The following is a 141602-nucleotide window of genomic DNA, read 5'->3' on the forward strand; positions in this document are numbered from 1 at the left end:
GTCAGAGGTTTTTTACGTAGGGAAGATCAGTAGCTTATAAATACTTAAACGAAGAGAAGGGTTATATGCCAACATTGGTGCTGGTGAAAAGAAGGTAAGTGAGACATGGCCTTTGCCCTTGAAGAACTTATAAACTAGGAGGGAAGCCAGACACAAACAACACAAACTTGTCACATGGTGTAATTAGCACATTAACAAAGTTGCATGCCAAGTGGCTCCGTGGGAACATCTTGGCTAGTGTTATGCTTCAGTCTTGAAGAGATTGCAGTATGTAGTACTGGTGAGGATATTTCTTCTATTTATTTATTTTTTTGAGGCTGAGTTTTGCTCTTGTTGCCCAGCCTGGTGTGCAGAGGTGCGATCTCAGCTCACTGCCACCTCTGCCTCCGAGGTTCAAGCACTTCTCCTGCCTCAGCCTCCCAGGTAGCTGGGATTACAGGCATGTGCCACCATGCCCAGCTCATTTTGTATTTTTAGTAGAGACGAGGTTTCTCCATGTTAGGCTGGTCTCAAACTCCTGACCTCAGGTGATCCTCCCACGTCAGCCTCCCAATGTGTTGGAATTACAGGCGTGAGCCATTAAGCCCAGCTGAGATGATATTTAAATCCAGTAAAATTAGGATGTTTTGGGAGATCATTCTGAAGTAAAGTAGACAGGGTGTGCTAGGGAAAGTAAAAATAAGGTTTTCAGTTAGAGTGGGATGGAATTGCGATACTGTAGTTGGTAGAGCTGAAAATGGGTTTGAGAGGAATGGAGAAGAAAATGACTTTGAGCTTAAACCATGTTTGAGATTCCTTCAGAAGATCTATGTAGCAGTCTACTGGGTGATTGAGTTTGTGAATATTGGCCCCAGAGTTAGACTGCTAGAGATAAGGAGACTTGTTTTATATATTGGGTTATGGGAGTTTAACTCTGGAAGATGATGATATTGGAGCTGGGGTGCTAAAGAGTATAGAAGTCAGTAGTAGAGAATTAGTAGAGTAGGATTTGTGCAAGTTAAGGGAAAAGGGGACATTTCTAGGTGACTAGAGTGATTGCCAGATTTATATACTGTAGACTGGTCCTTAGAATTTCATAGTTAATAAGTTAGAGGACTTCTAGCTGCAGATACTTAGGTGTGGTAGAGGCAGAAGCTGAATTACAGAGATGTGTCTTCCGTTTTGTTTTCTACGTGGGTGACATCTGTTTTTTGATAAAAGCTTAGAATTCTCTTTAGTAACTGGTACCAATCATGGTGGCCCTTAAAGTCCTGTATTCTGGTAACTTAAGATAACTTCTACTAAGTTGTAAACTGCTTGGTACATCCCATAGTCACTGTTCATCAAGTACCTATTGAATGAAGAAGTATGTTATGCTCACTAAAAAAAAGTGAAAGTAATCCAAGTGTCCCTAAAAGGCCAAGTGAGTAAGGTTTTATCCAGAAGATGTAGAAACTGATACCTGAATTGCTGCCCGAATACTTGCTTTGGCATTGAAAGTGTTCTTTATTTTATCTTGGTGCCTGACACACTAATCTGTCCTGTGCTGCTTCAAAGAAGCATTTGCCAATTTTAAAAACATAGGGCATCTTGAAGACTTACCATGCCAACTTTGATCACTGAAGTAAGTGGACTGATAGGCAGTTAGCAACAGTTAAATTATTCTTTTACTCCATTGCCTTTGGGAATCAGATGAATGGTTTTATCTTAAGTACCAATGGCTTACATAAGATTCTGGCCTCTTGAGGACTGGAGTCTTTTGAATTTGGCAACTTACTGCTTTTCTTGTTTTCCATCTGCAGTATCTCTGGTTATGGGTTTTATGTGACTTAGAAAACAAAAATAAAACCTTTTAATCCACAGGACAATCAGAAGCGAGACTCCTGGCACATTTACATGTGGATTGGATGATTAGTTCAGGTCCAGGGTACAGTATCAGGATACAGATGTCTTTCAGAAGTCCCTGAAACTGAATAGCGTAAAGGAATGACTGTTGCTACTTGTGCTTTTAGTCTGAAAGCAAAAAATATTGTACATCCTTAGTTTAAATGCTGGAGGATTTAAAGAGGATTGCTTGAGTCCAGGAGTTCAAAACCAGCCTGGACAACATAGCAAGACCCTGTCTTTACAAAAAATAAAAAATTAGCTTTACGATCCTTTACAGTCATAAAAGCCTTGTTTTTTTATTATTATTATTTTTTTGAGATGGAGTTTCACTCTTATTGCCCAGGCTGGAGTGCAGTGGCACAATCTCGGCTCACTGCAATCTCTGCCTCATGGGTTCGAGCAGTTCTGCTGACTCAGCCTCCCAAGTAGCTGGGATTACAGGCACGTGCCACCACCATGCCCAGCTTTTTTTTTTTTTTTGAGACGGAGTCTCACTCTGTCACCCAGGCTAGAGTGCAATGGCACAATCTCGGCTCACTGCAACCTCTGCCTCCTGGGTTCAAGTGATTCTTCTGCCTCAGCCTTCTGAGTAGTTGGGACTACAGGCGTGCAGCACCACACCCGGCTAGTTTTTTGTATTTTTAGTAGAGATGGGGTTTCACCGTGTTGGTCAGGCTGGTCTCGAACTCCTGACCTTGTGATCTGCCTGCCTCTGTCTCCCAAAGTGCTGGGATTACAGGCATGAGCCACCACACCTGGCCAATTTGTTTGTATTTTTAGTAGAAATGGGGTTTCACCATGTTAGCCAGGCTGGTCTCGAACTCCTGACTTCAGGTGATCCACCCACCTTGGCCTCCCAAAGTACTGGGATTACATGCGTGAGCCACCGTGCCTGGCCAAAAGCCTTATTTTTAGTGTGAGTTAAGCCTCATTCCAAATTACATTTGGATCTAAACAAGCTGGTTTTCTGTATGTTTCCTCTGATATCTTAGTTCTCAAGACCAAAGTATTTTACATTTTATAACTTCTTTCTCTCACCTGATGAAAAAGATTTCATACTTGTTCAGGAAAGACATAAGCGACTTGTTCCACACAGAGCTTTACATGAGACATTGTCATTTTACAGTTTTACTCTAAGCTGAGATAGGATCAGGGATAGGCATTGGTGGGAGGGAGAAGAGAGCGGAGATGAGTGAATCCATCCATGCAAGATAACATGAATTATTTTTGAATCTACTCTCATCTTTACCACTCCACTGGAACTGCTTATAAATAAAGCTCAGTGAACCCCATGTCATCAAGTGCATTGTCCATTTTCAGTTCTTATCTAGACCTGTTGACATTATTTGATGCTTGATTATTCCCCTCTTCACTTGGTTCCTAAAATTCCACTTAGTACTTACCTCACACCCTTCTGTCTTCCAGTCTTTAAAGCCTGCAGTTCCCCAGGGCTTCATCTTTGGACCTCTTCACTATATCTATACACATTCATTTGCTTGATCATAGTGTCATAGCATTATAAACCATCTATACACCAATTCCCAAACTTACTTACAGTTCTGATTTCTTCTCTTGATTTCTGGACTTGAACATACAACTGCCCTTGGATATCTAATAATTTACATTTAGGAAACTAGAGCTCTTGATCCTCTCTTCCTAAAAATAATAGTTCCTCTGTCAGCCTTCCCCTTATCAATTGGTGGCAACTTCATCCTTTTCATGCCATAAACCTTAGTGTTAACTCGTTTCACATTCTACTTGGCTTCTGTTGGCAAATTCTATTGTTTCTACCTTCAAAATGCAGACAGAATTAGGTCATTTCTTACCACCTCCTTAGCTACAAACCTTGTCCAGGCTATCATCTTGTGCCTGGATTATTGATAGCCCCATAATTGTGTCCCTTAACCTATGTACTTTAACTTCCTTACACATAATATTAACTCTTTCTCATATATCCTGTTGGAAAAAAGCGATTTCTATTTTTATTTGGATAATTTTTTTTAACCTTGTTAAAAACCTTAATCTTGGGATCATACCATTATGTTTGGAGCTGTCTGCCTTGTTTTTGTCAGTGGCTGCATGGTTGTGTGTGTGTGTGTGTATGTGTGTGTGTGTGTATTTTTAGTGTTTTTAGTGTGTGTATGTATACACACATCTGTGGGTTTCAGATGTGAATAGATCGACATTTTATTAACTGTAATAGTTGTCCTTATTTTACTTTTTAAAATACAGTTCATCTGGAGAATTTGATGTAAAGGGGTAAGGAAGGGTCCATCTTTAATTTTTTCAGATGGCTGCCCAGTCATTCAAGCCCAACTTACTAAATCACTTCTCCTCCTAATTAAGACCTTTTTTAAATGTAATATTCCTTTATTTGTCTACTCACACAAGTTTATGTAGTTTTGGGTGGTTTTATGGACTCCATCGTTAGGAGCCACCAATTTTTAAATGCTCCTAAGAGAGCTGTTCTAAGTAAAGTCCTTTTTATATTCTTTCAGACATGTCTTAAAAGTTAGAGTCGTCCCTTGGTATCCATGGGGGATTGGTTTTAGGACACCCCTGTGGATACCAAAATCCACCAGTACTCAAGTCTCTTATAATAGTATAGTGTTGCCATATAACATATGCACATCACCTTGTATACTTAAAATCCTCTCTAGATTACTTACAATACCAAATACAATGTAAATGCTATGTAAGTAGTTTTTATACTGTATTGTTTAGGGAATAATGACAAGGAAACAAGTCTACATGTTTAGTACAGACACAGCCATCCTTTTTTTTTTCCCAGTATGTTCAATCTGTGGTTGGTTGAATCCACAGGTGTAGAACTCATGGATATGGGGGCTGACTCTTATGTTTTGAGACATAGCTTGGTTGGTATAAGTATTATAATGGAATTAGAAAATAGAAACTTTCTTCTGGTTTTCTTAGATTTGGGAATGGATGATGAAGGAGATGATGACCCAGTTCCTCTACCAAATGTGAATGCAGCAATATTAAAAAAGGTAAGGTCTTTAAAGAGTTTAAGTTCATTCTGCTTAATATATAACACTAATTGATTAATATAAGTAATTCAACAATCTATGTTAGAATTTACTGCTTAAAATTTTAAATTTGAATGTTCTTAAAACGCTTACTTGAGTGATGTTTGTATGTTCTTTTTTTTTTTTTTTTTTTTGAGACGGAGTCTCGCTCTGTCGCCCAGGCTGGAGTGCAGTGGCCAGATCTCAGCTCACTGCAAGCTCCGCCTCCCGGGTTTACGCCATTCTCCTGCCTCAGCCTCCGGGTAGCTGGGACTACAGGCGCCCGCCACCGCGCCCGGCTAGTTTTTTGTATTTTTTTAGTAGAGACGGGGTTTCACCGTGTTAGCCAGGATGGTCTCGATCTCCTGACCTCATGATCCGCCCGTCTCGGCCTCCCAAAGTGCTGGGATTACAGGCTTGAGCCACCGCGCCCGGCCTGTATGTTCTTAAAATATACAGAAAAAAGTTCTATCTGCTTTCTTGCCACAGTTGACTATTGTCATTTATTGGGCATCTGTACTGTGTATACCTATGCAAACACTTCTCTAGGAAGGATGATCTACATGTAGAATATCTGGATCACAGGTCGGCTTATATACCTAAACTTTGGTAGATATTGTTAAATAGTCTTCTGTAAAGATACCACTTCTAGAGCATGGTGGAATTGAATTGTGACTATCTTTCTTAGATTTATAATTTTGAAATGGCTAAAGTCATAAGACAGGAATATGTAACCCTTTGTTCCCATTTCTGTCCTTATCTATTCCAGTCCCCTTTCCGGTAGCAGTTTATCCTTTTAGTATTTGTAATACAGGTATTAACAAGTAAGTGTGTTTTCCCCCCGCTTTTTTTTTTTTTTTTGAGACCGGCATCTTGCTCTGTTGCTAGGTTGTAGTGCAGTGGCATGATCTTGGCTCACTGCAACCTCTGCCTTCCGGGTTCAAGTGATTCTCCTGCCTTAGCCTCCCAAGTAGCTGGGACTACAGGTGCACACCACCATGCCCAGCTAATTTTTGTATTTTCAGTAGAGACGGGGTTTCACCATGTTGGCCAGGATGGTTTTGATCTCTTGACCTCGTGATCTGCCCACCTCGGCCTCCCAAAGTGCTGGGATTACAGGCGTGAGCCACCGTACCCAGTCTTTTCCCCCATTCTTAAGGTAGCAAACTATACATTTCTATGTTTGTTTGTTTTTTTTTTCCATATAACAAAATGAAAGGTGATTTGTCTGTGTTTTTTCTTTTTTTTTTTGAGATGGAGTCTCGCCCTGTGGCCCAGGCTGGAGTGCAGTGGTGTGATCTTAGCTGACTGCAGCCTCTGCCTTCTAGGTTCAAGTAATTCTCCCTGCCTCAGCCTCCCGAATAGCTGGGATTACAGACACCCACCACCATGCCGGTAATTTTTGTATTTTTTAGTAGAGACAGGTTTTCACCATGTTGCCAGGTTGGTCTCCAACTCCTGACCTCAGGTGATTTCCCTGCCTTGGCCTCCCAAAGTGCTGGGATTACAGGTGGAGCCACCATGCCCGGCCAACCTGAATTTTTTTGTTTGTTTGTTTGTTTGTTTTTGATCTCACTGTGTTGCCCAGGCTGGAGAGCAGTGGCACAATTTCAGCTCACTGCAACCTCCACCTTCCAGGTTCAAGCAATTCTCCTGCCTCAGCCTCCCAAGTAGCTGGGATTACAGGCACCCGCTACCATGCCCAGCTAATTTTTTTATTTTTGTAGAGACTTCCTGGCGCCACCCGTTGTGAACCTAGGCATTAGTTTCTTATATATCCTTTTAAGAGGTTTTTATTTTTAAATTTTTATTTTTTGTTAGTAGTGGTAGTTTTTTTTTTTTTTTGACAGAATGTCACACTCTTGCCCAGATTGGAGTGCAATGGCACAGGGCTCACTACAGCGTCAACCTCCTGGGCTCAAGTGATTCTCTTGCATCAATCTTCTGAGTAGCTGGGACCGTCGGTGTGCATAACCACTCCTATCTCATTTTTGTATTTTTTTATAGAGACAGGGTTTCACCATGTTACCCAGGCTGGTCTTGAACTTCTGGGCTCAAGTAAGTCACCCACCTCGGCCTCCCAAAGTGCTAGGATTACAGGTGTGAGCCACAGTGCCCAGCCTATTATTATTATTATCATTTTTTGTAGAGATGGGGTCTCTCTGTATTGCCCAGGCTAGTCTTGAACTTCTGGCCTTAAGCAGTCATCCTGCCTCAGCCTTCCAAAGTGCTGGGATTACAAGTATGAGCCACTGTGCCCAAGTTTAGAGTGTTTTAAATGCCTGGATAAGCAAATATTAATTGACATTTGTTTCTTTTCTTATATAAGTGGAATACTTCTTTTTTTTTTTTTTTTTTTTTTTTTTGAGGCGGAGTCTCGCTCTGTCGCCCAGACTGGAATGCAGTGGCGCAATCTCGGCTCACTGCAAGCTCCGCCTCCCGGGTTCATGCCATTCTCCTGCCTTAGCCTCCCAAGTAGGTGGGACTACAGGCGCCTGCCACCTCGCCCGGCTAGTTTTTTGTATTTTTAGTAGAGACGGGGTTTCACCATGTTAGCCAGGATGGTCTCGATCTCCTGACCTCGTGATCCGCCCATCTCGGCCTCCCAAAGTGCTGGGATTACAGGCTTGAGCCACCGCGCCCGGCCAAGTGGAATACTTCTTAAGAAGCTATTATTTATTTCATTAAAAACCCTTAGCTGGTCGCGGTGGCTCACGCCTGTAATCCCAGCACTTTGGGAGGCCAAGGCGGGTGGATCATCTGAGGTCAGGAGTTCGAGACCAGCCTGGCCAACTAAAAATATTTTTAAAAATTAGCTGGGCATTGTGGCAGGTACCTGTAATCCCAGCTACTCAGGAGGCTGAGGCAGGAGAATTGCTTGAACCCAAGAGGTGGAGGTTGCAGTGAGCCAAGATAGCGCCATTGTACTCCAGCCTGGGCAACAAGAGTGAAACTCCGTCTCAAAATTAAAAACAAAAACCTTTTGCTGGCCAGGCACGGTGGCTCATACTTGTAATCCCAACACTTTGGGAGGGCAAGGTGGGTGAATTGCTTGAGTTCAGGAGTTTGCAACATGATGAAACGTTATGTCTACAGAAACAAAATACAAAAATGAGCCAGGCTACTTGGGAGGCTGAGGTGGGAGGATCGCTCAAGCACAGGAGGTCGAGTGAGCCATGATCACGGCACTGCATTCCAGCCTGGGTGACACAGTGAGACCTTGTCTCAAAAACAAACAAAAAACCCATTGCTTGGCTTTTCCTTATTGAAATTGTTTTCTTTTTTTTTTTTTTTTTTTTGTATCCTGGCAGTATAATTTCTTGACCCTGTCATTTTCTCTCAGCATTGTTTATTCCTCCAACATTTTGCTATGAAAAAGTTTTAACCATACAGAAAAATTGAAAGAATTTTTGTCACAGTAGACACCCATGTAGCCACTGCCTAGATTCTACAACTGAAAACACTTTCAGTATTGATTTTGGTCTTTATGCTGGTATTTATAGTCTAGGTAATCAGCTTCCTGAAACTTTATGAAGTAATTATTCTCCTATTAAGGGAATTTTGGGGCTTTTCCTGCTTTGTTCCTACACCCAATAGTCTTACACCTATGTCTGGGGTATTTGGAATTTCCTGGTTACAATACATGTACATATTCAGTTTTAACTGAGGAGTGCTGGATTAGCTTTCAAAGGGGTTATACCAATTTATACTCTCTATAGAGTTCGTGTTTCCTTTCCACTGTTGCCCAACAATTAGTATCAGTTTCTTGATTTTTTTCAATCTAGAGAAGTATCCATAGTGTTAGTTTTGCTTCTGGTAAAGTTGAGTGTTCCTTATGTTTGGCCTTTCACATTTCATTTATTGCCTGTACATATCATTAACCCATTTCTCTATAATGATTTTTTAAACATTTTACATTCTCTCGGCTAATCATTGTACATACTGCAGGTATCTTCCAGTCATTGTCCTGTCTAACTTTTCTTTTTGCATAGAAGCTTTTTAATGTAGTCAAGTACAGTACTCTGTCAGCATGGCTTGCTTTTATCTAATAAGATCTTCTCCCTTCTAGGGTTATAAAGATTCTTCATTTTTGCTTTTCAAGCTTGGCTGTTAATGGCTCAAGTCAACCTCTAGCTAGTTATTATTCCAGTATAGGGATAAGTTGTCCCAGCAGTGATTCGAATGAGTACCTTGTGACAAAATGCCACAGAGGAATGAACTTTTGTTGTTGTAGGTCATTCAGTGGTGCACCCACCACAAGGATGACCCTCCTCCTCCTGAAGATGATGAGAACAAAGAAAAGCGAACAGACGATATCCCTGTTTGGGACCAAGAATTCCTGAAAGTTGACCAAGGAACACTTTTTGAACTCATTCTGGTAAGTTTTTAATGTGTAAGATAGCTCTATTCCAGAGCCTTTAAACACTTCTTATAGATTTAAAAGTTGCTAACTTCATTGACACTGAATTTTAATACTCTCTAAATTCAAATGTAATGCCATATTTAAATCCACATATCAGTAACACACTAAATGTAAATGGTCTAAACACAGCTAAAAGGCAGAAATTACCAGATCAGAAAAGCAAGCTTAGCTATGCTGTCTATAAGAAACCCACTTTAAATATATAGACACAGCTAGGTTTAAAGAATGGAAGAAGATACACTACACTAACACGAGTCAAAAGAAAGCTGGAGTAACTATATTAAAATAGGTTTGGAGGGAAAGAATATTACCAGGGTTAAAGAGGATTATTTCATATTGATAAGGGGATCAGTTTTTTAAAAAGACGTAACAGTTATAAATGTTTATCTGCCTAGAAGCAGAACTTCCAAGAAGTGAAACAAAACTCAGTAGAACTCAAAGAAGTCCACAAAGTGACAATCCTAGAGATTTCAGCACCTCTCTCAGTTAATATAACTAGACAGAAATCAGGATAACTTGATATAACACTATTGACCAAATTGTCTTAATGGACATTTATAAAACATTTTATATATTTTTTTATTTTTATTTTTATTTCTATTTCTATTTTTTTTTTTTTTTGAGACAGAGTTTCACTCTTGTCACACAGGCTGGGTTGCAGTGGTGTGATTTTGGCTCACTGCAACCTCCACCTCCCGGGTTCAAGCGATTCTCCTGCCTTAGCCTTCTGAGTAGCTGAGATTACAGGCATGAGCCATCACACCCAGCTAATTTTTTATATTTTTAGTAGAGATGGGGTTTCATCATGCTGGCCAGGCTGGTCTCGAACTCCTAGCCTCAAGTGATCCACCCGCCTCACCCTCCCAAGTGTTGGGATTACAGGCGTGAGCCACTGCGCCTGGCCGAGACTTGTTTTATGGCCCAGGACATGGTCTGTCTTGGTAATATACATTTGAAAAGAATATGTATTCTGCTATCATTACATATAATGTTTTAGGCTGGGCACAGTGGCTCACACCTGTAATCCCAGCACTTTAGGAGGCCGAGACGGGAGGATCACAAGGTCAGGAAATCAAGACTGTCCTGGCTAACATGGTGAAATCCCATCTCTACTAAAAATACAAAAAATTAGCCGGGCGTGGTGGCAGGCACCTGTAGTCTCAGCTACTTGGGAGGCTGAGCAGGAGAATGGCGTGAACCCGGGAGGTGGAGCTTACAGTGAGTCAACATCGCACCACTGCCCTCCAGTGACAGAGCGAGAGTCCCATCTCAAAAATAAATAAATAAATAAATTAGCTGGGTGTGGAGGCATGCACCTGTAATCCCAGCTACTTGGGAGACTGAGGTAAGAGAATCGGCTGAACCTGGGAGGTGCAGGTTGCAGTAAGCTGAGATCATGCCACTGAATTCCAGCCTGGGTGACAGAGTGAGATGGTGTCTCAAAAAAAAAAAAAGTATCGTAAAAGGATTCAAGTCATACAAAGTTTGTCTTCTGACTGCAATGGAATTAGAAATCACAAACAGAAAGATATCTGGGGCTGGGCGCGGTGGCTCAAGCCTGTAATCCCAGCACTTTGGGAGGCCGAGACGGGCGGATCACAAGGTCAGGAGATCGAGACCATCCTGGCTAACATGGTGAAACCCCGTCTCTACTAAAAATACAAAAAACTAGCGGGCGACATGGCGGGCGCCTGTAGTCCCAGCTGCTTGGGAGGCTGAGGCAGGAGAATGGCGTGAACCCAGGAGGCGGAGCTTGCAGTGAGCTGAGACCCGGCCACTGCACTCCAGCCTGGGCGGCAGAGCGAGACTCCGTCTCAAAAAAAAAAAAAAAAAAAAAAAAAAGAAAGATATCTGGAAAAATCTGCACTACTTTTAAACTAACACATTTGCAGGTAAGCTACGGGTCAAAGAAGAAATAAAAAGAAAGTATTTTGAGCTGAATGGAAATAAAACACATGAAAAATCTGTGAGATGCAGCTAAAGAATTACTTAGAAGGAAACTGATGGAATGAAATACCTATATTATTAGAAAGGAAAAAAGTTTCAAATCGGTGATCTAAGCTTCCACCTTAAGAAACTAGTAAAGGATGAAATTAAAGTAAACAGAAGAATGAGAATATTAAAGGGCAGAAATCAATGAAATAGAAAACAGGTAAACAATAAAGTCAATGAAACCAAAACCTGTTTTTTAAAAAGAGATCAATAAAGTGTAGTGCTGTAACTGCTTATGTTTGAACTCTTCAAGTGTGGACAAATGTTTTTGCCAAGACCTGATGTGGTATTTGTGTGCATGTGTACACACATACACAACAGTAGTGGCCGTTATTTAACATTTGAGCTAGTATAGTTTGGTTAAGGAAGCAGAGGGATGCAACATTATAGAGGTGTAACAAAGAAGGTCACATAAAAGTCTTTCACAGAACTTATGAGTGATTTATTCTCCCTTTAATTTAAAATTAGCATTTTAAGCTTTATTAGATATGGAGTGTCAATCATTAACTTTGGATTTAGTTTAAAACATCAAGTATACTTTAAGGAAAACAACTGTGTCTTTACAGGCTGCAAACTACTTAGACATCAAAGGTTTGCTTGATGTTACATGCAAGACTGTTGCCAATATGATCAAGGGGAAGACTCCTGAGGAGATTCGCAAGACCTTCAATATCAAAAATGACTTTACTGAAGAGGAGGAAGCCCAGGTAGATAGCACAAAGTTTTGTCTTTGATCACATGCTCTTAAAAAGGGACTAACGCCTATAACATGCCAGGAAAAGAGGTGACTGTATCAAGTAGTCTTGATACTTCAGGGATAATATGTACTTTATGTGTCTTAAACATACTCTTACTGGTCTGTCTTTATGAATCTGAACACTTAGGTGATACTGCATTTTAAGCATAAGAACAATTAGTTTTCAATGAGAAGAGCTCTTGTTACTGTATTAACAGTTACTAGTTTTGGCACCTGCAACTTTCTGTGTAGACCATACATATCTGACTTCAGAAAAGCAAGCCCTATACAGAAGTGTATGCTAGGGTACTTTAGAGTAACTTAATGAGGGGAGGAAATGAAATAATAGATCAGAATGATTTTGTTGACATGACTACAGACTGAAATTATGCGAATGAATTAACTGAATTTGCTCTGTTGACTTCAGTAAATTGCCCATTGCTTTTGCTTTGTTCATAATTTCAGCAGGGCAGAATAAAAACCATGGGAGGCAAAGAAAGGAAATCCGGAAATATAGTCTTAATCTGATGTTATTCTAATTTTCCATCTGTTCTCAGTTCTGACTCAACTCACTGGCTGTCAATGAATCAGTAGGTAGTATTATAAGTCTTAGGAAAGACTACTCAAGTTAAGGTACTTCCTTATATTCATCTCTTTTAGGTACGCAAAGAGAACCAGTGGTGTGAAGAGAAGTGAAATGTTGTGCCTGACACTGTAACACTGTAAGGATTGTTCCAAATACTAGTTGCACTGCTCTGTTTATAATTGTTAATATTAGACAAACAGTAGACAAATGCAGCAGCAAGTCAATTGTATTAGCAGAATATTGTCCTCATTGCATGTGTAGTTAGAGTATAGATTCCAAACCTATGGCTGAGTTTCTTCTAGTATGATCGAAAGTTTCTTTTTTCTTTGCTCTGAATAAAACTGAACTGTGGGTTCTCTATAAGTGGCATTTTGGGCTTTCCCTCTTTTTTGTAAAGCAATTTCTGCCTAGTTTATTGTCCAGTTAACTTTAGTGACCTTTTGAAAGTTGGCATTGTAAATAAAACAAGTTGCAAAAAAGTTTTTTGGAATAGAATTAACAAAATACTCTCTTTATTCATGAGTTGGGAACTGGAAAAAGGCTTCTTGAGGTAAATGTTCTGAGTGGAGTTACTAGGATGTCTTCCAGCCTCCTGCAGTCAAGGAGTACCACTGTATTGATTAACCTGTATGTAGCAGGGCTCCCTTCATTGCATCTGAGGACGTGTTTTCTTTTTCTTTAATTTTATTTTTAATCCTTTTAGTTTTAAATATATTGCCTAGAGACTCAGTTACTACCCAGTTTGTGGGTTTTTGGGAGAAATGTAACTGGATAGTTTGTTAGCTTTTCAATTAAAAAGACACTTAACCCATGTGGGATGTCATCTTTTTATAATCAGTGTTCCCATGTGGGGAAAATTATTCACACTACTTGCATGTAAAAAATAATTTAACTTTTATCATTAAAATATGTGGTAAAACCCAGAAAGCATCCATCATGAATGCAAGATACTTTCAATAAAAAGTAAGTTATATAGTAGGTAGTTAAGTTTGCTTTTGTGGACTTAAATGTGTCTCTTCACTTAAATGGGTTGAATGTGTATATATATTTGTTTAGCTTGAAAAGACTTATTTCATATCCTAGCTCACTGGAGGCTGCTGACATAACCGTAACTTCTGTCCCTTCTAATTGTCATTTATATGCCTAACTGGAGCTAGTACTTTAATTCTTAACACAACATTACTCTGTCATTGTTTTTAGCTTCTCTCCTAGAATAGAATGAAGTTTTTTTGATGGCTTGAGATGGCTCACAAATTTTGATTTTTTTTTCTTCCTTGCGCTCCCTTTTTTTCTCCTTCCTTTTCCAGTTGACATCTATATTCACATGTGGTCTTGTTTTCTCTTCACATTCACTGAATTGTTCAGGCTCAGATCATCCCTTGACAATAGTTTGCCTTCATCTCACCTTTCATTTGTCCCAGATTCACCTAAGTCCCATATGTTGTCTCACTTAATTCCAATTTGTTGTCTGTACCAGAGATAGGAAACTATAATGTGTGTGGGTCAAATCAGGCCCATAGCCTGTTTTTGTAGTCTTTGAGCTAAAAATGGTTTTAACATTTTTTTGGGGGGGGACGGATTCTCACTCTGTCGCCCAGGCTGGAGTGCAGTGGCCGGATCTCAGCTCACTGCAAGCTCCGCCTCCTGGGTTTACGCCATTTTCCTGCCTCAGCCTCCGGAGTAGCTGGGACTACAGGCGCCCACCACCTTGTCCGGCTAGTTTTTTTTTTTTGTATTTTTTAGTAGAGACGGGGTTTCACCGTGTTAGCCAGGATGGTCTCGATCTCCTGACCTCGTGATCCGCCCGTCTCGGCCTCCCAAAGTGCTGGGATTATAGGCTTGAGCCACCGTGCCTGGCCAGGTTTTTACATTGTAAAGGGTTGTTTAAAAAATATATATACATACACACACACACACACCCCAGAAACTGTATTTGACCAAAAAGTAACATATTTTACTATCTGGCATTTTACAGAAAATGTTTGCCAACCCCTGTGACTACTTTTGGATTCCTGGTTCCTGTTACTCTTAGGAGATAAGCTTGTTTTCTCTTTGTCCTGGTTTTAGTGGGAAAGGTAGCAGTGTACAGTCCAGCTGAATTGTCTCATCTACCAATTCCTGCTATAAGATCAACTTCTGCAGAAACCTTATCCACCTCAAGTATCCTTAGCAGTTGGGCATGGTGGCTTATGCCTGTAATCGCAACATTTTGGGAGGACAAGGCAGGAGGATCATTTGAGCCCAGGAGTTCAAGACCAGCCTGGGCAACACAGGAAGTCCCTGTCTCTCCAAAAAAAAAAAAGCAGTCATTTGGTGCATGCCTGTGATCCCAAATACTTGGGAGGCTGAGGTGGGAAGATTGCTTGAGTCTGAGAGGTCGAGGCTACAGTGAGCTGGCATTGCACCACTGCACTCCAGCCTAGGCAGTAGAGTAAGACCTTGTCTCAAAAACAAACCAAAAGTATCCTTAGCAGTATTATGACAAATCTTCACTGAAGGTCCAGGATTACTGCTATATGCCATGTTTAACTTGTAAAGGAAGAATCACCTTCTAAGAAACTGGAGCTTGTTATTATTACCACTTGATCTGTATAATACTCAGGAGTTGTTAGAATTATGTAAGTAAATAATGTCACTATCCCTATTTAAAGGATACTGGGATCTTTCAGAAAGATTGGATGGACAGACAATATAGTAGTAATTTAAATTTTTGTTTCCTTCTTGACTTTCTGTAGTCCTTAAACAAACAACAAAAAATCCTGGTAATCTTAAACTTTTACATTAATAGAGATCCAAGAGAAAATAGGCCATTTGTGACCATTATGGACCCAAATAAGTCATAGACATGGTATTAAGAAGCCCTTTTCAGTCTGGTTGCAGTATTCTTTTCATACCTTTCTTTTTCCTGTTCCCTGCTGTATGCCCACTATTCCTTTAATATATCTACTAGAACTTTTTCTAGGCTCTCACCTGGAGTGAGTGGTCGTTTCTCATTATCACAGCAGCCAGACCTCAGTCTTCAAAACTTCACTCATTTCTGGCTACTCTTTTCCCAACCATTCTTCTAAACTGATATTGTGGCATTAAGTCATACCTTGAGGCTGGCATTTTAGTGTCTGCATGGCCTTGGGCAAGTTGGAAATAGTAGGTACTATGGTTTTATAGATCTAGTGCAGTCTGTTTTATATTAGTTCCAAGACTTAATTGGAAGTCACTTGACAGCAGGATTTAACTTGTATTTAGCAGCACTACTCATGAATTTCAATATAGGTAACATAAGTGAAAGGTCCTTGTGAAATGCAGGTACAGGGTATAATGAAAACAAGAAGAGCAGTTTTAATGCATGAGAGGGGAAAGCTTGGTAATAGCCTTGGTTTGGAGAGTGGTTACTGATGAATTATGAAGACTTTCTCTAATTACTGTTATAGTAGTAAAGGAAAGAAAGCCCTTCTTGATAAAGTAACCTTAGGGATTAATTAGGAAATGCCCTTTATTTCACCAGGAAAGAGAATGAGAGGAAGAAGGTATTTGGCAGATTTGGGTGATTGAAGAATATTTTTCAGTTTCCTCTATAAACAAAATGCATGCTGCTTTCTGCAGTGTGTGCTTTTAATGATGAAGTCGTTTCAAGGACTCCATCACAGTCCTTTGGCTTCTCACCTTCTCATTGATTATGTCACTTGTGATCTAAAAGTAAACCAAAACCTTCCTGAATGTTAGCTTATTACTTTCTCCTTAACATTGTAATAAAGATATGCCCCCTCAAATTCTTTTTTTTTTTTTTTTTTTGAGACAGTCTCACTCTGTCGCCCAGGCTGGACTGCGGTGGTGCAATCTCATCTCACTGCAACCTCCGCCTCCCGGGTTCAAGTGATTCTCCTGCCTCAGACTCCCGAGTAGCTGGGATTACAAGCACATGCCAACATGCCTGGCTAATTTTTTTGTATTTTTATTAGAGATGGAGTTTTACCATATTGGCCAGGCTGGTCTCAAACTCCTGACCTTGTGATCTGCCCACCTTAGCCTCCCAAAGTGCTGAGATTACAGGCGTGAATCACCACACACAGCCCTAATAATTCTTAAGTTGCAGAAGCAAGTTCCTCTTTTGAAGTGCCATGTGTTAGCTTGCCTTAATCTATTCTTGATATACAAAATAGATACTGCTTTACAGTTCTTATGTTTTCTCAAAGATTCACAGAATCATCCTGTAGCTCCCTATGTGGGATTATAGCTGTGACTTTTTACTCTACAGCTGTCAGAATACACCAGCTCCTGGAATTAAGCAAGAGCTATATTGTGACTTGGTTGGGCAGGTAACTGCAGCCCTATAACATGACATCATAGTAATGCTGAGCTTATCTTAAAACTAGCTGGGGAGGGAGGATAGTAACAGTGAGTCACTGTGGGCATCTGACTTAGGGCAGGCAGATATTCCAAATCCCATGATCTTTCAGTTTACTTAAAAATTGGCCAATCCTATGGGCTGTGTTCTGATGCCAACATAAATTTTGTTTAAATTAATTTGCCTAGGCTGTTAATAAGGCAGTTTGGGAATATGAAGTGGTTTCCACCAGAAAAGAGATAATTGAGAGAGCAGCCAACCTCTTTCTCTAAGCACCCTTTACAAGCTTAACTTTTGCTTGCCACGATTACCTTTTGAAGATTTTTTTTAACTGCTCCTTGCAGAGCAGGACTACCCCATAGGCAGTGTGCCCAGAGTAGCATGAAGAGCTTTTTGATTCTTCTAAGACACAAGGTCTCACCTCTTCTGCCTAGGCTGGAGTGCAGTGGTGTGATCACAGCTCACTGCAGCCTCGAACTCTTGGGCTGCAACAGTCCTCCTGCCTCAGCCTCCTGAATAGCTAGGACTACATGTGTGTACTACCATGCCTACTACCATGCCTTGCTAGTTTTGGTATTTTTAAACTGTTTTTATAGAGATGAGGTCTCCCCATGTTGCCCAGGCTGTTTTCTAATTCCTGGGCTCGAGATCCTCCTGCCTCAACCTCCCAAAGTGCTGGGATTATAGATGTGAGCCACAGCACCCACCAATTTTTCCTTTTCTAAAGCTCAGTGTACATTCTGGTAGGAAAGACTCAACCAAGTAAATGTTCTCCCTACAGAGTTGTTTGAGGATTTGAAAAGTTAATCTTCAATTATCTGGATTTGAAACCAGTGTATAGGCCGGGCGCGGTGGCTCAAGCCTGTAATCCCAGCACTTTGGGAGGCCGAGACGGGCGGATCACGAGGTCAGGAGATTGAGACCATCCTGGCTAACACGGTGAAACCCCATCTCTACTAAAAATACAAAAACTAGCCGGGCGAGGTGGCGGGCGCCTGTAGTCCCAGCTACTCGGGAGGCTGAGGCAGGAGAATGGCGTAAACCCGGGAGGCGGAGCTTGCAGTGAGCTGAGATCTGGCCACTGCACTCCAGTCCGGGCGACAGAGCGAGAGACTCCGCCTCAAAAAAAAAAAAAAAACAAAAAAAAAACAAGTGTATAACTTTTTAAGCTAGGAAGAAGTCAAGAAGAAGAAGACTGCAAGCAAAGGGAAAGCTTACAAAATGGCTGATTCCTTAAAGTGTAGCTCCTGGCCTCTCCTTGATAGGAAGCATTAGACATGGTTTCCCTCTTGGGAGCTGGGAGCTTTTGGTGTAGTTCAAGCGACAAGGCATAAATACTGCTGGGAAGGAGTGGATAACTCTAATAAAAATGTTCCTGGGCCAGGCTTGGTAGCTCACGCTTGTAATCCCAACATTTTCAGAGGCCAAGGTGGGCGGATCACGAGGTCAAGAGATCGAGACCAGCCTGGCCAACATGGTGAAACCCCATCTCTACTAAAAATACAAAAATTAGCTGGGCGTGGTGGCACACGCCTGTAGTTCCAGCTACTCGGGAGGCTGAGGCAGGAGAACCGCTTGAACCTGGGAGGCGGAGGTTGCAGTGAGCCGAGACCGCGCCACTGACTGCACTCCAGCCTGGCGGTAGAGCGAGACTCCGTCTCAAAAAAGTTTCTGGACAGAACAAGATTAATGAGCCAATGAGGGGCTACAGAGCTGAAAGTTGCTAGGAAAGGTTCTGTAAAGTGAAACTAACTTGGTTTTAAGTTGGATTTGTTTGGGAGTGGAGAGATGCCAAAGTGAGGAAAAAGCAGTGCTCAGTTAGGAACTAACAGCAGAAGATTGGGTGTTGGTACATTTCCCTGAGAATACAGACTGTAAAGAGAAATTAGGGCAGGATTAGTGATAGTACTTTGCTGACACTCGGTAGTATTTTATCAGCATTTATTCATCAGACCCACATTAGGCAGGGCAATTTTGAGTGTGTGAGCTAAATTCTAATTTCTTTTTTTTTTTTTTCTTTTTTTTGCTCTTGAACTAGTCTTTTGAATGTTTCGGGTTTTACAGTTAGAGTCCTGATGACTTTTTCTTGTTTACTGTTGTTAAAAATCACTACCTCCAGTGGTCAAAGAGAATGAGTAAGAGAACTGACTGTGCATATCAAGATGAAGTGGCCGGGCGCAGTGGCTCAAGCCTGTAATCCCAGCACTTTGGGAGGCCGAGATGGGCGGATCACGAGGTCAGGAGATCGAGACCATCCTGGCTAACACGGTGAAACCCCGTCTCTACTAAAAAATACAAAAAACTAGCCGGGCGAGGTGGCAGGCGCCTGTAGTCCCAGCTACTCGGGAGGCTGAGGCAGGAGAATGGCATTAACCCGGGAGGCGGAGCTTGCAGTGAGCTGAGATCCGGCCACTGCACTCCAGCCTGGGCGACAGAGCGAGACTCCGTCTCAAAAAAAAAAAAAAAAAAGATGAAGTATGCATCAGTGGAGATGATCATTGGTGGTGGCAGAAAAGTGTTGTCAAAGGTGCTCTTGCTTGACACACTTCCAATGCAGAACATGGTTTAAGTGATAGATGGCTAATTCATTGATAATGTACTTGTTGCCTTGCAGTCTTGTGTACTGCTGGCTACCTCTGGTCTGTGTGCCAGTATTGAGCAGCATTCTATGGGAGGAATGTAGTTGCTCACAACAGTGTCTGCTTCCACATCTGTAGTTCTTGTGACTTCTGATATCTCTCAACTTTAAATTTTCTGGAAGTATTTAAGTATATTCAGACCTTCTGATATGTCTTAACTTTACATTTTCAACCTGCTGTATAGCAGCCTCTTATTGCACACTGAGGATCAGCTTATTTCATTAAAGTGCTCTCACTTTGAATACCTCCCACCTATTTGGTGAAAATTCATATTTGTCCTTTCCTGAGGATACCATTTCACAACCTCTAATTCTTTGCCTTCTTCAACTGGTTTGCAGACTTTTCTGTTCCAGGAAGCTTATGGAAAGGGGTGGGAAAATAGAGAAGCTGTACTCTGTATCCTGAAGTACTTAAGCAGGGTTTCCAGAGTGGCTTTTTTCTTTTTTGGTGAGTGGAACCTGGCTTTTTCTCTTCCCTCCTATTCCCTCCCCAAGCCCCCCACCCTGCTTCCTGACATTGCACATGCCTGAAAGAACAAGGCTTCAGATAAAAGAATGAGAACACTTGAATGAAAAAGGAAGACTTGGTCCAAAGCCCCTGGTGCATATGAAAGAAGTGTCGGCCTGGGCTGTCGCCCACATAATTCACAGCTGCTATCTTGTCTTCACAAGTGAAACATCCCTTACCAGTAGTGACCTACCTTGTGAGGACTGCTTGTGATAGGACAGTTCCACCCCCAGGACGTAAGTTTTCCCTTTCCAGTTAACAGGCCTAATCCCATGCTATCTTTAAGAGCTTGAAAATCCTTCCTGACCTGAGCTAGGCTTTTATTCTAGGGGGCTGTATGAGAACATCCCCACCATCTGTGTTCGCTGTTTTCAAACTCCCTGCTGTTTGAGTATTTTCAGATGCTCACTGCCAGTAATGATTTGTTAGTACCTCCAAACCATTAGAGAAGAGCTCAGGAGACTGAATTTGAAAGATGCCCACAGGGTGATTTGAGATTTGGGACAAGGTTATCACAATAAGTTGGGATTGGGGGATTTGACACAACCAGGGTCTGCTTGGGTGGGCAGCTGTTTCAAAAACCCCTGGTGAACTCTTAAAGCCCTGAAGAGCTTAAAAAAAACTCCAGAGAGATCTGAGAGTCACGCTTAAAGCAGCCTTTCTAACATCAAAGAAAAGCCAACTTAGCCTTTTTATACAATTAACTACATTTGGGTCTTAAATTCTTCTACTTTGACATACAGTCCTACCCAAGTAGTTGTTTAACATGGCCTTGTTACCCTTGCTCCTTCTGTGCTGTTTTCTGAGAAACAGATGCAGAAACTGATTCCCTTTCTTCCTCTCTCAAACTGGATATAAAGAACTATTGCACTTCCCTTTACTTGTGGCCTTCCTGGCCAGACTTACTGTACACTGAACAAAGCTAGGGAGCAGTGCTTCTGAGCCAGCTGTTGGGGGTCCACAGCCAGAAGGAACGGGAGACCACAGGAGCCATTCAAAAGATAATTACATGTCAGAAGAGAGTCCAGCCATGGGGTTCTGTTAAAGTAGACACCTTCAGGTTGGGAGACATAAGCTTTTTGTCTGCTTGCTGGGCTGAACCCTCACCATATCCACTGAGCACAAAATGGGGCGCAGCTGTACCAAAGGAGGAACGAACATCTTTCACCCAAGTTGCAGGTCTGCTACTTGTCTGGAAATGTTCAAGGGAGGCTAAGGTATCTTGTCTTACAGTGTCTCAGGAAACAGGTTGGTTCTCAGCTGGCAGTGAAGGGGGACTGGTGTGGTATTAGAAGTTGAACTTGAGGTTGCAATCTCAAGTCATCCTCTGGCCTCACAGGAATGCACCAGGGTGATTTGGGAGGATCTGAGTTTATGAAGTCAGACTGAAAAAAAAAAAGCTGATCTGATTTAAACAGAGTTGCCAAAGGCTTCCCCGCCAATACACAAAGACTGCATTGTTCATGTACCCTGTGTACTCTAAGTGAGACACCAAATCACATGCAGCAACCTGGTCTTGCATTTGCATAAGCCCTGGTTAGAATGTAGGTTTTTTTTTTTTTTTTTTAAAAAAAAAAAAAAAAAACAACTAGGCCAGTAGCCAGAATTATTTAAAATGGGACAGATGTCCAGAGAATGGCTAGTGTCCTCTAGCACTCTCTCAGAAAGAAGCAAAAGCAGCAAGTCTGGGGTTACAACTTCCAGTGGCCTACTTTAAATAGACACTGCTCTGAAAGATGACTTTCTTTATAAATATCTTTAAATACAAAATCCAAAAAATAGAACTCAGTGGAATGACAATGACAATGCATGATGGTGGCCCACTGGCTGTCCCATGTGAAATACTTCATGCCTGACATTCATCATCTACTTGTTGACTGACCCACTGAGGTGCCTTCATGACACCTTTTACATTCATGATGGGTCTCTGGAAGACAGTAGTGTGCTTGGTGGAAACTGTCATGTAAAAAGTGAGTTGTAGGGAGCTACACAGTGAGTACACATGGTATACGGATACGGAATGGAATAATAGACACTGGAGACTTCAAAAGGTGGGAGATGAAAGGGGATGAGGTATGAAATCCTGTTGAGTATACAACATACACTACTTACATGCACAGTACACTATTTGGGTGAGGGGCACACTAAAAGCCCAGACCTCACTGCTACACAATATATCCATGTAACACAGCTGTACTTGTACCCCCTAAATGTATACAAATAATGTAAAAATAAAGTGGATATGGTGGCTCTCGTGTCCACCAACAGTGTGTATGACTTTTTAAAAAGTGGGTTATAGATTTATCAAACTGAAAGCCTTGTGTGAAAATATGAAAAATACTTTGTGTCTTAGAGGGTGATATTAAAAAATCCTTCTTTAGGATTTTGTGGTGCTAATAGGTTATAAAAGACTCCTGTTTGCTCTTGTTTTCCTTGAAATAGGATATGCACTTGTGGGATGTTTTTTCTCTCTGCCCTCAGAGGAAAATGCAGCCTAGTGGTCATGTGTACCTATTTCAGGTTGGATTCTCTTTTCAGCGTTTATGGACAGCAGTTACCAACTGATAGATTTTATATGAGTACTGGGGAGCAGGCGGGCCTGCATCATTGTGGGGTCTGCAGCACTGAGGGGATTGGGGGCTAAGAGAGCAAAGCTTGAATGGGAGTATAGGCCTAGCTCTCAGGGGTGAGGCAGGCAGGGCCCACACCCCTTTAGGGGAGATGACAAGTGTAATCCCTGGTTTCTGCAGGCTGGAGGTTTGGGAACGTATGTACCATAGGGAACAAACTCCAAGTTTCCTGACTGTGGAGAAGAAAAGGAAATAATACCGCACTCTGTTACTGAAACAACTTATTCCTCAGGGTCAGGCTTTGAAAAACAAACCCAGTAAAAAGTATCTTTATTCTCATGTTTAAAAAAGTTTTTCTATGATGATGTATGAACAATGCAAAAATATTTTGAACACTACAATAATCTTTTTCTCAAGACTTCTTGCAGTGTTACACTAGAATATGTGATCTTTGGATTCTGAGAAACCAGTGGCTAAAACAGGAACTAAAGGCTTTTCTTGAGGGGTGTGTGAGTACATGGACAGCCCTCTTTGTTTTGTTTTTTGAGACACACTCTCCCTATTACCCAGGCTGGAGTGCAGTAGCGCCATCTTGGCTCACTGTAACCTCCACCTCCCGGATTCAAGCAATTCTCCCACCTCAGCCTCTTGAGTAGCTGGGATTACACTCGCACACCACATCCGGCTAATTTTTGTATTTTTAGTAGGTACAGGGTTTCACCATGTTGGCCAGGTTGGTCTCAAACTACCGACCTCAGGTGATCCACCTGTCTCGGCCTGCCAAAGTGCTGGGATTACAGGCGTGAGCCACCGCACCCGGCCAGGCAGCCCTTTTTCTTTGGATTCAGACTACGTACGATGAGAAGGAGGCAAAAAACAAAAATTAAATTAAAAAAAGACTTGTTTTTCAAGGCTCAGGGTTGAAACTTGGCTCCAAAATGGGTTAAAGTAGGCTATGGTGAAAACCTGTTTCCACTACTGGAGGTTTTCTGGGCTCCTTGATCTAGTTGTAATGGTCCTCTGTCCCGCAGCCCCATGGGGAAACTGGAGCTGGTCTGGACTGAATGCTGGAAAACAGGCTCTGGCTGTCGTGAGGTTTTGGGTTTGCCATCTCACAGCTGCCCAGGAGCTGGCTGGACTGCCATAAACTGGAAATGGAACTGTGAAGAAGGCTCTGTGAGTGGGGAGGGGTGCACACTGGATTTGGGCCGTGACTTCTTTGAACTGTTGACTGCGCTGCTAATGACAAGCCTGGGGCCTTGGTATCAGAGCCTCTTAGGCCGGTGAGTTTCTCAGGAAACACTTCCAAATAATTTGAACTAGAGCTAGATACACCCCCGCTCCCCAACTTGCCTGATAAAGTAGTGTCAGGTTATTTCTGTTGCTTAAGTTGATAGGCCTAAACTTAACCTATTCCATTCCCCTCCCTGCTTCTCGCAAGCTCCTGAGAATATGGTAAGAGGCTTCCTCTGGTCCAACTTATGAGTAGCAGCTGGTTTTGTTTTATAAACAGAGCTTCTCCATTTCCTTAAAAGAGTTGTCATCTTGAGCTTTGTGGCTGTGACCATGCTCACAAGTTGTTTGACAAACCGGGTCATTCTTGGTCCATGAATGGGGAGGGTGTGGCAGTGGGGGGGATGGGGGAGATGGATAGAGAAGGTAGCTAGGCTCAGTTCAGCCCATCTCTAACCTAGAGCAGAAAAGCTAGAGAGGCAGAGGCTTCTGGCTGGCAAGACAGATGGTACAAAGAATAGATGCAGGCAGCCATAGGTACAAGGGATTCCCTTAATTAGATGACACATCAACACAGATCTGATTCCCACCACTTGGAGCACTTTGAATCGATGGCCTCAGGTTCAGGTAGAAATTTTGCAGCCCCTGAAATCTTCAGGGTCTGGACCCTGAGATGGAGTTAACAGGACCCCTGGCCAGTTTTCATGCGATCTGGGTCTCTGTTGCTTTCTCTCAGGGGGTAGGCTCCTGGAGGCGGCCAGATGTCCTGTGCCTGCTAGGCCGCCTGTCTCTGAGATTCCTGTTGCTGTACCTGTGTACTCTGCAGGGTGCTGCGGGGGGCCTGTGGGGGCCCTGGGGTTGGGAGGCTGAGAGCAGTGGAGAGACCTGGGGATGTAGGTGCCGGCTCCGCGGGGCTAGCAAGCAGTTCTGTGGGGAAGCGGGGCAGCAGATGGTAAGAGGGTGAGTCCTGGGGAGCTGGGGACCCGGGGCAGCCTAGAGCACTGTCATCGGAAGGAACGGGGCTGGGGCAGCGGCCTTCTCCGGGTAAGTACCGAATGCATTTCTTTTTCCTCCTAGGAATAGTGAAGAGAATTATCTGTAAACAGAGGGTGAATTCATAGTCATACACCACAACCAAAAAGTGCTGCACAGGGCTGGCTGATTTCTTGTCCTCTCTTTCCGTGACTTGGGTGGTAAGTCAGTGTCCTCAGACTACCACTCTGCTTGGCCTGGCCCAGACCTAGGACAGGTGCAGTTCCCAGAACAGCCACAAGGTGGCACAGGGGCCTTCTGTCACTAGGCCTGTGGGCTGTCACCTGTCTTCCAAGGGAGTCATCTCCCAGTCCCGGCCTTTGAGCTTCTCCAGGTGTGTCTGTGGGACTCAGATCTGCACCAAGGCAAGGGGCCGCAATGCCTATGGCTTCCTTGCCCAGCCATCCCAGTCCTCAGGTTGGGCTAGAGAAGAAGACATGGACAGTGACTCTTCTTGTCCATTACCATCCTTGAGTTCTCTGGGCCAGTTTGTCTCTGATGGAATGAATGGAATAGAACTTCCTCTGAAGACAGGGCTGTTTCCCACTGTGCATATACATGTGGGTACACAGACACACTCCAAACTCCACTCCTCCTTACCCTTGGACAGGGAGTGTGGTGCATACACTGAGGGGCTGGATAAGTGTTCCTTAGAGCCACTGGCCTTACTGCCTGGAGTACCCTCCGTATTAGCCCTGCCAGGCCTGGCCTGAAACTGACTGAGGAAACTTTAACCACTTGTTGGGTAAACTTTGTCACAACCACAAGTATTTCTCTGTTGTATGGTGAAACACATGGGCCCTTTCCCTCAGAAAGCCCAGGGTACCCTGGCTTCTCTCCCCAGCCTCTTCAGCCCTTTGGTCTCAGTAGGTACAAGATAGCAAGTCACATGGTTGCCTGGCAACCAGATGGTTCTGTGTCATCACCTTGTTTTTTCAGATTAAGGGCTCAGGGTGGTACAGGCAGGGATCCCATCTTGAAGAGGAAGTGAGGGAGCCGATGGGCCATGACTTTGAGGCCTGGGAGAATGGGCTCCAGGCCCCCTTAGTGGTGTTTGAGCTATCTGTTTGCTGAGGACCTGCTAGGCCCACTGGTATCAGAGCTACCTTCTTGAGTCTATCCTTCCTTTCTGGAACATTCTTTCTTTCCACTCCGTCCTGCACTTAAACCCAAGCGTTCTTCTCCACACACTGTGTTCAGTATTTACTACTATTCTCAGGAGGCCTGGGCTCCCCAGTCTGCTAAGTATGCTAGTGGGCTGAGGGGCCAAAGGAGTGGGCTGCAGGCCCAGTGGAAATTGTGCAGAGTCAGGGAAGCAGCTTAAAGCAAAGGGAGAACGATGGTGGGGACAAACCCACCTGCACGGACCACACCAATCCGTCTGCTGGTTGAGGCCAAAGCGAGCACGGCATTTCTTAGGCGAGCCAGGGTCTGCTCACAGCCATGCCAGAGGGGCAGAGCAGGGCAGAGGGCGAGCAGGCAGCAGGGCAGAGCAGGGCCCAGAAAGAAGAGTGACATCAGTGTTAGCCAGTTATAGACACCCTACAGCCCCCACAGGCAGAGTGGGCCTCTCCATGGCACAGCCAGCCCCAGTGGGAGCCCAAGAGCCCAGAGCCAAGATATCAGGAAAGGTAGGCACTCAGCTACGCAGTAGAGGCAGTGGGAAGAATGGGAGGGAGGGAGTCCTGTCAGTCTGGCTTATCTCTGTGGCTTATGGGGCCCTTGCAGCATGGAGGCTGCAGAGGATCCCAAGGAAGACCATGGAGATCAGGCCTCTTCTGCCCTAGGGCCACCCACCTCCTCCCTAACCCCCTACCCATTTTATCCAGTTTTTCTTCATTCTTGACCTACATTCCTTCAAGGGATAAGGCTGAAGGCTATACCTTATGCCTGTTCTACACACTTGCAGATGGAAGGAAGGGCCCATTCTTTACCTTGGAAAAAGGGCTAGGAACTCTGCCCTGCTCTGTCCCAGTCCTAGCCTCCAGCTTCCCTGTATGGGGACAGCACAGCTGAGAAGGTCAGGGATGTAGAGTCTAAGTTACCAGAGGGGCAGGAATTCACCCACAGGAAGGAGGCTTGCAACAGGGTGTGGGCTTCTCTATATAGAGCACTTTGCACTGCCATGAAAAATGTTGAAGTGGGGGTGATAAAATTGCCAGGCTCCAGCCAGTAGGCTGTGTGACTACTGGGCCTAGTCATGGGGCCTAGCTCAGCCTCTCCCAATCTCAGTAGAACTAGCCAGGACATTGTTTGGGCTAAGCATCAAACCATAGTCAGTTCCTTGCTAGTTTCTCTGGTGAGTGGAGCTAGCAAAGGTCATGGGTACAAGGCAGAGGAACACACCGTCTACCCAATTCTACCCAGCAGAAGCCAGTTCCGCTGAGTTTCCCTGGGACTTAGTATAATATAGCTGTTTCTTGCATGGGAATTTGACTTGTGAGATGCAGGTCTTATTTTCATAGGCCCCAGGCCCTGAAGGCTCCTGGCTGGGTACCGTGCTCCTCCCTTTGGGTCAGAGGAGGGCTGCTCTTAAAATGGGGACATGGAGAGGAGCCTCCACTACTGCTGAGGGAAGGTCTCACCTGTCGTGGATTCTTGGTGCTTTTCCCTCGACCGCCTCTTCTTCTTCCCCTGCAGGGAAAAGGAGAGATGCTCAGATCTGGGAGGCAGACACTGGGATACCCACAGCCTGCTGCGTAGCATTGGTACCTCTGGGATTCTGGGCATACAGGCCCCTCCTACCTTGGGGATGCTGGTGTTTCTTGATTGCTATTCTTGCTAGGCTGCTATGGAGTGCATTTAGAAGCTCTTCCCTTACCCCATTCTGGTCTCCAATTTGAATGGAGGGAGGTGAGGTGACTTCCAGACCCTTTTCTCCCCTTCTGCCCATGTGGCCCAATCAAATGTTGGGTAACAGCCCATGTGTGAGCATATCCTGGAGTGGATAATAGGATGTGGGCTTGTCCTCTTCTGAGGCAGCCATGGGAAGCCTTAGACCCTCCGTGCCCTTCCTCATCAGTGCCTTCAGGACAGTAGTTCTGCATTCCTTGCTGAGATTGTGGCCTGGGGCATGGTATCTGGAAGGGTCCCCTGCCCACCCCTGCTGTGTGTCACTGGCCACTCACGTAGTTGTCCCGCGCTGACCAGCCTGGGTATAGCTGCATGTGCAGCTGCCTCTCCTTGCGGGCCAGCTCATAGTACTTGGCCTGCTCTTCTCGCGACAGCGCATGCCACTGCAACAGGGAAGGGGGGACAGGTGGGGTGCATCAGGGAGTCAGCAGGCTGCACCAGGCTGAAGAGGGTCGGGGAGCATCCCTGCCAGCCCACCTGCCCATGGTCTTACCCTGCGGCCCAGGATCTGGTTGATGGCAGCACTCTCCTTAAGTGTGCACTCTGCGATGACTTTGGCTCTCATCTCCTTCATATACAGCATGAAGGCATTGAGGGGCTTCTTGATGGTTGGCTTCTTGGCCTCCTTCTCTGCTTTGGACTCTGCTTGTGTCTTCCTGAGGAGCACAAATCCAGATGGCTGAGGAGCCCCCTGAGTACCCACCTAATGGCAGCCTCCTCCTCTAGTGTGGGCCTAGTGTGTGCACAAGCGTATGATACCAGAGTTTTCTAAGTGGGATCTTTTCTAGCTGCCCCCAAATGGGTGAGCAGACAGCTAAGTTAACTGTTCCTTATAGGGATAGTACAGCCAAGTGGGAAAAGCATGTGTTAAGGACTTCTGAGCCCCTCCTCTGTTGGCTCAGAAAAATCCTTGTTCCCCATCCCACCCACCCCCTCCTACTTCTGAGGATCAAAAGCATGTAGCCAGAGGCACAAAACAGCTTGGCCAGGGAGCTGGTGGCAGTCCTCAGGCCTGATGGGGAGGCATGTGTATCCTGACTGGCACACCCCCTGCCATCATTGTCTTTTCACTCACAGGTTGCGGTCGAAGGACTGAAGCTCCTGCTTCCCTGAGGGGGGCACAATGGCCGGGTGGGGGATGGCTGCTGGGTGACCAGGTACACTAGAACCTAGCATCAAGGACGGGTGGGTGAACCTGGAGGCAGGAAGAAAGTTAACACTGAGCCAAGAATTATGGGCCAGACCTTTGGACATACACAGAGGCCCCTGCATAGTACATGACTGGAGGACACAGGTGAACAGATACTCCACCCCTACTGGCCTAGACATAAGTACACAGAGATAAATACAAATACCTGCTCCCAGCACACTACACAGACACACTGCAAAAATCTACATAGATTGCCATTCAGGTGGTTACTACATAGGTCCCAAGTAGCTTTTGAATCTGTCCCCTTCTCACGTCCTTCCCCCACCAACCCAGCCTCAGGAGCCTGTGGCTGCCCTGTGAGGCCTCATCCCTCTCCTGCTTGACCCTTCCAGGCCTCTCTCCACCCAGTAGCCAGAGTGACCATTAAAAACACCTGAATGTTCCTGACCTGCTCCTGCTGAAATTCCCCCAGCATCCACAGAATAGAACCCAGGCTGCTCCCAAGGGCCTACACAGCCTTGCATGAGCATCCTACTGCTGTTTCTAGCCCCTTCTCTTCCCCTCTGCTTCCTGTCCCTCTCCACTCCCAGTCAGCCCCAATAATGGCTGTTCCCTTGTCTTCCTCTCGCAAAAGATGTATTACTCTTTCCATGAAGCTCTCCCTGACCCATCAGGCCTGGTGGTCTCCTTGGGGCTTCCCCATCACTCAGCTGGCCCATTAAGCTGCTAGTGCCATATCTACACTTGCTATACTGGGCTGTGAGCTCCAGTGGGCTAGAAATGTCTGTGGAATCCCCTGCCATTGCATATCTGGCACTGAGTCTGTCACTGAGGGAGCGACCTAAGTGAAGGGATCCATGTACACACACCTCCCACTTCACTTTCTTGCTGTTCTGTGGAGACCATTCTGCCCCTTACTGCTTACACAGGTGTTATCCCTGAGCCAGCAGCCCCTAAGGGTCAGAGGTTGGGGACTTATGTAAAAGGTGCTGTCTCAGCTTGGGGCAGAGCTCAGGGGATGCCCAGGAGAATCCTCCTAAGTAGGGATGAACAGAGGTGAGTGCACACACATCTGCACAAGGGGTGAGCCATGTATGCATGTACTGTCCTGGCCTCTGGGGCTCTGCTGCATGGTGTGGCCTGGGCTGAGGCCTCTTGGCACTTGCACTAGCTTCATTCTCAGGCACAGGACAGCAGGGGGCTGCAAAATGACAGACGGACAGATGGACAAACGACTAACACAGGGCAAGCACTGGCCCGGGCATGGCCTTGTGTGGGCACTGAAGCCTGGGCAACAGGAAGCAGGAGCCTGGCTGTAGTGTAGGGGACTCACCTGGGGTAGGGGGCGCCAGGGGCTGCAGTGGGGGCAGGGAAGTGCTGTCTATATCCGCAGGAAGGGGACAAGGGGTAGAGAGGAGGGCTGGGCCTGTGGTTGGGAGAGACAGCTGTTAGCAGTCTGGCTGCTGGCCAGACACAGGGAAGGACTTCCCTACCTTGCTAGGCAGGCCTTGACCCATCCTGTGAGACAGATGGGCCTCTGCTGGAATTTCAAGCATCTGCCACCAGAGGGCAGCTTGTGCTGCACCTGTTTCCCTCTGTAAACTTGTATGGGTGCTTGAGGAATGGAAATGGTATCCTTCTTCTGGGGCCCAGCTTAGCAGGCCCCTGGGCCCCGGGCCCCTCCAGCCTGCTTCTGTTTCTTTGACGGTATAGGGCTGATACCTGTCCTGGGGCCATTGCAGCCACTGTTAACACTGGATTGTTCTGCACTACTTTGCCTGCTTCAACTCCTGGTCATCCTTCAGGTCTTCCGTGGCTAAGTGACCCTTTCTCCTGAAATCCCTGAGATTCCAAGCTGGATGAGGTACCCCTCTGCGCTCCTACAGTCCCTAACCAGAGCACTACCAAGAGTGCCCTGTAACTGTCTGGCTTTTTGCCTGGGTTGCCCACTAGGTAGACTGAGTTCTGAGAGGGCAGGGACCTAGGGATCAGTCAGCTTCAGCAATGCCGACTTCCCTGGTGCCCAGAACACTGCCTGGCACACAGTAGTGCTCAGTGGAAAGATGGTGAAAATACCCCCACTTCTTTCCTCACAGCCAAGTGCTACCGGGTGGAAGCGAGGGCACAGGGCTGCCTAAAGTCGCCTCCTTACAGCCTTGGTAGGTAAAATCTGTTCTAAGCTCAAGTCTCTTGGTCTTTAGCACTGCTGGCCTAGGGGATGTTTTGGAAAGGCTGGCCTAAAGATTTGCATCCACGGAACTCTGGTCTAGTCCAGTAAGGCTGGGCTCTTGAGCATCTTGCTACACCTTGATCCTAGGGGTATTCATGGGAGTAGTCTTGATTTGTATTCAGAATGGATTGTCCAGGGAGAATCTGGAACAGAGGAGGGCGCTGAACAGAGGAGGGTGTTGCCCCCATGGGTAAAGGGCAAGTGGGCCGCAGGTTGGGCCTCCGGCCTGCACGATCTCCCTGGGAAGTCAAGTTTTCCTGCTGTTGGGTGACTGCCACAGTCCAGCTCTCTGAAATAGGCTATAGACCTGCACAGCTCACACTATCGCTGATGAGTAAAGGGCCAAGTAGCCTGCCAAGGCCCAGCTCCAGCTGAGGACAGGCCCTTTGGCCCATAGTCAGGCCTACTGGCTGAGGAGGCCAGGCTTCCTTTTCCTGGCCCAGCCTTAAGACTCTCCAAGCAGGCTGGTCAGAGGCTTGGGCTCAAGCAGGCACCACAGGGAGGGACACTGCCCCTCAAGCAGCCCAGCCAAGGAAAGGACCAAAAGCAGTAGGCACTGAGGACAGTGAGCTGGGAAGCAGCAGCCTCTCTGGTGGCCACTCATGCTGTCCCCGCCCTGCTCGGGCCCACCTTTCTTCTTCACATATGCATATGGCCCTGGAGGTCCCTTAGCAGCCCAGAGTTCTCCCATCCAAGGGGACCTCTTGGACACTGAGGGAGACAGGGCTGGGACCAGGGAGCAGCTGTCCTGCCTCCCCAAGGGAGTATGTCAGGCTACCTGGGGAATGCAGGCCAGGGGTACATGAAGACCCCTAGCTCGGAGCCAGGTTAGGACAGAGTTGCTGGCCAGCCTCTGGCATCTAAACAGAGCTGGCAGCAGGGTGGCGAGCCAAGAGGGATGGAGGAGGAAATGGAAGGGCAGGCAGGTCTTGGTCCAATCAGCACACGGTGCCCCTTTCCCATTGGACCCCCACTCACCAGCTCACAGTGTGGGGGAGCTGCCCCATGCTGCCTGAGGTCAGGGAGTAGAAGCCAGAGAGGTCAGGGGTCTGCAGAGGCCTGTGAACTGCAGAGGAGAGAGGCTGAGTGAGTGGGCTAGCCTGACCCGGCAGGCTGCATCAGCAGTTACTGCAACCTAGAGCCTCCTACAGGGGCCTTAAGATCCCACCAGCTTTGCTAGAGGACCAGACATAAACTGGTTTATTCAGGAGGATCCCAGTGTGATAACAGTGCCCCTTCGACAGACAAGGGAACCCAGGGCAGAGGGCTGGGGTGACTTGCCTAAGACGTTAGGGGGCCAGGAGGCAGAGCTGAAGTCACTCAGGCATGGAGGCATTGGGGCATCTCTGGTTGGGGGACTCCAGCCTGGCTTTCTGGGCAGGAGGCAGGCCCCTGGTCTAGGGGAGCCCAGCCTGGGGAGCCAAGGCTCCACCTGCCCCCCAGGGTTGAGTCAGCAGGTTTCCCACAGCTGACAATGAGGGATTTCAGAATGACTTTGTCTGAGGCTGAGGTGAATCAGCCGTCACAACCACCACTTTCCATTTTCTCACTGAGGGAAGGAAAGGCTACAGTTTTACAGTTCTCAGCAATGCTGCCATACTGGCAGCGAGGTCACCCATGAGATTTAGGCTTGTAGCTCAACCTGAAGCCTTCACAGTTTGATCTAGCACCCCCTTTTCCAGTCTTCTGGTGCCCTCATACCCCCAGTCCATCTTTCTGGAATTTTCTTTGGGCCCTTAGTTTGCACAGCCCCAGGTTCTCCAGTTATAAAATGGACCCAGCTACCTGATCTCAGAAGCTGGGGTCTTGGCCCTTAGGCTCTGGTTTCACTGGGCCCCTCCCCATCCCAGGCTTGTACCTTGCTTCTGGCTGATGTCCGCAGGTGCAGGGGTGGGGTGTGGGCTGCTGAAATGTTCGTAGAGAGAGAGTTGGGGGACACCATGGGGGGGCTGATTGGCCTTGTGCTGAAAAATGAGAAGGAGAGGGGGTGAGTGGAGAGTCCTGAGGGAGGGAAGGCACTGGGGGGAGGGTGTGCAGAAAGCCCAGCTGTCAAAAGTAGTGGTGGCCAAAACCACAGGCCTCAGGGAAGGGGGTACCACTCAAGTCACCCTGTGTCCAGTGCCCCTGCCCACTAGCCCCTAAGACTTTGCCCAAGCAGTCCCACCCCCTAGAAAGCCTCTTGGTCTTTCTGGGCACTCAGTTCCTGGAGGTGCATCTCCTCTGTCCAGAAAACCCTTATTGGCCTCCTCATCTCAGGTTTGGCTTGTTTGGGGGTTGCTTACAGCCTCCAGGCCTCTAAAGCAGGGCATGGCCTGAGGACCCAGGCCTACCCCAGCACAGCCTGGAGCTTTCTTTTCCTCCTCCTCTAGCCCCCAGTCTGGGGATTCTGAGTCTGACCATTTGTCTTCGCTCAGGCCTAACAGGATTTTCTGACACAGGGAAGGGCCCTCTTCAATCCCCTAACTCAGGGGAGATGGGGCCTGGCTTCCTCCAGGGCCAACCTTGGCCAGCCCCCGTACTTCCTGCTTCCTCAGCACCGCAGGACTCTTTTCTTTTTTCTCTCTCTTTTTTTTTTTTTTTTTTGAGACAGAGTCTCGCTCTGTGGCCCAGGCTGGAGTACAGTGGCACGATCTCGGCTCACTGCAACCTCCGCCTCCTGGGGGTTTAAGCGATTCTCCTGCCTCAGCCTCCCGAATAGCTGGGATTACAGGCACCCACCACCACGCCCAGCTAATTTTTGTATTTTTAGTAGAGATGGGGTTTTGCCACATTGGCCAGGCTGGTCTCAAACTCCTGACCGCAAGTGATCCACCCGCCTCGGTCTCCCAAAGTGCTGGGATTACAGGCGTGAGCCACTGCACCTGGCCAAGACTCTTAACACTAGTTGCATTGCTCTATCAAGAGATGACTCAGTCAGCAGACTGAAAGGAGGGGCTCCCCAGGGAGACCTGGCTGCAGGGAGTCACGGCCAGGGCCAAGGCCCAGCTCTACAGTATTCTCAGTGTACATCTGCATGGGTCAGGGCCCCGGAGACATCTTCTGCAACCAAGGCTCGACTTCCCACTTTGAAAAGCCCATCTGCAGGGCCGCTGTTGGCTGGGAGCATGGATGAGTGATCACTGACCCCTGGCACAGAGGACACGGGACGTCTTTACGTCTTTGGGGCAAGTCAGTAATAAGGGGCTGTGGCCTGGTTTCCTCCCCACTCTGTGGGTGCAATTCTGACTGGGTGAATTGAACCAGACTCCTTAAGAACTTCAGGCATCTCTCCTAGTAGTGAATAGGGTTCATGGCCCCTTTATTACCAGGCCTGGAGAAGGGTGGCTCATGGTGAGGGAGCCTGGCACAGTCCCTTGACATTTGGTTACTGGAAGCCCAGGGCAAGCTTAGGTGGAAGGCTGGGTATGAGCCCCACTGTAGCCAAGGAATGAAGCTCCCAGCTGGGCACAGGCTCTCACACCTGCCAGCAACAGCCCTGTTGCTGGCATCTTTCCTCACATTCCTGCCTCCAGGCTACAGCCTTCACCCTTCCCTTCAGGTCTTGGGGAAGGTGCTGACACTGCCACCTGTCAGGGTCCTGCTCATCCATCTGCCCACCAGGAGGAGCCTTACATAACAGGGCTTCCCAGGCTTCCTCCTTTCCTCAGGCAGACAGGGGCTGATGTCCCTATAGGTGGCTGGCAAGGAAGAGGAGAGGCTGGGGCAGATGAAGGGTGTGTGAACACATGTGAACTCCTTCAGGTATGTGGTACCTGCCACATGCCAGGGACTGTGTCATGCATTTTGTAAACCCTGTCTTTCCCATCAGGGTACAAACAGGCTGCCATTTCTTCCATCTCTAAATCCTCCCCCAGCTACCACCTCCTGTCTCACTCCCTTTTACAGAAACCTCAGCAGACTTGTCCCCATTCACTGCCCCTAGTTCTCAGCCCTCATTCTGCCTTCAACCCAGCCAGTCTCTTGCCCCATCCCTCCACCAGATGACTCTTGTCAAAGTCCCAACGACTTCCACGGTCCTGAACTCAATGGTCAGTTCTCAGTCTTCATTTTACGCGACCTCTCTGCAGCATCAGACACAATGGTTTCTCCCACTTCCTTGAAAGAGTTTCTTCACTTGGCTGGCAGAATGCCACACTGCCTGATACTCCTCCAGCTTCATGGGCCACTCCTTCCTGACCTTGTTTCTGGCTCCCGTCTTCCTCTCATCTGGGTGTACAGCTTTAAACATCTTCATGTGATGACTCCACATTTCTCCAGCCCCACTTCTGGGAACTCTGCTTTCCAAAGGCTTACTTAACTCTACTTGGTGGTCTGAAATGCCCCCTAAACTCAACATATCCAGATCAGAACCTCTGACTTCCTGCCCCAAACGCTCCTCCCTGTCTTCCTCAGTTAATGGTAACTCCATCCTTTCAGCTGCTCAGACTAAAGACCTTGGAGTCATCCTTGACTCCTTTTTCTCTGATACTCCATATCCAATTTGTCAGCAAATCCTAATGCTCTACCTTCTAAATGTATCTAGAATCCCACCACTTCTTCCTTCTTCCTTGTCCCCCACCCAGCCCAAGCCACCATCACTTCGCAGCTGGATGACGGCGGCAGCCCCCCACTAGACCCCTGCTTCTCTCCTGCCCCTCCGCCAGTCCTCAATCCAGCAGCAACAGGCATGAGATTGTGTCACTTCTGCCTGAAGCTTCCAGTGGCTTCCCACGGTATCTCCTGACCTGGAGCCTACAAAGTTCTCTGTGGGCTGGGCACTGTGGCTTCATGCCTATAATTCCAGCACTTTGGGAGGCTGAGGCAGGAGGATTGCTTTAGGTCAGGAGTTCAAGACCAGCCTGAGCAACATAGCAAGACCTTGTCTCTACTGAAAATAAAATAAAAATAACTAAGCTGGGCATGGTGGTACATGCCTGTAGCCCCAGCTACTCAGAAGGCTGAAGCAGGGGGATCGTTTGAGCCCTGGAGATCGAGGCTGCAGTGAGCCGTGATTGTGCCACTACACTCCAGCCTGGGTGACAGAGCGAGATACTGTCTCAAATAAATAAAGCTCTACGTGATCTGGCCCCTTCTCCCTCTGTAACCCCAGCACCTTCTACTCTCTTCCTTGTTCACAAGGCCTGGGACTTCCCATGGGTGCTTTAGCCTCCAGCATCCTTCTTCATTTACTCCAGTGATAATTTTGGAAGTGTGCCATGATGTGAGGGAGGTTGGGAAGCCCGGCTCTAGGCTTGGTGACCTTTTCACTGACCTTTTACTACAGGGTCCTGGGCCAGTCTCATCCCTTCTCTGGGGCTGCATTTTCTCCCCTTGTAAAATGGAGATGAGAATACCAGTCCTACTCACCTCATCGGTCACAGATGCAAAAGTTCTGCTCTGTCCTAAAGTTCCAGGGAGAAGCAGCCAAGGGCCTGTTAAAGTAGGAAGTTTCCTGGAACCCCCTGGGGTGTTTCTATCCTAACAGGTTCCTAGAATAGCACCAGCCAGCCAGACAGCATCAGCCCTGACCAGGCCTCGTGACAGCTGAGGGCACGGAGTCTGAGCCTCAGGGCCTACTCCTTCAGGAACACTGGATCCTGCCAGAAAGCATTCCACCATTCACCACCTTAGGGCACAAATGCCTGGAGTATGGGGGGCTTTCGAGTCTAAGCTCCTGCTTCAGAGGAGGCCTTGCCATCCAGCCTTGGCTCTGGCTCTTTGACCCTTGGGATGGACCAAGCGCCTGGCTAGCAGAATAGGCACAGAAGCCTAAGGAGCTGAGCCAGGGGTCCATGGTGCCAGCTCTTGGAAGACAGTCCCAGAGTCTCTGCTCTGCCCAGAGTTGGGGCTCTGATCCAAGGTAGTGAGAGCATGGCTCCATGGCAAGTTTCTCAGTAAACTCCCCTTCCCCTGGGAGTGGGTGGTTTACCAAGAAACTACCCACAGGAGTTTTGGCCAGGAAGCCATGGAGAGCCCCCCTGCCAGGAGCGGGCAGGCCAGAGCTGACCCTCCTTGGCCATGCTGGGCCTGGCTCAGGTCCAGCTTTGCCACCTGAGCCCCAGGTTGCAGCACAGCTCAGGCTGGGCCTAGGAAACCTCCAAGAGAATCCAGACCAGTCTACAGCTACTGGCCTAGTACATATACATGTGATGGGCAGTGTTGCGGGGTGTTGCCTGGCAGGCTGTGGTCTCATTCTGTCTACCAGCCTTCCTTGGGAACTGGGAAAAAACGCACTAAACAGGAGTCTGCTGTCAGACCACAGGAGAAGTGCTGGACGGGCAGGGGTGGGCAGAGAACTCACTGGCAGCTGGAGGTCCTGGGGTGGCCAGGGCTCCAGGGCAGAGCATTAAAGTCCATCCCCCAGGGCAGAGCATTAAAGTCCCTCCCACAGTCATGCAGGCTGCCTCTTAGCCTCAATCTCCAGCCCTCTTTGTGCCTGGTGGTAGGAGCCAGGGGAAACCGTCTAGCATAGGGCCTGGCACCCATGTCCCCCATCGCCCAGTGGAACGTCCCACTCCAGGGCCTCAGCACAAGGCTATCTCAGGGCCAGGCTGCCTAGACAACAGGGTGGGGTCACCTGGGGCCTGGCGTGTATATGGGAAACCCGGTGACTGGAGGCCCCCTCCCCTGCTCCCCCGATGGTGACTGTGCCCAGCCCTCAATGGAAGGAGGCAGGCCTAGGGTGATTGTCCCCACCAGGCCCTGAGCATCTCAATGGCACACCTTCATCTTGCCCTCACCCTCTGAGGGCAGAGTACCAAACATAGAGCTGGGTGCACAGTAAGTGCTCAAAGCATGCTGGGATGTTTAAATGCGTTGATGCCTCACCAGCAGTCCATACTGCTTGATCAGCAAACCCCAGACTCCTGCTCTTTGCCTTTGCCTGAGCCCCTCTGTCTCCCCCACCATCCCAGACACCCCAGGGCTACCCTGAGAGTCATCTCTGTCCCACCAGTGCCTGTCCAGCCTTCTACTGGATGCTTGGTAACAGGGCTCACTCCCAGCAAAGGTGGTCCTTCCTGCCACTGCATTGCTCTTACTGCTCAAAGACTTCCTTAGGCCACTCCAGTCCACTGTCCCACGGGGCTCCTCACCCTTTTGAACTATTTCCTTAGCCCATGGCTAGGAATTCATCATTCAGGTGCTCCAGCATGCCCTCTTGTTTGCCAGGCAGGAGCCCAGAAGAGAGCCAGGCAGGGCCAGGCAGGAGGAAGTGGAAACGGGAGACTCCTGAGGTAGTTCTCCTCTGTTCTGAAGTCGAGCTTGGGCCTGGCTTGGCATCCCCCTTCACCACCATCCCCCAACCCCCCCAACTTCCTGCAGGCTCAGGTGAAAAATAAACACAGTCGGCATTTTCCCTGCAGACCGCAGCGGTCTGCTCGCAGGCTGTGTGCACGCTGACAGCCCTTGCCACCGCCAGCAGAGAAACTCCCTCGCCTCTGACGGTTGACTCTGAAAACCCCCAAATGCTTGAGCCCCACAACACTTTCCTAGCGAAGAAAGTTGCTGTTTCCTCTGGCCTCAAGCCTGTGGGGGTAGGGGATAGGTGAGGCCTGTTACGGCCCTCCCAAGAACGCCTCCCAGTGGCAGGGGACTGTGCCAGCAGAAACAGCCTCCCAAGAGATCAAGATGCTCAGCTGGTCACTATTGGTACCAATCGGTCAGGGTGTATTTATGAGCTCCTATTATGTGCCAGGCAAAAAAATGCTTCAGGCCTAGAGAAAAGCATGTGCTAATGTGAGCAGAGCATTTCCCATGTGTGAGGCAGAGTTCTGAGCACCGTGCAGAGTTGAACTCAGGTACTCCTAACACATACCTATGATATTTAGGTACAACTAATATGCCCACCTGACAGATGGGGAAGCTGAGGCATGAGGTCACCCAGCTAGTAAGTGGCAGAGCTGGGACAACACCCACGACACTGCAAAGGACACCCATGACAGTGCAAAGGGCCTATGATTATTGTGCACAGGACACTGTCCTAGTTCTAAACCCAGTCTCTCCCTTTCCCAGCCTGGCTGGTCAGGGTGACCAGAACCAGTGCTTCCCTAACCCAAAAAATGCTCCAACAAGTTTTAGGGCCCCTGGGATGGGGGTTCTGCCTACACTGGCAGCCTGTCTGGTGGTAGTAGTTGAGCATGGTCCCAAGGCCCCAGCCATGGCCCCTGCTCACCACGGTACAGCCATGCCAGCCTGCTCCTCTGGCCCAGGTGCCTTCCTCCTGCTCTGGGCCAGGCTGGCCCACTCTCATCCTGACCTCAGTCTAAGGGTCACCTTGTGGAAAGGCCTGTGACCTGGCTTGGGGTGCCATCAGCCTAGCCAGCAGAGGTTAGCCTGGGGGTCCTGGAAGGCAGGGTCTGCTTCTTAGCATCTCTTTGTCTGTCTGGGCTCTGCACTCAGCAGGCTTGTTGCATGAAGACCTCTAGAATCCCGGTGCCTCCAGAACCTGTGCATGCTCCCCTCCTCAGCCACAGGGCTGTGGGCCGTGACTTCTTCCCTCAGGTCCCTCAAGCGGAAGGCCGCTCCTGAAGCCTGGTCCGGAGCTGGGAGAGGCCTTGGGGAAACGCCGATGGAAGGAAGGGCAGATCCCCACCTTGAGCCTTGTGCTGCCTCCAGGGCAAAGGCTGACCAGACAGAAAGGTGGGCTCTTGCTATGGTTACTCTTCTGTTGGCCAAGCACACAGAGGTGACACTGACTAACATAAATGCCACGTGTGACAACCCACTTGAGGCAGGCATGATATATTCTTCCCATTTCACACATGTGGGAAGCAGGACTCAGTGAGGTGAGAAAGTCAGCCGTGGCCCCACAGCCCTTCCTCTACCAGGTCAGTGCCAGGGCCCTTTATGGGCTCTCCAGGTCTTCAGTGGTGCCAGCCTCATTCTCCCCTTCTCACTCCGTGCTATAGCCACGTGGGGACACTGGCTCTGAGGGCATGATTCCCTCTGCTTGGAGCACTCTTCCACTACTTGGCTTGGCCAACTCCTATCCATCTTTCAGGACTCATATAAATGAGGCTTCCTCCTAGAAGTCTATCCTACCCTCCTCATCTGAGGAGGGCTCCCTTGCCCTTCCCTCATCCCCAGCTCCTTCTCTGGCACCGACCCACTATGCTATAGTTGGCTGTTCATCTGTCCTGTCCTTCCTGTGGTCTGGGATTGTGCCCTAAGTTATTTATATGGAATGTATTAGAGCTGGGCCCTTGAAGTTGAGTCCAGTGCAGGTGGGGTGGGAAGTGTGTGTGAGCCAGTGTTTAGGGAGAATGTGGCTGCACTAAATAAGGCACCCTGGCTGGGGCTGGGCACAGGGTCACTGCAGCATACAGGTTAGGAAGCTTGGAAGAGCTAGAGCCACTACTTGGACTCAGGACATCCTACCTGGTACCTAAGACCCTTTGGCCTCCTCCCACCCCTGTCCTCTCCTGCCTGCAATACTTTGGGAGTCAGAATGACCAGTCAACATGAGGGCTGCCATTAATTTACATAGGGCATTTGTGCTAATTAGAAAAAGCATCCCTTCTTTTGGATAGACGCCCGGGCCATGCCATGCCAGGGCAGTGGCTTGGGAAGCACAGTGCAGGCTGGTCTCAGCCCTTGGCCCAGCTCCCCTGGCTCAGCCCCTCCAGTTCTCACTTTCCTTCTTTGCACTGTTAGGGCCCACCAGTCAGCCCTACAGCTCCCCAGGAGTCTGTGTCTAGAGCTGGAGCCCCACTGTCCAGCACCAGTGGCACTTCAGTGCCAAGGAGTCTGCCCAGTTGCTGAGCAGGATGCCCCTCAAGGCCTTAGACTATAAGAATCAACTGCCCGGGGGGCAGGACGGGGCTTGCCTGCATATGGACCAGGCCTCGATTTGTGGGCTTTCACAGACCCCATCTCTGCAGATAATACTCCAGGAGGGCCGAGAGTGCCAGCCAGGCTGGAGGCGCCCCTGCTCATGCCCTTTTATCCCTAGCCCCCGCTCCAGGCACCACTGCCCAGGACACAGTGCTCTCCAAAGGACGGCCCGCAAGCTCCCTGCCCACAGCGTGCTGAATGCCCTGTGCCAGACGCCCACCACAAAGCACAGAAAAAAGCACAGAGTGTGGCTGCATGGCCAGCTGAGCTGGAAGGGGTGGGAGATGGCAGGGCCACACCCTCCTGGACCAAGAGGCTTCAGTCTCACCTGCTGGCACAAGGCTGTTGCCACAGTTGCACAGAGTTCTGCTAGGTGCGTGTGGCCAGTTCACCCACCGCCTGACCTTGACATCAGATAAAGGGGCCTGCCACAGCGGAGGTGGGGACTGGAGTCCCTGCATGCAGCCTTGGCAAACCACAGGCCTGCTCTAGCCCAGCCTGGCCCAAGGCACCCTTGGAACTCACTGAGCCCCACTTAGCCAAGTGGCCTGGCCCATGGCCTCCAGTGGTTTCTATGCATTCGTTTACTTGCGTTTTCCTTCCTCCACTTTGAGGTGAACGCCCCTCAGGACAGGATGTTTTTAGAGGAAAATAAAAGCTTCCGGGAGCTGCTGCAACTGAGCTGCTAGTTGATGCTACCAACACAGCCTGGAGACTGCACAGCAGCCCTGAGGCTGGGCAACCCGCAGCCCAGGCAGTTACTCATGCAGCTCCTCATCAGTGCCCAGGCGTCCAGAAGCCCACCGTGGACTGTGGACCGAGCACAACCTCATAGCTACGCTGTCTTTGGCAGTAGGGAATGGAAAACAGGGATCTGGGGATGCAGGTGTTTGAGGAGTTCTCAGGCTGTTTTCCAGAAAAGGCAGGAAAATACCAGAGGTGCAGATTTAGAGATGGCAGCCCCGACTAGTAACAGCCAACTGAGTGTCTCGCCGTCTGCAGAGCTCCACCCCTGCCGGAATCCCACGTCTTCCCAACCACTTTGTGCTGTGCATACGGACTTTGCAGACGAGGAAAGTGAAGCACAGCGAAGCTAAGAATCTTGCCCAAGGTCTCACAGCAAGCAGTGATGGATCTGGATTAGAATCTGGCCTTTTGGGGTTCCTGGCCACAGATCTTTACCATTCAGTGACAGGCCTCAACAGGCAGCACTTCTGCTGGCAGCAGCCTGCCAAGAATCTTTCTGGAAACAAACTGGCTAGTAGTGTGGCTCTGACCCCCCCGGCCCTAGGTCAGGGCCTCTGTCCTTGAAGGAGGGGATTTTGATTCTCAGTCATAAATGACCAAAAGAAAAGCAAGAGGTCATCCCTCCCACAGGGTCTGGCTGGTGCTCCCTGGCCCCACGTGTGAGGAGGGACAGTCCCCGGAGGCTGGGGTGCTCTCACCGCGGCTTGTCTAGCTCCAAGCCTGGGAGTGACAGAGTCCAGGCAAGGCCCAGAAAGGCAGGGGCTCAAGGGCGGAGGAAGAGAGCCCTGGAGATCGCCTCCCCAGCCTCGGCCCTGCATTCTTGCCCCAATTTAATCTAGCAGCCTCTGAGGAGCAAAGACAAAACAGGGGTCTCCAAGTCATGTGTTCTGTCCTGCAGCCTGCACCAGCCCTAGGACGACAGTCCTGCCCTGAGGCCACGGTCATGAAGTGCTCACTCCCCCAGCTACGGCCAGTTAAGGCCCCTGGGGCTCTGTCTGGACTGTCTAGCCATTTAGCCAAAGGGAAACAAGGCATGGAAAGGAGCTCCTGGAGGTGCCAGGCCCTTATGTGCTGCTGCCTGAGCCCTCACACCCAGTGTGAGCAGGGGGAGGAGGCCGGGCTGTGCCAACTGCATGGGAGCCTCAGGAGAGCCCTTCATGAGGCGAGTAGGGGAGGGTCACACAAAACTGCCCCAGACAGCTCTCAGAAACACAGCTGGGTGTAGCATTACGCAAACAGGGCAGAGGATGAAATACCAAACTCCTGGGGTTGAGGAGTGGGAAGGGATGGGACGGGTGAGCCAGGCACCCAGCTGTGGCTGCAACACACATGTGCGCGGCCAACGGAGTGTAAGGGGAGGGACAGCGAATGCCGAGTCAGATGTCTGGGTTCAAATCCCTCCTCCAGTACCCACTAGGCGCAAGTCTCTCCATGCCTGGGGGTCCCCATCTGTAAAATGTCTAGGTCTCATGGGGTTGCTGTGAGGATTAGATTAATATTTGTGCTTTTTTTCTTAATATTCCTTTTTTACTTAAGAACAAAGTGAAACAAAAGGAGAAAAATCAAAAACAAGTATGTCCCAAGAAAAAGGCTTTTCAGGAACGCCAGCATTGTGCCAGGTTGGGGCCGCCAGCCCTTGATTTCCTCTGGACCACTGCCTGATTCCTGTCAGGCCAGATCACTGAGCTCCTGGCTGGCCCACAATGACCAGAGTGAGAGGGTGGGAGGCGGTGCGGCAGTGAGAGAAGAAACTGCCCTCAAAGTGCCCCAGTGGGGCTGGCAGAAGCTCTGGTTCCTAAGCAGCCTTCCCATGGGTGAATAAGGTGGGCCGGCGTACCCATATGCTGGGACTCCCTCAGCTGCCTCAATCCAGCATTTTGCACGACTCAGAGCCTAGGAAACCCCCTAGCCCAGCCCAGGACCATACAGAGGAGGGTGCCTGGCCCAGGAGTCCAACAGCAGGCCCTGAGCTGCATCAGGACCAACACTAGAAAGAGGAAGTGATCCACCTATAGACAGGTCTTAACGGTCCTTCCATCACGCAGCAAATCAGAATCAGTCCTAATGTCATTTACGGATACTTTTCCACATAACATTTCTTCTGGAAGCCCTGGGCATCTGCCTTTCAAACAAGAAAGACAGCCCTTTTGGCCCTGGGAGCCCTGAACTTACCAGGTGTTTGGGGAGAAAAGGGGTCATCCCTGACCCAGGCCCAGAGCTATGAGGTACCCCTGGAGAGGCAGTGAGAGCAATGGCCTTTCTCTGGGGCCAGAGGAATCCAGCTGGGTCCAGCTGATGAATCTGGCAGTGTGCTGGGGGTACCACCCAGCTTCTTGGCCCACAGTGCCCCTATCTCCACACATTCTACAGCAAGTGGGACAGAGCAGGGAGGAGCATGGCTTTCAGGGTAACACAAACCAAAGTTCAAATCCTGACTCTGCCAGGTATTAGCGCATTCCTTATCCTCTCTGAGCCTCAGTTTCCTCATCTGCAAAAGGGAGGCCACAGTAGTACCTGCTTTCTTGGCTTGTACAATCTTTTTTTGTGTGTTTTTAGAGACAGAGTCTAGCTCTGTTGCCCAGGCTGGAGTGCAGTGGCACAATCTCGGCTCACTGCAACCTCTGCCTCCCAGGTTCACGCAATTCTCCTGCCTCAGCCTCCTGAGTAGCGGGATTACAGGCGTGCGCCACCATGCCAGGCTAATTTTTGTATTTTTAGTAGAGGCGGGGTTTCATCATGTTGGTCAATCTGGTCTCGAACTCCTGATCTTGTGATCCGCCCACCTCGGCCTCCCAAAGTGCTGGGATTACAGGCATGAGGCACCACGCCCTGTCGACTTGTACCATCTTGATATCATCATGAGTAAAAGCCCCTGGCACAGGTCCGGTGCTTGGGAAGTGCTTGACACATGAACTACTATAGTTGTTGTTATTCTTTCAACAACTGCTTACTGAGTACCTACTGTGTGCCAGGCCCTAGGGTGGGCACTGAGAATCCAGTGGTGAAATGAACAGATGTGGCCGGGCCTCACAGATCCTCTCCAGCCCTTTCTGATCCCAACTCCATCCCTGACACCACCCCCGACAACATGGCCATCAACCCTGTGGCCTTGGCTCTTCCAGGTTCATCTGTCCCCACAGCCCCACCCATGGGGCTGCCCACTGCTTCAAAGGCTGCCAGCGAGCTCTGGGGTGGCTGCTGCAGCCAGGCACACACTCAGTGGCCAGCCAGCCTGGACCCTGGCTGTACCCAGCCAGCAGAGACCTCACTGCTGCCACCGCCGCAAGGCTCTCCACAGGCTGCCTCTCAGCATCTCAGAGGGCCCACCCACCTCTGCCTGCCTGGCCACCGGGCCAGCCACAGAGCCATCTGATTTGAATGAAACTTCAAACTTAATGACTTTCATGCTGGTTATTTAAAACACAATGTAATTTTCTAAAACACCCTATTATTTCCTTTGATAGCTACAAAGCTTCCTCCAATCCCATAAGCATGTTTATTTTTAGGGAAAAGAGTGGTTTGCAGTTGGTCATAGAGACCATAAGGAGAGGGAACCCACAGACAGCAGGGCAAAGAGTCAACCCTAGCAGCTCAGAGGCCTGTACTGCCCTGCCTCCTACTTAGTGGGTTTTCCACTGGACACTGGGGTCTCCCGGGCAGGCCGTGCCCTACTCTCACAAGCACGTTGGCAGTGACTCTTTCGGCCAACATTGGACAGTGGCCAAATAAACATCAGACTAGTGCCCTCCCAGTGCTCCCCCTCCTTGGGGCTGCTGTGTCCTCTTCTGTAAGATGGTTCCACTAGCTTTCCAATAAGCTTCCCGCCGGCATTCCAGGCATGACAAGTCTGGGGAAGGGTCCTGAGACCACCACTTCACCCTCAGCAGCCTCCTCCTGGCTCTCCCAGACATTCTGCCCTGGGTACAGCAGGGCCTCAAGCTTTGACCAGCTAAGTGAGACCTGTGCCCAGATACATTGGCCCCAGGCAGTGGCTGCCCACACTGGGAGGGTGAGTGGGTGGGGCCCTGCCAGTCAGGGCTCCCTGGCAAGGGAGGTGGCCTGGTGGTGGGTGGGTGTGCGTGCAGAGGTCAGCTGAGCCTCACCAATGCGGGGCGTCCTCTGGGAGCAGCTATTTTTAGGTCCCAGGCTTTCATGTGGCCAAATGATGTGGAGTTTACAAAGCATCAGTAATGCGTTTCAGATGGCGGCCCAGCAGGCCAGGAGGCTGGGCCCACTGCCACCAGAGCCAGGTCAGAGTTAGTCAGAATCCCTCCGCTTAGACTCCCATCACCTGTCCCTCCCCCCCCACGACCCCTTCTTGCCTGATGGGGAGGCTGGCTCTGGAGCAGTACGGCAGCAGACCCCGGCTGAGGCCCACCCAGCACACAGGCCTCTCCATGGCCAGGGATTCCCACCCCATTTTAGAGGAAGAAACTGAGACCTAGAGAGGTTCACAGATTTGCGTGAGGTCACACAGCAGGGGAAGGCATGGCTTCCTTCCCATCACAGCTCCCTGTCCTCATGGGAAAACTGGGTTTCCTGGGAGGAGATGGTTTGCCACCACTGGCACCCAAACCAGCTCAGACATGGAGTGGGGGCAACCCTAACCATGTAAACTCCCAAAGCCCACACCCACTGTTCCCTGGGGCCACGTCCTGCCCATCCATGCCTGGAGCCTCTGCCGCACACTCATCATTTGGAAGCACATGGTGTGGGGCCCAGACAGCTTTCCTGCCCTTGAAGAGAAAGCTGGTGGTTTTAATGGGGGGCAGGGCGGGGGGGTTAGGAGGAAGCTTATTTCGCAGAGTCTGCTCCTCAGATCTCCAGGCAGTTCTAGCTGTGGAGTCGGGGCTGCGGAGTGAGGGCTGTGTGTCCCCAGGCTTGCTCCGGCTCTAGGATAGTCTGCTAGCAGAACCCAGGCAGGTGGCCTCCTCCCAGAAGAGGGCCAGACTCAGGCTCATCCCAGCTATGCCCTAGGCCAGAATCCCTAACCAGCAAGGGACGGAGGCCCTCTACTCCCTGGGGAACTGGCCAAGAGGAGCCCCATGTTCCAGCAGAAAGCAGGGGAAGGGGGAACCTGTGCGGAGAACAAGCCCACCCAGGCGGTAGACAGCTTGCATGCAGCAGTGGAAGCGGGCCACACGTTTTTAAGGGAGGGAGGCGGTTTCCCAGGTCCAGACCCCAAGCATGACAGGTCGGCGAAACAGGGCAGCAAACTGCTTGAATGAAGAAGCTGATAACGTCCTGGTTTCTCAGAGACACCCACCCTCCACCCCTGCCAAAGCCCCAGGGACCCTGGAGCTCTGCTAGAGACAGTGCTGGTCAGAGATGCTCTCCACACCATGGCTAAGTCACCAATGGGCCTTGGGACCTGAGCAAGCCACTGACCTGTGGGGGCAGAGTTCCCCTCAGTAATCAGCGGGCCAGACCCTAGGCTCCCAAACCCCGAGAGAGCATGAGAGTCAAATGGAAGGATGGGAAAATGGAAACTTCTCACCCCTGAGGTACCCCTGCCTTACACTGCCCAACACCCTTGGGTCTTCTCCGCCCAAAGCCTACCCCTCCCTTGGCTCTGCTCAAGTTCCTCCCATGATCCCCATGCCTCCTAGCATGCACCCTGCCCCAGCAGCTGGCTCTCCCCGCCTTTGTCCTCTGTGTCCAATTCACACCATTGCAGGTGGGCACCGCCTTGCCCTACCATGACGCCAACATGCTGCATGTGCCCATCAGCCTCTCCCAGGCTCTGGAACCAGTGCTGCCCCAGCACCAAGGTCACGGGCTGAGCCCTTCTTCTCCAGCGTCACCACACATCCCTCACAGATCCTGGGCCTCTGTCTGTCCCTCTGCTGATGGAGCATGCCAGCTTCTGCCTCTCTCCTCCTTTGTTCCAGCAGGGCCCCCACCCAGAGTGTTCTTCCCCTCTCACCTGTGCAGGCCCCTCTCTCAGGAGCCTCCCCTGCTGCCCCCACTGGCCTCTCCCTCCCCTGTGCCCTTTTTCCAACTCCAGCAGAACCTCAAGGCCAACTTAGAGGCTCCCAATGAAAGTCTCTTTGTCTCCAGGATTGAGCTCTGGAAGGGCAGAGGGAGCCCGCCACGCGCTAACCCAGGCCAAGTATAGAGAAGGGACTCAGTCGGGGTGTGGACCCAAGATTACAGCAGAGAAAGTGTAGTCTATCGACAGGCTGAGGGCCCAAGGGTAGGGTAGGCCAGAGGACACTGTCCCGGGGGAGCTGGGAAAGGAAAGTGCAGCCAAGGCCCCAGTCCCACCTCAGCTTTCGGAGCACTCACACTCCCAGTAGAGGCCTTCCCTCCACCACCACTGCCACTCAGGAGGCACCTACTGTGTGCTGGGTTTCACATACACTGTCTCTTTCCATTCCATACTGACCCAGACAGGTGAGAACCCTCATTATCCTCAGTTTTCGATAAGGAAACTAAGGCCCAGAGGGCTACGTAACTCAGCCAGGGCCACCCAGCCAAAGAATGGCAGATACAGTATCAGAGGGTGCATCGCGCAGACTCAACGCCTTCCCTCTGTCCACTCCTCTAAGGGGCCTTGGATAAGTCCCTTCCCTGATCTGGCCTCCCTGTCCCCACCTGCAGCAGGAGGATCTGTGCACTGTACCATTGGGGGTGGGGGCCCTGGGACCTGATAAAACACCTGTTTCCTCCAACGGAGCCTTGTTTGTACACAGCAGCAGGAAGCACCAGTCACAAGGTGTGAGGGGTGTGACTGTATGGCTTTGGGACCGCAACAGCCTGTGGAGGCTCAGAGGGGCTGCGGCTTGCCTTGCACCTCCAGGAGGCTCTGGGCCCACCCCTGACCCACCTGACCTCAGCAGCTATGTGACTTTAAACCAGCACCCCCAAGCCCTGCTTAAGCTCAGCTAAACCTCCCTCCTTGGAGGGGCAGGGGATGGGGTATGGTCTCCACAGACCCAGAAAGGGGGCCACCCTCATCTGCTTCAGCCCCGCTCACTTGAGTCTCAGAGCAGCTGAGGAGGTGGCAGTGCTGATGTGAGTATTCCTGAGTGCTGCTGTGGAAACTCGCTTGGTGGAACCTGGTAGAGCTGGAGGAAGGATCCCAGGTCTCAGCAACCAATCCACGGCTCTTTGCCAGCCCAGGGTCTTGGGAAGGTCTTTTCTACCCTGCTGAACTGGTACTCACCCTGACTTTCCAGAGGAGGGGCAAGCCACCCTGAATTCCCAGCCATCCCTCCCTGCTCCCAGGACGGGCTAGGGCAGGAAGCCTGGCTCTAACCAGGGGTCTGCAGCATCGGCCCCCTTCATGGTGCTCTCCTGGCTTTGAAAGGCATCAAGGCTTTGAGGGAGCCACCCTCAAAGTCCCACCTTGGGAGCAGCGGAGAAGAGGCTGCAGATTTTTCAAATGTGATAGCCAATACTACGCAGCCTTCCAAGGAAAGAAATATAATTCACAATAGCTCACAGTCGCACTGCCCACCACAAACCTATTCAATGCAGAGCAAAAAAGGCAGAACTCCATGTCAACTGTGCTGAGCCACTGTAAGCACGGGACACTCACAGCTCGGAACCTACAGCGAAATGGGGCACCAGGGAAGCAAAACGCCTTGACTTTTCCTGCCCCTTGACCCCATAATTCTGTTTGGGTATTATGCTTCAGGAAAATAGTCAAGGTGGAAACGAAGGAGTGATGTGTACAGAACATCATTCACCCTGGGAAAGAAGGCAGCCCGGGAGCAAGCCAGAGCCACAGGGGAGGCTGCAAGCAAGGAGGCTGCCCACACCTGTGGCATCATGGCAAGAATGAGGGGCATGCACAGGGTGGCCATGGCTTCCCAGGCTGATGGCCATGAGAGTTTTTTGGTTTTTTTTTTTTGACGAGTCTGGCTCTGTTGCCCAGGCTGGAGTGTAGTGGCTGATCTGGGCTCACTGCAACCTCCACCTCCCAGGTTCAAGCGATTCTCCTACCTCAGCCTCCCGAGTAGAGTAGCTGGGATTATAGGCGTGTGCCACCATGCCCAGCTAATTTTTGTATTTTTAGTAGAGACCGGGTTTCACCATGTTGGCCAGGCTGGTCTTGAACTCCTGGCCTCAAGTGATCCACCTACCTTGACCTCCCAAAGTGCTGGGATTACAGGCATGAGCCACCATGCCCAGCCAATCTTTTTTTTTTTTTTTTTTTTTTAAACAAAACAGCTTAAGCTTCCAATGTCTCATGTAAAGGACTTTTATATGACAAGGAAGAGGAGTCTCTTTCAGGTTAATCTTTGTGATGGCAGGAGAGAATTCTGAGGAAGGAATGAGTGGCTGTGGCTCCCTACCTGGGATAGCACTTTCCCTCCTAAGAATTCTGGGTCAGGCAGGGCAGTGAGTAGGTGGCCTGTATACCTGAGTCCCCAGTCCCTGGGTTCAGACCTCCAGACCCCTCCGTGCCCAAGTCCATGTGGGGCCCACGAGTGAGCCACCACTGGCCGCCTGGGAGCCAGGCCAGCAAGGGACAAGGGTTCAGTCATGGCTGACTCCCCCTGGCCAGGCTGCACTGGCACCTCTCTGGGCCCCTCCCTGGCACTGCTGTTGGTCCTCACTCCAACTCTGGGAGGAGGGCTCACCACTCCCATTGTGCAGAGAAGGAAACGAACAGCCAGGCTTTCTTTGGGTTAAGCATGGTGAGTGCATTGTAAAGCAGTGCCAACCATCTGAGCCTAAAGAGTTGCCAGGGCGGGCAAGGCAGCCAGAGTCGAGGGATGAGGAGGGTCCCACTGGGAATGGTCAGAGGAGGCTCCCTGAGGTGGAGACATCTGAATTGAGCCCTGAGTGAGGAATGAAAAGGTGGCGGCTACGTGCAGGGCTGCGGCAGAGACTTCCAAACGGAGGGAAGCAGTGTAGGAGTCCTGGGGTGGAAAAAAGCGGCTGGCTGTAAGACCCCCTAGGACAGGGAGGGGACTGCTGTCAGGGAGACAGCAAGAGGCTGGTACAGGTGATGAGGGGCGGCTGGTGGGGGCCACCCAGGTGCTCAGCTGTGGTGAGTGGCTTGGACTTTACTCCAAGAGCAATGGGAAGCTAATGCAGGGTTTAATCAGGTCAGAGATGTGATCTGATTCTGTTTTTAAAGGACCCCTTTGGCTGCTACATGAAGCCTGGATTGTGGGTTAGGATGGGGGTTAGGGGGTGAGGGAGGGGTCCTCTGGAGGCTGTTGCTGCTGTCTGGGTGAGAGATGGCGATGGCTGGGGCTTCGGGTGCTGACTGCAGAGAAGTAGGGAGGTTTGGGATGTGTTCAGAGGGAAGCCTGGGGCCTGCCAGTCCCTCCTCTGTCTTCATCTGTTGGACACCCAGTGGCCTTCAGAGTGCTGCTCAGTGGGCCCTCCCTCACAGCCCGGGCTGGGGCTGGCTCTGCCCGGGACACCTCAGTGACAGCACTCCTCTGGCCAGCTCTGCTTCAGGTCTCTACCTGTCTCCTCTGCTCAGCCGGGCACTCCCAGGGGAAGAGCTTGGTTCCAGTCTGGGGGTCCAGTACCTGGTACCCAGCCTGGTGCCAAATTCCCACCTAATAGGCTTCACTCCAACCAGGACTGGCGCTCAGCACCAATAACTAACACTTTTCAGCAAGGCCCATGGCTCGCTTTGCAGCATGTGGAAGCCGGTGGGTGCTCCTGCGCCTACTCATCTCTGCAAAGCTCCTCGGACAGGCTGGCCATGCGTCAGCAACACTTCCTTCCTCTGCTGCAGCCTTGCTCATACCCTCACCTCCTGTTCCCCCGGGCACGCTCTGGACCTGCCGGGAGTCCCAACATGAGTCCACTGCCTCAGTGAGGCTCCTTCTGCTGGACCTGACACCTGACGCCTGACCCCCTGGCTTAGGGCATCCCTAGGCATTTGGATGGCTGTGGAGATCAGGGACAGGGACACATGGCCCCAAGCCTGCAACAGCCAAAGGCTTCAGCCTTCTTATTTAAATTGAGATGTAATTCACATATCGTAAAATACGTTGTTTTAAAGGTATATAATTCAGTGGCTTTTAGTATATTCATAAGATTGTGCAGCTGCCACCACTATCTAATTCCAGAACCTATTCATCACCCCAGAAAGTATCCCCATACCCATGCGCAGTCGCTCCCTGGGCCCCTCTTCCATCAGCCCCTAGCAAGCACGAATCCTCTTTCTGTCTCTATGGATGTGTCTACTCTGGATATTTCATCAAAATGGCAAAAGGCTCGGCATCTGTCCAAGCTACAGACTCCAAGTGGAGCTCATGGAAGAAGCCACAGCGCAACGCGGCCTCACATCATTTTTGGATGTGACAAGACTGACTACACTGCCGTATGCATCCAGGAACCTGAGTTTGCCTAAGGAATGATGCCTTACTCATCCCAGAATCCCCTCAAAGTACTGCCTAAGATCAGCTCACTATCCTCCCACTCACCACCTCCACCTACTCTCAGGTCTCAAAGCAGAGAAGAGAAAACAAAACCAAACCAAAGCCCAGGCAACACAGTGAGACCCATCGCTCCAGAAACAAAAGCAAACTTAGCTGGGCATGGTAGTGCATACCTGTTGTCCCAGCTACTCAGGAGGCTGAGGTGGGAGGATCGCTTGAGCCCAGGAGTTCGAGGCTGCAGTGAGCCAAGATCATACCACTGCACTCCAGCCTGGGCACCAGAGTGAGACCCTGTCTCTAAAACAAACACAAACACAAAACAAAAAAACCCTGGTTACTGGTCTAGGCCAGTAACTGCCTGCAAGCCTACATCAGGTGCCTGACAGTGTTCACGGAATAAACTTTGACCTAATTTTTTCTTCCTCAAACAAGCTTAAGAGAAGCCAACTACCAAAAAGAAGGAACCTTTTCGGAAGAAAAAAAAAAAAGTATGTCCCGTGGCAGTTGGCTGTGAGGTGGTCATTCAGCCCATTGCTCCCCGCAAGGTTCGAGCTGGCCTGTTTCGAGGTCTCTAACACAGCAGCCGCATGCGCATCCCACCCACATGGGCAGAGCAGGTCCCTGGTACAGGCTTTCCCCGCTCCCAAGGGAGGTCCAGTGACTGGCCTCAAGCCTCTCAGCTAAGTGTTGATCACATGGGTGCCCTCAGGGAAGGCCGGGCAAAGGGCAAGGGGGCCTGGATCTAAGGCCTGTGGCAGGACCCGAGCAGCAAGCTGTCTGTCCTTTAAAGATGGGCTTGGGAAAGTGACCAGCTTTGGAAAAATCTTCCAAAGGCAGTTTTTCCTCAGGGCCATTGCAAGGGGCTCCTGACCCAAGATAAGAGGATCATTCTGGGTTCCAGACACATGAACCTTGAATCCAATGATAAATGTGCTTGTAAAATGTGGGGGTGGATTCACTTTGCTTGGTAAAACCCAATCACATTTTAAATGCCCACACGTCTTCAGGTAATGCAAGCAAATACTCTGACTTGCTATGTGTTTATAACGGTCAGGTTTGCTTAAAAGAGGTTCCCCTACATTCACATACATCTTCCTCACCCAGTGTCACTCCAGCTTACACCTTTGCCTCTGTCCTTTTTTGCAGCCCCACAGAGCAGCTGAGGCCAGGGCACAGAGAGCCAGTGTCAGAGCCCATCCTTCCCCTCCTCATGTGTGCCCAGAAGCCACACAGTGGGGACTGTGGCTGCGTGGGGAGGAGGGCAAGGGGATATGTACCTATAGGAGCAGGTGCGATACATAGAAATGTATCTGCTGTAGCTTGAGAAAGATTGAAAGGTGAAAAATAAATGACCCAGGTCAGTGGTGGTGTGCCTCCCTCACTGTCCTGACTTTTAGAGCCCACTCTTGACCCATGTGGGCCAAAGGACACCAAATGGTTCCATCACCCATACCCTGACAGGAGAACGAGGCCTTCCCTGCTCCAGATACTCTCCCAGCACTTGCCCACACCACTAGATGACCTCCGAAAGGAGGCCTTTTCCCTGTGCTGCTGTGGAGCCCCGGGAAGCTGGAGTGGAGGCTTGGGCCTAGGCCTTTTGTTTAATCATGGTTCCAAGGTGACCCAGGCCCCCATGCAAGTGGCTCACCTGTCAGAAGTTGGGCACTGGTAAGTTATGTCAACCTGGTCCCAAATCTAAGGGTTTACATCTTGTAGGGATCCAAAATGCATCTTTGTTAAGCATGGGCTCGTGCAGGGTGAGTTCTCTGGGTATAGTCACTGCATCGGGCAGGAATGCTGGGGGGCACGCCCCCCACCTCACAGACGTGGAAGGAAGTGAACCACCTCATATACCAAGCCACTCCAGAGCAGAAAGTCGGATACAGAGACTACTTGGAAAACATGCTCATTTTACAGATGAGGAAATAGGGGCCCAAAGGGCAAGGAGTTCATTTCTAGAGCCGGCCATATAACAGGTTTTCCAGCCTGGGCTTCTGGAAAGAAGCCTGTATGTCTTCTCACTCCCACTGACTTCGCATCCAGCAGCTCTCAGAACCACCCTCTTCACTCTTGGTCTGAAACAGCCTAGCAGTTACTCTCCTTCCTCTGGTGACCCCACTGTAGCCATGTGAGCCTCCAGCCTGCCAGCCCCACCTGCACTGGGCTTACATTCACACCCAACACTCGCTTACCACAGTCCTCCAAACCTTCCATGTACCTTCACCCCAACTTGGACCAACTGAGAAGAGTGTGAAACACGAATAGGAATTTCTTTAAAAGCACAGCTGTACTGCTCCAAAGCACTCAGAATAGGCTCTTCACACTTTAGGTCATCTGCACCAAGGGGCATGCTTTGTAATGATCATGAAATGTTTTCAAAGCACTGGGACTTAAAAATATTTAATTCGGCCGGGCGCGGTGGCTCAAGCCTGTAATCCCAGCACTTTGGGAGGCCGAGACGGGCGGATCACGAGGTCAGGAGATGGAGACCATCCTGGCTAACACGGTGAAACCCCGTCTCTACTAAAAATACAAAAAAAAAAAACTAGCCGGGCGAGGTGGCGGGCGCTGTAGTCCCAGCTACTCGGGAGGCTGAGGCAGGAGAATGGCGTAAACCCGGGAGGCGGAGCTTGCAGTGAGCTGAGATCTGGCCACTGCACTCCAGCCTGGGCGACAGAGCGAGACTCCATCTCAACAACAACAACAACAAAATTTAATTCACGAATTCATTAAACTGGTCCCTTCTCAATATCCCTGATTTGTAGCACCTTTGCCAACCCTTCCTGGTGTGTCTGAGACCAAGCCAGTTTCCTAAGAACCCACTTTCCACACATGGTGTTCAGGGTCCTTCTTTGGCAAGGGTGCACTCACGCCAGTAAGGACACAGCCGAGTACAGCCCGTTTCTCCTGCACAACCAGGGCACCTGAACAGATCAGCTTTCCTGCCCACTCCTCCAAGCGCCAAGGAGGCTCAGGGTTTCCTGGGCTAGTTAGAAAGTTAATTGCAAAGCTCTGAGATCAGATCAGAGCAGCCAGGAGCGAGGGTGGTCTCGGCTCAAAAGTTCTCTAAGAAGAGCCCACCCTGGCATCACCCAGCACCAGGACAGAGACTGCACCTGCTTATGAGCAAGCTGGGAAGACAAAAGCCAAGAGCCAGAGGGCAAGGGGGTGCCCCAGGGCGGCCTCTCCTTCCTTCAGCAAAGTTCTCCTTTTGGTTCAGATCCCACTGGGTGTGTATGGGAAGAAAGACCAGCACAGGAGTCTCGTCTATTTTGTTCCAGGCAGAAGTCTCTTGCCGGTGCCTCACCTACCTGGTCAAGGAGGCTGCAAGCACAGGGCGGCACTGGCTGCGGGGTCCACTTACCAGCGGGGGCTGCGGCTGGGGGTGCTGCCCTGCTCCCGAGGGGGGTGGGTAGTGCATGAGCAGATTGAAGGCGGAGTAGACGGTCTCTTTGTACATGCCGCTGGTACACTCCGAAGCCTTCAGGCCTGGAAAAGCCACAGCTGGGTCAGACACACCAGCCCTGGTGGCGGCTGGGACTGAAGGCTGTCTGCTCTTGAGAGAAAAACAATTGCCAAAGGGTCCCCTGCAAGTTCCTGACTTGGGAAGGAACGGGTTGGGAGTATCCGCAGTGCCAAGTTTTAGGGGAAGGACCTGGAGTGCAGGCCTCCCCGAGGTGGCCACTACTTGACCTCCCCCCGCCCCCCTCGCCTTCCAACCAAGAAACCTTGGCCAGTTCTGTCTCCTGAAGACGGCGGATTAGTCAGTCACCTGGGCAGGAGGGGAGGAGGGGATGGCGGGGGTCTGTTTACTCCTATAAAGGTCAGGGCACCGGAAGTGACTCGACCCGGCGGCGCCCGGGAAGCCCGCCCCCCACTCCCCACCCCTCGGTTTTGCCGCCTCCCGAGCTGCGGTGGAGGAGGCACCCGGCTTCCCGCGGTCCTCGGCGTCCCGGTCCCACCGAGGCCAGGGCCTGAGAGCGAGGAAGGGGGTCCGGGCCGGGCAGAAACTCACCGTCCTCCAGGGGCTCTGGAAGTTTGTCCGAGAAGAGTCTCTGCGCAGCGTGCTCCCGCCCGAGAGCCTGGAGGGAGAACCGGAGGGGAGTGAGGGGCGGTGGGACCGCAGGGATCGGGACAGACGCCGGGGCAGGGACGCCCTGCGCGCTGGAGACCCCGAGGGCCGCGCGCAGCTGGGGCGGCGGGGCGCGGCGACCGCGGGGGAGGAGCCGGCGTCGGCGGGGGCTCACCTCGGCCCCGACCTCGGCCTCGCCCAGGGCCCCGGCGCCGGCCCCTGGGACCCCCGGGATCCCTGCGCCGCCGGCCGCGCCCTCGGACTCGTTCACGAGCGACGACTTGAGCTCGGCGAGGTCGCGCTCGGGACCGGCGGCGCTGTCGCGGATTTTGTCGTCCTGCTCCTCTCCCTCATCCTGGAAGGCCAGCAGCTCGTCCGGTGCGCCGAGGTCGTCGCCGCCGCCCGCGCCGCCCCCGCCTGAGTCCAGCTGCGGCATGGTGCGCTCCGCTCGCCGTGGCGCGGGGCGCTGGGCGCGGGGAGTGCGGGGCGCGCAGCCGGCCCGGGGGGCGGCGAGCCCGGAGTCCGAACCTCCGAGCTCGGATCGCGGCGGGCGGAGCGCGGGCTGACTCCGCCTGGGCGGGCTGCAGGCGCGGGCTAGGGCGCCGGGCAGAGCGGCTCCGGGAGCTGGCGGGTCCGAACATCAAAGGCGCCGCCGGCCGAGTGCCGGGGGCGGGGCGGGCGGTGGGGGCGGGTCCGGCCGGGGGCGGGACACAGGTCCGCCCCGCCCCTTCTCTCCCGGGTGAGGCCGGGACGCGCCCACTGGGCGTAGCCTTAAAGGGCTCGCTCTCCTGGAGCGCACCCCGAGCGAGAAGTCGGACCAGACTGAGAATGATCACCCTTCTTCCGAAACGCAGAGACTCTAAAGGGAACTCCTGAGCCCCACCTTACTCAGCTACAACCGATATTCCCCCTGCTTCCTGCGCCCAGGTTTCTCCTCCGGCTGCCGAGGGCGGGAGTCCCCTAGGCCCTTGGGACTTGGGCGTGGCTTACCACTGCAGCCTTGGTGTGAACTGTATAGTGCTCAGCCTCCAGTGCGCCCTGTGCTTTGAACTGGGGGCTTCCTAGGGCTTGAGGCTGTGCTCGGACCCCAGGAAACCGGCAGCGTTGGGACTCCGCGGCGCTGTCGCGGCTCTTGCCCCATCCTCCATCCCTGTGCCAATCAGGGACTTCCTTCTCGGCTGCCTGCATACAGCGCGAACACAAGCATACCCCCCTTCGCACATTTATTGAGCTCCTGTTGCATGCAGAGCTTATACATCACACATCTGTGACGGGCCCCTCAACCAGGCGACGGCTCTGAGCCGCAAACACAGCCAAGAGCATCAGACCTCAGCCGATCCTCCAAGTCCCAGCCCGTACTACTCTCCCAACTCGGTTCCATGACTGGAACCTGCAGCCCGGAGACTCAGAGCTTTGGGCAGCCACGTGGGCGCGGGATTCCGACGTGGGTCCCTCGTCCACAGCAACTCCACCCTAGAAGTCGCGTTTAGGGAGCACATGACTCTCAAGTTGACCCTGGCCTGACTAATCCTCTAACCCTCGCTCGATCCAGGCTGAAACATCTAGATTTGCGGAGCGCGGGAAAGTGCCTGGATTCCAGCGCATCTGCATAGCACCCGGGTCTGCGTCCACGCGGGCCTCCACGGCACACTTGGCCTGGCTCAGCCACTGAATCTACAAAAGACGCCGGTCCTTTGGATCGCGATGCAGTCAACTGCAGCCCCCCTAGCAGGTTTCTGTGCTGGATTCAGTGTAGACGCTCACGCCTCTTCTGAGAGCAGTTGGAATAGAGGGTATTTGCAGCAGGGCGGGGTATTGGACGCCTCTCCCGCTGAGGGCCCCACAGGACCCCTGGCAGCGGTGCAAAGCCGGGCCGGAAGACAGCCGTGCCTCCCTCCGGGTCCAGGCCCGGCATGGCTGGCTGCGGATCAAAGAGCCAGGGCATGCTTCCCTGTGTTCAGATCCTATCTGTGCCCGCCCAGCGGGGCACCTCGGACACCACAACCCCCTCCCCCGCCACCTCCGGGCTAGGGTGCCCACTTTTCCTCCTTTCCCCAGGCCAGGGCTGGGGGGTGGCATGGGCATGAGTGCTCAGTTTGGTGATGGAGATGAGGGGGAGAGGTCTCCCCAGCCTCCTTCCAGGTGGTCTTGCCGCTCAGTCTCGCCTCATCTGCTCCGGATTGGCGGGGAAGGGGGGGGCTTGGCCCTGCCCGGAGGAGAGAGGCATAGGGACAGGGTCTCAGAGCCTCCCCCACCTCAGCTCCTAAGGTTATAGGTAGGGTCTGGCTTGGGGTGAGCCTCCTCTGGGACAACTGAAAGGAAATCCGGATCTGCCCAACCCAATGGCTTTAGGGGTCCTGTGTTTGTAGGGAACCCTGGTTCTGCAGGAACCTTCTCCAGAATAGCTGTCCCCAGACCCATGAGTTCCCCCGACACAGATCAGTGGAGGCTGACGTGTTCCCCAGTCCTTGGAGAAAGGAGAGAAGTCAGAACAACAGTGAGGTTCTTTTTGTTTTGTTTTGTTTTCTCAATAAGGTTAAAACTTTCCAGCTTGGTATTAGCCTTTAATCAAGGGTTATGCCCTTATTGCTTTATTGGTGTGAAAACATCTTTTCTTTGCTAAAATGATGGTGGGACAAGTTTGTTTTTTCATGTCCTTATTTGGCAAAAGAAAATAAGGAACTTTTTTTCCCCGTCTGTTAACTCCCCCACCCTCAAGTTTCTTTGGACGTTTTATAGTCTGGGAACAACTGTCCTATGGGGTCATGGCTCCAACTCCCCACCCTGCTGGTTGGAACCAGAGGAGAGGGTGGGTGAGTAGGGAGAGTAGGGCTGTGAGGAGGAGTGAGGGAGAGAAAGGCTGAGTCACAGGCATCCACAGCCACACTGAAATCAGTCTGAAGGATCATCTACTGTGTACCTAGCCCTGGCTTGGGCTGTGGAGAGGGAAGGGCTAGAGGTGTCTGCCTTCCAGGAGCCTTTGGTTGCTTTGAGAAGCTGAAGAGTTATTAGAGCCGATTTAGGTGCTAGAGTAGTCTATACAGATAGTGGACAGAAAGAGCTCAGATATGGTGAGATCAGTGTGGACTGGAGTAGTCAGGGTGGCTTCCCGAAGGAGGTAGATTTCACGTGGGCCTGGATGGCTTAGGAGGGTTTGGAAAGCTGGAAAGGAACAAGAGCTCTGACTTGTTCCCCAGAAGTTGGTGCAGCCCCGCAGGAGCCCCTTGTCCAGGCAGCACTGATTCCTTCGCCACCATCTGCACGATGACCAACCTCATATACTGAGTGATTGCTATGTGCCAGGTATCCTGTCAAGAGCTTCACACACATTATCTCATTTAGTCATTACACCAACCCTATGACATAGGGACTCGTATCCCCATTTGACTAATGAGGAAACTGAAGCTCAGAGAGGTTAAGTCACCTAAGTTCTCACAGCTTGAAAATGAAGGTGTCAGAATTCGAAACCCAGGCAGCCTGACTCCTGAGCCCACACCCTAACTGTCACTCTAGTGTTCCATTATGATCCCGAAAATTCCAGAGGGAGTCCTTATTTGCTTTGTGGTCTTGGCAGATAAATGCTGACAAATGAGCTGTCACTAATCTGGAGCCCTGACTTTCTGGGTGGCTCATGTTGCATGAAGGGGGCCATCTACAGGATTAGGGAATCATTTTGATGGTCTGTATAGGGTGGCCCAAGACCTTTGCTGGCAGAGAGGGCCTAGAATCTCTCCCTTGAGCCAGACAGATCTCAGTGTGTGCCGTCTCTCTCCTGAGCCCACCCGAGGCCACCTGTTCTGGGAATTGGCTCAGATCACATACAGAGATGATAGACACTGGGGTTCTTCCACAGGGTAGTGAGTGGAATCAGCTGTGGTTGCCCCCCTGGAGGTGACCAGGGAGTTTCAGGACCAGGACCAGCTGCACGGAGGCCCCAAAGTCTTCTGGATTCATCCAGACCAGGCCAGAGCTGGTGATTTAATAAGGCTTCATCTTCATTCTAATGAACTTGCACTACTCAGATGCTGGAAACAGGACTCAGTCAGGACTCCCAAGGCTTGAGGGTTGTTGGAGCAAAAGAGCTCCAGCTTCAGATTTGAACAGTCTTAAGTTTCCATCTCTGCCCTGCCACTTACTAGCTGTGGGACCCCCAGCAGATTGCTGACCCTCTCTGAGCCTCAGTCTCCCCATAGGTTAAATGGACATCCTATGCGGGCCTGCCCTGCTCTGTTGGAGTGCAGTTGAGATGAATCACTGTACCCTAGTGAAGAGCTTAGCACAGCGCCTGGTGCATTCCAAGTGTCTAATGGGTGCTCTTGAAGGAGATCTTTTTTGGAAGTTGTTGGGCTAATTGGCTCTTCGTGTAACATCACGTAAATCATCTGAATGTTCTCATGGCCTGAGCCCACTTAATCATGGCTAAAGCTGAAAATATACATTTCCTTTCCTTTTCTTCCAAGCTCCTTTAACATGAAAGGGCCGCGTAAACCCTCTGACCTTTTCTAACAGGGAGACCCTTGAAATGTGGCATTTCCAGAAAACGGCTCAAAGGAGCCCCAGATGGATTTAGTAAATAACAGCAAGGAGAGGTTGTGAGCGGCGTCTCTTCCTGCTCACCAGCCCGCCTGGCATCCTGTTGGGGCTTGCCCAAAGCCGCCTGGAGGTTGGGCTGCTGGCTCTGGGCAGGAGCACTTCCCATGGAGCATCCTCTGAGGGCAAAACCCGGTCACAGGTCCTAGAGGTAGACTGTGGTTTGTTACTAGAAACACAGTTTGCTTTCTGGAAACTTTGTGTACTTTCACTGTTTGTTGAGGCGTGTGTGTCCGTGTGTGTGCATGTAGGTGGTTGTGACCTACAGAAAAGCAAGCACACACAATTGCTGGGATGCTGCTACTCTGCATCAGGTACCAGGCAGCTGCCCTTAAAATGAAGCAAGGGGGGCCGGGCGCGGTGGCTCACGCCTGTAATCCCAGCACTTTGGGAGGCCGAGACGGGCGGATCATGAGGTCAGGAGATCGAGACCATCCTGGCTAACACGGTGAAACCCCGTCTCTACTAAAAAATACAAAAAAAAATTAGCCAGGCGTGGTGGCGGCGCCTGTAGTCCCAGCTACTTGGGAGGCTGAGGCAGGAGAATGGCGTGAACCCGGGAGGCGGAGCTTGCAGTGAGCCGAGATCGCCACTGTACTCCAGCCTGGGCCACAGAGCGAGACTCTGTCTCAAAAACAAAAACAAAAACAAAATAAAGCAAGGGGCTTTGGGGTCAGTTCTTTCTTCATAAGGAAGGAAGGACTTTTCTGTGGGTTCTCCCTCCTGCTCCATCCCTCGGACTTCATGCAATAACCAAGAATTGTTATTAAAATAAAGACTTAATAACAAAATTGGCAGTTCATATTTCCTGATGAAATCCTAAGGAAATTTGGCCAAATTGGTTTGAGAGGTGATGGGCAAATTATGAGAAGAGCTGCCCCAGAGGTTCACAGGGCTTGTTAGGACTATTTCCCATGGGTTATTTTTCCTGCATTGTGCCAGCCATTGTTCCTGATGAATGGGATTGGGGTTCCCTCACCAGAAGGAAAAATTAGGCTTGAATTTCCCCAGGCAGGGGTCTAGAGTCAGAGACACCAAGGCGGCGACAGCAAAGGCAAGCGTGGAGTGGCCGCTGTGTGCCAGGTCCTAGGCTGCCAGGTGTACCCTTTGTCTAAGGGATTGGGAGTGCCAGCCTATGTCCTGGTCCCTGACCTAACACTGGCTTGCCGAGTGAACTCAAGTCAGTCCTCTGCCTTCTTTGGGCCCAGATTCACCTGGAAACTGCAGGTGCCTCTAAGTTCTTTTTTTTTTTTTTTTTTTTTTTTTTGTTGAGATGATGGAGCCTCGCTCTTATTGCTCAGACTGGAGGGCAGTGGCACCATCTCAGTTCACTGCAACCTCTGCCTCCCAGGTTCAAGTGATTCTCCTGCCTCAGCCTCCCCAGTAGCTGGGATTACAGGCGCCTGCCACCACGCTTGGCTAATTTTTGTATTTTTAGTAGAGACAGGGTTTCACCCATGTTGGCCATGCTGGTCTCGAACTCCTGACCTCAGGTGATTCACTTGTCTTGGACTCCCAAAATGCTGGGATTATAGGCGTGAGCCACTGTGTCTGGCCAGGTGCCTCTAAGTTCTAAGGATGCCATGAAGAGTTTACGGCTTTGAGACTGGAGGTGAGAGACAAGAGGCATCACAAATGCAGCAGGAGGTGGAGCACACCAAGGCCCAGTGTTCACATGGAAGTCACCTGCAGCTTCACAGAGGAATGCGCCCACACTAAATCCTATGCGGGCTGGGGAGACAGCCTCAGACACATTGAGAGAGGAATGTCTTATTGAGAAAGAACTATCAATATCGCTTTTTGAGACAGGGCTATACAGGGCTTTGTTGCTTATCCCTAGGGCCTGGCACAGAACTGGCAACCTGCAGTGCTCAGAAGTTTTTGGATGGATGGCTGAATGGAAGGATGGATCATCCACAGCAGTGATCACTTAGAATCCAGGGAGTAGTTAGCAGGTCCCCATACCTGCCATCAGGCAACTCACCATCTTGTGGAAGACATCAGGCCCAAAAGAGGCTTTGAGAGCCAGGAGTTCAGAAACCCTCCTGGGTGTTTTATGCATGTCATGGCACACAACATGGCAGTTAGGGAGGACTTCCTAGAGGAAGGAGGTCCTAGGTCAGCCTAGGAGAGAAGAGGGATTAAAGATGAGGTGGCCTTTTTCAGGTGGGGCAGTAAGCCACACTCTGGGTGATGGTGGACTTTGACCCCATAGGGTCCCTGGGACCTAGGTGAACTAGGTCCTGGGGGAGAGTGTGGCCATCCATTGAACCTTGCCTAGAATGGCACCTTTTCGTGTCCCAGTTCCTGCAGTCCTCCAATCCCTGCCACCTGGGACAATTCCTCCAAGAATTCCCTCCCCAGGACACTGGCTCTCCCTGTCTGCCCCTTCTCCTAGAATAGACTACCTCCCAGTGTATGACCCACTGCCTTGCATGGGGCTTCAAGACTTTCCTGGCTCAGTGCCCCAAGGAAAGCTCACCCTCTTATTCCATATTCACCCCTCTCCAGCCCAGGACAACACAGGTAGTAGGGGAAGGAGCAACAGGATGTGGTGGGCAGGATAAATTTGACGAGGACCTATACCAGATCCTGTAGTCACTGCTTACTACACCTCTAACCAGGCCTCCCTCCTGCCCAAATGGATTCTCACTTCTTGGGATCATGGTACCTTCATCTGTGCCCTTGCTGAATACTAACATGGGCCAAGCATACTGTGGCACTTAATAAATGCTTTCTGCCCAGGGGATGGGGCTGTTGCATAATGGTCCACTGTGTTTCCGCAGGCTCCTAGCGTGGGGGTTGGGAGTGGGGACGGACGGGTTTCCAGTTCATTTGTTAGCTGGGCATTCTGCAGTCTGAGGCGTCTTTGTCTTTTTAAGGCCTATCCCTGGTCTCTCCCTAATCCAGGAAGCATCCCTGCCTCCCTAGGTCCACAGAGGCCCTTTCTCCTTTCAGGAATCTCATTGCCTTTAGAATTGAAGCCACCATCATATCCTGAGCTGTTGGCCTCTGTTTCCTGTGAGTGAGTCTCCTGTCCCTCTGCTGCTGTGTCTTTGTTTTCTGTTGGTCAAGAGCTGAGCTTGAAACTCACAGCCTGGGTGTGAACTCAACTTCTCTACTTACTCAGTGTGAGCAGGACCTTCAGCAAGCCACCTCTTTCTTGGAGCCTTCTTTTTCTCATCTGTTGAGTGGGGGTAAGAGTAATACTTGTCTCAAAGAGCTGGGAAGATGGAATGAGTTCCTGCTTGTAGAGTACTTAGCCCAATGTCTAGGGCAGAGTAGATACTTGCTGAGTGGTGACTGTTGTCACTTATTATTATTGTTCCCAGGCAGCAGGGCTGAGCTCAGAACCAGGTCTGTTATGGTGCTTAGCATCTGTTGCCTGAGCAAGCAGCTGCCTTTGCAATCCTGCAATCTTGCAAGGGTCATGGGTGGAGAGTGGGGACCAGGGCGGGGAGGGCACCAGGAATCTTGCTTTCTGAGGCCAGGCTGAGGCCGCCAGGACGTTCAGCCTGAGTGGTGACTCCTCTTGCCAAGAGATGGCCATCTCCAGATGTCTGCAGGCCGGAGGAGCCGGCTGGCCATGTGGGGGCCTGGGGGCAGAGACAGGACTAATGGGAGGAAATTACACAGAGAGATCTCATCTCGGCTTGAGGAAGCACATCTAGCAGTCAGAGCTGGCCAGCCATGGCCCGCCCGGGCTGCAGCAGAGGCAGTGAGCTCCCTGTCACCAGAGGTGTGTGAGCAGAGGCTGGGGGTTCTCTAGGGAGGGAAGTCGCAGAGGGGCTGTCTGCCCTCCTGGCCCCTCTGAGGCTGTGAGCAGTCCCTTCTACTTCCTGTGTGGCTCTGCCCATCGCTTGGCCCAGTTGAGCCTACTGCAGGCATCTGACCAGCTGCAGGCTCTGAGGTGAGTGTGAGGGCAAAGGTTTGGACACCTCTGGCTCCAAATTGGGGCAGGAGGTTGGAGCAGGGGTGGTCACTGTAAGAGTCTGATCTCAGAGGGGCCTCATACCAACAACATCACCTTCTTTTTGGAGAGGCAGCCTAGTGTAGTGGCTGGTAGCCTTAGGCCTTCTGGGGCCAGGGAGGACAGAGACCGGAGGGAGAGATTATTCTTAAGCCAGACACCCCTCACGGGCTTCAACTTTTTCTAAAACCAGGAACTGGAAGGAGAAAGATGGGAAGAAACAGGAGAGAAGAGAGCCTGGGTTTCCATTTTGCTCCCACCACTTGGCAGCTCTGTGGCTTTGGGAAGTCACCCTTTTTTGGTTTGTAAGTTACTTACCCTATTTGTCACTTACCCTCTTTGGTATCATCTGTTAGATAGGATGATGGTCCGGGCGTGGTGGCTCATGCCTGTAATCCCAGCACTTTGGGAGGCCGAGGCAAGTGGATCACGAGGTCGGGAGTTCGAGACCAGCCTGGCCAACATGGTGAAACTCCATCTCTACTAAAAATACAAAAATTAGCTGGGCGTGGAGGCGTATGCCTGTAATCCCAGCTACTCGGGAGGCTGAGGCAGGAGAATTGCTTGAACCCAGGAGGCAGAGGTTGCAGTGAGCCGAGATCACGCCATTGCACTCCAGCCCGGGCGACAGGACGAGACTCTGTCTCACTGGATTCTTGTGAGGATTAAACTGGTTACTGTTTTTAACATGCTTGGAAGAGTTTGCAGTCCTGTGTTTGTTAAATGTATGCAAATTAACTGCCCAGCTCCCCTATGCCTGGTATTCTGCAAGGGGCTTCACATCAGTTGCCTTGTTTGGCCTTTACCACAGCCTCATGAGCTTGGAATGACTATTATTAGGGAAAGTGGACCCAAGAAAGTTAAGTTCCTTGCCCGAAGTCACACAGCTGGTAAAAGGCAGAGCGAAGGTTGAAACTCAGGATGGTCTGTCTCCAGGACCCGGGCTCTCCACCACTCAGCTCTGCCTATTCCAGGGCTGCAACCTCTCTACGGAAGTGAAGCGTCTACTGGATCACTTTTGACCAACAGCGCATCAGCCGGCAGAGGGATGAGGGGTGGGCCAAGAAGGGCCCCTTCCCCCTCAGGCCGGAGAGATTCCTCTGACTAATTTACTGGGTGACTCCGATGGCAAACTGCAGCCCTGTTCCCTCCAGCTGAGTAAGCTCCGTTGTGGGGTCCTAGAGAGAGGGGGTTTCTGGTGTGGGCAGCTCCCAAAGCCAGATCAGGGCTTGACTGTGTTTGCCTGGGTAGGGGCACTGCCAAGGGAGCAGGGCCACCCCAGATGGCCTCCAGGACCAAGGCACAGGAGCTGGGAGACCCGGGTCCCCCTGCAGCTTCCCTGGGTGTGGGCGGTGGGTGCAGCCTAGGGTGTTTTGCTCACTCTCATTTTCTGTTTTGTCCCAACAGGACTCCGCTGTCTTACTCATGATTGGGTCCCCTGGGCAGAGCCAGGGCCTGGCAGAGAGCAGATATCCAGTAAATACCTCTTGGCCCTAAGAATGACTGGGAACACTCACGCAGTGGGAACACCTTCCTGTGTGTTATCTCATCTCATCCTCACAGCAGCCCGGAGAGGTAGGTCTTTTAACCCCATTTTACAGACGTGGAAACTGCGGCTCAGAGAGCGGAAGTGACTCGCCCAGGTCATACAACTCAAACTTTTGGGCTCCAAAGTTTTGGGGCTCCAAACTGACTCTAGTTCTGCAGCCTACAGAGAGCTCGCCCTGTTCCTTTTGTGAGGATAGTGGGGAGCAGCAGGAACCTCAAGTTATTGGAGGCCTCCCTGGTCTCATTGAACACAGAGGAGCTCCTAGGAGATCACTGGGGGTGGTGTTATCAGCCCGCAGCGGGACAGAGCCTGGGCTTGCAGAGCTTCTGGTGGAGGTGGGGCATCTCAGGGTTGCTGATGGTCATCTATTCACGGAGCGAGTTATTTCCCAGCCTCTGCTGGGTGCCAGGGCTAGACAGGGCCATGCTCTCAGGAGCTCTCAGGAGGTAGGCTAGATGGGTCCAAGTCACTGTCCCAAGGTGGGGGCATCAGAGTGCTGCCTCACTTGCGGGGAATAGCATGCTGTTTATGGCAGACAGCATCGAGGAACCACTTGGGACCCCTGCCCCCATGCCTGCAGACTTCAGAGCCGTCTGGGATTGGGCGTGGCAGGGCGGCTCCTCCGAGTGCATCCGTTGTGATGGTGAAAGTGTACCTCCTCGCTTTGGGGTCACTGGTGGGCCCCTGTGGTTTTCCTTGTCAGTTTTGCTGTTTTTAGTCTTTGTTCACTGCTCTGCTATTACCGACATCTTAAAGGGTTTCCCCGTCGTGGTCAAGTTGGTCTTTTGTTTTTAGAATTTTAGAATTTCTCTCCTTTTCTCCTCTTTCTCCTCCTGGTCCATGGTTTTGGAAAAAGCTGAAGCAGGAGGTAGGTGTGGGCAGGGGGGTTAAAAGCAACCCCACCCTGCATCCCTTGCCTCCCTGTCCCTATCTCCAACAGGCCTGAGGGGCCCCCAGGGTGGACCTAGCTTGGAGGGCAGCATCTTGGGGAGAGGGCACCCTTATACACTGGAGATTCTTGTTCATGTTCTATGTAGAGCTTTGGTGCCTCTCACCCTGCACGTACAAGACCCTTTGTGCGGTGATCCATCCATTCTCCTTCCCTCCAGGATTCTCACCCGCTCAGGGATGCGTGCCCACTGTGGGCAGCTGCCAGCACCCCTGCACCCGTTGACTGTAAGCAAGTCACCTCCCTTCTTGGGGCTGTAGTGGCCTGGGAAAATTGGCACATGGCAGAGACAGATGAGGGATGAGGGGAAGGGCTTTCATGGGGCCTCTCTGCTCATCCCTGATTCATTGTGGGACTGGTTCTGTGGCCAAAAACTCCCCTTCTGAAATTCACACCCCCTTGGTTGGGGCGGGGGTTTCCTCAGTCGCAGCAGGCTGGGCCCTAGTGACGTAACTTGCCCATTGTGGTGGATTTCGGGACCCAGGCCAGGACTCAGGGTGGGCCGGGAGGGTCCCTCCAATCTACCCCTGGGGCTGGTGCCTGGCGCCTGGTTCTGAGAAGGTGGGAACGGAGGAGCTGAGGAAGCCCCAGGCCCTCAGAGATGAGCCTGCCTTTCTACCTCTACCTAGGAGCCGAGCAGTGCTCCTAGTGCCTCTTGCTCAGCCCTGCTCCTAGGACCTCAGATTGAGGAGGGACAGAAGTCCCAAGGCTTTTTGCCTCAGCTCCTCCTGCTACAAGATAGTGTGGTATTCTGGCCTGTGCGTGAACTACTCACGCTTGTGTGGCGGCGCGCTAGTAAACATTTCGTTTTATGTTTGAGGATGAGATTCATATCTGCAGGGGGAAGCACTTAAAAACAACCCTTTAGCTGCTGGGGCTTATACCTGAGACAAGCTCACAGTTTGTCTGCATTTTCAAGCGTGAGAAATGCTGTCTGGGCCTTTCCTTTGCGCCCACAGAAAGTCTCGAAGTACTCAGGGCACCAGCTCGAAGGCTGGTGGGGAGCTGAACTATGAGGCTGGTGCAGAGGGGAGTAGACCTCTCTTGCCATGGCAGGTGCCCGAGCATCCAGAGAACCAAAGGTGTCAGTTGGTGTGAAGTTAAAGAATGACACCAGGCCAGGCTCTGTGGTTCACACCTGTAATCCCAGCACTTTGGGAGGTCGAGGCGGGTGGATCACAAGGTCAGGAGATTGAGACCATCCTGGCTAACACGGTGAAACCCCGTCTCCACTAAAAAATACAAAAAAATTAGCCGGGTGTGGTGGTGGGCGCCTGTAGTCCCAGCTACTCGGGATGCTGAGGCAGGAGAATGGCATGAACCTGGGAGACAGAGCTTGCAGTGAACCAAGATCATGCCACTGCACTCCAGCCTGGACAACAGAGCAAGACTCCATCTCAAAAAAAAAAAAAAAAAAGAATGACACCAGCCTGGCACAGTGGCTTATGCTTGTAATACCAGCACTTTGGGAGGCTGAGGTGGGCGGATCACTTTGAGCCCAGGCGTTTGAGACCAGCCTGGGCAACATGGCAAAACCCCATCTCTACAAAAAATACAAAAGTTAGTCAGGCATGGTGGTACATGTCTGTAGTCCCAGCTACTCGGGAGGCTGAGGTGGGAGGATGGCTTGAGCCTGGGAGGTGGAGGCTACAGTTAGCTGAGATTGCACCACTGCACTCCAGCCTGGATGACAGAGCCAGACCCTGTTTCAAATAAATAAATAAATAAATAAATAAAAGAATCATACCGTCTGGACGGGGCGTGGGGTCATGATGTGCCCAGAATAGCAGAGACTCTGAGCTGAGCCTGCCCTCAGAGGGGAGGGAGGACAGTGAAGGCTCCTGTGGGAGGGGCAGAGGCCTTGGGAGCAGAGGCTGTGGTTTGGTCCTCTCTGTCCCACCTTTCCTAGAACCAGCCTTGAGCACCAAAGAAAGAGACTCTAACAACTCCCTGAGAACTCAGGGAGACTCAAGAGAACACTAGGACCTCCAGACAAGCACCCAGGGGAAACTGAAGCCCAGAGGCAGGGACCCTCCTCGGCCCCATAGCCCAAACTCAGGAAATCTTGAAACATACAGCAAAGTAAAACAAGCCAGAAAACCCAGAACACCCATGTCATGACCATGAGTTGCTTTTGTAATTAAAAAATATATATATTTAATGTTTTTAGTTTTTTTTTTTTGTGAGACAGAGTTTCACTTTTGTTGCCCAAGCTAGAGTGCAATGGCATGATCCCGGCTTACTGCAACCTTCACCTCCCAGGTTCAAGCGATTCTCCTGCCTCAGCCTCCCAGGTAGCTGGAATTACAGGCATGCGCCACCACACTCGGCTAATTTTGTATTTTTAGTAGACACGGGGTTTCTCCACGTTGGTCAGACTGGTCTCCAACTCCCGATCTCAGGTGATCCGCCCGCCTCGGCCTCCCAAAGTGCTGGGATTACAGGCGTGAGCCGCCGCGCCAGGCCTAATATTATTTTTAAAATGCAGGTGGAAATAAAAGCTTTGGGGTAGGGGGTCGGGGGTAGCTGGGGAGTCTGCTCCATTCACACCACCAGTGCACTCACTGCCCTGGTCCCGGATTACCCGGTGGCGGGTTCCGCAGCCTCCTCCCTTCTCAGCCCAGGGGAGGCCTGGAGTCCCCCGCAGAGCGGCGGGGGCTGCTCACAGACTCCCCCTGGTGGCTGGATTTGGAAGGGGCCGTGCCTCTGAACAGCAGGATTGGGAAGTAACCAGGGTGATGTTTGGACCCCGGGACCCTCGAAAGGAAACCGCTCCCTCGTGCCTCCTGTCACAGACGCTGCCGCTGAATAGTGGAGGATGGGCATGCAGTCTCGTCCCAGTCACCAGGGAGCTGCGACAGCGTTCTCGCCTGGACTCCGAAGTTGGCCTGGTTGCCAGCATATTGGTTCCCATGACTCCTAGAAGGGTGTCTCTTGGAATGAAGTTGCTAACACGGGGCCTAATGGGAGGGCCAGGCTGCATCTGAGCCCTGGCAGCTGCTCAGCAGTTCTGAGACTCCTGCTGGAGTCCTACCTCAGTGTGACACACAGCTGGCGAGGACCCCAGTGAGGGATGGCACAAGGTGTCCCTGAAAGTGATGCAGCGGTCAGGAGTCCCGACCCTATCCTGGCTCAGCTACTCAGGCTGGTGGGACAATAGCAATAACAATGGTGACAGGAACAACGTTAACTCACATTTATGGAATATCTCCTGTGCCGACACTGGTGAAGCTCACAACAGCTCACAGGCCAGGACTCTTTTTTTTTTTTTGAGACAGAGTCTCGCTGTGTCGCCCAGGCTGGAGTGCGATGGTGGATCTTGGCTCACTGCAACCTCAGCCTCCCGAGTAGCTGGGACCACAGGCATGCACCACCACGCCCGGCTAATTTTTTTGTAGTTTTAATAGACATGGGGTTTCACCATGTTGGCCAGGCTGGTCTTGAACTACTGATCTCGGGTGATCCGCCTGCCTCGGCCTCCCAAAGTGCTGGGATTATAGGCGTGAGCCACCGTGCCCGGCCAATCCTGTGTTTTTCTTAATTAACAGCATCATCTTCCAGGTGAGAGAATTAGGCGCTTGGAGAAAGGAAGTGCCCAAGGTCAGGCCCCTGGAAACTGAGAGGAGCAGGATTTGAAGCCATGCTGGTCCCTTGAGGGTGGCAGAAAATCCAGACATGTGTCAGGAGCTGAACGTGGCCTTTGACAAGGACTTCGGGGCATCCTGCCTTCACAGAGAATGTCTGGTTTCTGTTGGGATTACTCCTTGCAAGCAACAGAAATCAGCTCTGGTGGTCCTTGCAGAATAGTTTGCTGCGTGTGTATGGGTAGCTCAGAGAATGGATCAGAAGGAGGAAGCCAGGCCAAGAAAAATATGAGCATGGAGCCCTGGGGCCTGCAAGGCAGCAACTGCTCCCAGGTCCAGTTCCAGCTCTGCCCCTGGGATGAATCCATTTCTGCCTCTTTCTCTGCTTAGATGTAATTTCTGAGTCCAAGAACCCAGAGAGAAAGTCAAGAGGCCTGGCTGAGGTGCCATGGCCCCTGCCCGTCCTGGATGGGAGGCACAGCACTTTCTTGGAGGGTTCCAGAGAGCTGGGGCATGGCCAGGGCTTTTTAAAGCAGTGAAACAGAGAGGGAGCCGGAGGGGATTCCCCGACGGAGTCTCAGCCGGCACTGGTTTTTCACATTGTAATTCTGCTTCTGGTCCTTGGTGTGAGTCACATGTGAAAGTACCTTGTTTTGCTAGGCCTGTGTCTGCAGCTGCCACCCCCTTCACAGGAGCTGCTACCTCTAGGCAGGAGGCCGCAGGCTGGCTCCCAGGCTGCAGGGAGCTGAGATCTAGATCACAGGCAGGACCCCCTGTCACAGGGTGCTGCAGCTGTGGGAATAAAGTATTAGAGACTGTAATCTTGGAGCTAAGCACGGGGGAATTTTCCATTCTTTATATCATATGCAAATCAAATGTAAATATATGTAAATGAGGGTAATATTCTCAAAGTTTAGTGACTGGGTAAGATTTGAAAGGAAGGTAGTTCTGGCTGGTTTGTGCCTCCTCTGCCCTAGAAATATTTAACCCCAGCTTGCTTTCCGGGAGAGCCCTGACTGCCTCCTCCTCCTGGAGACCAGCCCAGGCCACTGCTAGAGTCTATACTCCTGGCACTTAGTACTGCGTGAGGGGCCTCCACTTCTCGTGAGAAGGAGGTAGGGCAACGAGCTAGATTAACAAATAAAAAGCACCCTACTGCTTCTGTTTTCTCTGCCTGTGCCTATGCACAGGACCAGCCACAGGAGGCTGGGCTCACAGGGCGTGTTTTGATTGACCCCACACCAGCCAAGGGTCACAAGCCACCAGCGAGGCCTGGGGAATGTGGGACAGACCCCTTCCCACTCTGCCTTAACGCTGGGCCTGGACAATGGATTCTGGGGAGATAAAGAAGGTAGTTGGGGCCAGATATGGTGGCTCACATCCACAATCCCAGCACTTGGGGAGGCTGAGACTGGAGGATCACTTAAGCCCAGGAGTTTGAGACCAGCCTGGGCAACTTAGGGAAACCCTGTCTCCACAAAAAATAAAAACAAAATTAGCTGGGGATGATGGCATGCGCCTGTAGTCCCAGCTACTTGGGAGGCTGAGCTGGGAGGATTGCTTAAGCCAAAGAGGTCAAGGCTGCTGCGTGTTGTGATTGTACCACTGCCCTCCAGACTGGGTGACAGAGCAGCCTGCACAGGTAGGGGGCTAAGGCCACCGTGACCAGGGCCCACGCAGCTCCTACTCTTAACCTGAGGGGCTCTCCCAGAGGGCTGAGTCACTTGGGGAGGGAGCAAAGTGCAAAGGGTCCAAGTTCTAGTCCACAATGGGTAGGAAAACAAACGAGCTCAGTTGCACCAGATTCAAAGTCGTGTTTGAAGGCCTGTAATTTCGAAGGCTGAACCTGTTCAGGAGCAGTGGGCAAGCCAGGCTGGACTCCAGGCTCTGATCCTGAAGGAGCAATGAACAGGGAGACCAGGTGCCGCTGAGGCTGCACAAATAATGGATAAAATCCTGACACAGAGGAGAAATGGAGACTCATAGAGAAACCCTGCAGGAGAGAAAGAAGGCAGGCAGAGAGGTGGACAGGCAAGAAAGGCAGAACTCATTGAAACTTACCAGCTCACGGCCTGTGTACTTCAGGTCGAGCACAGCCTTTTAGAAGTAGGGCTTTGGGGGCCGGGCGCGGTGGCTCAAGCCTGTAATCCCAGCACTTTGGGAGGCCGAGACGGGTGGATCACGAGGTCAGGGATCGAGACCATCCTGGCTAACACGGTGAAACCCCGTCTCTACTAAAAATACAAAAAACTAGCCGGGCGAGGTGGCGGGCGCCTGTAGTCCCAGCTACTCGGGAGGCTGAGGCAGGAGAATGGTGTAAACCGGGAGGCGGAGCTTGCAGTGAGCTGAGATCCGGCCACTGCACTCCAGCCTGGGCGATAGAGCGAGACTCCGTCTCAAAAAAAAAAAAAAAAAAAAAAGAAGTAGGGCTTTGGGTGGACTGTGATTTAGGCCATCAAAAAAAGCCAGCATCTGGTTGGGTCTGGCTTGGGGAGGGTGGCTCTGGCTTACCCTCTGTCGCTACAGAATTGCCCCTCAATGGGACCAGCCTTTTACATTTCCAGAAAGTCCCTCTGCTTCTCAGGGCCCTAAATGTGCTGTTTGGGGATGCTAGAGGAGGCTGGAGCCTGTGGGGTCCCTCTCATCCCTTTCTTTTCCACTTCTTCCTCTGGCTTATGCTCCTTATCTGATCAGCCTGGCACAGTCTGGCACAGCTGCAGAGGGTCAGGGCATCACGTCTGGGGAGTCATGTTGAACGTGCTGCACGGCCTCCCGGAGGCAGACTTTCTCACCTTTCTCGACCACCTTCTTTTTTAACTTTTACTTTTTGAGACAGGATCTTGCTCTGTCACCCAGAAGATGGAGCTGGTGGTCAGGGCCACCAGGACACCAGCACCTGTCCAGGAGGTTGAGAGGGGAGCATTGTCAGAGGTTAGCAGAGGATTGGTCCAAAAGAAAGGAATCCTTGATCAGGCGCAGTGGTTCATGCCTGTTATCCCAGCACTTTGGGAGGCTGAGGCAGGTGGATTACCCGAGGTCAGGAGTTTGAGACCAGCCTGGCCAATATGGTGAAACCCTGTCTCTACCAAAAATACAAAAATTAGGCCGGGCGCGGTGGCTCAAGCCTGTAATCCCAGCACTTTGGGAGGCCAAGACGGGCGGATCACGAGGTCAGGAGATCGAGACCATCCTGGCTAACACGGTGAAACCCCGTCTCTACTAAAAAATACAAAAAACTAGCCGGGCGAGGTGGCGGGTGCCTGTAGTCCCAGCTACTCCAGAGGCTGAGGCAGGAGAATGGCGTAAACCCGGGAGGCAGAGCTTGCAGTGAGCTGAGATCTGGCCACTGCACTCCAGCCCGGGCTAGAGCGAGACTCCGTCTCAAAAAAAAAAAAAAAAAAATTAGCCGGTCATGGTGGTGGGTGCCTGCAATCTCAGCATGGTGGTGGGCACCTGTAATCCCAGCTACTTGGAAGGCTGAGGCAGGAGAATTGCTTGAACCCAAGAGGCAATGGAGGTTGCAGTGACCTTAGATTGAACCACTGCACTGCAGCCTGGGTGACAGAGCAAGACTCTGTCTCAAAATAATAATAATAATAAGAAGAAGAAGAAGAAGAAGAAGAAGGAAGAAGAAGAAGAAGAAGAAGAAGAAGAAGAAGAAGAAGAAGAAGCAGAAGCAGAAGCAGAAGCAGCAGCAGCAGCAGCAGCAGCAGCAGCAGCAGCAGCAGGGCATGGTAGCTCACACCTGTAATCCCAGCACTTTGGGAGGCCGAGGCTAGCGGATCACCTGAGGTCAGGAGTTTGAGACCAGCCTGGGCAAAATGGTCAAACCCCACCTCTACTAAAAATACAAAAATTAGTCAGGCGTCCTGGCAGGCGCCTGTAATCCCAGCTCTTCCGGAGGTTGAGGCTGGAGAATCACTTGAACTCGGGAGGCAGAGGTTGCCATGAGCCAAGATCTTGCCATTGCACTCCAGCCTGGGCAACTAGAGTAAAACTCACAAAAAAAAAAAAAAAAAGAAGAAGAAGAAGAAAAAGAAAGGAATCCTTGTGTGGCAAGACTTGCCCTGTGAGGGTCCCAGTGTAAAAACCTGCAGAACCTTGAGCTGCAGTTGCAGGAAAAATGAGATGTCTGGCTCCTTCTATGTCTGTGGGCCTCATTTTGAGAAACTACACATTCTCCTATTCTCCCCGCCACACCCAGAGGAGCATCTTCACCACCTTCACCATGGCCCCTCCACTGTGGATGTGGGCTGCGGGACTGAGCGCCTTCCAGCCATTGAAAGGACCTCTACAGGGTGAACCGAGGTGGCCGAGGGCTTCCAGGAAGAGGCTTCCCTATGCCTGTGCTCATCTGTGATCAGAAAACATACCCTCACCATGTCATCAACCAAAGGCTTTTTGAAAGAGTTTTGTGTTGTGGCTATTCTGGATGAAGTTCTTGATGATCTAATTTTAAAAACCGTTTTTTCCCTGGACCCTCCGTGAGTTGCCATAGAGATAAGTTAGAGGCAAACAGAGCTAATGAGCTTGGTTGGGTCTTTTGTGTTCCTGAATGTTTTCCATTCTGAGCCCTTAACATATAATTAGAGAGGTTATTTAGTGAGGACTTTTTCTTTTATTGTAAATTAATTTCAAAACCAAGTTCTGAGGTTAAATAATGATTGTATTTGTTAATCAATCCAACCTGGGTTTCCTTCCAGAAGAAAACAGGATGCCATTATCAAAATGTTGGAAACAGGATGTTTGAGACTGTGGGGGTTCGTTAATTGCAGTGATGTGAAGGGTCCTGACAGCACTAACGCTGATATCTTTTTATGAGACAGGCGTGTGCTTTGAGAAAGGCAACACTGGAGACGCTGGTGGGGATGTGCGCCTGGACCACGAGTCTCCAGCAATGGGCTGAGTCCCAGGAAATCCACGGCTTCCCCAGAGAGGACTGCAAGCCCCTTAGCTAGGCCTTAGTTTGCCTGCTGGAGAGCCCGTAACTGTCTGTCTAAAGATGGGGCTGGTGCGGTGGCGCATGCCTGTCATTCCAGCACTTTAGGAGGCAGACAGATTGAACTCAGGAGTTCAAAACCAGCCTGGGCAACATGGCAAAACCCTCTCTCTAAAATACAAAAAGTAGCCAGGTGTGGTGACACACGCCTGTAATCCCAGCGACTTGGGAGGCTGAGGTGGGAGGATCGCTTGAGTCCAGGAGGTGAAGGTTGGTCACACCACTGCACTCCAGCCTGGGTGACAGAGTGAGACCCTGTCTCAAAAAAAAAAAAAAAAAAAAAAAGAAAAGAAAAGAAAATATAGATAAGCATAGAAAGGAGGAAGGCAGGGGTGTGGGAGCAGATCATCCTTAGTCGACTACATAAAGGAGAGATTGGCTGGTCCACGGCCCCTCCCCAAGACTGGGGTTGGAGAACGCCGAGAGCCCTGGCAGAGACAGCTCCTGGAAGCTGCCCCAAATCCTGCAGCCAGGGCTGCTCAGTCAAGCTGTGGGCCCAGTCCCTGGCTGGGGGCAGAGGCAATCTTTTAGATGCCTTGTCACCTGGCATGGAGGGTGAGGACACTCTGGGACTGGGACTCCTCAGAGGAACACTGGAGAGAGGAGCGCAACCCCTCCCTTCCGTCTTCAGGACTCACTGCTCTCAGCAGTGTCAGTGGGGCCTGGGGAGGGCTGAGGTGGAAGCCCCTAGGAGGGAACCGAGGCGTGGGAGTCAGGGGCTGCCCCGCACGATCCCGGGCCCTGGGGAAAGGAAACACGCACCTCCTTGCAGTTTCAGTGAAACTCCTCTGGCACACTGGGTAGAGTCTGACTCAGTGGCTGGCATCCATGGCTTATCGGTCTCAAGGGAGCTTGGTTCTCAGATTCTGAGACCACGAGCGGGAGGGTGAAGCTGGTTTGGCTCTTTCCTAGAATTTTTCTATGGCTCTGGGCTTCTCTCCCAGCCTGTCTAGAAGCTAGATGAGCACCATGCCTCCATAACTTTCTGCAGTGACAGAAATGTTCTCTGTGTTGTCTGGTACAGTAGCCACTAGCCACATGTGGCCATTGAGCGCTTACAGTGGGGCTGGTGTGACCGAGGAACTGCACTTTACATTTGATTTAGTTGCAATTAATTTAAATGTAAATAGCCATGTGTGGCGGGTGGCTGCTAAACTGGGCAGTGCAGTCCTAGAGTCCTGTGCCTCAGCTCACCTCTCCCAGCTCACTAGGATCCTTGGGCAGTGGGAGGGGATGGCAGCATTAGGTATAGAGGAAGGCCACCAAGGATTCCAGTAAATCCCGGTCTGTGATAGTCTATGAGAAAAAGTGAGATCACATCTGGCAAACAGTTCACTCTGTCTTCCTCTTGGATTTATTTATTTATTTATTTATTTTTTGAGACAGAGTCTCACTCTGCTGCCCAGACTGGGGTGCAGTGATGCAATCATAGCTCAGTGCAGCCTCAATCTCCTGGGCTCAAGCAATCACCCCACCTCCGCCTCCTGAGTAGCAGGGACTATAGGCACGTGCCACCACACTGGTTAATTTTAAAATTTTTTGTAGAGATGGGATCTCGCTGTAGTGCACAGGCTGGTCTCGAACTCCTGGCATCAGATGAGCCTCCTGCCTCAGCCTCTCAAACTGCTGGGATATAGGTGTGTGTTATTGTGCCTGGCCTCCTCTTGGAGTTTTGAGATGCATATTTGCATGTTAAATAAAGGCACTGAGATATTCTGCTCTGAAAACAATCACTTTAATTAATCTCAAATTTTCCAAATGTATTTGACCACACCACCTTTTTTACATGCACATCTATTGGCGTTCTGTGGAGTTCCCCTTGGGAAATGCTAGAAAAGGAAATTGGACATGTGGAGGAACTGATGCTCCCAAATGGGGTGACTCCTGGGTTCTGCAGCATGTACGTGGGAAACTCAGAGCTCTTGGTTAAACTGAAGACATTTCCTTGGGTTTCCCCAGGCCTTTGCAGCCTGGGCAGGAGCCCAGCAGTAGCCCTGGCAGCCCCATCACTGTGTACTCTGCCCTGGACATGGCAGCTGTGGGGCCCAGGGCAGCTCCTCCCTACTCTGCAGGCTGCCCGTTGGCATTAGGGCCTCTCACTGGGGAGCACAAAGGCAGCTGCCCCATTTCATGTCTTTTCTTTTTCTTTTCTTTTTTTTTTTTTTTGAGATGGAGTTTTGCTCTTCACCCAGGCTGGAGTACAGTGGTGCCATCTTAGCTCACTGCAAGCTCCACCTGCTGGGTTCATGCCATTCTCCTGCCTCAGCCTCCCGAGTTGAGCTGGGACTACAGGCGCCCACCACTACACCTGGCTATTTTTTATTTTTTATTTTTAGTAGAGACGGGGGTTTCAACATGTTAGCCAGGATGGTCTCGATCTCCTGACCTCGTGATCTGCCCACCACAGCCTCCCAAAGTGCTGGGATTACAGGCATGAGCCACCGTGCCCGGCCATTTCATGTCTTTTCAATCTGTTGCTCCTCTAACTGACCAGAGTTTGATCTGGAAGAAACTCTGTTGTCGTTCCAGTACCTGGGCTGATGGGAAGACAGACAAGGCAGGGCAGATATCCATCAGGCACTCCCTCTGACTGCCCAGGTGTGCATTGTGGAGGCCAGGGCCCAGAGCTGCCTGGACTGTGAATGACCTGCACCTGCAGGAAGGATCCAAGCGCTCCAGCTGGAATAGCTTCGTGCTTGCTTGGATGAGGCAGTGCTCAAGCCTGTTGACTTTGCATTAAGCCAAGAAGCAGGGCACCTGCCTTCCACGCACCCCCTCATTGACCTCATGGAGTCCAGGATCACGCAGCTCTTGTCTCTTGGGTATTTTGGTGGGGTTGGTGCTACAGATTGCAGGAAAGTAACAACTACTCTCAGATGAGGGAGACGGGATACTCACAGCTGGGGGACATTCAGAGGTAGCTCACAGTGCTTCCCAGAATAGGGAAAGGCCCACAAGAGAGGGGCTGCCTTTGCCACTTTCTATCCCTCTCTGGGGAGTATCAGCTCGGCAGCCTGTTTCTTCCTGGGTTCAGTCCTCTCTGGGCAGCAGAGAGTGTTACCCTCACCCCCACTACCCCCAGAACTCTGTGGGTGCAGGTGGAGCCATGTATGCTCAGGGCTGACCCAGGAGGCTCATTCTCCTGTACCCAGCCCACTGCTTTGGGCCTGATTGAAGAGCCTGGACGGAAGAACTGGAATGCTTCTCTGCTAACTCACGCCCTTAACACCAGTGCACATCTGAAGTCATATCTGGGAAGCCTGGTCAGACCCTGTGGAAAGACATCACCAGCCAGCCAGGCAATTACAGGTTTGTTGGGCTTGGCTGGAGATGGGATTCTCAGCTTTGCATCATGAGGGGACAGCCTGCCCTGGCATGGAGTGCATGGCCTGGTCTGTTTTCCTGTGGACATGCTATAAACATATGCATGGCTACCATGTTGCACAACTCTGGGACACCGCTCTAAAGGAACACAACCTGGGCCATTCTGGACACGCACACACACACTTAAATGCGTGTGTGTCAATCTTGCCACTGTACACACATACCTCATACTTCCAATACATCAGTATATAACTGCATTCAAAAGCCAGGCAGTGGTATTACCCATTATAGAAAGCCAAGGGCTTCCCCCAGGGCATTTGAAATGAGGTTCTCTTTACATCTAACCTTTCAGGACCCATATCCAGCTCTAGCAATTGAAATGCACCTGTGCTCAGATGACTCACAAGTACATGCAGGGTTGCCAAAGGCCAGAAAGCTGCTGTTCCCAACTACAGCAGATTGCTGGTAGATTTATGACTCAGGGTCATGAATCCATAAATCACCTTTATCCCCCTGGAAGAATGATTGCGCATTAGCTTGAAAGAGGCCTTTGCTGCAGATGTCTTTGGCAAACCTTGGTCAAAGCTGTGAACCACCAGACAAGGAACTCCACTAGTCCCTGAGAAGTGGCAAGGGGTACAATGGAGAGGGAAGACTTGGGTGCAAATGTATAGTAACCTAAGCCCTAGCAGTGAATTTACTGAACTGTGTGTCAATCCTATAAGTATAGTACTTTTGTTCCTTCTGTGTGGGGGATCGCTGGGGTTTGGGGGTAATCTGACACCAGTGATTACAGAATCAGTGTCAGAGGTCACCCAGGGAAACCAACACATCTTTTTTTTTGAGATGGAGTCTTGCACTGTTGCCTGGGCTGGAGTGCAGTGGCACGATCTCAGCTCACGGCAAACTTCTGCCACCCAGGTTCAAGCAATTCTCCTGCCTCAGCCTCTGGAGTAGCTGGGATTACAGGTGTCCACCACCACACCCGGCTAATTTAATGAGTCCAGAAATGTCAAGACATTACCCCAGGATTCAACAGCACATGAAGGACAAAGCCAGGACCCCACCTTTATTCTTTCAAGGCTGGCCTGTGCCCTGGAGCTCTTCCACACACCTCCCTCTCCAAAACAGGGAGAAGCCCAAGACAGTGACTCAGAGCCCCCTTGGCAGTTTTGCTGATAATTTTTTTGTTTTGAAGTGAGATGTTCTGCCTCTATTAAAGTCTTTAGGAAATTATAGTGATTTTGACTTTTTCAGACATGTTTGAATTACTCACAGTCTGGAATTCCCAGGCAGGGGGTGATATTTAGAGAGGCCTTAGAATACAGAAGTTAGGGGCACAGGATTTGGGATTAGAGGGATCCGGGTTCAGATCCCCACTCTACCACTTAGTAACTATGTGAGTTAATCACAATGAGCCTTGGTTCCTCATCTGGTTTTGATAACAAACACCAGGATTTAGTTCAAGGGTTGCTGGGAGACTAAATGAAGCAATGAGCAGAGAATGGTGCAAAGGAGACCTGAGTACATGGGCACTGGGGTTATTCCCTGGACACCTGCTGAAGCAGGAAGGCCAGGATTTGACTTATCAAGCACACACCCAGCCTGCATGAAGGCTCGAGTGCAGCCTGCATGGGCTTATTCATCAGGAGCTGGGTTGTATGGTTTCAGATCTGGCTCTGTCACTAATCTGGGGCCAAAGAACATCCCCTCTCTGAGGCTCTGTTTCCCTCCAGGAAAAATGTGGACAATGACAACTCAGTTCTGTTGCCAGGACCCATGTGGTCAGTGCTTAGAACGGTGCCTGGTACACAGTTGGTGTTTATAGATGATCCTTTTACCACTGTCTCTTTTTTCTGCTTGTACCTGTGTTTCCAGCAGAGCAGCAAGAGCTCGTGTGTCTGCAGACCTAGTGGGAGAGTTTCCATACTTCTATTTCTGCCAAATATGGTGTGCATTTGTGCTTTTCTTGTTCCGTGTGGCCCGGTCTTTGCCCATGCTGTTCTCTTTGCCAGGAACTCCCTTTACTTCTCTGTCCCCATCGATCGACATCCTTCCAATGTCCAGTTCACAAGGTTGTGTGAAGAACTTTCCCCATCTGCCCAGTCAGATCTGATCTGACCATGCATAAAGATTCTGTGGTGTCAGGGGAGAGGCAAGGTGGGGGAAAACTTGGAAAGTTCTAAGTGGTTACCCTATGTTGGAATAGTGGTAACCTTCAGTGAGGAAGGGGGAAGGATGTGGGTGGGACAGGGAGCATTTCCAGGGGACAAGACATGCTCTATTTCTTGATCTTTATGAAAACTTCAACAAATACTTATTGTCTGTGCTGTCCAGGGACTGTGCTAGAGTTAGACCCTCCATTCCTTTTCACAGCCCATTTCTGTGCTTGAGCACTGATTTTATTCTGCCCTACCCTATAGCATTATTTTTTCTCCCTAGAGTGCAGATAGTAAAGGGCCTTATAAACTTGCATAGTGTTCCGTGGCCAGTTTGTGCCCTGGCAGCCTCTCTGTTTTGGACTTTTCTTCCTGACCATAGATTGGGGTGGGAGCAGCTGTGTGAAGTCTCTGAGCCACTGCAGTTGGATCTGAGCATGCTCACAAGGACCACAGGTTACCACCACCAAGCTGGGGATTCAAAATCCTTGAGAGGTAGACCCCAAAGGAAGATGAAGGCTTTAAACTGTTATTGTAAGTGTGTCTTCTCCTCCGTGGGTTGCGTGGAGATCAAAGCCTGAAGGAAGTAGAAGGTTGCTCTCTGACAAAAACACCGTATTTTTAGAAGCATTCGGTGGTTTAGGATGTTTGCCCCAATGCTGCCTTTCAGTGGCAGGGGGTGGGGCTGGGGTTGGAGGCCAAGGGCTGCGACCTTGAGCGGAGGTTGGTGGGAGCAGGTTTCCTGGCACAGGGCCCAAGGGTGGAGGCTGAAGGTGGGAGGACAACCAATCATCACTTATCTTTCCTGAAGACCAGAGAACCAGGCCAAAGCATTTCAGGTTGTGGGGAAGGGGGCTTACGGAGTCTCTGTGCCATCTCCTTCTTTCAGAGATGGAAACACTGAGGCCCAGAGAGGAGCAGAGGCTTGGCTTAGCTCCACCCCCACCATCCACGCACCCTCCCCATCTGGGGATTTGGGGCTTGCACATATGAAACTGTTAGAGAACAATGAGTGCATTCTGTAATCAAGGCTAATTGGTGTGGTTCAGAAGAGGAGAAATGCCAGGCGTTTGGGGGCAGGACATCAGTGGATCTCTGAACCAACCACCCAGGAATAGTCCACGAAGAATTAGAGCAGCTCCTGGGGCCTGGGAAGGGCAAACCTTGGGTAGGTGAGAGGACATTCAGGCAGCATAGGTAGTACTTGGAGGTGGGACCTAGCTTGGCCTGAACGTGGGGATGATGGAAGGGAAAAATGGGGCAGAAATTTGGGTCCTTCCCAGACTGGATGAGCACTTTGGTGCCCACCTCACTAATTCCTACTGAGCCACATTTTCTTTCTTTCTTTCTTTCTTTTTTTTTTTTTTGAGACAGAGTCTTGCTCTGTCACCCAGGCTGGAGTGCAATGGCACGATCTCAGCTCACTGCAAACTCTGCCTGCCAGGTTCAAGCCATTCTGCCTCAGCCTCCCGAGTAGCTTGGATTACAGGCATGTGCCACCAAACCTGGCTAATTTTTTTGTATTTTTAGTAGAGACGGGGTTTCACCACGTTGGTCAGGCTGGTGTCGATCTCCTGACCTCAAGTGATCTGCCCGCCTTGGCCTCCCAAAGTGCTGGGGTTACAGGCATGAGCCACCACACCTGGTCATGAGCCACGTTTTTAAAGGTACCTCGGAGAAGTGAACTGGCTACTCTGCATGCAGAAGGGAGCGGGGAAAGGCATGTTGGGGGGTTGCCTGGCTCCCCCCACCTCTCCCTAGTGCCTCTGCCTTATAATCATGGCAGCCCTGCCTTAATGTTTCTTCCAGTATCCTAAACAGCTAGGCTGGGATGGCGAGCTGTAATTTCTATCAGTTTTCATATGGGTTATAGGCTCCTTCAAATGGGAACCACATTGGATAAAGGGCAAACCATAAGGGCAGGATGTTGAGAAATATGGTCCTAAGAAGCCACCTGCTTCTCATTTGGGATGTGCCCAGTTTATTGCTTGGTCCCAGTGCCCAGCTGGTTTTGGAGCTGGCAGAGCAGTCATAGATTACTGTCCTCATCAGTCATCTGCATTGAGGCTGAGGGGAGCAGCTCAGAGCCTGGTGTGTGTCCCCATGCAAAGCTTTGCAGAGACAGTTGGGAGCACTCTGCTCTTTGTCCTCGCCTGTCCCTGCAGGTGGCCATCTGGAGAAAAGTCCAGACAAAGCCCCAGAGCCTGTGGCAGGCTGGGCACCCCCGGCTGGTGCAGGCAAGCAAGAACTCTGGGCTCCCGCAGTCTTGGCTTCTTGCAAACTGAGAATGAGGGCACCAAAGTAGGCGAAGGGGCCAGCTGCCATGACGATGAAGGAACCATGGCTGCATGCAACAATGTGGATGGACTTTGAGCACGACATGTGGAGCAAAAGCTGAAAGGATGTGTGTGATTCAGCCTATTTGTATGAAGTTCACAACTGGACAAGCTATTCCATGGTGTTTGGGGAGAGGCAAGCTTGGGGAAAACTTTGAACGTTGCAAGCGATTACCCTAAGTTGTAATAGTGGTAACCTTCAGTGAGGAGCAAGGGGAAGGATGTAGGTGGGACATTTCCAGGGGATAGGCCATATTTCTTGATCCTGGAGGTGGCCACATGAGTGTTCACTTTGTCATAATTCATTAAGTTATACATTTATGCTTTATGTACTTTTCCTGAGTGTTTTACGTTTCACAATAAAAAGGGTTAAGAAAACAAAAACAGAGGCATTGAATGATTGAGCCTGGCACCTTCCCCAGTTTGCCTCCTTCTCTCTTTTTTGCCCACTGGTACCCCTGGAATGCTCTCCCTTGCCTCCTCCATGCCTGTGGTCAGCCCCCTTCCAGCTGTCTCTCCCAGCCTGGCTCAGGCCTAGGCCTGCCCTAAGACTGATGGAGTCATAGGCTAGTGGGGCTTCCTGACCCCCAGAGAGCTTGGAAGCTCAGCAGGCCTTGGGGGCCCCCTTTTTAGTAGCACTTGGCCCACCCTGTGCCTAGCCCAGCACTGGGAACTGTGATGGGTTTCGTTGGGGGCTCTGGGGACGGTTTCCCTTGCTCAGAGATTTTCTGCTTTTTCCCTCATCAAGTCATTGTCAGAGCTCCTTGTTTGTTTTTTTTTGTTTTTGTTTTTGTTTTTGAGACACGGTCTCACTCACTGTGTCTCCCAGACTGGAGTGCAGTGGAGCAATCTCGGCTCACTGCAACCTCCGCCTCCCGGGTTCAAGTCATTCTCCTGCCTCAGCCTCTTGAGTAGCTGGGACTACAGGTGCCCACCACCACGCCCAGCTAATTTTTATATTTTTAGTAGAGACGGGGTTTCACCATGTTGGCCAGGCTGGTCTTAAACTCCTGACCTCAGGTGATCCGCCCGCCTCAGCCTCCCGAAGTGCTGGGATTACAAGTGTGAGCCACCGTGCCCGGCCGCTCTTATTGTTTTTGAGAAGAAATATGGATACATGAAGGCGAGTGCTGCCTTTCGGTGGGTGCAAGGAATCCCTGGGTGTTGATGTTGAAGAAACCATTTGAGAAAGTGAGGCTTGTGGGGTTGGGGTTACTCGGTGGAGGGGGCTGGGCTGTGGGCTGGTTTCCTCCCCACTCCCTATTTTTCTGGGGTAGATGAATCTCCCCAGTGCCCAGGCCTCCTGGCTCTTCCCCGGACCTTTCAGGTGAGAAACTTTCCATTGTTGCCTTATCTCAGCAATCCGCCTTTCTTCCTTGCAGCGACCGCAGGTGCACACAGATCTGAGGCCCTGATCTGTTCCACTCTCTTTATGCCAAACAGAGGAGGGACGCGAACCCCAGCATGAAACGGCGCCCACAACCACAAGGCCCGGTGTGCGCCCTCTGAAACCGTAGGTAAAGACAATTACCGGCAATTTCCACAGCGTGGTTTGTTTTTTGTTCAAAGGCCATGGAGGCATTCTCAGCAGCAGGCCCAAAATGTAGTATTCCCACCGCACGCCGCCCTCATGAATTTGTGATAAAAGCTGTGGTCGCTTTGTCCCGGCTCTTCCTTTTAACAGTCAAACCTTCAGGTTTGATGTTGAAACTGCTTTTTTCTTCAAGTGTACTTTGATGGTGAAGATAACGCTCCGTGATAAGGAACCTGCCTTCAAAACCACTCACTGTACCTCGTGCTCACCATTAAGATGCACGTCACAAGGGAAAATCAGGCACCTGAATTTTTGAGTAGTGGGATGGGAATGTGCTGAATCTGTGAAATTCTCCTCTGTGCTGCCTGTATTGGAGATTTTGCCATCCCCCAACCCCCAAGAAAAGGAGAAGAAGGAGAAGGGGAAGGGGAAGGAAGAAGGAAGAAAGAAGAAGGAAGAAAGAAGAAGGAAGAAAAAGAAGGAGAAGGAAAAAGCACCAGGCACTGACCAGAAGGAGGTCCTGGGATGGGAGGAAAATGGTGTGAAACGTCCTAGAAACAGCTGTTTTTCCTTTGGCAAAAGCTGTCAAGAATCTGCACGTTCATGCCCATCTGTTTTCCCTAATTAAAAAGACTCTGCAAAGTTGATGCTAAGTGGCCCAGAGCCTCTAAGAGCTTGTGAATATCCGAGTACTCTTGGGGAGGCCGCCCAGGTTCCAGGTTCCTCAGCTGTTGCATCTCCTGTAGTGTTTAAGCTCTTCCCTTTGCTCATCAATATTTGCAATCTGCCAAGGGCTGACTACCCTTGGAGCCGTTACATCACAATAGGAATAGACCCTGTGTTGCTTTGTGTAAGCAATGATTGTTTTTTCATCCTAAAGCACTTTCATGTCTATTATCTCCCTTCCTATGGAGAAAGTTTTTATTTATTATTATTATTATTTGAGATGGAGTCTTGCTCTGTTGCCCAGGCTGGAGTGCAGTGGCGCAGTCTTGGCTCACTGCAACCTCTGCCTCCCAGGTTCATGTGATTCTCCTGCCTCAGCCTCCCAAGTGGCTGCGATTACAGGCACACGCCATCACACTCGGCTACATTTTTTTGTATTTTTAGTAGAGACAGGGTTTCACCATATTGTCCAGGCTGGTCTTGAACTCCTGACCTCAAGTGATCCGCCTGCCTTGGACTCTAAAAGTGGTGGGATTGGCCGGGCGCGGTGGCTCAAGCCTGTAATCCCAGCACTTTGGGAGGCCGAGACGGGCGGATCACGAGGTCAGGAGATCAAGACCATCCTGGCGAACACAGTGAAACCCCGTCTCTACTAAAAATACAAAAAACTAGCCGGGCGAGGTGGCGGGCGCCTGTAGTCCCAGCTTCTCGGGAGGCTGAGGCAGGAGAATGGCGTAAACCCGGGAGGCGGAGCTTGCAGTGAGCTGAGATCCGGCCACTGCACTCCAGCCTGGGCGACAGAGCGAGACTCCGTCTCAACAAAAAAAAAAAAAAAAAAAAAAAAAGTGGTGGGATTACAGGTGTGAGCCACTGCACCCAGCCTTATTTTTTATGCTATTTTTCAGAGATAGGGTCTTATTCTGTTACCCAGGCCGATCATAGCTCACAGTAACCTCAAATTCCTGAGCTCAAGCAATCCTCCCACCTCAGCCTCTCAAGTAGTTAGGACTATAGGTATGCGCCACCATATTCAGCTAATTAAATGTTTGGGTTTTTTAGAAATGGGGTCTTGCTGTGTTGCACAGGCTGGTCTCAAACTCCTAACCTCAAGTGATGCTCCCACCTTTGCCTTCTAGAGGGCTAGGATTATAGGCGTGAGCCACTGCGCCTGGCCCTGTGGAGAAGGTCGACCAATATGGCAGCCCATGCAAACCCCTGAGGTGTTCTATGCCCATTTTACAGATAAGGTAAGAACAGTTTGAGCAGCAGCTGCAGAAAGAACTCTGAAGCCAAAGGAGGCTTCTGGGGGAGGTCCCATAATTGTGTCTGAAGAGACCAGGCATGTTCAAAGACGTCCAAGCTTTGTACTGAAATCAGTGGCTTCCAGGTTTCTTAAGAGAGACTATCTCGGCTCTTGATTTTATTTTTCACTTTGTCTTCTGCCCAAGGACCCCAGAGATCCCAGGCCTGTGAGGTAGAGAGGTGAGAGCTGACTTACATTAGTCAAACCATGGGTTGAATCCTGGCCTACTAGCTGTGTGACACTAGGTGAGCTACTTCAGATCTCTGGGCCTCAATTTCTTCATCAGGAAAATGCCAGTGTCACAGTGAAATCTCTTTAGGGTCCCTGCCAGGCGTGACAGTTCATAGTTCTGTTATTCCCTGGATTGCCCTGGATTTGCGTCAGCCTAACACCTGGCAGGTTTTGAAGCCCGTTCACATGCTTTTAGCAGCTCATTCAATCCCCACCACAGCTCTGTGGGTTGGGGAGGCAGGCAGGCCTGCCATGTTTTCCCATTCCCATTTGAGAGATGGGGAAACTGAGGCACAGAGCGTTGAAGTGGTTAGCCATGGGAACCACAGCAGGCTGGGGATAGCCAGGACCTGAGCAGGCATGTGGGGACCTCTGGACCACTGTCTTGTGGGCACCCTCATCAACAGGGATCCCCACCATGCCACCCTGGAGGGCCAAGCATTGTCATGGCCATGACACCTGCTGAGACCAAAGTTTGGGCCAGTTTCAGGGTCTGGCTTGGAGTGTCTGGCCCTCTGGGTCTCCTTACCCCATGCAGCTCCAGTTGCTCGGCTCTTGGCCCAACATAGAACACTGGGCAGGATTCAGGAGCTGCTCCCGGAGGCCCCTACAAAGGCCTTTCAGAGGAGGAGGCCCTGGAATCACTAGTCCAGCAGACTCTTCCTACCTTGGCAACTCCCCTCTGTGTCCACACTCCCTGCCTTGGATCACACAGGTTTCCTTTCTTGGGATCCTCTCATTCCTCCTCCCTGCCAACCTGATTCCTAGCTATCCTTTAAAGCCCAAGGACCCTGTGTTTGAGCCAAGTGCTCTACATATAGTTTGTTATTTGATCATCTCTAAGTCTGTTTTCTCATCTGTAAAGTAAGAATAAAAATACCCGTGATAGCATAATTTGCCCCCTGTTTTACCAAGGAGGAAAATGAGGCTCATGCCACATAGCTGAGGTCACACAATTCATAATGGATGGAGCCAGGATTGAGCCTTAGGGCTTAAAAAGCCTGGGACCTCTGCACCACTCCACTTTGAATTCTTTATCCAGGTCACAAAGCACTGGAGGACTGCTCGGGCCCGTGGCCACTGGAACATTCCCAGCCTCTGCTAAGTGTCTGTCCTCTGGGTCTCTCTTGTCTCCCTCTGTAAACTCTGAGTCCTACAGGCCAGAGACTGCATCCTGTCTGCTCCACACCCTAGCCTGTCATATAGTTGCTCTTGGTAAGTCCTTGCTAGTTGAAGGCTCATAGTGGACACATCTGCTGTGCAGAGGGGTACCAAGGCCAGCTGAGACCTGGAAGCCTGGAGCCTGGACATTCCAGAGCTCTTTGACGTAGCACTTAGAACACAGAAGTACAGTTTTCCCCACTGACCACAAACTTGGTCGTGATTCTTCTAACCATGCAGGATAATGCGACATTTAAAAGCACAGGCTTGGCTGGGCACAGTGGCTCATGCCTGTAATCCCAGCACTTTGGGAGGCCGAGGAAGGCGGATCACTATAGGTCAGGAGTCTGAGACCAGCCTGGCCAACATGGTGAAACCCCCATCTCTGCTAAAAATACAAAAATTAGCCGGGCGTGGTGGCAGGTGCCTATAATCTCAGCTACTTGGGAGGCTGAGGCATGAGAATTACTTGAACCCAGGAGGTGGAGGTTGCAGCGAGATGAGATCGTGCCACTGCACTCTAGCCTGGGCAACAGAGCAAGACTCCATCTCAAAAAAAACAAAAACAAAAAAACCACAGGCTCAGGGTTTTACACTGTTTTCCATCACTGTATGACGCAAGCAAGGCAAGTGACTTTATGTATTTCATAAATCTGAATCTTATGTATTTCATAAATCTAAATCTGCATCCATTGTAAAGTATATCATATTTTATGTTGTACCACAAAAGGAAAAGCACTCCTTGCCAGTTTAGCTATAAAAGCCATCGATTGTAAGAGTGTCTCAGTTTCAGAGAAGCTAAGATTTATACAGACATTCACCAAAATATTTTTATATATATAGATATAATATTAATTTGCATTTCCCTGATGACATATATATATATATATATATATATATATATATATGAATGGCTGATAAGCACATGAAAAGATACTCAACATCATTAGTCAAGTCATCAGGGAAATGCAGATTAAAACCACAATGAGGTACCACTACTGCATCCATTAGAATAGCTGAAAAACAAAATGAAACGAAACAAAACAAAACCCAAACTGACCACACCAGGTTGGCAAGGAGGTGAAGCAGTTATATTGCTGATATGAATATAAAACCAATTTGGATAACAGTTTGGCAGTTCCTTCAAAAGATAAACATGTATCTATTATATGATCCAAACATTCTACTCCTAGATATTTACCCAATGGAAATTAAAACATGTCCACCCAAAGATTTCTACACAAATGTTTATAGCAACTTTATAATAGCCCAAAGCTAGAAACAACCATAAGGTCTACCAATAAGTGAATGGATAAAGATATTGTGGTATATCCATGCAATGGAGTAGTATTCAGCAATTAAAAGGAATTCACTATTGGTATGTGCAACAACATGGATAAATCTCACAATAATTATGTTAAGTGAAAAAATCCAGACAAAAGAGAGTTCATACTATATAATTTGATTTATATAAGACTCTACAAAATGTAAAGGAATCTATATTGACAGAAAGCTGATCAGTGGTTGCTGAGGATTGGGGTAGAAGGAAGGAGGAATGGATTACAAAGAAGCACAAGAAAACTGTTGGGAGTGCTGGAGATGTCTGTCGTATCGATTGTAGTAATAGCTGCACGGGTGTAAACACGTTCAAACTTACCGAATGGAGGCTCAGACCAGCCTGCAGAGCTGCAGCCACCCTTCATGCCCTCCCTAACCTCCCTGCTAACAATCATGCTCCAGTTCCTACTTGGATTCACTTTGGCCAACGTGGTTGGAATGTATCTGGCTTAGAACTATGATGCACCAATCCTGGCTAAAAAAAAGAACTTGAAGACAGGAAGAAAGAAACCTTCTAGTCGATGAGGCCGACTCCAGCACTGCCTTCTGGATACACTGATTCCATCACTCTTGAGGGCCTCCTTTACCATCTCAGCCAAAGTCTTTTGTTTTTATCTCCAGCCTCAGTGATTTTCTTCCTTGCTAGACCTTGTGTTTTTTGCCTTAGAGGAAGCAAAATGCAGCCCCAGGTTGAGAACTATCATTATGTTTCTGTTATCTTACCTCTTGCTATATCCTTCTTCCAGCTGAGTGGGAGGTTCTAAGACTGGAATTATGGTGCTAGATTAGTAAACATGACCTTTAATGAGTAGTCTTTTATTTATTTGGGATTTCTACTACCTTTTGTCAGAAGAAAAATTGAGGAGTTTTGTATAGCAGGTCAAATACAAATAATACTTATTTCACAGATTTTAGCAATTAAAATAGGTGCTTGTTAAACATTTGGTACTAAATTGTGTTGTTTTGGCTGGACACAGTGGTTCACACTTGTAATCCCATTACTTTGGGAAGCTGAGGTGGGTAGATTGCCTGAGATCAGGAGTTTGAGACCAGCCTGGGCAACATGGTGAAACTCTGTCTCTACCAAAAATACAAAAAGTTATCTAGGGCCAGGTGCGGTGGTTCACGCCTGTAATCCCAGCACTTGGGGAGGCCGAGGCAGGGGGATCACCTGGTCGAGAGTTCGAGACCAGCCTGGCTGACATGGTGAAACCCCGTCTTTACTAAAAATACAAAAAAATAGCTGGGTGTGGTGGCGCATGCCTGTAATCCCGGTTACTCGGGAGGCTGAGGCAGGAGAATCATTTGAACCTGGGAGGCAGAGGTTTCAGTGAGCTGAGATGGCGCCATTGTACTCCAGCCTGGGCAACAAGAGCAAAACTCTGTCTCAAAAAAAGAAAAAAGTTAGCTAGGCATAGTGGTGCACACTGTAATCCAAGCTACTTGGGAGGCTGAGGTGGGAAGATCGCTTGAGCCTGGGAAGCAGAGTTTGCAATGAGCCAAGATCACGCCATTGCACTGGGCAAGAGTGAGACTCTGTCTCAAAATAAATAAATAAATAAAATTTAAAATGTATGTAGTTTTAAAATAATTAAAATTAACATCTAGAGAAAAAATCTCTTATTAGTTATACACTTTAAATATGTATAGCTCAGTAGACTTCAATTATACCTCAATAAAGTTGAAAAATATGAACATATGTTTGTTTTAGAATAGAACCATATCCAGGAATATTGTTGTGAGACTTAAATGAGATCCAGCACTAGCCCAGTCTGGTGGGTGGTAAGAGCACCATAAATGTCAACTCATGTTGTTAGTGCCCCAATACTCAGCCTGCCCGTGGTACTGTACCGCCGCGGCTCAGCCTGCCCGTGGTACGGTACCTCTACGGCTCAGCCTGCCCCTGGTACTGTACCGCCGTGGCTCAGCCTGCCCGTGGTATGGTATCTCTGTGGAGTCTTGCAGTTTTTGTTCCACTACAAGGTCCCATTACAGACAGGGGTCTGGGGCTGGGAGAGACCAAGGGCTCTGCCCCAGGTCCCACAGGGAGTTCATGCCAGCTTTTTTGGTCCAGAGTGAGTCCTGGGCCCCGTGGCATCTCTCACTGGCTTGAACCCAGGCTGGGCAAAAGGAGACAGTCTCAGTGTCCAAGGGCCTAGAAATAGTCTGTTTGTGGGAGTAAAGGCCACTGGAGACTGTGAAAGTGACCATCGGCCGTGTGAGAAATCCTTGGTGTCTGATGACGGGTTCTTAATCAAGGACAATTGACCACAATGAGTGGCCTGAGGCTGATGCTCGGCTGGCTTTGATGTCACACATCTTGTGGCCTCTCTACATGGATGCAGCGTTCCTCTATGCAGCACTCACTGGCCAGGCCTCACGTCCCTTGTAAGCAAATGCTTGAAAGCCACTCTTGACAGCAACTGTGAGAAGCCCCCACCGCAGGCCGCCTTTGGGGCAGGCCAAGATTCAGCATTACTCAGAGCTTCCAGTACCTGCATAAGTTCAAACAGGAAGCCTGGTTTTTCCTCTTATGTCAACAACAGCCTGTATTCTCTGTTCTGGCCTCTGAGCTCCCTCATGGAGTGGGTTTCTTGGGGTGAAAGTTAGGGTATCAGTGGCCCTTGAGGCCCCACCAGCAGGTGCCTCTGCCAAAAGCAACTCACCTGGGAAGGCCTGGGAGCTTTGTGCTACCAAGCCTTGGAAATGATCTAGCAATCTAAGGCTTTGCAAACAAAGGGGGGATCTGGCTGGGCGCATAGTAGGGCTCCAACTGATTTAGATTGAAATGCAACATGTCCCAAAACAAATACCACTTCTCCCAGATTCCTGGCTCAGCACATATCACCTCCACCTGCTCCCTTGAGCCAGACACCCTGGGGGCACGTCCCGGGCTATTTTGCTCCCTCATTCTCTACCCCGAGTGGAGACTAAGTCCATCTGTCCTTCTCCCTCAGTGTTTCCCAAATCCTCCCCTCCTCCCCCTGCTCTCTGTGATGGTTTTAGTCCAGACCCCTGGTCCCCCTCAGACGGTGATGCCACTCTCTCCTCACTGTGTCGCCTGGTCCCATTCCATGTATGGGCCACACAGTGGCCAGAGCATCTTTCCTGGATGCTTGAAGGGGCCAGGCATGGTGGCTCATATCTGTAATAGCAGCACTTTGGTAGGCTGAGGCTGGAGGATCCCTTGAGCACAGGAGTTGGAGATCAGCCTGGGCACACATAGTGAGACCTTGTCTCTACAAAAAGATTAACAAAATTACCTGGGCATGGTGGCATGTATCTGTAATCCTGGCTACTCTGGAGGCTGAGGCAGGAGAATCAATTGAGCCTGGGAGGCAGAGGCTGTAGTGAGCCAAGATGGCACCACTGCACTCCAGCCTGGGCCACAGAGTGAAACCCTGTCTCAAAAAAAGAAGAAGAAAAAAAGGTTAAAAAAAATAGACCGGGCGCAGTGGCTCACGCCTGTAATCCCAGCACTTTGGGAGGCTGAGGTGGGCGATTCACCTGAGGTCAGGAGTTTGAGAGCAGCCTGGCCAACATGGTGAAACCCCATCTCTACTAAAAACACAAAAACTAACTGGGTGTGGTGGTGGGCGCCTGTAATCCCAGTTACTCGGGAGGCTGAGGCAGGAGAATTGCTTGAACCTGGGAGGTGGTGAGCCGAGATTGTGCCATCGCATTCCAGTCTGGGTGACAAAAGCAAAACTCTGTCTCAGAAAATAAAATAAAATAAAATAAAATAAATGCTTGAGGGACGACATCACAAATGGACCTTCCTACTATCTTATATACCTACTATGTGGCAAATGTAAAGGCCCTGCTGGCCCCAGGTGGCCTTCCATCTGTCAGAACTCATCCTTGCTCCCCAGTGTGCTCTCTTTGCTCATTCTGTGAACACCCAGGTGCCTTGCGGTAGGGGGTCCCTAAACAAGCCCCAAGTCTTCCTGTCCTCCTGGGCTTTGTGCAGTGCTCTGAATAGGCACCTGCTCCCAGCTGCTGCCTGCCCCTGGACCTCACAGTGCACCAACTCTCACCTTTCACCTGAATCCCTCGCCTCTCCCCTGTCCTGACCCACCCAGTTCACTTTTCCTGACCACAGCTGGAGTGGGTCTCCCTCCTCTGTCTGTGTGTGCAGCTCAGTTTTGCATGCATCTCCCATGGGCATCTCTAGCCTCTCAGAGGGAAGGGGTCCAATTTGGCTCTGTCTGCAGGCCAGCCCAGCCCGGCCCTGCTCAGTCAAGGAGGGTCTGGCATACAGCAGATGCTGGACAGTGTGTGTTGGATGGCCACCTCTCTGTGCCTTTCATAACCTCAAGGGATCAGACTGGGCCTGGAAGCAGCTTGTAGCATGTGACAGACCTCACCTCTCCCCTGCCTCCCAGGCTCCCTGATGTGTCTTGCTTTAATAAGGAAAAAGTCCCGTGGCATTGATAATTAGTGGGCAGGGCCAAAGGGAAGGGTCTTTTCTCAGGGAATTTCTCTGAATATGGAATACCTTTCATATGCTTCTCTAGCTTTAGTAGACGAGCTGACCTGTGGCCAAGGCTGGAACACTCAGGCAACCCACATTCCATTTTTGTGGAACTCTGAAGAACATACTACTCCTAGAGCAATGCCCTTCCCACCCCCGGCTGGGTAGGTGCTTGGAGGGCAAAAGGGAGGTCCAGCTCTTCTCTGTGCCTCAGTTTTCTCATTCCATACAATGGAAAGTACCTGCCTCATAGGGTTATGATGATGATTAAATGAGCGAGTATGCACGAAGCTCTGAAACAGAGCTGGACACGCGATAGTTCTGATGATGATGGTTTATGGGGCATCCCAGCATCATGGGAACTGTGCAAGTCATAGTTTGGGAAGGTCAGGTCCCAGGCACATGAGACCAATTCATAGATCCCTTTCTCCTGAGGAGTAGACTCCATGAGGGCAGAGGCTACATCTGACATATGGTAGGTGCTCAGTAAGAGTTTGTTGAATGGATTTTCAGACCAGGCTGAGCTGAAGTTTTTTTCCTGTGCCAGGGAAGAAAGGCTTTAGTAGGCAATTGGGAGAGTAAAGAGGTTTAAGGGTGAATGTTTAATTCCTCCCCCCCCACTTTTTTTTTTTTTTTTTTTTTTTTTTTTTTTTTTGAGACAGAGTCTTGCTCTGTTACCCAGACTGGAGTGCAACGGTGTAATCTCGGCTCACTGCAGCCTCCACCTCCTGGGTTCAAGCAATTCCTGTGCCTCAGCCTCTCGAGTAACTGGGATTATAGGTACATGCCATCACACCTGGCTAATTTTTGTATTTTTAATACAGACGGGGTTTTGTCCTGTTGGCCAGACTGGTCTTGAACTCCTGGCCTCAAGTGATCTGGCTGCCTTGGCCTCCCAAAGTGTTGAGATTACAGGTGTGAGCTACCGTGCTTGGCCTTCTTAAAAGAAGAAATACTTAAAGTGCTTATTTACCAGAGTAGTGCTAATTAGTAATAATTATTATCTGGTCATTAAATTAGACCTGCCTCCGGATCTCCTGTTAGGTACCCACAGAGGCCCATATCAGGTAAAGAGTAGGCAAATTGTACATGTTTAAAATAACCTGATCCGTTCCCAGATAGCCAGGTGGTTGTCTCTCCTGCCTCTTCAGCCTCCTGTACCTAAGGCCTCTGGAGTCTTTGGATGGGATGATATTCTATCTGATCCAGCCTCCTGCCTTAAAACCAGATGCACACAGCCACTGGGAGGAGGGCCGTGTCTTGAGCCCTTTAAAGGCTGTGTGATATAAGAACTCTCAGCCAAGGATGAGCCTCCCTGGGTATAGAGTCCCTCACACACACCATAGATCTTCCTGGGACCTGAATCCACTGGGTACCGGGCTATGCTGGGTGCTGGGGTGAGCTAAGCAGACTCAGCCTTGCCAGTACAGGACTCAGGGTCTGGGAGGGGAGATGGGGAGACAGACATGCACAAACTTTAGACACCCAAAACACATATGGCAACAAAGGAAATGTCTGAGGTAACAGTGAAGGCTGACCTTGCAGAAAGTGACCTGTGAGTCTGGGGGACTCGGGAAGGCTTCCACAAAATGTGAGGATTCAGCAGAGATCTGAAGGGTGCATAGGAGTTATCAAGGTAAGAGAGGGCTGGGCGCGGTGGCTCACGCCTGTAATCCCAGCACTTTGGGAGGCTGAGGCGGGTGGATCACCTGAGGTCAGGAGTTCGAGACCAGCCTGACCAACATGGTGAAATCCTGTCTCTACTAAAAATACAAATTAGCCAGACAAGGTGGCATGTGCCTATAATCCCAGCTACTTGGGAGGCTGAGGCAGGAGAATTACTTGAACCCGGGATGCAGAGGTTGCAGTGAGCAAGATCATGCCATTGCACTCCAGCCTGGGTGACAGAGGGAGACTCCATCTCAAAAGCAAAAAACAAAAAAACCATGAGAGGGGTTGAGAGAGAGGGTTGCAAGCTCAGTAGTGCATGAGTAGTGTTGTGAAGAGTATTGTGAATAGTATGAAAACAGTAGCATGTATAGTGTGTGAACAGTAGTGAGTAGTGTATGAATAGTAGTGTGAATAGCAGCGTGAATAACCGTATGAAAGCATTGTGAATGTAATGTAAATAACAATGCAAAGGCCAGGCGCAGTGGCTCACACCTGTAATCCCAGCACTTTGGGAGGCCAAGGCAGGTGGATCACGAGGTCAAGAGATCAAGACCATCCTAGCTAACACAGTGAAACCCCGTCTCTACTAAAAATACAAAAAATTAGCCGGATGTGGTGGCAGGCATCTGTAGTCCCAGCTACTCGGGAGGCTGAGACAAGAGAATGGTGTGAACCCAGGAAGCAGAGCTTGCAGTGAGCCAAGATTGTACCACTGCACTCCAGCCTGGGCAACAGTGCAAGACTCCATCTCAAAAAAAAAAAAAAAAAAAAATGTGAATAGCAGTGTAAATAGTGTGTGAATAGTAGTCTGAATAGTAGTGTGAGTAGTTTGCAAACAGGAGTGTGAGTGGTGTGTGGATAGTATTGTAAATAGCAGTGTGAAAGTAGTGGGAAAGGCAATGTTGATAGCACTGTTAATTGCAGTGTGACTAGTATGCAGATAGCAGTGTGAATCATGTGTGAATAGTAATAGCCTGGAAAGTGTGCAAACAGTGCAAATAGAAGTGTGAATGGTGGTGTGAACTGTGTGCAAATGGTATATAAATAGCATGTGCATCGCAGTGTAACTAGTGTATGGCCAGTACTGTGAATAGTAGCAGCGATGGTAGTGTGAAGAGAATTATGAATGGTAGTATGAATAGCATGTGAATTGTGTGCAAATCATAGTGTGAATAGTGTATCCAGACTGTGTACATAGTGTATGAAAAAGCTCTGTGGCCTGCTGAGAGGCCAAATGGCTGGAGGAGCTGCACCACTGAGCAAAGTTATGAGCAGAGAGGAGGGCTAGGACCCAGGTCTGGGGTCTGGGGCAGTCACTGTGGCACCCATGACTGTGCCATTTGCTCTGTCTAGGTTTTCCTGGGAAAGGAGCCTTTGATGGTGGATGTCTTCATGGCACATGTGAGGACCATCATTACCAAATCTCCCTTCATCTGTTTGGAGTTCCCAGCATCAGTCCATGATTCCTTATTGGGCAGGGTAAGCATTGTTCTTCAGGTTTCTTTTTAAAACACTAAGCGGCCGGGCGCGGTGGCTCAAGCCTGTAATCCCAGCACTTTGGGAGGCCGAGACGGGCGGATCACGAGGTCAGGAGATCGAGACCATCCTGGCTAATACGGTGAAACCCCGTCTCTACTAAAAAATACAAAAAACGAGCCGGGCGACGAGGCGGGCGCCTGTAGTCCCAGCTACTCGGGAGGCTGAGACAGGAGAATGGCGTGAACCCGGGAGGCGGAGCTTGCAGTGAGCTGAGAGCCGGCCACTGTACTCCAGCCTGGGCGGCAGACCAAGACTCCGTCTCAAAAAAAAAAAAAAAAAACACTAAGCGCTGTTGGGAAAGGGAAGTCAATGCTCCTCCCACCACTGAGTGACTGGGGCTGGGTGGGCTAAACCTGGAGGAGAAGAGGCCCGGGAAGGGTGAGGCTGCCACAGGTACCTCATAAATTGGTTGACCAGGCCTGACTGGTAAGGCTGCTATCTGGCAACAAAACCTCTGCTCTGGACTTGCACTGTGAGCCCCTCTTCCCTCTTCTCAGGGTGATCTCGCATTGGTGAGTCAGGGTCAGATCCCTGGGGCCCAGCTCCACCCAGGCTCTGTGTCTGACATGAGGTTACAGAACACCCCCATGCTAGCATGCTTGCTCCCAAGTTTAATGTCCTTTTTCAAAGTAGATGTAATTTCAAAGCTTTTGTTCATTCTTTTTTTTTTTTTTTTTTTTTTTGTGAGACAGAGTCTGGCTCTGTGGCCCAGTGCAGTGGCGGTATCTCGGCTCATTGCAAGCTCTGCCTCCTGGGTTTATGCCATTCTCCTGCCTCAGCCTCTTGAGGAGCTGGGACTACAGGCACCTGCTACCACGCCGAGCTAATTTTTGCATTTTTAGGAGAGATGGGGTTTCACCATGTTAGCCAGGCTGATCTCCATCTCTTGACCTTGTGATCCGCCCACCTCGGCCTCCCAAAATGCTGGGATTACAGGCATGCGCCACCGTGCCCGGTCAGCTTTTATTCATTTTTATGTTGACTTTCGATGACATATATAGTACAAATATTGGGGAAAAAATAGCGTGATTAAAGTTAGAGTTCTTCCATCTCTGTCCCCCACTTAGGGTTACCGGTTGGATGTGTCTTCTTCCAGTCTTTTTTAAATGCATTTTCACAGACAAGTATGTAGATACAGAAATAATTGTGTTTGGGATACACACCACACACAAGTCTGAGTTATACGTATTATTCAGCAGCTTCCTTTTTCAGCTACTGGTACATGTTGGAGATCTTTGCACATCAATGTATGTAAACCTACTTCCTTCTTTTTAAATGACTGCTTAGTATTCTCCAGTGTGTATTCCATGGGGTATTTACCATTCTGTCTCTGATGAACATTCACATTGTTTCCAGATTGTCACCATCACAAGCAACACTGTAGCAAATATCCTTGTATGTAACTCAGCCTGGCTCAACTCAAGGATGGCTGTTTTGTTTGGTGATGAGGTTTGCATCAGAGGAGGTATTCAAGTAAAAGGTGAAATAATATGTCTTCCTCAACCCACAGCAGTGATGCTCAAACTTTGTTGGGTATGGAGACTACCTGGAGAGCTTTTTAAGCTACACATTGGTGGGCCAGACCCCTGGAATTTCTGATTCAGGAGGACTGGGATGAGGCCTGAGAATCTGCGTTTCTAGCAAGTTCCCATGTGATGCCCCTGGTTTAAGGACCTGAATTTGGGAATCGCTGCCTCAGGGTGTTAGCTGCTCAGCCTCTACTTGCTTGAAGAGTCACAGCATCCTAGGAAGGCAATATTCAAGGAGCATGAATCTTGTGCCCCTCCCTCTCCTAAGAGGTAGGCACCCTACCTGGCATCCCTTTGGGAGGCAGGGCCTTCAGGTCACTTGTGATGGGTCCAGAGGTCTGGTTAGCAGGGCTGTCAGGTCAGATGTTCCAGCTAGGCCTAAAAGCCTAGGACCTCTTGACTCTTGACATAGCCTGCAGGACCATCCTTTTCTAGGCACACAACCGCTCACCCCTGTGCAGTGAGCGACTCTCCCCGTTCTTCCCTTTGGAGCTAAATGAAGGGTTCTGAGATTGGCGGCGAGCTGTTTACACAACATGATTGGGAAGTGCTCTGGGGTTTTCATAACAGAAACAATAGGAGACCACATCCCCAGAGAAGGTCTTCTAAAGGTCTTGAGGTTTCAAGATCCTGATGTTCTCTTTGTTCCCAGCTGGACTGGAGGAGGTCACAATGGGGTTGGAGGAGACCATCACTGGGACAGAGATGGGAGGAAACTGGAGCTTGGACCCTTGGAACTAAAGCCCATCCAGAAAGACTTACTGCCCTTCCTGGGCTTACTTGGTGGCTTGGACACTTCTGCACCTAAGGATGGTCCAGTTGCAGGCTGAGGGTCAGACCCAATGGGCATTTGTCCGGTGTTTCTGCCCAGAGCAGAGCTGTCACCCTGCAGTTCACAGAACTCCTGGTCCTTTCCCCACAGTGTGCTGTCCATGAACATCAGCCATCTTGGTCACGAGAAAGAGGATTCCTGTCAACTGCAGGCTCCCCTGTTTGGTGCAGGTAGCGAAGGGAGGTGGGAAGGAGGCTCTGTTACCTATCACAAAGTGACCACAAATCTTGTGAGAGGGATGGGAGCTCCTTTGGAGCTCCTGAGAGCTGCAGCAGGTCCTGCCCCTTCAGTGGGACAGAGTCTGGCTCCAGTTATAATCCTGGGCAGTAATGTTTGGGTTACCTTCTCTCTCTGGTTGGGTAATATATAAAGTCTTGTCTGTCTTGACTGGCTGTTGTTCATGGTTGTAAGCCCAACACCTAATATACAGTAGGTGCCTAACAGCTCCTGTTGAATAAATGATGAGATGAAGTTCTTAGAAGGTGTCTGCAAGATGGACTAGCCTTTACATTCCCTGGAATCGGTGGGCCAGACCCTAGGGGGAGCTGCTCAGCTACTTGAGAACACCTTTGCATGGCTGCTGCTGTAGGGGACTGGGTTCCACTACCAGAATCAACTTCCACACAACCTCAGATGCCAAAGGAGCCCTGGGGGGAAACTCCAGCCTCCTATCCAGGGGTTACCCTGGGACAGGCCCACCAGAGAGGAGAGTGAACAGAGAGGGGAGACTGGCTTCTCCCTTCCCAAGGAGGAGGGGTGGAGTGGGTCTGTGACCATTATGTCAGCATTCTCAGACCCCAGGTCCGTCCACAGGGGCTAAGGGCAAGGCCATGCTGTGTCCAGGATCCATCACCCCACCTCTCAACCCTCGGCCACCCTCCGACTCCGCACTAATACTGGAACTGGGTGGGGGTGGGGGCAGACAATTTTAATTCTTTCAGACTCAAAACTCAACTTCTCATTTCTTTCAAGACACTCACCCCTCACCCAAAAAACGAAAGTCAAGGCTAAGGGGAATTCTGCGTGGTGGAAAAGCTTAAGGTGTTACTTTTGGTCTGGGTGAGGCTGGTCATCCGCATTTACCTCAGCCAAAAGTGCCTGAGGCTGAGAGCCCTGAGGCTGAGGGTCTCTAGGTGGGAATGACAGGGTGGGTAGGGGCGTGGAGAAGGGCGCTCCCCCGAGGCTGGGCAAGGAGGATGTCGCCACCTGCACAGCTGGCGCGGCTGGGCCGGGGGTTGGGGGAAGGGGCGAGTCCCTTTGTGGGCCTCCAAGTCCAGCCAGTCCCCCGCCGCCCCACACGCGGCGCTTTGAAGTGGCCGCGCTGGCTGCCCCCTCCCGCGCAGCGCCGCCCCCGCTGCGTCCGCACCTTGGCAGTGGCTGGGCGCTGTCCAAGGGAAGGGGCGGGTGGCACCCGCTGGGCACTCTTTGTAAATTCATCCCCCAGGAAGGCTGGGCCGAGGAGTCCCTCGGGGGAATCCGCCTCGGGGTCGCAAGGTCGAGGTGTATTGGGTTAACCCCTAACATTTCCTGAAAGATTGGTCAGCCCTTGGGACTCAGGGTGGGACATTAGAGCCCCCACCGCTAGGTTCCTCTGCTGGGCGGGGTTTACGCCCCTGGGAAGCGGCTGGGGACCAATTTCCTGTGAATATCCTAAGAGCCATTTTGGCAATAAATTTGTACAAGTTCTTTAAAACTGTGCAGACCTCTGATCCAGCACCTCCTTGCTGCCTAGAAAATAATCGCAGATACGTGCAAAAAGGTGTGTGCTATGACACATTGGAGAATCGCTTAGAACTGGGAAACCGTGGGAATATTCAGCAGTAGAGATTGTTACATTCACTAATTAACTAATAGTTTACCACGGCCAGACAGCATTGGAGAAAATCCTAGACTTCAAATCATGAGTAATGATGACATAGAATATTTACTATGAACAAAAAAATGCTCTTGACATTGTTATCCAATAACTATATAAGCCTGTATGGAAAAAAGACTGGAGGGAAATAAGACAACACATTCTTAGAGTGGTTCTCTCTGGGTGCTGGGATTAAAGGATGACTGATTATCTTAGGCGTTTCTGAAATGTTTAATACTCTATGCCATAATCAGGTATTTAAAAATAAATGTTATTTAGATAAAACCTTAGTTCAGCCAGGCGTGCTGGCTCAAGCCTCTAATCCCAGCACTTTGGGAGGCTGAGGCGGGCAGACCACTTGAGGTCAGGAGTCCGAGAGCAGCCTAGCCAATGTGGTGAAACCCCATCTCTACCAAAAATAAAAAAATTAACCGAGCATGGTAGGAGGCACCTGTAATCCCAGCTACTCAGGAGGTTGAGGCAGGAGAATCGCTTGAACCTGGGAGGCAAAGGTTGCAGTGAGCCGAGATCACGCCATTGCGCTCCAGCCTGGGCAACAGAGTGAGGCTCCACCTCCAAAAAAAAAATAAGAAAGTAAAGGAATAAAAGAACGACTGCTCCATAGACAGAGCAGAGGGCTGCTGGTTGCCCATTTGTATAGTTATTTTTTTATTACATGCTAAACAAGGGCTGGATTATTCATGCCTCCCCTTTTTAGACCATATAGGGTAACTTTCTGATGTTGCCATGGCATTTGTAAACTGTCAGGGTGCTGGTGGGAGAGTAGCAGTGAGGATGAAGATAGGTCACTGTTGTCACCAAGCTTGGTTTTGGTGGGTTTTGGCCAGCTTCTTTTTGCAAACTGTTTTATCGGCAAGGTCTCTATGACCTGTATCTTGTCCCGACCTCCTGTCTCATCCTGTGACTTAGAATGCCTTAACCATCTGGCAATCCAACCCAGTAGGTCTCAGCCTCATTTTACTCAAGATAGAGTTGCTCTGGTCCGAACACTTTTGACACATCCATCAGCATGCAAACCAGCCCTAACCCAACCCGAACCCTCAAAGGTAGAGAAATAAAGAGAAACACTGAGAAGCAGGAGTGAGACCTCCTCACCCCCCAAAGGCCATAGTGTGGTCTCCCAGAGGTTCTGGGTCTGATGATTCATCCTTTCTTCGATGCCACTCAGGAGGCCTGGGTGGTAGAGGAAGCTTCCAGGACTTGTCAGACATTCAGCTTCCTTCCTAATAGGTGGTGATCAGTTGGCTATGGGAGAGACCCCTCACCTCTGAGGGGTCATCATTCCTTCCTCCTGCCTGCCCCACCTTCATACGTTCCTGTGGTTAAGAACAGTCCTGAATTCTTAGGGGATGGCTGGTGAAGTATTGAGAACTACATTCTCCCAGGTTTATTCAGAGAGTTTGGGCTACAGCCTATTGAAACGGGCCCCTCCATCCTGCACCATAAGGTTTAGAGAGCATTAAAAAAATTTCCCTTATCTCTAGTCAGCTCTGGTGATCCTTTGAAGATTTTGTTTCTAATTTGGCAGATTATTACTGTAAGTCATTTTGTGCTTCTGATTTCTTTAACATTCATTTTTTTTCTTCTGAAAGCACAGTAAAACATTGGGGGTGGCTGTGTGGGTGGGAGTCTTGCTGGGACTCCCAGAGAGGACTGCTACTAAGTAAAATTTGCTTTTACTAAAATGGGCGTGCGAACACACACACACACACACACACACACACACACACCCCGTCACCTCCCAGAGAAGTCTTTTTCTGTTCTAAATTCACTTTAGGTAAGTGTACCGATTCGGCCTAGAGATTTTTAAAAGACTGAAAAGAAATGTGAAAAGAAAAGCAAGATGCACAGAGGATAGAGTAAGTAGAAGAAACACCTCTACTATTAATTTCAGCAGAAGACAATGGAGAGAATGGGGAAGAAGCAATATGCAAAGAGCTGACAGCTAATAATTTTCCAGAACTGTGGGGTCTGTGACTCCTCAGGCTGAAGACGCGCAGTGGTTTCCGAACAGAGAAAATATAAATCACTTTATACCTAGCCATGTTGTAGTGAAACTTCTTGACACCAAAGACAATGAGAAAATCCTAAAAGAAACCACAGAAAAAAGAAAAATTACCTACAAAGAAATCATAAGTAAACAGCCTTCTCATTAACAACAAAAGAGATCAGAATAATATCTTCAAAGGACTGAGGGAAAATAATTGTTATCCCAGATTCTAAACTAAAATACATGTTGTTCAAGAATGAGTGCAAAATAATGACATTTCAGACAAAAAAAAAAAAAAAAGCACTGAGAAACATTTTCACATACATCCCCTCATTGAAAACATTGCTGAAGAGTATTCCTCCGGCCGGGCGCGGTGGCTCAAGCCTGTAATCCCAGCACTTTGGGAGGCCGAGACGGGCGGATCACGAGGTCAGGAGATCGAGACCATCCTGGCTAACACGGTGAAACCCCGTCTCTACAAAAAATTACAAAAAACTAACCGGGCGAGGTGGTGGGCGCCTGTAGTCCCAGCTACTCGGGAGGCTGAGGCGGGAGAATGGCGTAAACCCGGGAGGCGGAGCTTGCAGTGAGCTGAGATCCGGCCACTGCACTCCAGCCTGGGCGACAGAGCCAGACTCCGTCTCAAAAGAAAAAAAAAAAAAAAAAAAGAGTATTCCTCAAAAAAAACAAAAACTCTGATAGGAATGGAAGGGAAGACACAACACTAAGGGGAAAGAGTATGTTAGGTAAATCTCATAATCCTTGTCTATAAAACAACAACGACAGCAACTAGTTGGGAGGGTTTAAAATGAGAAAAAAATAAAGTGATAGGTAAGTCATTAAGAAGATGGAGTAGAGTAACTGAAGTGAAGCATTCTGTTTTTGGTTTTGGTTTTTGAGATGGAGTCTCCCTCTGTCGCCCAGGCTAGAGTGCAGTGGCGTGATCTCTGCTCACTGCAACTTTCACTGCCCAGGTCCAGGTGATTCTCCTGCCTAAGCCTCCCACGTAGCTGGGATTACAGGCTTACACCACCATGACCGACTAATTTTTGTATTTTTAGTAGAGACAGGGTTTCACCATGTTGGCCAGGCTGGTCTTGAACTCCTGACCTCAAGTGATCCACCTTCCTCGGCCTCCCAAAGTGCTGGGATTACAGGCCTGAGGTATCATACCCAGCCGAAGTGAAGCATTTCGTTGTTTTGGAAGACAGTGTAACAGAAAGTGAATTGATCATGAAGCTAGGGAAGTATAAGCTGCAAGAGTAATTTCTGTCTCCTCCTTCTCCCTCTCCTCCCTCTCCCTCTCCTTCTTTTTTTTTTTTTTTTTTAAAAAGAGAGCTTCCAAATTGAATAAGCTTCAGATCCCATAAAACCTGGATCTGTCTCTGAGGTACCATTAATATTTTATATTTGGCCCTTATTAAGACAGTTCTGTAAGTTAAAAATGTAAAGACAACTACTAAAGGTATAAAAAACAGAATATATAACTTCTAACCTGCTAGGGAAAATAAAGATAAGAACATGTGATCTGGCTGGGCACGGTGGCTCACACCTGTAATCTTAGCACTTTGGGAGGATGAGGTGGGTGGATCACAAGGTCAGGAGTTTGAGACCAGCCTGGCCAATATGGTGAAACCCCATCACTACTAAAACTACAAAAATTGGCCAGGCGCGGTGGCTCACGCCTGTAATCCCAGCACTTTGGGAGGCCGAGGGGGTGGATCATGAGGTCAGGAGATCGAGACCATCCTGGCTAACACGGCGAAACCCTGTCTCTACTAAAAAATACAAAAAATTTTATCCCATTCTGTAGGTTGCCTGTTCACTCTGATGGTAGTTTCTTTTGCTGTGCAGAAGCTCTTTAGTTTAATTAGATCCCATTTGTCAATTTTGGCTTTTGCTGCCGTTGCTTTTGGTGTTTTAGACATGAAGTCCTTGCCCATGCCTATGTCCTGAATGGTACTACCTAGATTTTCTTCTAGGGTTTTTATGGTATTAGGTCTAACATTTAAGTCTCTAATCCATCTTGAATTAATCTTCGTATAAGGAGTAAGGAAAGGATCCAGTTTCTGCTTTCTACTTATGGCTAGCCAATTTTCCCAGCACCATTTATTAAATAGGGAATCCTTTCCCCATTTCTTGTTTCTCTCAGGTTTGTCAAAGATCAGATGGCTGTAGATGTGTGGTATTATTTCTGAGGACTCTGTTCTGTTCCATTGGTCTATAGCTCTGTTTTGGTACCAGTACCATGCTGTTTTGGTTACTGTAGCCTTGTAGTATAGTTGAAGTCAGGTAGCGTGATGCCTCCAGCTTTGTCCTTTTGACTTAGGATTGTCTTGGCAATGCGGGCTCTTTTTTGGTTCCATATGAACTTTAAAGCAGTTTTTTCCAATTCTGTGAAGAAAGTCATTGGTAGCTTGATGGGGATGGCATTGAATCTATAAATAACCTTGGCAGTATGGCCATTTTCACGATATTGATTCTTCCTATCCATGAGCATGGTATGTTCTTCCATTTGTTTGTGTCCTCTTTGATTTCACTGAGCAGTGGTTTGTAGTTCTCCTTGAAGAGGTCCTTTACATCCCTTGTAAGTTGGATTCCTAGAATGGGAGAAAATTTTTGCAATCTACTCATCTGACAAAGGGCTAATATCCAGAATCTACAAAGAACTCAAACAAATATACAAGAAAAAAACAAACAACCCCATCAAAAAGTGGGCAAAGGATATGAACAGACATTTCTCAAAAGAAGACATCCATACAGCCAACAGACACATGAAAAATGCTCATCATCACTCGCCATCAGAGAAATGCAAATCAAAACCACAATGAGATACCATCTCACACCAGTTAGAATGGCAATCATTAAAAAATCAGGAAACAACAGTTGTTGGAGAGGATGTGGAGAAATAGGAACACTTTTACACTGGTGGTGGGATTGTAAACTAGTTCAACCATTATGGAAAACAGTATGGCTATTCCTCAAGGATCTAGAACTAGATGTACCATATGACCCAGCCATCCCAATACTGGGTATATACCCAAAGGATTATAAATTATTCTACTACAAAGACACATGCACACGTATGTTTATTGCAGCACTATTCACAATAGCAAAGACTTGGAATCAACCCAAATGTCCATCTGTGACAGACTGGATTAAGAAAATGTGGCACATATACACCATGGAATACTATGCAGCCATAAAAAAGGATGAGTTTGCGTCCTTTGTAGGGACATGGATGCAGCTGGAAACCATCATTTTTTTTTTTTTTTTTTTTTTTTTTTTTTGAGACGGAGTCTTGCTCTGCCGCCCAGGCTGGAGTGCAGTGGCCGGCTCTCAGCTCACTGCAAGCTCCGCCTCCCGGGTTCACGCCATTCTCCTGTCTCAGCCTCCCGAGTAGCTGGGACTACAGGCGCCCGCCTCGTCGCCCGGCTAGTTTTTTGTATTTTTTAGTAGAGACGGGGTTTCACCATATTAGCCAGGATGGTCTCGATCTCCTGACCTCGTGATCCGCCCGTCTCGGCCTCCCAAAGTGCTGGGATTACAGGCTTGAGCCACCGCGCCCGGCCTGGAAACCATCATTCTTAGCAAACTATCACAAGAAGAGAAAACCAAACACCGCATGTTCTCACTCAAAGGTGGGAACTGAACAATGAGATCACTTGGACTCGGGAAGGGGAACATCACACACTGGGGCCTATTATGGGGCGGGGGGAGGGGGGAGGGATTGCACTGGGGAGTTATACAAGATATAAATGATGAATTGATGGGTGCTGACGAGTTGATGGGTGCAGCACACCAACATGGCACAAATATACGTATGTAACAAACCTGCACGTTATGCACATGTACCCTAGAACTTAAAGTATAATAATAAAAAAAAAAATACAAAAAATTAGCCGGGCTTGGTGGCAGGCGCCTGTAGTCCCAGCTACTCGGGAGGCTGAGGCAGAAGAATGGCGTGAACCCGGGAGGCGGAGCTTGCAGTGAGCCAAGATGGCGCCACTGCTCTCCAGCCTGGGCCACAGAGCCAGACTCCCATCTCAAAAGAAAAAAAAAAAAAACTACAAAAATTAGCCAGCACTCTCCAGCCTGGGCGACAGAGTGAGACTCTATCTCAAAAAAATAAATAGATAAAAATATTTACTATCGGCCAGGCACGGTGGCTCACGACTGTAATCCCAGCACTTTGGGAGGCTGAGGCAGGTGGATCATGAAGTCAGCAGTTCGAGACCAGCCTGCCCAACATGGTGAAACCCCGTCTCTACTAAAAATACTAAATTAGCCAGGTGTGGTGGCGGGCGCCTGTAATCCCAGCTACTCAGGAGGCTGAGGCCCGAGAATCGCTTGAAACCAGAAGGCGGAGGTTGTAGTGAGCCAAGATGGTACCACTGTACTCCAGCCTGGGTGAAAGAATGAAACTCCATCTCAAAAAATAAAAATAAAAATTTACTATCTGGCCCTTTACAGAAAAAGTAAGTTTGATGACCCCTGAACTAATTCATAAAGCAAATTTTAACAAATATCAAAGAATAGCTATCATACTGACTATATTATCTCATCCTAATGAAATAAAACTAGAAGTTAAAACCAAAGAGGCAGGGCATAGTGGCTCATGTCTGTAATTCCAGCATTTTGAGAGACTGAGACAGGTGGATAACTTGAGGCCAGGAGTTTGAGACCAGCCTGGCCAACATGGCAAAACCCTGTCTCTATGAAAAATACAAAAATTGGCTGGGTGTGGTGGAGCACGCCTGTAGTCCCAGCTACTCGGGAGGCTGAAGGATGTGAATTACTTGAACCCAGGAGGCAGAGAGGTTGCAGGGAGCCGAGATGTGCCACTGCACTCCAGCCTGGATGGTGGAGTGAGACTCTGTCTCAAAAAATAAATAAATAAATAAATAAAATTAAAACCAAAGAGATAGCCAAAATAACCCCATTATATTTGGATGTGTGTCTAAATAATTCACAGGGAAAAGAAGAAACCATAAAGAAAATTACAAAACATTTGGAGGTGAAGGTCCTTAAAACATCATATAAAATTTTTTTGGAATCAGCTAGAACAATGATTAGAGAGAAATTTATATCCTTTAAAGAATATATTAGAGAGGCCGGGCGCGGTGGCTCAAGCCTGTAATCCCAGCACTTTGGGAGGCCGAGACGGTGGATCACGAGGTCAGCAGATCGAGACCATCCTGGCTAACATGGTGAAACCCCGTCTCTACTAAAAATACAAAAAAAGCTAGCCGGGCGAGATGGCGGGCGCCTGTAGTCCCAGCTACTTGGGAGGCTGAGGCAGGAGAATGGCGTGAACCCGGGAGGCGGAGCTTGCAGTGAGCTGAGATCCGGCCACTGCACTCCAGCCTGGGCGGCAGAGCGAGACTCCGCCTCAAAAAAAAAAAAAAAAAAAAAAAAAAAAAAAAAAAAAAAAATATATTAGAGAAAGAAAAATACTAAAAATTAATAAGCTGATGTATCCAGTTTAAGGATTAGAAAAAGAAGCCGGGCGAGGTGGCGGGCGCCTGTAGTCCCAGCTACTTGGGAGGCTGAGGCGGGAGAATGGTGTAAACCCGGGAGGCGGAGCTTACAGTGAGCTGAGATCCGGCCACTGCACTCCAGCCTGGGTGACAGAGCGAGACTCCGCCTCAAAAAAAAAAAAAGAAAAAAAAAAAAGAATTAGAAAAAGAGTAACAGGATAGCCTGAAGAAAATATTAAGAAAGGAAATAAAAAAGGAAGCTAAGGCCGGGCATGGTGGCTCATGCCTATAATCCCAGCACTTTGGGAGGCTGAGGCAGGCAGATTGCTTGAGCTCACAAGTTCAAGACCAACCTGGGCAATATGGCAAGACCCCGTCTCTACTAAAAATACAAAAAAATAGCTGGGCATGGTGTTGCATGCCTGTGGTCTCCGCTACTTGGGAGGCTGAGGTGGGAGGATCACTTGAACCCAGGGAGCAGAGGTCACAGTGAGCCGAGAGCACGCCATTGTACTCTAGCCTGGGTGATAGAGCCAGACCTTGTCTCAAAAAGAAAAAAAAAAAAAGAATTAGAAAAAGAGTAACAGGATAGCCTGAAGAAAATATTAAGAAAGGAAATAAAAAAGGAAGCTAAGGCCGGGCATGGTGGCTCATGCCTATAATCCCAGCACTTTGGAGGCTGAGGCAGGCAGATTGCTTGAGCTCACAAGTTCAAGACCAACCTGGGCAATATGGCAAGACCCCGTCTCTACTAAAATACAAAAAAATAGCTGGGCATGGTGTTGCATGCCTGTGGTCTCCGCTACTTGGGAGGCTGAGGTGGGAGGATCACTTGAACCCAGGGAGCAGAGGTCACAGTGAGCCGAGAGCACGCCATTGTACTCTAGCCTGGGTGATAGAGCCAGACCTTGTCTCAAAAAAGAAAAAAAAAAAAGAAGTTACAGAAAAACTGAATAGTTCTATGTTAGTTCTATATCCCTTGTATCAGTTATCTATTGCTGAGTAACAAATCACCCCAAAACATAGTATCTTAAAACAATAATCAGGCCAGGCCTGGTGGCTCACACCTGTAATCCCAGCACTTTGGAGGCTGAGGTGGGCAGATCATCTGAGGTCAGGAGTTCGAGACTAGTCTGGCCAACATGGTGAAACCCCATCTCTACTAAAATACAAAAATTAGTTAGGTGCGGTGGCAAATGCCTGTAATCCCAGCTACTCGGGAGGCTGAGACATGAAAATCGCTTGCACCAGGAGGCAGAGGTTGCAGTAAGCTGAGATCACGCTACTGCACTCCAGCCTAGGTGACAGAGTAAGACTCTCTTTCTCTCAAACAAAAAACAAAAAAACAATAATCAGTCAGCTGGGTATGATGGCTCACACCTGTAATCCCAGCACTTTGGGAGGTTGAGGCAGGAGAATCGCCCAAAATTACAGTAGAAGAAAAAAATTGCAATTTTATATTCAAGATGACGTGATTGTCTACATAAAAAATTCATGGACTGGGCACAGTGGCTCTTGCCTGTAATCCCAGCACTTTGAGAAGCTGAGGCAGGAGGATCACTTGAGCCCAGGAGTTTGTGACCAGCCTGGGCAACACAGGGAGAACCTGTCTCTACCAAAAAAAAAAGAAAAAATGAGTACAGGTGGTATGCACCAGTAGTCTCAGCAACAGGGGAGGCCGAGGAGGGGGTATCGCTTGAGCCCAGGGCTTTGAGGCTGCAGTGAGCTGCAATTGTGCTACTGCACTTCAGCCTGGTGACAGAGAAAGACCATGTCTCTAAAAATAGATAACTAAGTAAATAAATAAATAAAAATAAGGCAACAATCATTTTATTTGCTCATGATTCTGTGGTTAGCAGTTCAGGCCAGGCACATCTGGACAGTTGTTCTGCTGGTCTTACCTAGGGTGACTCTGACCTAGGGTGACAGCCATCTGGCAGCTTTTTTGGGTCCGGACAATCCAGGATGCCCTTCCTCATGTGTCTAGCAGTTGGTGCTGGCTATCAGCTGAGTCACCTGTCTCCATGAGGTTATTCCAGACTTCTTGTGTTAGCAGAAGGATTCCCAGCAAGCAGCAAAATAGAGCAAGCCCCAGTGCACAGGAGTTTTTCAAGCCTCTGCGTCACACTTGCTAATGTCTCATTGGCCAAATTATAACAAATCTTGGCCAAAGCAAGTCACTGAATCGATGTGGGAGGGATTATGCATAGGTAAGGATACAGGGATAGAGATTCAAGGGGGGTAGGGAGGCTGTTACTGTAATAATCAACTAAGACTGTTAAGTAAACATATAAATCAACCCTCCCTAAATACAATGTGGTAGTTCACACTGGATGTTGGAACAGAAAAAGGACATTAGTGGGAAAATGAATGGTGGTGGTGAAATCCAAACAAAGACTGGAGTTTAGTTAATAGTAATATATCAATGTTAACTTCTTTAGACCAATATACCATGGTTATATTTTCATATATTAACTTGAGGGGAAACTAGATGAGAAGTATAGGGAAACTCTGTTTACCGTCTTTGAAACTTTTTTGTAAGTCTAAAATTATTCCAGAACTAAAAGTTTATTGTAAAAAAAGCAACAACTTTCCAACATACTGGGAAACTATAGGCCTAGGTAATTTTATGGGTGATTTTTGCCAAATTATTCAAGGAACAGATATCCCTCTCTTATTTGAACTGTTTCAGAAAATTCAGGCCAGGTGCAGTGGTTCATGTGTGTAATCTCAGCACTTTGGGAGGCTGTGGAGGATGGATCATTTTAGGTCAGGGGTTTGAGACCAGCCTGGCTAACGTGGTGAAACCCCATTTCTACCAAAAATACAAAAATTAGCTGAGCATGGTGGTGGGCGCCTGTACTCCCAGCTACTCAGGAGGCTGAGGCGGGAGAATCGCTTAAACCTGGGAGCTGGAGGTTGCAGTGAGCCGAGATTGCGCCACGCCACTGCACTCCAGCCTGGGCAATAGAGCAAGACTCCATTGCAAACAAACAAAAACAAAACAAAAAAACAAACTAAAGCTGTTTCAGAAAATTGGAAAAGAAGTAATTCTTCTTAATTAACTTTATGAGGTTACTATAATCTTGTTTGGTCAAGGGCAATATGAGAATCTTATAGGCAATCTCACTTATGAAGAGAAAGGCAAACTTCCTAAATGAAGCATTATCAAACTGTATATAGATACACATATACAAATACACATGCACACACTGGGGATACAAGAACAGTTTAAAATTAGAAAACCTAAAGTAATTTGCCAAATTAACAGAGTAAAGAAGAACAATCATATAATCATCTCAATAGATGCAAGTAGAAAAAACATTTGATAAAAATTTCGTATCACACATTGTAAAAACTCTTGACTAGCCAGGTGCTGTGGCTCACGCCTGTAATCCCAGCACTTTGGGAGGCCGAGGTGGGTGGATCACGAGGTCAGGAGATCGAGACCATCCTAGCCAACATGGTGAAATCCCATCTCTACTAAAAATACAAAAATTAGCCAGGCATGGTGGTGGGCTCCTGTAGTCCCAGCTACTCAGGAGGCTGAGGCAGGAGAATTGCTTGAACCTGGGAACCCGAGAGGCAGGGGTTGCAGTGAGCCAAGATCATACCACTGCACTCTAGCCTGGACGACAGGGCAAGACTCTGTCTCAGAAAAGAAAACAAAACAAAACAACTCTTGACCAATCCAGAATTGAAGGAAACTTCCCAAACCTGAGAAAAGGTATCTACCAAATACCTACAGCGAACAATATCCTTGATGGCAAAATATTTGAAGCATTTCCGTTAAAATCTGACATGAGGAGGCCGGGCGCAGTGGCTCAAGCCTGTAATCCCAGCACTTTGGGAGGCCGAGACGGGTGGATCGCGAGGTCAGGAGATCGAGACCAACCTAGCTAACACGGCGAAACCCCGTCTCTACTAAAAAATACAAAAAACTAGCCGGGTGAGTTGGCGGGTGCCTGTAGTCCCAGCTACTTGGGAGGCTGAGACAGGAGAATGGCGTAAACCCGGGAGGCGGAGCTTGCAGTGAGCTGAGATCCGGCCACTGCACTCCAGCCTGGGCGACAGAGCGAGACTCCGTCTCAAAAAAAATAAAATAAAATAAAATCTGACATGAGGAAAATCTACCTGCTACCACTGATGCCACTCAACATTGTGCTAGATGTTTTAGCTAGCATAGTAAGATGGGAAAAATAAATTCAAAGAATAAAAATTACAATGGAAGAAAAAATTGCAATTTTATATGTAAGATGACATGATTGTCTTCATAAAAAATTCAGGGTCTCTGTGTAGTGACTCTCGCTTATAATCCCAGCATTCTGGGGGGCTGAGGCAGGAGGATCCCTTGAGCCCAGGAGTTCAAGACCAGCCTGGGCAACATAGGGAGACCCCATCTCTACAAAAAAATTTTAAAACTAGCTGGGTATGGTGGTGTGTGCCTGTAGTCCCAGCTACTTGGGAGGTGGAGGTGAGAGGATTGCTTGAGTCTGGGAAGTTGAGGCTGCAGTGAACTGTGATCTTACCACTGCACTCCAGCCTGGGCAACAGAGTGAGACTTATTCCAAACAACAACAACAACAACAACAAATCAGGGACATTTACAAGTGAGCTGTTTAAACTAAGAAGAGTTTAGTTAGGTGGCTGGATATAAAGTCAATATACAAATGTGAAATAAAAAAATTTAACAATTATATCCAGGAGGGAAAATGAGGAACAGGAAGAACAGGATAGAGGATAGGGCTTTAGCCATAGGTGTAGTTTGTTTATTAAAAAAAAAAAAAAAATGGAGACTAGATGTGGTGGCTCATGTCTGTAATCCCAGCACTTTGGGAGGCCGAGGTGGGAGGATCACTTGAGGTCAGGAGTTCGAGACCAACATGGTGAAACCCTGCCTCCACTAAAAATACAAAAATGAATCAGATGTGGTGGTGCGTGCCTGCAGTCCCAGCTACTTGGGAAGCTGAGGTGAGAGAATTGCTGGAACCTGGCTGGAGGTTGCAGTGAGCTGAGATTGCACCACTGCACTCTAGCCTGGGTGACAGAGTGAGACCCTGTCTCAAAAAAAAAAAAAAAGAAGAAGAAGAAGAGATCTGCAACAAATAAAGCACAAGTATGTCTACTATATTGTTTTCATTTGTTGAATGTTTCTATGTAATATACATAATACATATAGAATGATATATGCAACATATATATGATTTATAAGGTATAATTTCAAAATGAGCCTCATGACCCTTACAACTAACTTAAAAACTAGATTTTTACAAAGACCATTTTACTATTGTGTCCTCCTTCCCCATCCTTTGTCTTCCAGCCTACAGGCAAGCTCTATTCTGAATGTCGCAGTTATAAATTATTTGATATTTTAAAATAGAGTTTGAGCTATCATATTATTTTCTGTACTTTTCAATGTGTTTGAAATGCTTCCAAATTTTAAAAATTGCAAAATACGTCTAGTCACAAGTTCTCATATATCTCTAAGAGGAAACACGATTATTGGAAAAGAAATGTTTGGAAAGAGTAGGTTGACTAGGGAGCTTCTTGGTTTCCTAACGTGTACTGACCTTACTATTCATTCATTCATATTTCCTGAGCACATTCTTGGTGCCAGGCACTGTGCCAGGTGCTGGGGATGCAGGCACCTGCACTGGGCAGGTGGTTGATCCCTGGCTGGGATAAGTTGTGTGCAGTGCATCAATGTGGTAGCTGGAGCACAGTTGCACTCAATGGTGACCAGTATTATTATTATTAGTTCCTAAGGAATGGCACAAAGTTTCCAGCTGCTAAAATCAGGATCAGTTTCTGACCCTTGGCTTTACTGTGCCCAACATGTGTTCATTAGAGTCTGCATCTGGCTTGTTCCATGCACTTGATGAAGCCAGCATCACTAGCAGGGGACCTGGGGTGTGGGAGAGGCTCTCCGTGGAGCAGCCCTGGAGGGCGTGCAGGGTGCAGAAGGCCTGTGGATTTTAGAGATGCTCAGAGTCCTGGGGGTGAGTGTGATTGCTCCTGAAGGAGACATACAGTCTCCCTGGGCCTCTGCCCAGGCCTGGCTTTGGCTCTCATTCCTTGCTGTTTGTGCCTCTCTGCGTCACCTTCAGCCACACAATCAAACATGTATAACAAAGAAACCCAAACAAGACATCAAATTCGGGTAGCACTTAAGTTTGCTGTTACTGAGAATCAGTTCTTGAACCAAAAGGAATTTTGTTGGGGGTAGGATTGAGGTGGAGGATATAGGGTGTGGTTGGCTTCATTATACTAGCACAAAATAATGACCCAGTTCTCTGAAAATTCTAGAAACCCTGCTGTCATGGGTAAGGATGCCAAAATGGCTCGGGGGTGTGCTGATGCTCAGAGGCCTGTGGGGTCAGCTCCTGTTTGGTGGGACCTCATGAAACCATGTGACAGGCTTCTAGCTTCCTGTCCCTATGAACAAGGCTGCTCCAGGCCCTCCCTGGGTGTGGGGATGTCTTAGAGGACAGAGGACCACTTCCCTGGGACACTGCCTACAGCATGTGGGAGGCTCTCCCATAGTTTCACTTGAAAGATGCCGACTTTGAAAGTGCGCTAGGCTCTGATGCCAGCCGCTTCCTCTTGGTCTGGAGCCAAGGAAGACCTGGGTCAGAGCATGTCCAAGCCTCTCTCCTGGGATCACATCACTGAAACTGTGCCTTGGCTTTGTCCTGGGAGCCTGGGAGCCTCACGGTGGCTGGTGGGGAGGGAAGCTGTAAGAGTGCCCAGTCTGCTGCTCCTGTCTGGGCCTTTCTTTCCTTACAGCCCTAAGCCTGGAGCTGTGGAACTGCTTGCCAGTGTTGCCGCCCCATAGGCTGGCAAAGCCTGCTAGAACGGAAGGCCTGTAATTTGTGACTCATGGCCTGTCGCCGACCATGGATTGGCAAGCCACACTCCAGGCAGTGCTGAATCACTCTGGCTTGCCTGTTCTGCTGGCATGCAGGGTGCATAGCCTCTGCACTGGCATGCGGGCATAAGGAGGCGGGTATTGTAAAGCCCACCCTTGATGGCTGGGTGGAGTTGGGCTCAGCTCCTGGGGAGAGAGCAACGTGGGGCCAGGGGCTGTCTGCTGGGGCTGCAGCTCCCTGCAGAGGCTTGTGGAGAGGCCTTGGAGTGCAGGTCATGTTGCTGTGTCAGGTTCAGACACCCTCTGCCTCAGGAAGGCCCTGCTTGCTCAGGTTCCCTCAGTCCCTGGCAATGACAGCCTCCTTCTTTGCTCTGTTCCCTAGATGGCCCTGATTAGAATGCAGTTTGCATGATCAAGGCTGGTGCAATGCATGGTCTGCCTAAGGTCTCTCAAGTGACCTTAGGAGTCAGAGTCCCTGGCTGGCCAGGGACAGCTCGGCTACTGACCTGGGCCCACTGGCCACTCACTCAGCCTTTTTTCATCATTAGCTTACAAAACAAGGACAGAAGTCAAAACAGTGAGAAGCGGCCGGGCGTGGTGGTTCACGCCTGTAATCTCAACACTTTGGGAGGCTGAAGAGGGCAGATTATTTAAGGTCTGAGAACAGCCTGGTCAACATGGTGAAGCCCCATCTCTACTAAAAATACAAAAATTAGCCGACCTTGGTCGCGAGTACCTGTAATTCCAGCTACTTGGGAGGCTGAGGTGGGAGGATTGCTTGAGCCCAGGAGGTGGAGATTGCATTGAGCCAAGATCATGCCACTGCACTCCAGCCTGGGCGACAGAGCAAGACCTTGTCTAAAACAAAACAGAACAAAAAAAACAGAAGCACCTTTTATTTTTTTCTGCCCATCAGACTGGCAAAAAATTTAAAGGACTAAAAATATCCAGTGTTGAAATGAATGTAGGGAAATGGGTACTGCAATATGGCAGGGGCAAGGGGGTCAAGCCTGTTTCTGAAGGGCCGTTTGGCAGTATCTGTTAAAATTTAAAAGACATACATCCTTTTTTTTTTTTTTTTTTTTGAGACGGAGTTTCGCTCTTGTTACCCAGGCTGCAGTGCAACAGTGCAATCTCAGCTCACTGTAACCTCTGCCTCCCGGGTTCAAGTAATTCTTGTGCCTCAGTCTCCCAAGTAGCTGAGATTACAGGCAGGTTCCACCACACTTGGCATATATATATATATATTTTTTTTTTTTTTTGGTTTTGTTTTGTTTTGTTTTTGAGACGGAATCTTGCTCTGTCGCCCAGGCTGGAGTGCAGTGGCATAATCTCGGCTCACTGCCACCTCTGTCTCCCAGGTTCTAGCAATTCTTCAGACTCAGCCTCCCAAGTAGCTGAGATTACAGGCATTGTGCCACCATAGCTGGCTAATTTTTGTATTTTTAGTAGAGACGGGGTTTCACCATATTGGCCAGGTTGATCTTGAACTCCTGACCTCAAGTGATATGCCCACCTCAGCCTCCCAAAGTGCTGGGATTACAAGCATGAGCCACTGTTCCCAGCCTTCACTTAGCTAATTTTATATTCTTAGTAGAGACAGGGTTTCACCTTGTTGGTCAGGCTGGTCTCAAATTCCTGATGTCAGGTGATCCACCTGCCTCGGCCTACTAAAGTGCTGGAATTTTACAGTCGTGAGCCACTGTGCCCAGCCAAAAGACACATATACTTTAGACCCAGCAGGAAACTTCTGAGAACACTTCATATAGAAAAACTTACACAATAATACAAAAACGGCCCAGTGCGGTGGCTCACGCCTATAATCCCAGCACTTTGGGAGGCTGAGCAGGCAGATCACGAGGTCAGGAAATCAAGACCATCCTGGCCAACATGGTGAAATCCCGTCTCTACTAAAAACACAAAAATTAGCTGGGCGTGGTGGCACACACCTGTAATCCCAGCTATTCGGGAGGCTGAGGCAGGAGAATCGCTTGAACCTGGGAGTTGGAGGTTTCAGTGAGCCAAGATTGCCACTGCACTCCAGCCTGGCGACAGAACGAGACTCCGTCTCAAAAAAACAAAACAAAACAAAACACCATTTTGCAATTCCAAGAATAACAGAAAACACAGAAAGTTATGTTCAAGAATGTTCACTGGGGCCGGTGCAGTGGCTCATGCCTGTAATCCTAGCACTTCGGGAGGCTGAGACTGGAGGATCACTTGAGCCCAGGACGTGGAGGCTGCAGTGAGCCCTGATCACACCACTGTACTCCAACCTGGGCAACAGAGAGAAACCCTGTCTCAAAAAAAAAAAAAAAAAGAAATTCACTGCAACTTTGTTGGCAATTGTAAAAAATGTAAAAAGGCAACAGCTTTAATGTTCATCAATATAGTGATGTACACACTAGGCTACTCACAGCTGCACATCTGTATGTACTGACTTATACAAAAATCATACATTGTAATGTGCAAATAAATCGCAGACCCCTAGATCTTTTTGTTTGTTTGTTTGTTTGTTTGTTTTGAGATGGACTTTTGCTGTTGTTACCTAGGTTGGAGTGCAATGGTATGATCTCAGCTCACTGCAACCTCTGCCTCCCGGGTTCAAGCAATTCTCCTGCCTCAGCCTCCCGAGTAGCTGGGATTACAGGTGCACGCCAACACGTCCAGCTAATTTTTGTGTCTTTTTAGTAGAGATGGGGATTCACCATGTTGGCCAGGCTGGTCTCAAGCTCTTGACGTCAAGTGATTCACCCGCCTCAGCCTCCCAAAGTACTGGGATTACAGGTGTGAGCCACAGCGCCCAGCTGACCCCTAGATTGAATATGATGTATTTAGGTAAGCAGTTCTCTCTGTGTGTGCATGCGTGTGTGCTTGCACACCCATAGGAAAGGTCTAGGTCTGGAAGGATGTTAATGGTGCTTGTCTCTGGGAGGGGCTGATAATAATGGAGATAATGGGAGACTTTCACTTTTTAATCTATATAGTTTACAGGCATGTATTTACTTTTAAAGAAAAAGACAGTTAAAAACAAAATAAGCACTTGTCCTCACATGTCATGATGACCAGAATGCATGTACATGTATTTGTGCATGCCTGAGACACAGGGGAGTCTTCCCCAAGGCTGAAAACTCTTCCCATGCCACCCTTCCTCAGAGCAAATCACCCCATAGCCACCACAGCGAAGTCCAACTGCCATTCCTTTTTTTTTTTTTTTTTTTTGAGACGGAGTCTCGCTCTGTCACCCAGGCTGAAGTGCAGTGGCCGGATCTCAGCTCACTGCAAGCTCCGCCTCCCGGGTTCACGCCATTCTCCTGCCTCAGCCTCCCAAGCAGCTGGGACTACAGGCGCCCACCACCACGCCCGGCTAGTTTTTTGTATTTTTTAGTAGAGACGGGGTTTCACCGTGTTAGCCAGGATGGTCTCGATCTCCTGACCTCGTGATCCACCCGTCTCGGCCTCCCAAAGTGCTGGGATTACAGGGTTGAGCCACCGCGCCTGGCCCCAACTGCCATTCCTAAGCAACAGATATCCCATGTCCACCCTCCATCCTGCTCCTATGGCTTCCTGGGGGCCACCTGCCCCATCTCCCAGAGCTGCCAGCCTGTCTCCTTTTTGGCTGCTTCCCACTCTATCTATCCAGCATCCCCACCCCATGCAGCTGAGCTGTGGGCACCACCAGGGCAGCCATCCTGCCCTTCTTTGCTTTCCATTTATGTGCACAGAGAGGGGCCTCAATCAATGTCTGGTGATCAACATATGACTGAATAATAAAGGAACCACCAGTGTGACACTGGGTGGGGACGGACCTCTGAGGTCACCTAGCCCACTTGCCTACCTGATGCCCAAATGCCCTCTGCTCACCACCTCTAGCAATGGGGCAGTCACTACCTTCCCAGGCAGCTCAGTCCCAGCTTCCTGTGGTAAGTTGTTCATTGGGTGAATCGGGAGGAGGGCCAGTAACTGAGGCACTTCCCAGTTTGGTTGAAAGACTGTGTTCCGGTCGGGCGAGGTGGCTCACACCTGTAATCTCAGCATGTTGGGAGGCCAAGGTGGGCGGATCACCTGAGGTCAGGAGTTCAAGACCAGCCTGGCCAACATGGTGAAATCCTGTCTCTACAAAAATACAAAAAAATTATCTGGGCATGATGGTGGGTGCCTGTAATCCCAGCTACTCTGGAGGCTGAAGAGGAGAATCACTTGAACCAGGGAGGCAGAGGTTGCAATGACCTGAGATGGCGCCACTGCTGTTGCCCAGAGCGAGACTCCATCACAAAAAAAAGGAAGGAGGGAAGGAGGGAAGGAAGGAAGGAAGGATGGAAAGAAGGAAGGAAGGAAGGAAAGAAGGAAGGAAGGAAGGAAGGAAGGAAAGAAAGAAAGGAAGAAGGAAGGAAAGAAAGAAAAGAAAGACTATGGTCAGTTCTCAACAGGGAGAGTCTAGAAGCTTGCCAGTGTGAAATGAACTACCTCCATTTCTCCAGCCAGGAGAGCCCTGAGCCGCTGCACCTTGTTCTTGCCTGTGAGATTCATCCAGTTCCAGCAGGGCAGCCCCGCCCTAGCCACCACGCTGGCAGAGTAAATCAAGCATTAAAAACAAACTAATTAGTACTTCAGGGCAGTTTCATTCAAAAACTGAGAAGGTGCCTCATTTAGAACCGACTTAATTAAAAGACACTTTGTAAATTCCTGCAACAGATGAGGACAGTACTTTCCAGAAACACCATAATTGAAATGTTTTACTGCATATACCAAATGGTTATTAAATCCTTAATATCGTAATTCCTTAAGAATGCCGTTGTCAGTGACAAACAGCAACTCGCACAACAAAGGAGCTGATTGTTTCCTCCTCTGGCCTGTAACCCACAGGAAGTCATAACGTAAGACTTCCCTGTTGCTGTACTTGGTTCTTTGCATTTTTAATGAGTAGGAGTAAATGCCAGCTCTGGGAGGAATCCACCAGAAAGATAAAGAATGGAAAGAAGCCCTGTTTCTGGCTTGTTGACTTGTGGTTTAGGGAAAAAGGCATCTTCCCTAGGTGAGGGCCAGCGCTCGTTGACTGTCTGCTGTATGGGTGGGCTGCCCTGACTGGGTAGCAGAGAGATGCTGAATAAGTTGCCCAGCAAAGTGGAGGCTGGAGAGAAAGTCCCACCCATGCAATGTGGAATGGCCTGGAATGTGGCTGACGGGGACAGGATGGGGTATCCGTAACCTGTTCTGTTTCTCCCCAGGCTTCCTCCCAGATCAGGTGCCCTGGGGCGAGTTCCTCCAGGTCTGACTCCATGGAGGCTGCGCTCAGTACTTCCTCCTGCAGGATCCTCCTCCCTGGTGCCTGCCCCTGGCATGGCTCACAGGAGCCCTAGACAGTGGTGGAGAGTTGGGAAATGGGTCCACTGACCCACAGCAAACTGACAAAATGCAGGGTATCCCCAGGCATGGTGGGTGCAGGTTGGAAGGGGATTGTTTGTAGAATGGGGGGCTTTTCAGAAGGAACTGAAAGCCATCTTTTTGCTGACTTGCTGGGTGACCAGGCAAGTGGCATGGCCACTCCATGTTTCCTTTTCCTCATTTAAAAAGAAGGTGGTGTTACCAGGGCCTGGGTTTGGAGTCAGTCTGATCTGAGTTCAAACCCTGCTCAGTTACGCATTACGGTATTTGGGGCTTCTGTTTCCTTTCTTTCTCCTTTTTTTTTTTCTCTTTTTGAGATGGAGTTTCACTCTTGTTGCCCAGGCTGGAGTGCAATGGCGCTATCTCGGCTCACCACAACGTTTGCCTCCTGGGTTCAAGGGATTCTCCTGCCTCAGCCTCCTGAGTAGCTGGGATTACAGGCATGCGCCACTATGCCCGGCTAATTTTGTATTTTTAGTAGAGACGGGATTTCACCCTATTGTGTCAGGCGAGTCTCCAACTCCCAACCTCAGGTGATCGCCCACCTCGGCCTCCCAAAGTGCTGGGATTACAGGCGTAAGCCACCGCGCCCAGTCAGGGCTTCTGTTTCTTAACCTTGCAAAGTTGGGGGAGCGGCAGTAGCTCCCCATGGCATGGTGTCGGGGCTAAATGAGCATGTGTGTGGAGCACCTAGCACAGCACCTGGCCCATGGCAGTGCTCAGGAAGTGGACTGAATAGGGGAGGGAAAAACATCTCTCCTTTTAACTTTCTAGGTTCTCAGCATGGACCCATAACAAAAGACAGCTTAACAAGAGAAAAGCATGCAGACTTATTTACTGTAAGCTTTGGCTGAGCGCGATGGCTCATGCCTGTCATCCCAGAACTTTGGGAGGCTGAGGTGGGAGGATCACTTGAGCCCAGGAGTTCGAGACCAGCCTGGACAACATGGAGAGACCTTTGCCTCTACACAAAATACAAAAATTAGCCAGGCGTGGTAGCGTGGGAGGATCACTTGAGCCTGGGAAGTTGAGGCTGCAGTGAGCCAAGATCAAGCTACTGCATTCCAGTCTGGGTAACAGAGTGAGACGCTGTCTTAAAAAAAAAGAAAAAAAGGCCGGGCGCGGTGGCTCAAGCCTGTAATCCCAGCACTTTGGGAGGCCGAGACGGGTGGATCACGAGGTCAGGAGATCGAGACCATCCTGGCTAACACGGTGAAACCCCGTCTCTAATAAAAACTACAAAAAACTAGCCGGGCGACGTGGCGGGCGCCTGTAGTCCCAGCTACTTGGGAGGCTGAGGCAGGAGAATGGCGTAAACCCGGGAGGCGGAGCTTGCAGTGAGCTGAGATCCGGCCATTGCACTCCAGCCTGGGCGGCAGAGCGAGACTCTGTCTCAAAAAAAAAAAAAAAAAAAAAAAGGTTTACATAACACAAGAGCCTCCTAGAGAAATGAAGACCTGAGGACACAGTTTAACCTGCACTTTGTACCAGGTTTAATGAAGAGTGGAGAGTTGTGGGAAAAGGTGACAGGACAAAAGAGAATGAGGTCAATCAGAGTAGCAAACGGGGCCAAATCAGGAAAGCTTGATCCTTCAGATTTCTCTTTGGCTTCAGAGGTAAGAAGATGCGTCTTCCTTTCCCCCTGGTAGAGGGAGGGCGCCTTTCACATGAGGGGTTTTGACTTGCTTCAGGGGAAGGTCAGAGAGTCCTTCTTGCTTGCACCCGCTGTTGCTCAGATTCCTTCAGCTTAAAATATTCAGCCTTACACAGTGGCTCACCCCTGTAATCCCAGCACTCTGGGAGGCCGAGGTGGGTGGATCACCTGAGGTCAGGAGTTCAAGACCAGCCTGGCCAACATGATGAAACCTCATCTCTACAAAAATACAAAAATTAGCTGGAAATGATGGCGGGTACCTGTAATCCCAGCTCCTTGGGAGGCTGGGGTGGGAGAATCACTTGAACCTGGGAGATGGAGGTTGCAGCGAGCTGAGATCGTGCTATTGTACTCCAGCCTGATCAAGAGAGCAAGACTCTATCTCAAAGAAAAAAAAAAAAAATTCAACATGCCCAGGCACCAGGGGTAGCGTGTCATGAACCCTGTTGATTGGTATTGATGATTAATATCATTTAATCTCTGTAGGAAGAGAGATATGGAACAGATGGTGTCACATCCAGGTATTGAGCAAGGGCACTGGCTGACTCACTCAGCAAAGTTCTTACAAATGATCAAGCCCACAGAAGGGCACTGCCTGAAAGGGAAAGGCAATGGAAGAAGCTCTGGCCCCAAACCAAAATGCGAGTGACTCTGAGCAGTCTTTTGTTTGAAGAACGTTGGTCAGTCTGGTTGCCCTAACCTGCAGAAGCATCCCAGGGCGCCTTCTTCACTGTAGCCCAGGTCTAGCCCACTGTAGGTGCTGCCAGAGCTGCTGTGGACTCTGAGAGTGGGCTCAGCATCAGAGCTGAGTTGGGACTATTGCAATCTGGAGGGCTATGGCAGAGTTGGAGTCACGGCCTGGCCCCCCGGCTTCTGGGTAGTGCTCCTTCTCCATCTCACTGTCTGTACAGTCCAGGCAGCTGTTGGCCTGCAGGGTGCCTTTGAGGAAACTGGAAGAAGGTGCTCTGTCCTTCTCTAGCTGGAGGGCATGGGGTGGATTTCAGCCTCACTGATTCCCTGGGCCAGGTGCCCTTGTGCAGGGCACAACACATACAACTGTGTAAGGCCTGATACACTGCCAACTCTTCCCTCAGCCAGGAGTTCACGCACATCCTCAAGAACCACCAGAGGCCTCTTCACTTGCAAGGCCCTTCCTTATCCCCAGAAACTCCTGATGGCTTTTTTGCTGGGGAGGAGTGGAGTGACTTTATCCACCTGAGCCCCAGCTCCCATCCCCGCCTCGACTCTGCCACCACACTGGCCCAAAGCCAACTCAGCAAACACAGATATGCCCAGTGACACCCTCATCTCCAATTTGACATGTTTTTAATTTTCCATTTTAAGAATTTTTGCATCCTTTGAGTTTTTCAAGAAGTTTCTTAGGCTAAATTCCCATTAGGAGAATTCTGCCTTAATTTCAAGTCAACCAGTACATTGTGGAAGCTTCTTTTTTTTTTTTTTTTTTTTTTTTTTGAGACAGCCTCGCTCTGTCGCCCCGGCTGGAGTGCGGTGGCCGGATCTCGGCTCACTGCAACCTCCGCCTCCCGGGTTTATGCCATTCTCCTGCCTCAGCCTCCCGAGTAGCTGGGACTACAGGCGCCCATCACCACGCCCGGCTAATTTTTTGTATTCTTTTAGTAGAGATGGGGTTTCACCGTGTTAGCCAGGATGGTCTCGATCTCCTGACCTCGTGATCTGCCCATCTCGGCCTCCCAAAGTGCTGGGATTACAGACTTGAGCCACCGCGCCCGGCCCATTGTGGAAGCTTCTAAGAAGAAGTGGAAGACTTTGAAAGTCATTCATGTGGAGAAGAATGCGCAAATCATTCCCCTGTGATTAGGAAGACATCAGCCTCCCTATTTCACACTCTCAGTATTTTGCATTCTCTTTCATCTCTCCCCCTGCCCAGAGGAAACAGTTGCTGGGGGGGCTTGGAAGTGTAAATGGGGCTACACTTCAGTGCATCCCCCAAAGGATGTGCTGGAGAGCTAAAGGATTGAATAATTTAAAAACAAACTGTACAACCACTAGAAAATAGAATTATTAACTTCTGTAGAAGGGTAAAGTACTTCAAATCAGGAAACAGTGAATAATATTGAACAAGAGAAGGTGGTCGATTTTTTTTTTCTTTTTTTCTTTTAGATGGAGTCTCGCTCTTTCACCAGGCTAGAGTGCAATGGTGTGATCTCGGCTCACTGCAACCTCCACCTCCCAGGTTCAAGCAATTCTCCTGCCTCAGCCTCCCGAGTCGCTGGGACTACAGGCGCCCACCAGCACGCCTGGCTAATTTTTGTGTTTTTAGTACAGACGGAGTTTCTTTTTTTTTTTTTTTTTTTTTTTTTTTTTTTGAGACGGTGTCTGGCTCTGTCGCCCAGGCTGGAGTGCAGTGGCCGGATATCAGCTCACTGCAAGCTCCGCCTCCCGGGTTTACGCCATTCTCCTGCCTCAGCCCCCGGAGTAGCTGGGACTACAGGCGCCCGCCACCTCGCCCGGCTAGTTTTTTGTATTTTTTAAGTAGAGACGGGGTTTCACCGTGTTAGCCAGGATGGTCTCGATCTCCTGACCTCGTGATCCACCCGTCTCGGCCTCCCAAAGTGCTGGGATTACAGGCTTGAGCCACCGCGCCCGGCCAGACGGAGTTTCACCATGTGGCCAGGATGGTCTCGATCACCTGACCTCATCACCCGCCTGCCTCGGCCTCCCAAAGTACTGGGATTACAGACATAAGCCACTGCGCCCCGGCCGGTGGTAGATTTAATACATCTAAATTCCCATATGTAAAAGCTAAACTAAACAAAGTTGAGTGGAAAAACACACCTCAAAAGCTTTAGGCCAGCAACTGGGTGGCTCACACCTGTAATCCCAGTACCGTGGGAGGCCAAGGGGGGCCGAGGAGTTCGAGACAAGCCTGGCCAACATGGTGAAACCCCATCTCTACTGAAAATATAAAAACTAGCTGGGTGTGGTGGTGGGCACCTGTAATCCCAGCTACTCAGGAGGCTGAGACAGGAGAATTGCATGAACCCGGGAGATGGAGGTTGCAGTGAGCTGAGATGACACTGCGCTCCCTCCTGGGCGACAGAGTGAGACTCCAGATCCAAAAAAAAAAAAAAAAAAAAAAGCTTTAGAAATGTCTGTACCAATTGAACTAGTAATTCACTTTCTGGGGAATTTTTGCTAATGAGTAACCCTTAATATGGAGTTGGGTTATGCATCAAGTTGTTTATTGAAGAATTATTTATGACAATAAAAAATAAAACCAGAAAATAATCTAAATTTGCAGTGATTGAGGAATAGCACGGCATGGGCGAGGTGGCTCACACCTGTCATTCCAGCACTTTGGGAAGCAGAGGTGGAACGACTGCTTGAGGCCAGGAGTTGGAGACCATCCTGGGTGACATAGAGAGACCTTATCTCTATTTATTTAAAAAAGTTAAAAATTAAAATAAAGGATAGTATGAAATAATTTTAAATGCTGTTTCTGAAAACATTCACAGAGAGTCAGTGATACATACTATTAGGAAAACAGCCTTGACATCAGCCAGACGTAGGTTAGAAACCCAGTGCTACCCATGTGCCTTGGGACTTAATCTCTCTCTAAGCCTAAGTTTACACACCTGTAAAATGAGGATAATTGTAGTGGCTACCTCATAGGATTACTGTATCACATGAGATAATGTATATAAACTACTCAGCACAGAGTAAGCCCTCAATTTTCACATATCATGAGTATTATTACTTTTGTATGACACGGAAACATTATCCATGTTGGCTCATTCATTCGTTCACTCAGCAAATATTTAGTGAGGTACCATTTGTGCCAAGTATTGCTCTACATGCTGGAGCTGCAGCAATAAATAAATTAATGCTAAATGAAAACACAGAAGGTATGCATGCAGCACGAGGAGCACAGATATGTTAAAAAACAAAAAAAATGCCTGGCGGGGCATAAGGCCTAGAAGAAAGATGCCCAGTGGGGGATAAGAGCTAGAAGGAAATAGATCAAGATACTGTCTGATCTGGATTGTCTTTGAATAATGAGGCCATTGGGTGGTGATTCCTTATGGCCCAGTTTTCTTTAATGAGTATTTCTCTTTATGAGTAGTAATGAAGTTTCTATACATTTAAAAAGTCAGGCCAAGCATGGTGGCTCACACCTGTAATCCCAATGCTTTGGGAGCCTGAGGCGGGTGGTCACTTGAGCCCAGGAGTTCAAGACCAGCCTGGGTAACATGGCGAAACCCTATCTCTACTAAAAATACAAAAATTAGCCAGGCATACTGATGCACAACTGTGGTCCCAGGTACTTGGGAGGCTGAGGCAGGAGAATCGCTTGAAACTGGGAGGCAGAGGCTGCAGTGAGCTGAGACTGCACCACTGACCTCCAGCCTGGGTGACAGAGCGAGACTGTCTCAAAAGAGAGAAAAAAAAGGCCGGGCGTGGTGGCTCATGCCTGTAATCCCAGCACTTTGGGAGGCTGAGGCGGGTGGATCATGAGGTCAGGAGATCGAGACCATCCTGGCTAACATGGTGAAACCCTGTCTCTACTAAAAAATACAAAAAAGTAGCCAGGTGTGGTGGTGGGCGCCTGTAGTCCCAGCTACTCCAGAGGCTGAGGCAGGAGAATGGTGTGAACCCGGGAGGTGGAGCTTGCAGTGAGCCGAGATTGCACCACTGCACTCCAGCCTGGGCGACAGAGCAAGACTCCGTCTCAAAAAAGAAAAAAAAAGTCAGAGAAAAATGATGGTGCTTGTTGACTAGCCTCTTATGACGCAATGTCATGCCGTCATGGTCATGTGGATGTCGTGAAAAGCAGGGCACTGTGGTGAAGTGTGCCTCTGGGACCCGCCCCTTGATGTCCCCTTCACTGTGCAGCCAGCCTCACTTGCCCTGTGGTGACAGCACTGGGCCATGTGCAGATTTGCTTTGCCCATCTCCACATTGCACAAACAGGTACACTGAACCAAAAAGGAAAACAGAAAAAAACAGAACAAAAAACACCCCAATGGGTTGCAGCTGATGAATGGTGCCTGCAGCACCCTGAGCTGATAAAATACTGCTTAGCATATGGCAGTGAGGAGGCAGCAATGAGAGGGGCCCAGGAGGCCCTGCAGCCTCTGCTGCCAGTTTCCTCCGGTGCAGGCTGAACGGAGTCCCTGGGGTCTGCAGTTGGACACGAGAGCATTTTTCCTCTCTCCTATAGGAATGGTCCTTTTCTGAGGCCCCACTCATGGCTTGGGCTCTGGAAGCCTTTCCAGTCCTTCGGGAACCATCCCTACTTCCTGTGTGGAGATGCATGGGCAGCACCTCTGAAGTGGCCCCCTCTCTGTGGCCTCTCCGTGGGTGCACCTCCCCTCAATGCACCACCTGCCTATATCTCTGCAATCATTTGACACCCAACCTTTTATTAACCAGGGTTTCTGCCCTCCACCAGCAGATGGCTTTTCATGCAAAAAGCATCCCTTTGTTCCCTTTCTACAACCTACTTAGGTATCAAAGGCTTCATTCACTGGGGAGTTTCCAGGAAAGTGACCCCCCTGGCTCTGGTCCACTGCTCTGGGAGGGGCAGGAGAAAGGTCAAGGGCACTATCTCAGTTACCAGCCCTGCTAGTCCGAGTATAGTTCCTTCCCTCTCCCTGCCTTCACTTCTCCCATTTCTACATGAATTAGGGTGTGTCTCTGGGCAGCGTGGCAAAAACATTGCTAAAGCTCTAACAGTGCAGCCACAACACAGACTCCTTGTACCCTCGAAACAGGCCACATAATGGCTCCTTATCATTGTCCCCACTTTACAAATGAGAAGATCGAGGCCTGGAGGCACTAAGCCACGTAGCCAAGGTCACCCCACTGGTAGGTGTAGAGTGGAGATGAAACTCAAACCAGGTGCTATTGACCACTCCGTGTAGAGTATTTTTTTAGGAGACAAGCTGAAATGTGTGTTGTGGGGTAGGCCTTTTCCTTTCCCCTGGGGTGCTGCCCAAAATGACCCAGAACTGGGGGGCCCACCACCTGAATTCTGGCCTTTGGTCAAGCCCTTCAGACCTCAGGCATTTTCCTCCATTTCTAGTGTGGTAGGCAGAACACTGTCCACCTGCCCCAAGATGCCCACATCCTAATGCCCAGACCTGTGAATATATTACCTTTTTTTTTTTTTTTTTTTTTGAGACAGAGTCTTGCTCTGTCACCCAGGCTGGAGTGCAGTGGCCGATCTCAGCTCACTGCAAGCTCCGCCTCCTGGGTTTACGCCATTCTCCTGCCTCAGCCTCCCAAGTAGCTGGGACTACAGGCACCGCCACCTAGCCCGGCTAGTTTTTGTATTTTTTAGTAGAGATGGGGTTTCACTGTGTTCACCAGGATGATCTCGAACTCCTGACCTCGTGATCCGCCCGTCTCGGCCTCCCAAAGTGCTGGGATTACAGGCTTGAGCCACCGCGCCCGGCCGAATATATTACCTTATATGGCAAAAGGGACTTTGCAGATGTTTGCAGATGTGAATACATTAAGAATCTTAGGGCCAGGCGCAGTCGCTCGTGACTGTAATCCCAGCACTTTGGGAGGTTGAGGCAGGCGGATCACTCAAGCCCAGGAGTTCAAGACCAGCCTGGGCAATGTAAAGAGACCCCCGTCTCTATTTTTTAAAAAAATAAAAGTGAAAAGGCCGGGTGCGGTGGCTCATGCTTGTAATCCCAGCACTTTGGGAGGCCGAGGTGGGCGGATCACGAGGTCAGAAGATCGAGACCATCCTGGCTAACACAATGAAACCCCGTCTCTACTAAAAATACAAAAAATTAGCTGGGTGTGGTGGCAGGCGCCTGTAGTCCCAGTTACTTGGGAGGCTGAGGCTGGAGAATGGTGTGAACCCGGGTGGCAGAGCTTGCAGTGAGCCAAGATCATGCCACTGCACTCCAGCCTGGGTGACAGAGCGAGACTCTGTCTCAAACATAAGAAAGAAAGAAAGAAAGAAAGAAAGAAAGAAAGAAAGAAAGAAAGAGAGAAAGAGAGAAAGAGAGAGAGGGAGGGAGGAAGGAAGGAAGGAAAGAGAAGAATCACTGGACGTGGTGGCTCACGCCTATAATCCCAGCACTTTGGGAGGCTGAGGTGGGCAGATCACCTGAGGTTGAGAGTTTGATACCAGCCTGACCAACATGGAGAAACCCCATCTCTACTAAAAATACAAAAATTAGTTGGGTGTGGTGGTGTGCGCCTGTAATCCCAGCTACTCAGGAGGCTGAGGCAGGAGAATCGCTTGAACCCGGGAGGCAAAGGTTGCGGTGAGCCAAGATTGTGCCATTGCACTTCAGCCTGGGCAACAAGAGTGAAACTCCATCTCAAAAAAAGAAAAAGAAGAAGAAGAAGAAGATTCTTGGGATGGGGAGGCCATCCTGGATTATTCAGGCTGACCCAACGTCAGCACGAGGGCCCTTCAAAGAGGGAAGCGGAAGAGTCCGTATTAGAAAAGATGAGACCATGGAAACAGAGGCCAGAGACAGATTTGGAGATGCTGCTGGCTTTGAAGACGAGGATGACGTCCTGAGCCAGGAACGTAGGTAGCTCCTGGAAGTTAGAAAAGGCAAGGAAATGATTCTTCCCTAAAGCCTCCAGAATGAAGGCAGCTCTGCAGGAACCTTGGTTTTAGGACTTCTGACCTCCTGAACTGTAATAGAAGATATTCTGCTGTTTTAAGCCGCTAAGTTTGTGACACTTTTTCCAGCAGCAGTAGGAAGCTGATACACTGGACTTCAACTGTCCTCTCTGTAGATACGTGGGGTGGCTGACCAGACGGGCCACACACACCGTGCTTTCTTGACTAAAGCTGATGAGTCCAGGCCAGCAGGGCCTAAAATTGTTCTGATTTTGTGGACTTTCTTTGGGAATCTAGTTCTCTGGCTATTCTTCCTCCCCCATGGAAGGAGCTTTGTTCACTGTGGCTTTGGAGGGTTTTGACCTGTGATGTGATTGGGAAGCACAAGGAATGGAGATTCACAGGGCTGACCTTGTTGGGAGTTTCTGGGCCCCTGCTCTGGGCCTTGTCTTGGAACCAGCTGCCCAAAAGGCCAAAACTGCCCTCTGGCTCCCAGGCTGAATTACAGCCCCTGCCTAGGCCTCCCTTTCCTAGGATGGCCAGGGTTGATGGGGTCTCACATGGCGATGAGCTCCTTGACGTCTCTGAGCTCTAGGCAGCCAGTCTCTTCTGTGCCCATAGCTCTGGTGCAGTACCTAACATGGGGTAGGAGCTCAAGAAATATTTGCTGAACAAATAAATAATTCAGTAGCACACATACACAGACACACACACACAGTGTGGCACATCACACGGTCTTTTCTGTACCTAGATAAGCACCTACATACCTGTGCAGACACACACACACACAGATAGCAATATGCACACAAAAGCACAGATATGTGCACACACACGTGCACCAGTGGGTATGGGCACACAGACACAGAGATATGCAAATGTGCCATGGAGCCCTATTCTGAAGGAACAGAGGACACTTCTGTCCACTGAAGGAATTGAAATGCCAGCTAGCTTAGCAGGGCTTGGAAGTTTTTATGAATCCATAAAAATCCCTCAGCTGTCTGGGGAGCCTCTCAGCAGCTGAGGAGGTCCCCCAACAGGAAGGATGGGGTGGATCTCCCATTGATGGAGAGGGGACCCAGGTGTTGGCTGCTGTTGGTGGGACCGTTGTACAGACACCTGCATATGAGGGGAGCTGGAGCTAGGGCGGGAGAGGCTGGGAGCACAGATGTCTGAGTTGGCCCCCAGCAAGGGGAAATGGGCCTCTGAAATTCAGGCTGCCAATCATAACCTACTTTGGATCTTGGAGGAGGCCCAGTTTTTGGACAGCTCTACAGAAATGAGGGGATGCAAGCTCAACGTTTCATTGGTAAAGGGATAGGGAATGGAGGCAGGGTACTGAGTAGAAAACAGCGCCTGCTCTGGAATGTGAAAGGCTTAGTTTGAGTCACAGTCTGTACTCATCAGCTGGGTTACCTTGGGCTGGTTGATCAGCGTCTCTTTGCGTCAGCTTCAGCATCCCTGAAATGGATGAATGAGGGCACCTACCTGTCAGGGCTGGAGTGAGGATTAGGTGAGAGAATGGAAGTCAAGTGCTCCATTTATCACCAAAGAACTAAAAAAATGGGAGCTTAAGAAAATGGAGGCACTGGATAAAAGTCTACCTAGGCTGGGCGCAGTGGTTCACACCTATAGTCCCAGCACTTTGAGAGGCCATCGTGGGTGGATTGCTTGAGCCCAGGAGTTCAAGATGAGCTTGGCAACATAATGAGACCCCATTTCTACAAAAAGTACAAAAATTAGCTGGTCATGGTGGTGCACGCCTGTAAGTCCCAGCTACTCAGGAGGCTGAGGTGGGAGGATCACTTGAGCCTGGGAGGTCGAAGCTGCAGTGAGCCATGATTGCACCACTACACTCCAGCCTGGGCAACAGAGTGAACCTTGCCTGAAAAAAAGAAGTCTACCCACCCCATCCTAGGGCCGAATAACCAGAGAGGAGGAGGTGAGAGTCCTTTCCAGGCACCTTCTAGGTAGTCCCGCAGTCTAGAATTCTGCTCTGGTTGGGCTAATTCCTGAGAGGGGCGTGGCCCGGTGCTGCCCTGGTCCTAGCCCTGCCTCTGGTGCTAGCTTGCTGTGTGACCTGGAGTACGTTGTTTTGCTTCTCTGAACCTCAGCAGCTCCTTTTCTCCATCCTGGATAGTTGTGAAGCTCACATGAGACTGTGCATCTGAAACTATTCGGAGAGGTGAGAAACCCTCACTCAGTGGGGAGCATCTTCTGGTCACCCTTGAACAGTTGAAATTGATGATATCACTTTGCCAGGCCGACAGGCCCACCATTCACCGTGAAGCCTCGACCACTCTTCTCCTGCCACCCCTGCCCCAGGACCATAGTGTTCACTGAGGCTCTTGGCAGGATCCCGCGGCCTCAGTTGGACCTCCCTAGATCTGCCCCTGCTGTTCCCATTCCTTCATCCAAGCTCAGGAAAAGAAAGGCCCAGGCAGGGTTTCCACCAGTCTGTCTCCTAGGACGCACATACTCAGTGCTAAGGGGAAGCCTCAGACGTCTGGAGCACTCTGGTTTCTGTCCCACTGTGTGCTTTCCTCTGGAGGTGGGGGACTTGGGGGAGGCCAGTTTCATCACAAAGTATAAGTTCAACAGGCGGGTAAGACGATGCCTGGCCGAACTCCCATTAAAACATCCAAAGCCAGACATGGTGGTTCAAGCCTATAATCCCAGCACTTTGGGAGGCTGAGGCAGGCGGATCACTTGAGGCCAGGGGTTCGAGTTGGCCAACGTGGTAAAACCCCATCTCTATGAAAATAGAAGAAGTAGCCGGGCACGGTAGTGTACGCCTGTCGTTCCAGCTACTCGGGAGGCTGAGGCAGGAGAATCGCTTGAACCTGGGAGGCGGAGGTTGCAGTGAGCTGAGATCACGCCACTGTACTCCAGCCTGGGCGACAGAGCAAGACTCTGTCTAAGAAAAAAAAAAAAGAAAAAAAACAAAACCAAAAAATGCCCAGTGCTGAATGGGCCCCTGTGGTCTCACCTACTGGCTCGGAGCTTTCACGGGGCAGGTTACCTAGCCTGGGCACCAAGCATGGGCCTGTGGGCAAGGGATGGCAAGATAGGATGGGTGGGGGCGTGAGGTCCAGGGTGTCCCCACACCCCTCCATGGTGAGGAAGGAGGTCTAGACCAGTGACTGGAAAGCTTGTCCCTATCAGGGCCTGGTCTCCCCCAAGCCCACAGTGCCCAGGATAAGTAAGCGTGGCCATGACCCTGAGCCCACCATGGCAGCTGTTGACCCCAGGCCATCAGTGCCTGGTCAGTAGACAGCCCTGCTTCCGACCTTCCCACGCCGCCCCTTGACTCATTCTGAGAGCATTGCCACAAGGGGTTCTGGCCTCCAAGTTCACCTTTGGTTTGGTTTCTGCTCGGGCAGCTCAGAGCACTTTTGTTTTCAAGTGCAAACCCACAGAGCTGCTTTCCCCTTTCTCTGATCCCCCAAAACAAACAAAGGATGTTGGTGTGCATTTCGGTTTGTTTTGAAGCTGCAGAGGAGAGTGAGGGAAATGGGTCACCTCAGGAGCTTCGAGGGTGGCCAGGCCAGCCAGCGAGTGTGGGTGGTGGCCAGGATGGCGCCTTACTCTGGAGGACTGGCTAGCCAGCCCACCCTGGGTGGGCCCTGCTCCCAGGGAGCCACTCACCAACAGGGATGCTTGGAGCTGGGGGCTCCTCATGGGGCCATGCAAAGTGCCCTGTGTGGAAGGCAGGAGACCCAGGTCCCAGGCATGGCTCCAAGGCCCCTTGCTATGTGACATTAGGCAAGGCCTGCCTTTCTCTGAGTTTGAGTATGGTGTTTTTTTTTTTTTTGAGACGGAGTCTCGCTCTGTCGCCCAGGCTGGAGTGCAGTGGCCAGATCTCAGCTCACTGCAAGCTCCGCCTCCCGGGTTTACGCCATTCTCCTGCCTCAGCCACCCGAGTAGCTGGGACTACAGGCGCCGCCACCTCGCCCGGCTAGTTTTTTGTATTTTTAGCAGAGACGGGGTTTCACCGTGTTAGCCAGGATGGTCTCGATCTCCTGACCTCATGATCCGCCCTTCTCGGCCTCCCAAAGTGCTGGGATTACAGGCTTGAGCCACCGCGCCCGGCCGAGTATGGTGAAATGAGGCGCGCTAGGCTCTGTTCCAGTATCTCTCCCATCCCCGCTGGAGTAGTGGGGAGGGGGCACTACGGAGTCCCATGCCACTCACAGCACTGATGCCCAGGGCTCCCTGAGCAGCTGGTCCTGGGACCATTGGATAAGCACCTTATATCCTGCTAGGACTTTGGCCATAAGGGCTGGCCTTCTCTAGCCCCAGACCCATTCCTTCACCTTCCCACTGGTCAGCAGAGGCCCCCACACTACTTGGTTTACATGATTTCATGGATGTGCCCCTGCTGGGCCTGCGGCCCCTCCCATAGTGGGTGCAGGTACCTGAAACAGTAAAGATTAGGTCAAGGAATTTTCAGCAGCAACCTCTTTTCTGACATCCCCCAAAGAAAGAAGTCCCCTGAGTGGCCGGGCGCAGTGGCTCAAGCCTGTAATCCCAGCACTTTGGGAGGCCGAGATGGGCGGATCACGAGGTCAGGAGATCGAGACCATCCTGGCTAACACGGTGAAACCCCGTCTCTACTAAAAAAATACAAAAAACTAGCCGGGCGAGGTGGCGGGCTCCTGTAGTCCCAGCTACTCGGGAGGCTGAGGCAGGAGAATGGCGGTAAACCCGGGAGGCGGAGCTTGCAGTGAGCTGAGATCCGGCCAGTGCACTCCAGCCCGGGCGACAGAGCGAGACTCCGTCTCAAAAAAAAAAAAAAAAAAAAAAGAAAGAAGTCCCCTGAGCAAGGCGAGCTCTGTCATTTCCAGAGCCTGCAGGTGACCAAAGATGTTTAGAAGGAGCCTGTGGTCAGCCAAGTCTTTGAAGCATCAAGGGAAGGACCTGGCAATGTTTTCTCTGGAGTGGGATCAGTAGCAGGGGGTTGAGCAAAGTGAGTGCATTTATTCCAGAACAATTGAACTGGATCCCAAGGACAGTATTTTAAATTTCTTCATTAAAGTCCATCTGTTTGGACAGTTCTTCATCTTTTGTATTCTTAATCCTTTTAGTGAAAGCTATAGATTCTCTTCTTGGGGAAAAAATGCACACACAGAATTTTGCACCAGATTTAAAAAGGTTCGCAGTCCTCCATGTGTAATTCTTGGGAAGTTAAAGTAATTCAGGGAGAACTGACTTCCTAGAGTGACCTTTCCCAACTAGGGAGGAGACACTATTGGATAGCCTGGTTTTTTCTTCAAAGGATGTTTGGAGGGCACAGAATCAGTTGCTCCTTTTAGAGAGACACAGAATCAATCGCTCCTTTTTTTTTTTTTTTTTTAATTTTATCTTTGAGACAGAATCTCACTCTGTCACCCAGGCTGGAGTGCAGCAGTGCGGTATTGGCTCACTGCAACCTCCACCTCCTCGATTCAAGCGATTCTCCCGCCTCAGCCTCTACAGGCATGTGCCACCATGCCCAGCTAATTTTTTTCTTTTTTTTTTTTTGAGATGGAGTCTCACTCTGTCACCCAGGCTGGAGTGCAATGGCGTGGTCTCGGCTCACTGCAACCTCTGCCTCCCAGGTTCAAGCGATTCTCCCACCTCAGCCTCCTGAGTAGCTGGGACTACAGGCATGTGCCACCACACCCGGTTAATTTTTGTATTTTTAGTAGAGACAGGTTTCACTATGTTGGCCAGGCTGGTCTCGAACTCCTGACCTCGTGATCCGCCTGCCTCGGCCTCCCAAAGTGCTGGGATTACAGGTGTGAGCCACGGCTCCCAGCCTATGCCCAGCTAATTTTTATATTTGTAGTGGACACCGGGTTTTGCCATGTTGGCCAGGCTGGTCTCGAGCTCTTGACCTCAAGTGATCCGCTCATCTTCGCCTTCCAAAGTGTTGGGGTTACAGGTGTGAGCCACCGTGACGGCCAATTGCTCCTTTTAGAATGGGACTGCTAACTTCAGGATCGCTCTCTCTCGGGTGCCAAAAGAGGAGAGATGCCTTTTGTGTGGACCCAGGAACTGAAGCCTCCGTCCCTGTCCGTGGGAGGGCCCAATTTTGGGGTTCCAGGAGCACCTGATAAGGGGGTGCTGGAACCCTGTGGTTTTTCTTAGTTGACAGCGCATAGGTGATTGGGAACGTGCTGTGTCTGCGTTCCAGACTGCGGGAGCAGTCTGGAAATTTGTCTGTGGGCAGACATGCCACCCTCCTAAGGTGAAAGAAACCTTGAGTGGCCAGAGCCTAGTGTTTGCTCCCCTAATTTGAGAGCAGGGAGCAGTGCCTCCTCCTGGAGACTGCAGGGTTTGGGAGCAGGGAGATGGCCCATCTCGCTTCTTTGGCCAGCTTCTGGCGCCACCTCGTGGTTACTTCTCTAATAGCAGCCAGGTCTCATTCTGGCACAGAGGGTTCTCAGTAGAACCACCAGAGGGAGCTTTAAAAATACGCATGTCGGCCGGGCGCGGTGGCTCACGCCTGTAATCCCAGCCCTTTGGGAGGCCGAGGCGGGCGGATCACGAGGTCAGGAAATCGAGACTATCCTGCCTAACACGGTGAAACCCCCGTCTCTACTAAAAATACAAAAAATTAGCCGGGCGTGGTGGCGGGCGCCTGTAGTCCCAGCTACTCAGGAGGCTGAGGCAGGAGAATGGCTTGAACCCGGGAGGCAGAGCTTGCAGTGAGCCGGTATCGTGCCACTGCACTCCAGCCTGGGCGACAGAGCGAGACTCCATCTCAAAAAATAAAATAAAATAAATAATAAATCAATAACCATGTTGGGGGCTATTCCAGACTAATGAAAGAATCACCTATTTCATTGGGGCCCAGCATCAGTATTTATTTATTTATTTACTTTTGAGACGGAGTTACGTTCTTGTTGCCCAGGCTGGAGTGCAATGGCGCAATCTCAGCTCACTGCAACCTCTGCGTCCCAGGTTCAAGCGATTGTCCTGCCTCAGCCTCCCTAGTAGCTGGGATTACAGGCATGTGCCACCACGCCCAGCTAATTTTGTATTTTTAGTAGAGACAGGGTTTCTCCATATTGGTCAGGCTGGTCTCAAACTCCCGACCTCAGATAATCTGCCTGCCTCTGCCTCCCAAAGTGCTGGGATTATAGGCGCGAGCCACCGCGACCCGTCCAGCATCAGTATTTATTAGGGCTCTCCAGATGACATCAACGTGAAGCTAGGGTTGCGAATCACTGTAACAGCAATAGGTTGGTTCCTTGGTCTTGGCCCACCGGCAAGGGAGGACGGTTGAGGTGGGGAGGAGAAATTACAAGGGATTTCTGGAGAATGTGTTTCACTTTGTTTGCATGGACCTACTTGGTGCTCTGGAAAGCACGCAGGTCAGCGAGTAATGAATGCCACAATAGAGAATGTTGTAAATAAAGCACCTATTGTGAATAAAGTGTCTATTACTGGGCCTTTACATTAGCATCTGTGGGTGTTTCCATGGGCCCTCTCTGGGCATTTGTTCATTTTTTGTCTATCTCAATGATAACATTTAAAAGTCAACATATAAACATACCTTCACACCTTGGCTTACTTGGAAGGCTATTAGCTGACTTTCTGTCCTGGTTTTGGTGTCCAAGATAACTTTGGAATTTACTATCCTATTGCTGCAAAGCAAAACTATGTTAATTGTCACAGGGTAATTAGCAAAGGGTAAAAGGACTCACTTGGTGAGGGATGTGTTTGAGCCTGGCAAAGACAAAACACTTGGGATAATTGAGTTATCTTTTCAAAATATTTTCATGTTTACAAAACAATGCTTAGCTATTTTGAACTCATAAGTACCTGCCTCATGCTGTCCCACACATATTACATTGAATGATATTTGTGTGTGTGGGGGGGTGTTGAAGGAGGGGGTCGTAGATAGGAAATAAAGTCCCAACTCCTGGCCAGAGTAGGCAAAACCCTGTATGCTCTCCTCTGCATTCCTTCCAATCCCCACTCTTACACTCCATGCTTACTGGCTCCCCTCCAGCCACACTGGGCTTTTTGCTGCCTCTCAAACATGCCACCTTTTTCCCATCCCAGGGGCCTCTGAATCTGCTGTTTGCTCTGCCTGGGGCACTCTTTCCCCAGATATTTATGTGGTTTGCTTTCTGAGTTCTTTCAGGCCTTAGCTGTAATGTCAGAGGCCTTTCCTAATCACCCTGATTAAATGAGGACCCCTACCTAATTCTTCTCCCCATTTTGTATTCTCCATTGTACTTTTCACTGCTTGAATTGTATTGCTTATGTGCTTGTTTCCTTGTTTATTGCTTGGGAACCCTCATGTGTTATAACTCCTTGAGGGTAGAGGCCATATCTAGCATTTACCATAATTTCCCCAGTCTCTGGCACATTGACATGATTTAATAAGTCTTCTTTTACAAATTCTCGTATTTTGGAGTAATTTTAGTTGCAATGATATCACAGAGTAATGGTATATTTTCACTCTGATTGCCTTACTGTCAATATCATATATAACCGTAGTACAGGGATCTAAAACAGGAGTTAATGTTGATACAATACAATTCACTAATCTACGGGTTTTTTGTTGTTGTTTTGGGGGGCTTTTTTTTGCAGTGAGAGAAAGAAGCATTTATTACAGGACAACAGGCAAGGAGGATGGGGAGCTCACGCTTAAGACCCAACCTCCCTGATGGCTTACAAGCAAGGGTTTTTAAAGGCAGGGGTACATTTCAGGAAAGGAGAAGTTATAGGCCAATGTATAAACAAACATGTGGAAGCCATACATTGGTTTAGCCCAAAAAGATGGGATATCTTGAAGCAGGGGCTTACAGGTCATAGGTAGATTCAGAGATTCTTTGATTTGCAATTGGTCGAGGAAGGAAGACTTTGTCTAAAATACTTGGGGTCAGCAGAAAGGAATGTGAAGGTTAGGCCTTAATATAGGCTAGCTAAGATCAGGAAGCCAATTAATCATCAGGGGTGCTATACCAGTCAGGTCACCAGAGCAAGCCCTGATGCACTAGGTCAGAGTGACCAGTTTCGCAAATTGATGGCCTGCAGTGCCACTTTCTCCAGGCACCTCAGGAAGACATTTAGAACGCAGGACAGTGATCAACGTTCAGTCCTCAGTTCCCCCTTATCTGAGGTCCACATGACAGCAATGGGCATTTTCCATCTGGTGGGCGTCCAGGTTTCTGGAAAAGAAATCTATTAGGATTGTTGCTTTATTGGGCCTCGTTTCTTCCATCTGACTTTCACTTCTTGTCCTGCAGTGTCTGTCCTGGTCTCTGGATGGTTGCCTGTTTGTGCTGTGCTTGTTCCTCTGTTCTCCTGCACTTGGTTACTTGTTAAACGGCACCTTCTGCATCCTCATCAGCCTGAGGAACTGATAATAATTTCCTATTAACAGTTTGTGTATTTGCTTCATTTTTTTTTTTTTTTTTGAGACGGAGTTTTGCTCTTGTTGCCCAGGCTGGAGTGCAATGGCGCGATCTCGGTTCACTGCAACCTCCACCACCCAGGTTCAGGTGATTCTCCTGCCTCAGCCTTCCCAAGCAGCTAGGATTAGAGGCATGCGCCACCAAGCCTGGCTAACTTTGTATTTTTAGTAGAGATGAGGTTTCTCCGTGTGGGTAAGGCTGGTCTCAAACTCCCGACCTCAGTGATCCACCCACCTCAGCCTCCCAAAGTGCTGGGATTACAGGTGTGAACCACCGCAACCAGCCTTTTTTTTTTTTTTTTTTTAAAGACAGTGTCTTGCTGTGTCCCCAGGCTGGAGTGCAGTGGTGTGATTATAGCTCACTGCAACCTTACACTCCTGGGCTCAAGGGATCCCTACAGATCTTACTAGAAATGCACTTGACCTACTAATGTCCTTTTTTCTGCTTGAGGTTTTAGTCCAAGGATCCCACACTATGTTTAGTTGTCATGTCTCTTTAGTGTCTTCCAATCTGGGACAGTTCCCCAGTCTTTCATGACCTTGACACTTACAAAGGGTGTTGGGCAGTTATTTTTTGAATGTCCCTCAATTTGTGTTTGATTTTTTTCTGGATTAGACTGAAGTTATGCATTTTAGCAGAAATACCACAGCAGTGACGTGCTATTCTCAAAGGACGGCATCAGGAAGGACATGATGTTTATGTGTCTCCTTTCGGGTGTTATTAACTTTGATCACTTGGTTAAGGTGGTACCTGCCTGGTCTCTCCACTGTGAAGCTATTATTTTTTTCTCTTTGTAATCAATTAAATGTCTTGTGAGGAAATACATGGAGATGATCCAAATATTATATTTCTTGTCATATTTTCGCTCACTAATTTCAGCATTCATTGATGATTCTTGCCTGCAACAATTCCTGTATTGTGTGGCAAATGGGAATTTTCTTTTTTTTCTTTTTTTTTTTTTTGAGACGGACTTTTGCTCTGTCGCCCAGGCTGGAGTGCAGTGGCATGATCTGGGCTCACTGCAAGCTCCGCCTCCTAGGTTCACGCCATTCTCCTGCCTCAGCCTCCGGAGTAGCTGGGACTACAGGCGCCTGCCGCGGCGCCTGGCTATTTTTTTGTATTTTTTTTTTTTTAGAGACAGGGTTTCACCGTGTTAGCCAGGACGGTCTTGATCTCCTGACCTCGTGATCCTCCCGCCTTGGCCTCCCAAAGTGTTGGGATTACAGGCGTGAGCCACCGTGCCTGGCCTGGGAATTTTCTTTCTTTTTTTTTTTTTTTTTGAGACGGAGTCTCGCTCTGTCACCCAGGCTGCGGTGCAGTGGCCGGATCTCAGCTCACTGCAAGCTCCGCCTCCCGGGTTTACGCCATTCTCCTGCCTCAGCCTCCTGAGTAGCTGGGACTACAGGCGCCTGCCACCTCGCGGGGCTATTTTTTTGAACTT

At 49.7% G+C, this 141602-nt stretch overlaps 2 protein-coding genes and 1 long non-coding RNA gene across 18 annotated transcripts in view; 2 read left to right on the forward strand and 1 right to left on the reverse strand.

The window, feature by feature from the left end:
• The window catches only part of SKP1 (S-phase kinase associated protein 1), an 18554-nt gene extending 4952 nt beyond the window's left edge, over nucleotides 1-13602 (forward strand). For both annotated transcript variants that reach the window (XM_033181222.1, XM_033181223.1), the window contains exons 3-6: nucleotides 4801-4874; nucleotides 9127-9270; nucleotides 11874-12014; nucleotides 12704-13602. In XM_033181222.1, coding sequence (XP_033037113.1) covers nucleotides 4801-4874; nucleotides 9127-9270; nucleotides 11874-12014; nucleotides 12704-12739 — 395 coding nt within the window. In that variant the 3' untranslated portion in view covers nucleotides 12740-13602. The remainder of the gene's footprint in view (nucleotides 1-4800; nucleotides 4875-9126; nucleotides 9271-11873; nucleotides 12015-12703) is intronic.
• An 8094-nt stretch (nucleotides 13603-21696) lies between these two features.
• Nucleotides 21697-56845, reverse strand: TCF7 (transcription factor 7). 14 transcript variants are annotated; one of them, XM_033181208.1, is made up of 11 exons: nucleotides 56351-56844; nucleotides 56119-56185; nucleotides 55468-55592; nucleotides 33044-33149; nucleotides 32164-32251; nucleotides 30289-30381; nucleotides 28881-29000; nucleotides 28299-28461; nucleotides 28081-28188; nucleotides 27538-27586; nucleotides 21697-25447 (listed from the first exon to the last, which is right to left on the reverse strand). In XM_033181208.1, the coding sequence occupies exons 1-11, from the start codon at nucleotides 56609-56611 to the stop codon at nucleotides 25335-25337; spliced, it is 1293 nt and encodes a 430-aa protein (XP_033037099.1). In that variant the 5' UTR covers nucleotides 56612-56844; the 3' UTR covers nucleotides 21697-25334. The 14 variants fall into 14 exon arrangements, with proteins under 14 accessions (XP_033037099.1, XP_033037100.1, XP_033037103.1 ...); XM_033181209.1 differs by having other exon boundaries at nucleotides 21697-24993; nucleotides 56351-56843; XM_033181212.1 differs by having other exon boundaries at nucleotides 21697-25016; nucleotides 56351-56843.
• Nucleotides 56846-65298: 8453 nt separating this feature from the next.
• Nucleotides 65299-97526, forward strand: LOC117065866. Of its 2 annotated transcripts, XR_004430065.1 has the most exons (4): nucleotides 65299-65893; nucleotides 66143-66310; nucleotides 85018-85152; nucleotides 97367-97526. It is a non-coding gene; the product is annotated as an uncharacterized LOC117065866 (long non-coding RNA). The 2 variants fall into 2 exon arrangements; XR_004430064.1 differs by lacking the exon at nucleotides 97367-97526 and having other exon boundaries at nucleotides 85018-85709.
• Nucleotides 97527-141602: the final 44076 nt, after the last annotated feature.

The sequence above is a fragment of the Trachypithecus francoisi genome, unplaced genomic scaffold, assembly GCF_009764315.1.
Source record: "Trachypithecus francoisi isolate TF-2019V2 unplaced genomic scaffold, Tfra_2.0 Lachesis_group2, whole genome shotgun sequence".
Classification (NCBI taxonomy): domain Eukaryota; kingdom Metazoa; phylum Chordata; class Mammalia; order Primates; family Cercopithecidae; genus Trachypithecus; species Trachypithecus francoisi.

Excerpts from the sequence above, each read along its gene's own strand:
- TCF7 (XM_033181206.1), bottom strand. The coding sequence starts at position 56,611 with ATGCCGCAGCTGGACTCAGGCGGGGGCGGCGCGGGCGGCGGCGACGAC. Across the intron at positions 33,150-55,467 it reads CCCAGCCGCAGCCCCCGCTG|CACAAGGCCAATCAGCCCCC; the intron begins GTAAGTGGACCC and ends CTCATTTTTCAG. Across the intron at positions 26,384-27,537 it reads GCACCAAGAATCCACGACAG|ACCCTGGCTCGCCTAAGAAA; the intron begins GTGAGACCTTCC and ends GGCTGTGAGCAG.